This window comes from Benincasa hispida, chromosome 3, assembly GCF_027475165.1.
Source record: "Benincasa hispida cultivar pf3 chromosome 3, pf3_genome.v1.1, whole genome shotgun sequence".
Classification (NCBI taxonomy): Eukaryota; Viridiplantae; Streptophyta; class Magnoliopsida; order Cucurbitales; family Cucurbitaceae; genus Benincasa; species Benincasa hispida.
In genome coordinates this window covers 16,379,788-16,518,551 of record NC_143480.1, presented here as the reverse complement: position 1 = coordinate 16,518,551, position 138,764 = coordinate 16,379,788, and the positions used below count along the sequence as shown (strand labels likewise).

At 33.5% G+C, this 138,764-nt stretch overlaps 7 protein-coding genes and 1 long non-coding RNA gene across 8 annotated transcripts; 1 reads left to right on the top strand and 7 right to left on the bottom strand.

Moving 5' to 3' along the window:
- Positions 1-43,688: 43,688 nt before the first annotated feature.
- Positions 43,689-48,724, top strand: LOC120074076 (DHHC-type zinc finger family protein). Its single transcript, XM_039027062.2, has 11 exons — positions 43,689-43,918; positions 44,181-44,295; positions 45,040-45,114; positions 45,227-45,289; positions 45,426-45,560; positions 46,109-46,142; positions 46,902-47,011; positions 47,609-47,695; positions 47,907-47,990; positions 48,090-48,155; positions 48,313-48,724. The coding sequence occupies exons 1-11, from the start codon at positions 43,831-43,833 to the stop codon at positions 48,485-48,487; spliced, it is 1,032 nt and encodes a 343-aa protein (XP_038882990.2). The 5' UTR covers positions 43,689-43,830; the 3' UTR covers positions 48,488-48,724.
- A 195-nt stretch (positions 48,725-48,919) lies between these two features.
- LOC120074075 (Regulator of Vps4 activity in the MVB pathway protein) lies at positions 48,920-51,142 on the bottom strand. Its single transcript, XM_039027061.2, has 7 exons — positions 50,966-51,142; positions 50,638-50,770; positions 50,458-50,561; positions 50,197-50,368; positions 49,969-50,109; positions 49,798-49,886; positions 48,920-49,686 (listed from the first exon to the last, which is right to left on the bottom strand). The coding sequence occupies exons 1-7, from the start codon at positions 51,055-51,057 to the stop codon at positions 49,143-49,145; spliced, it is 1,275 nt and encodes a 424-aa protein (XP_038882989.1). The 5' UTR covers positions 51,058-51,142; the 3' UTR covers positions 48,920-49,142.
- A 14,080-nt stretch (positions 51,143-65,222) lies between these two features.
- LOC120073460 (DUF241 domain protein, putative (DUF241)) lies at positions 65,223-67,650 on the bottom strand. Its single transcript, XM_039026309.2, has one exon. The coding sequence runs from the start codon at positions 66,392-66,394 to the stop codon at positions 65,471-65,473; it is 924 nt and encodes a 307-aa protein (XP_038882237.1). The 5' UTR covers positions 66,395-67,650; the 3' UTR covers positions 65,223-65,470.
- Positions 67,651-69,849: 2,199 nt separating this feature from the next.
- On the bottom strand, positions 69,850-71,256 carry LOC120073459 (uncharacterized). The gene has a single exon (XM_090311489.1). The coding sequence runs from the start codon at positions 70,918-70,920 to the stop codon at positions 70,036-70,038; it is 885 nt and encodes a 294-aa protein (XP_090167615.1). The 5' UTR covers positions 70,921-71,256; the 3' UTR covers positions 69,850-70,035.
- Positions 71,257-81,407: 10,151 nt separating this feature from the next.
- On the bottom strand, positions 81,408-88,248 carry LOC150037064 (uncharacterized). The gene is made up of 4 exons (XR_016528163.1): positions 88,091-88,248; positions 87,871-88,015; positions 82,415-82,504; positions 81,408-81,770 (listed from the first exon to the last, which is right to left on the bottom strand). It is a non-coding gene; the product is annotated as an uncharacterized LOC150037064 (long non-coding RNA).
- A 2,879-nt stretch (positions 88,249-91,127) lies between these two features.
- LOC120074116 (uncharacterized) lies at positions 91,128-93,472 on the bottom strand. The gene is made up of 2 exons (XM_039027134.2): positions 92,254-93,472; positions 91,128-92,172 (listed from the first exon to the last, which is right to left on the bottom strand). Exon 2 carries the CDS (start codon positions 92,153-92,155, stop codon positions 91,229-91,231), a length of 927 nt encoding a protein of 308 aa, XP_038883062.1. The 5' UTR covers positions 92,156-92,172; positions 92,254-93,472; the 3' UTR covers positions 91,128-91,228.
- A 6,423-nt stretch (positions 93,473-99,895) lies between these two features.
- LOC120074704 (Tetratricopeptide repeat (TPR)-like superfamily protein) lies at positions 99,896-101,702 on the bottom strand. The gene is made up of 2 exons (XM_039027920.2): positions 100,260-101,702; positions 99,896-100,133 (listed from the first exon to the last, which is right to left on the bottom strand). Exon 1 carries the CDS (start codon positions 101,652-101,654, stop codon positions 100,263-100,265), a length of 1,392 nt encoding a protein of 463 aa, XP_038883848.1. The 5' UTR covers positions 101,655-101,702; the 3' UTR covers positions 99,896-100,133; positions 100,260-100,262.
- A 6,907-nt stretch (positions 101,703-108,609) lies between these two features.
- On the bottom strand, positions 108,610-110,347 carry LOC120072854 (endochitinase-like). Its single transcript, XM_039025374.2, has 3 exons — positions 109,763-110,347; positions 109,533-109,683; positions 108,610-109,120 (listed from the first exon to the last, which is right to left on the bottom strand). The coding sequence occupies exons 1-3, from the start codon at positions 110,187-110,189 to the stop codon at positions 108,754-108,756; spliced, it is 945 nt and encodes a 314-aa protein (XP_038881302.2). The 5' UTR covers positions 110,190-110,347; the 3' UTR covers positions 108,610-108,753.
- Positions 110,348-138,764: the final 28,417 nt, after the last annotated feature.

Here is a 138,764-nt window from a genome sequence, read left to right as displayed (position 1 = left end):
TTCCAATGGATTTAGGTACGCTTCTACTTTTAATGTTTAGTTCTCTTGGATTCAATATGGGAAATAAATTAGTGGATTTAAGTTTATGAATTTAGAATTCTTTAATACTTCCATCATTTTCCATCTAAAACACGTCTCTTGGCATTTATGACACTTTTTTTCTCTCTTCCCACTTAATTGGGCTAATACCCTCGTGTCATGGAAAACCATTTTTATTGTAGTGGTAATAGAGACTACATTTAAAATTTATTGAATACATAGATATTGGAGTTAAACAAGTCTCAATATATAGGAACCAAAATGAAATCTTCGTTTATTATTATTTTTTATATATATTTTAAACCAGCTTGATGAGAATTGATGTGGTGTAAGTTTTCTACTTAAAATTGTGGGCTAAAATCATATAGCATTGAAAGAAAAAAATGAACAAAAGTTGAAGATTTTTTTTTTTTTTTTTTTTGAAAAAAAAAGACCAAAGTGGTGAAAGCAAATAGAGATGTTTGGGGAGCAGGGGCGCGCGATGACTTCTCCATCCCCACTCTCGTTTCATTTTCTACATCCGTGAAATTATGCATTTCATTTTTTTTACGCAGAAAGGGAATCCTCACACATTTCATTTTTTTGGGAGTAGGGGCGCGCGATGGCTTCTTTGGTTATATTCTTTGTCCTTTTTGCTTCAATTTAATCCAAATTTTTTGTAATGACTCTAAAATGCTCTCGGTACTATTTTACCTATAAAATTGACCTATTATGTAAATTGATAGTATAAAATTAAGAGAGTTATGTACTAAAATATAGTTCTTTTCAAGACCTATCACTAAGAAATCAACTCTTGGGTTAGGAATATAAATCACTATAAGAAATTGAGAGAAAATTGACTCAGTGTTCAAAAACCAACAATCAAAACCAAAATTGTTACCAAATGGGACTTTAAATAACTATTGAAAAGTTTTAATTAAATTATTAAATTTCTCACTATACTTTTTTTATATGATTAATTTCACATGTATAATTAGATTTTAAGAGAAATTACTCAAATTTCTTAGTGGAAGGAAATAATTGCATATCAAATTATATATATATAATGATTATAATAATAAGTTTTTTTTATAAAAAAGGGAAATTTTTCCCACCCCACCTTTATTCCTCGAACAATCCTCGGAGGTAAAACAACACCAAAATTAGATACACAAAATTTATCTCAAATTAGGGGTATTTGTTTCAGGATGGATTAGCATCCTTAACACAACCATTATTATTTTTTTATTATAATTTAATATCAATTCAATAAAGCTTATAATATGAATTTGATAACAAAAATAAAGCTCTTAATTCAATCCTGAATGCTATTAAAGTATACAAAAGTCTTTACGATGGAGAAGAATAGTAAATTGTTATTCAATATTAAGTTTGAAACTACAATTAAAAAGGATAAATCAATTTTTACATAATATCCTCATGATTTTCCCAACTTCTCTCTCCTTACCTTCATAATTGGGTTGACCCAGTCTAATTTATCTTAAAAAGTGAAGACCAAGTCCAAGGGTCTAAAGGTATTATTTGAATTTGGATTGGTCCCACCCAACATTAAATAAATGGGTTTCGACATAGAAGGTTTTTAAAGACTATATTATGTTAATGTCTTGAACATTTCATTTTTTTTTTTTTAAAAGACCTATTGAACTTTGTCCACAAATATATATATATATATATATATATATATATATATATATATATATATATATATATATATATACACATTATTCTCTCTCCCCCATGCTTCACAGCCATTTCTTCTTCCTCTCTCTCGTTTCTCCTTCCCACTTCCTTTCTTTTCTCCTTTCAGCGGTGTGAGTTGTAGGAAGGAGACAGATGACATGGGGCGAGCAGATCCGACAACAGGCGTTGGGTGAATTGATGATGTGGCACGAGATGGCACGAACGATGTGGGACGAATCAATGGTATGGACAATATAGGGAGAACCGACAGTGAAGGGCAAACAGTTTTGGTCGACCGCACGATGGGGCGAGTAAATTTGGTCAATGGCAAGGAGGCGAGTAGATTCGGTTGACGGCACAGTGGGCGAGTAGATTCAAACGACGACACACTGGGCTAAGCAGATTCAATTGACGGCACAGCGGGGCGAGCGGATATGTAAATATATATACTGTGATATATATAATCGTTTATTTTATATAAACAATATGATTTTGTATTTAGATTTCTTGTTTTATGATATGTACACTTATATATATGTTTTGTGCTGAAATATATTGTGGTTTATATGGTACTGTCATATGGATACAGTTATCTATCTCAATATATTTATATTTCATATATTGGTTAGTATATATAATATTCTAAGGTATATTTAAAAATGACCATGAATTCGCTAGAAAAACCAATAAGTTGCCATGAAATCATAGTTGTATTTGAGTACATATCAAATATATTTACTAGTATATTTCATATATTTGTTGGAATATTTCCAAATAACGATGGAACACATTGCAAGCACCTGATAAATCACATAATACTCAAAAAAACAATGGAATATGTCACATAATATATCAAAAATCAATATGAAAAACGAAATAGAAAATAAAATCACATTAAATGTCATTTTCTCTCTCCAAATGAAAATGGAAAAAAATAATATTAAATGCATTTTCTCTCTCCAAATAAAATGAAAAAAATCATATTAAATACATTTTCTTTCTTCATAATAAATGTATTTCTCTCTCTATCTTTAGGGGAACTTTGAAAATAGGGAAAGTATACATAAAAAATGAATATAAATAATGGAAAAAAGGGTATTTTCTCCTATGTTTATATTTTATGATATATAGACTTATATATATGTTATAAGGGTGATCATCGGCCGGTCGGGGTTGGTTTTCTGACCAGACCGTCCCCGAACCAACCAGGATTAGTTTGGAATATATCCAAACCAGCCTCGGTCGTCGAATGAGCTAAAAAACGATCGGCCGACCGATCGGTTGGTCGGTTAGTTTTTGTTGGGTCAGAACTTTTTTTTTTTTTTTTGTCTTTTTTCTTCCTTTAAAAGAAATTATATTTATTTATTAAAATTCTAAGAAAAATTGCAATTATAAATTAAATCATTATAAATTTTTTTGGCTAATAGGTAGAAGTCGACAAGTCGTTATAAATAGCAATTTTTAATAATAAAAAAAACCAACTATTTATTAACTTCCTTATCAATCATGTTTCGTTATAAATTGCTTATAGAAATTTTAATACATATTTCATATATAATTGAAAACAAAACTAATATGAGAGTCGAGAGTTACATGACACATAGTCGCACTCACATACAATATAATTGAAAACAAACCTTTAATACATACGTCACAAATAGAAATGTCACATGATACATAGTCACACTCACATGACACATACAATACAATCAAACTAGAAAATAGAAATTACAACATAAAGTCAATTGTCAAATACAAGCCAATTACAATAAAACATAAAGTCAATTGTCCAATACAACCCAATTACAATAAAATCAAATGATAAATGTTTAATCGTTAACGGACAACTTTGCAAAATCTGGAAGGTCTTGAATGTCTTTTTCATTGTCCATAACCGCTCTGAATCCTATATAATTAAGATAAAGACAACCTCATTAAGATTTTAATCTAACAAGTTACAACTACAAAATATAAATGATGAATAAATACCTTCTTCAAATAATGAAGCTTTTTCCATGTCATGTTGAACTTCAAGATCTATTGGATCATAATTTAGCCAATTTTGAGTACAAATGAGAGCCTCCACTGTTTTTGGAGCCAATGAACAACGTGATGAATCAACAACACGTCCTCATGTACTAAAAGCCGACTCAGACGTTACAGCAGTTATTGAAATTGCCAAAATATCTCTAGCCATACGACAAAGAACCTCAAACTGATGACTATTCCTCTTCCACCATCGAAGTATGTCAAAATCACCTTCATTCTTAACATTCGCTTCCAACAAATAAATATCAATCTCTAACCCCTGTTCGAAAGGTGTAGTCTCATTGCCTTCAAAATCAAGATCAATTGTATCATAGACAAAGTCTTCACCCACCTTTTCAGTTGGATCACAATCAATCATGGTCTCCGTCTCCGAGGCTAGGACAATTGGTGTATTAGAAGAAGTACTACCACTCCCACTCCCACTCTGAGTTTGAGTAATACTGTACTCATGAAAGAGACGTCTATAACATTGTTCCACTACATTTCTCATAGATTTGGCAACCTCTGGCCCAAAAAAATTTTTAAGACAAAAAGATGCAAACCTTAGCTTTTTTCGAGGATCTAGCACAATAGAAACATACAACAACAGATTATTTTTTTCATTGTTCCCCCAATACTTCTCAAATTTGGCCTTCATGCTATTGGCCATTCCAACTAGCATTGCATTTGCACTACCAGCATTCAAATGTATACAATTCTGAACTACTGTAATCTGATGAAAAACCATATTCGAAGTGGTGTACAAAGACCCTGAAATTTTCAATGTCACATCATAAAAGACCTTTAAAAACCTAATCAACATCTTAGCATTAGTCCAATCTTCCTTATTTGGTGACAAATCGTGTCTATAATAAGCATCTTCATCTTTTAATCTATCAAAAGTCTTTTCAAACTTTACAGCTGCGTCAAGCATCAAATATGTAGAGTTCCATCTAATGGGAACATCAAGACACACATAACTCTTACAAGAAATTTTTTCAATTTCAATGCACTTTTTAAATTTCAAAAAACGTGCAGGAGAAGATCTTATAAACCGTACAACATATCAAATCCTTTCAATGCAATCATTATATTCCTTAAAAGCATCACATACTATGAGATTTAATATATGAGCATAACAACGAACATGCAAAAATTCTCCACCAAACAATAATTCCTTACTGAATCTTTTCAAAAGATAAGCAATGGCAGTATCATTCGAGCTTGCATTATCAACAGTCAAAGTCATCACCCTTTCAATGCCCCAATCCTTCAAATTCTTTTCGATGGTTTTACCAATAGTATCGCCTTTATGATTCTCAATTGGACAAAAACTAAGTATTCTTTTATGTAATCTCTAATCAGAATCTATGAAATGGGCAATTAGGACCATGTAATTTATATTTTGTCCTGATGTCCAACAATCCGTAGTGAGAGAAACTCTATACTTCCTATTCACAAACATGTCTTTCAAACGCTTTTTCTCATTAACATACAACTTAAGCACATCTCTAGCCACAGTAAACCGAGACGGAACAACAAATCTAGGTTGACTTGCACATGTTAATCTATCGACAAATTTATTAAATCCTTTGCCCTCCACAAACTTGAATAGCAATTTGTCAACAATTACCATTTCCACCAACACTTCTCGACAACTCTCTAAACTATATGACTCACATACAAGTTGTGACGTATTATCCCCAACATTGTCTTTGGCTTTAGTTTTGAAAGATAATGTCATTTGGGTTGGATCTCTCTTTTTCTGGTAAGGGTATTTTTTACAATTTTCTAAATGATTCTTCATAGTCCCAGTACCATTACGTTTGGAATGACATGTATAGATAACTCCACAGTACTTACATTGAGCATGAGGGTCATTAAGATCACCTTTTAGCTTCTCAAAATGATCCCAAACCATGGATTTTTTCACCACCTTCCTTCTTTTCGGTGGATTTGGAACGTCTGATGTCTCATTTGCTGAATTAACATCAATAATATTTGTATTGTCATCCGTTCCTTCTGCATCTCGTTCATTTTTTGATGCATTAGTTGCAATTCCATCAAACTCTATATCCGTTGAAGCCATGTAACTGAACCACAACATGATAAACGTCAGTATCACACAATTCACAAAAATTCAAAGAATTTCAGCTTTATATAAGCATCAGTTCTATGCTAAATATATATATATATATATAATTATCATCATTTTCACTACACTAGATGCACTAATTGGAAAATTAATCATTGAAGTGCAATATGTATTTGCACACACATGCACATACATACATTTAGATTTGTTCAGGTCGACATCCACTAATTTGATATATAATTTTGACAATCTTCTCAGTTGCAAATCGAAAACGGACCTCGGGTTGAAAATCGAAAACGAACAATTGAGCAAGGAAGGCACAAAACACTGTTTTGAAAATAGTTTGTCTGTATACTGAAACGAGCGGTCCAAAAGATTAAAGAAGACGAGCTGTGGAGACTTGGATTCGTGGACTAGACAACGTGCCTGCGGCTGCGATTGCAAAGAGGAATGGAAGAAGACGACCGGTCCGAAGCAGCGAAGAGGAACAGAAGACCTGTGGAGACTTGGAGACTTGGAGTCATGGACTGGGGGCAAGGAACGATTTTTGTGGTGCGATTCGAGTAGGGGCGGGCGACTGCGAGTGTGAACTGAAGGCAAGGAGCGAAAAAATAAACCCTAGGCGAGGGAGGCAGCAGCGCTAAACGAACTGATTGTATATTAAATATACATATTTTTTTAATTCATAAAGTCGGTCGGGTCAGGTTGAAACCCGACCCGTTGGGAGTCTGACCGATAGCTACAGTCGGTGGTTCCTTCCCAACCCGACCCTTGCCCGATTTTTTATGGATTTCCGACCGGTCGACCTTATTTTGGCCAGTTTCGATCGGTTGTGTCGGTTTATCGGCCTACCATGCTCGCCCCTAATATGTTATGTGCTGAAATATACTGTGGTTTATATCGTACAATCATATGGATACCGTTATCTATTTCAGTATATTTAAATTTCATATATTGGTTAACATATATAATATTCTAAGGTATATTTAAAAATAACCATGAATTCCCAGGAAAACCAAAAAGTTGCCATGAAACAAGAGTGGTATTTGAGTATATATCAAATATATTTACTAGTATTTTTCATATATTTGTTGGAACATTTTTAAATAAATGATGGAATATATTACAGGCACGTGATGTATCACATAATACTCAAAACAAACAATGAAATATATTACATAATATCAAAAGTCAATATGAAAAACGAAATGAAAAATAAAATCATATTAAATGTCATTTTCTCTTTCCAAATGAAAATTCAAAAAAATCATATTAAATGCATTTTCTCTGTCTAATTGAAAATGAGAAAAAATCATATCAAATACATTTTCTCTCTTCATAATAAATGTATCTTTTCATCATCAAATGGCATCGAAAATAGGAAAAATAAATATGAAAAAAAAGGGTACTTAAGGGGCATCGAATATATGGTCAAATATGGCTTTCTATGTAAAAATCTTTAAATAAATAAGCTCATAACCCAATCCTTGGATTTGGTTCATTAGACCAATGTTGGAATTTAACTGGGTTGAACTTGGATTTGATTTGGGTTGATCCACTGGATTAGCGACTTAGCCCATTTGAATATAATAATTTAATTATTCGAGTATATGTATTTACGGACCTTTAATATTAATATTGTTGTTTTCAAAACTTATTAGAGAAATATTGTTGTTTTGAAACTTATTAGAGAAATATTGTTGTTTTGGGAGTTCGAGGCTAGAAGTCGAGGGTTGAGGATTCGACTTATGTAGAGATCGAACGTTGAGAACTCGACAAACAAACAAAAATTTAGAAACAATACGTAAATTAGGGTTGTCGAGGGTTGGAGTTTCGACAAACAAAGAAACACTTTAGGGTTGTCGAGGGTTGAAGTTTCGACATACATGGAAATCTCGCTAATTTTGTGATGAGGACCTCGCTCTAGAAGGGAATCTCACTAATTTTGTATAGTCTTGACATACATAAGTCGAAACTTCAACCCTCGACAAGGAAAATAAGTGGGTGAAGCAGATTGTAAGAGAGAACGAGATTGTAAGAGAGAACGAGATTTATAGAGCGAGATTGTAGGAGAAAGCGAAATTGAAGGAAAGAACGACCATGACTAATGCTCTTTACACAATCAGGATAAGCTTAGTCTAATTAATCCTATGCAATCATCCCATATCCTCAACATTTCTCATACATACGTTGTTAAAAGGCTTTAATTAATTTAACCATAAGAACTATCATAAGAACTATCATTAATGGATGTTATGTTATCATTAATTAGTACACTTTGAATTAACTCAAGATGTTACATATCTGTAAGGTAAAATGTTCAAACTTCCATCTTTTATATAATTAAACTAAAAACAAAGGTTTAATTATGCAAGTTACCACGCTTGAGAATGGACTTTCATCTAACATGATTTACATACAAACAAAATAACCAAAAATCTGAGAAAATAATGATAAATTCTCTCAGTAGGCAACGACTGAGATAAATTCAATGATCGAATAAAATGGCGAAAGATTGATTCTCAGAGATGGGTTTGTATATTACTTCCACTGGAGCTTCCATTCTCAGAGATTGTAGGAGAGAGCGAGATTGAGAGTATCTCGCTGAACATCTCGCTCTCTCCTACAATCTCGCTGAACATCTCACTCTCTCCTATTGTATATTCAATTTTTTTATATTATAAAGTTGTACATTATTCTTTTAATTAAATTGTACATTATTCTTTTAATTAACTTGTACATTATTCTTTTAATTAACTTGTACATTATTCTTTTAGTTAACTTATTCATAACTTTTAATTAACTTGTCTTGTACATTATTCTTCTAATTAAGTTGTACATTATTCTTCTAATTAAGTTGTACATTATTCTTCTAATTAAGTCTTACATTATTCTTCCATTTAAGTTGTACATTATTCTTTTAATTAAGTTGTACATTATTCTTTTAATTAAGTTGTACATTATTCTTCTAATTGAGAAATAAATATTTTTTTAATTGAGAAATAAATATTTTTTTTCAGATTATGGCTTTAAACCCAGGACCTGTTGATCCCGACGTTTTGTACGACCAGTTCATTCATCGATCATCTGTTGTATGGCGAGATCGTACTACTGGAGAAATATCTTGCAGGCGTCGAGAGGCAGTTCTCCAGCGCACTATCCCGCTCCACCCTCGAATACTACCGCTACTACGCACATTTGGATTCTATGGGGTTGCTAGATTAGTATTTATTCAGTTGGACTGGCATCTAATCACAGCCTTGGTCGAGAGATGGAGGCCTAAGACGCATACATTCCATATGTCTGTTGAAGAGTGCACTATCACTCTACAAGACATAGAAGTGTTGTTAGGGTTACCTGTTGACGGTGAGCCAGTCACTAGAGTGATGTACGATGACTGGTTAAAAGTTTGTCAACTGTACCTCGGTGCGACCCCACCTGCTGACAAGATTAAAGGATCGAGGTTAAGTTTAATATGGTTAGGAACACAATTTCGTCAGCTCACAGATGATGCAGACGAGGAAACCATCATAAGATATGCGCGAGCATATATACTACAAATGATGGGTGGAAGTCTATTTTCAGATAAATCAAGCCATTTTGTTTACTTGATGTTCCTGCCACTGTTAGCTAACCTCCATGATGCAGGGCGGTATTCGTGGGGTGGAGCATGCTTGGCATGATTGTATAGACAATTATGCAAACCAACAAGACTTGAGGTTCGAAAGATAGTTGGGCCTCTCATACTTTTGCAACTATAGGCTTGGGAGCGATTTCCAACAATGGCTCCACAGCTACATGTTAATGACGCTCAGTTAGTTGGACGAGCCTACGGTTCTCGATATGTTGTTTTAATTCAATTTAATTTTTATATCACTGATCTAGTTAATTTAAATTCTAAATTATCAATTTAAAAATTTAGGTGGAGAGACAAATTTTGTGTGACTAGGATAGCCACACATATAGTCAGCCAGTATAGATACATGTTTGATCTGTTTCAACCTGAACAAGTACATTACACTGAACCTAATTGATTATTTTATACACATTTTTATTGTATTTGTCTTTAATATTCTCTAATATATATTTTGTGTTTCAGGTTATTTGGGAGCCGTACAAAATTATTATGAATATTTTGCCTAATTTTTGTACGAGTGGTCAAAACTTATAGTGGACGATGAGTCTTCTCATATGTTTTCACATTGGTAAGCAGCATCTTCCTGATAGGGTAATGAGACAATTCGGTTTTCAGCAGGATGTCCCATCGCCTTGTAAGCTGAACCCTACTGCGTGATATTGACCTAGGACTGGAGATTGGTTCGAAAAAGTTGCACATTTGATAGTGCGATGGCACATCGTATAAGGTTTATTGCAGTGGGGGTTTCTCTTGAACAGTTTGACACAGATGTCACTCAAGAATATATTCATTGGTATAATAATATCACAAGGCGCTACGTCACTCGTCCGGGAGCAGCTGTGAGTCATCTGGTAAATGAATATTATCTAATTATTTTTAATTTAAATTTATTTTAAATATTTTCTAATTGTTTTATAATTCACAGAGATCGAACAACCATAGACTCTGTGAGGTTGCGAATAATCCGAACCAGGTTCTTGCTATATGTAGTGACAACCAAAGCTATATGGAGGAAATTCATTATATGTAGATATACCTATTGTTCCTCCACCAGCTCCTAGACGTAGAGGACCTGTTCGGGAAGAGGATGAGTTTGATAAGGCTGCACATAATGTGGAAGAGTTGCCCCCTATGATGCAGACGCAGAGTCAAACTGATTATGTTAGTCCGATGATGATGATGCCAGCATTTGGTTCAGAACATTATGACTCAGAGGTTGGTCTTTCGTCTTTATACGTTCATGGACATGGTCGGGGTCGTGGAGAGCATAATGAATATTTATATTATGAAGTGCCTGCAGAGGTACCAAAACAACATCAAGAAGAACTCGAGCAACCTCAAGTTCGAAGTCAACGACGACAACCAGCTCGAAATCGACGACGTTCGCCTTGTGGGACACATTGATTTTTGTAATTATTTTTATATAAATGAGATATTTAATTTACATTTTTTTATTTTTATGAGATATTATTTTTTTAATTTATTCTTTTTATATATTATGAATAGTAATTATTTTGATATAGAAGCTTTTAAATGTCACTGACATAAATAATAATATCAGATAGTCTAAATCTAAAAAGTTAGGTATGTTTCCGGAATGATAATTAAACAGACTCAATAATAATGTTAGGGCAAGGTCGAGGGTTCAAAGTTCGACGTACAAAAAATACGAAAGGGGAAGGTCGTAAGTCGAATTTTGAATCCTCGACTTATTTTAAAAAAATAAAAAACAACAATATTTTTACAAATAGTTTGAAAACAACAATATTTTCCTAAATAGTTTCTAAAAGGACAATATCCTTTTAATTTTCCCGGTATATACACACGTATATTTTAGATTTTCTTAATAAAATACTATTAAAACTCAAATTTTTATTAAATTTATTTTGCATTTTTATTACTTATTTTATAAAATTATTGATATTAAATTATAAAATTTTATTTAGAATTTAATTTTCTTAAAAGAATTTATTAGCTTTTAACACTTAAAATTTTTGTCATGTGACTAATACTACGATATATCTACATATATTTTAAATAACAATAATAAATTTACTTTTTGATAAAGGAAAGTTGTTTTAAATGAAAAAAAAAAAAAAAAAGAATGAAAATATTTATAAATATATATAAATAAAAAAAAAAAAAAGAAGAAGAAGAGATTTTTCATCAACGCTGATCAATGAATTGCGTGCACCAATTTCTTCTTCCCCTGATTTCTTCTTCCTCAATAATCTATCATAATCAAAGATCGATTGAATCGATCAGTTCACATAAAAATCGATCGCAATTCAGATTATCGTCAATTCTTCATCGATACTTCTTCTTCTTCTTGTAACGATCAGTTCTTTTTTTTATCGACCACTTCAATTTATTATTCTTCTTAGAATTCAAAAGAGATTGTCACCATCAGAATTCAAACCAAGGACAATTTATATTTATCAACACACAGGCCATGTTTGATCCTTTTCAAAGCAATAATTGGTAAACAAATACTATGATAGATTTAAAGCAACAATTAAAAAACTCTATCATATTTTATCTCATAACAAGGAGAATCATTAATCACATATCAAAAAATAGATATTGATACTATTTATCTTAGAACACAATCGATGTCTACCGGTCGTAGAAAATAGTAATAGACATTGATAGTGTTCTCTAATATGAACATGTTTTATAATATCAACAAGTTCACTATTTGTAACACCCCGCACATTTTTTTTTAGTAATAATATAATTTTAGTAACTTTATTATTTGGAATTTCAGTAATTGTTATTAGCTAAAGGGCATTTTTGGAATTTTGGACTTCAAGTGTAAGTGTGGGAATTTAATTGTTGGCGTAAAATTATTCAAATTGGAAATTAATGGCAGGAATTAATTTTCTTTTGAAACGGAAATGAATTTAATAGTATAAAACAGAAAGGAATTAAATGTAATTATATTTATTTCCATTTTTTTTTATTATTATTATTGTTGTTTTTTTTTATAAAAAGTCAAACCCCACCCCTTTTCTTCCTCACGTTCATGAGCCCGTCCGACGCCGCCCAAAGCCGCCGCGTCAATTTCTTCTTCATGACCTCCGTCCACCACTGCTCAAGCGTTGTTTGCTTTTGCCGTCACTGGATCTATCGATTTGGGTAAAATTTCTGCCATTTGGATTTATTTTCAGTTGATTCTTGAATACTCATTTACTTTTGGCATCAATTGGTTGATACCCATTGTGTTTCAACTTTGGATTCAAGTTTGTGAAAGTATTGAGGTATTGTTCAGTGAAGTTGAAGTTTGTTTTAGCGAGTTTTGGTAAGTTTTATGCTTTGATTATCCTCTTGTGGATTAATCATGTAAGCCTAATTTCAAATTATGATTAGGGGGTTGATTCAAGAATTTCATTCAAGAAGAAAAGAGTTTGGTTTGCTAATTATTTGGGCTTAAAATTGGAGGTTTGGAAGGTGAATTCGAATTGGACCACACCTTAGGTAAGGTTATTTGGAAATATTTTGTAATATTTGGGTGTTTGGAATTTGGCCTTAATTATTAATTTTAAAGTTTGGTTTATGTTCAGGCTTGATTAAGGATTCAAGAATTTCACAAAGATTCAATTACTTTTTGGTTCGACCTAATATCAAGGTAAGTAATCTTACTACTGGAACTGCCAACAGGCCAGGCATTAGATGTATGCTAGCATGTTAAATGAACGTTATGGCAGAATGACAACATGAAAGATTGATAGTATAACATAATTAAAGTATGTTCTGTTACGAGGTCCGAATTATTTATTTATGCACATAGACACTTGAATGCTAGTATGAGATGGTATGTGCTTCTATATGGTTGTATTTGATCTGATGATGTTGAGGTATACATGGATGTTGTAAAACCATGATGTTGAGGTATATGTGTATGTTGTAGAGCCATGATGTTGAGGTTTATATGTATGTCATAGATTCGTACAGTGATGATTATGATGTTGAGACTGTGCAAATGTCCTTACTGATTAGTTAGATGCCCATTAGATTTTGTGTTTCCTTCGGGATTCACCAGTTTGTGTTTCCTTCGAAATTCACCAGTTTGTGTTTCCTTCGGGATTCACCAGTTTGTGCTTCCTTCGGGATTCTCCAGTTTGTGCTTCCTTCGGGATTCACCAGTTTGTGTCTCCTTCGGGATTCACCAGAGGTAGTGGACATACTTAACTACAGTAGGATAGGACTCAGTCTTCTTCTTGTTTCATGTGCATATGTGTCCCATGAGGACTAGACCAGTTTATATGTTCACCAGAGGTGGGTACCTAGAGGACATAGATGCCCAACCTGACCCCAGTAATGGGGTTACTTACTGAGTATTTTATACTCATTCTTTCTCATATTGTTGTTTCAGGTAAGGGTAGAGATGCACCAGCGATGGACAAGCAGAATTCATGATCAAGCTACTGGGACTAGTTTTTACGCTTCCGTATCATGAGATTTAGAGTTCTTTTCATGTTTCTTTTAATATTTAGTTTTGTTGTTTGAAACTTATTATTAAGAATTGTTTTTCATACTTATTTATTGACCTTTATGATTTATGGGTACCCTATTATTGTTTTTAACATTTGCATTTAATAAATGACTTTTGAACTTCCCTTATCTATTTAGCATTTATTTCATCATAAAGGAGTGTCGTTTTAAGTTCCATGCATGCATGTATTTTAATAACGACCTAACTTAAGTCCTAGGGGGTCGGGTTGTTACACTATTACTATCTATTATTTTTTTTATCTCACAAAAATTTCTCTAATATCTCTAATATCAACAATAATAAAAGTTCACAAAAGAAAATGATATAACAAAAGTTCAGAAAAGGAAATGATAGAAGCTGATGGATCGTAATTGTTTGTCTATCGGGGAAAGAGAAGAGAAGATGGTGAAGACAAAACTTAGTAAAACGATGGTGGTTGATCAAATTGTAAAAAAGGAGAAGAAATCAAAAGAAAATGGTGAAGGAGGGTGAAGAATGGTACTGGTACGTTGATGGAGAAATTGAACGTTGGTAGACGCCCGATGGTATGGTACCAGTTCGTTGATGGTATTCAAAGAAATGACTAGTCGCGCGTCCTTTTGGATCGAGTGCGAGTTGGGTCGAGTCGACGATTTCAAGTGAGTTTTTGGGCTTTTGGATCATGGATTTGAGGCTATTTTAGACCTTTTACATGGATTGTATAGGTTTTGCTATATTTGTAAATAGTTCGGGCCAAATTTTCTAACTTAAAAACATCCCATTAATATATAAATATAATATGTAAAAAACTATGCATATACATCCATAGTTCCCCCATGATAAGCCAATTGAGTTGGTCCAATGGGTTCACAAAATACAACCTAAACGGATCAGCCCAATTTTTAAAATCGTGATCCATATCTAATTTAATGAATAAATGAGTTGGGTTGGACCAATCAAAGGTTGACTTTCGACAGAGCTTGAATCAAGTATGGGTTGAGCTTGAGTCGACCTTTGGGCTTCAAGCCTTTGATGAGATTGACTCTCTTCCCTAATTTTCTAAAAGAGAAATTTAGACTTATAACATTAGTTACACTTTCATTTGAAAAAAAGAAAAATATGGAATTGTTTTGAATTATAGCAAATTGTATCCTTTACACGTAATCAAACTTTCTCGAAATCCCAAAATACCCCCATAATCCGTAAATACATTGCAATTAAATTTGATGGTTATAGATTTCATAATAAATAGAATTTGACTTTACCAAAATAAAATTGGGATCAGTTGGCTTGTCACGACCTAACTCTCTAGGACTTGTGCTAGGCAGTTACTATATGCATGCATACATCTAAAAACGACATTTTTCATGGATTGGCTAAAACCAAATAAATGTTATAAAATAAGTGACTTTTATTAAAAACTAAATAACTAAAAATTATTAATCAGGATACCCTTAATCTAAACAAAACATTACTAGAAAATTTGTCTAAAACAACCAACAGAGTAAACACTGAAAGTTTTCTAAATTCAATTACAAAATTAAGATTTTAAAACATCAAAACACAAAAACATAAGCGGAAATGTCTGTCTAATCCCAGCGGCACGATCACGGATTTCTCCTATCATTCGCCAATGTATCCTTTCACTTACCTGAAAAATATAACATAATAAAAGATGAGTATAAAATACTCAGTAAGTAACTCCACTACCGGGGTCAGGCTATGCACTTATATCCAATAAATGCAACATACTGGTGGGATATGCATATAATTAAATAAATCCTGGATGACCATTTGGTGAGTGATTTAACTTATCCTTACACACATCTGGTGGCCCAAAGGTTCACAAACATAGCAGAGCACCTGTCAGCACCCAGTAACATAGTAGGAAACTCGTTGATTTCTAGTAACATAGTTGGAAACCCATCGACTTCCAGTAACATAGTAGGAAACCCCTCAGTTTCCGATAACATAGTAGAAAACCCATCGACTTCCGGTGATGTAGTAGGAAATCTGTAGGCTTTTAGTAACATAAAAGAAAATCCGTCGACTTTTGGTAACATAGTAGTGTTAGGAGAATAAATCGTCACTCTTATCTATTGACATATTATGCTTTCAGAAAATTTCTCAACATAAATCATAGAACATGTCTTAAGGTCCCACACATGGTCATATTAATAATCTAAACTCCTAAACCTATTTTACTAGTTAATCATGTTTAAGTCCTCTTAATTATGTATTTAATTACCCTAGTATGTGTTTTAATCTCTGTAAGCATGTAGATATAATGTTTGTAATAGTTGAAACAATATGAAAGTTATAATGAGTATGCGTTTGAGGTTGAAATGGGGAAGAATTTTCTAAGTCTTGAAATGGGGTATTCTCGAGAAGTAAAGAGCAGCCAACACTTAGACAAAAATTTGGGGAAGCTAAGTCAAACGAAGTTAGGCGTAATGTCAGGTTGAAAGGGAAATAAGAATTTGTCTAAGTGCTAAAAGTTGTGCTCTCGAGCAAGATAAGAGAGTTAAAGGAGCGTCGATGAGTGTCAATGAGGGCAATTGAGGTTGCCTAAGTGAACATATAGTAGACAATGAGTGCCAAGGCATGAGAGGTTAAGGGAGCATCGATGAGAGTCACCAATGTATGCGTTGTTAGCGATGCGTGAACAAGAGTGTGCAGTATTAGTTGTGGTATGTGTTGGCTGAGGAAAAAGGCTAGTGGGGATGCCAATTTGGGCGTTGATGAAGGACTTAAGCATTTACCTTAATCAACCAATCAGTGGGCTAAGTGGCATGCTTAGAGGTCACACATAAGGATTAGTGCACCAGGTATCATCTTAAAGAACTAGCTGATCATGCAGCCTTAGTATAGAAAGGAGTTTGAAGTTGAAGAGCTTGGTTTGGACATTTTAAACATGCTAAAGGAGGCGAGTTATGATCAGTTTGATGCTTGAACATTGAAGAAGTTGAATCAAGGCTATCATAGGAAAATTTCCATGGAATTGAGCAGAAAGTTGAGGAATTTCTTCAAGTGTTCAAGAACCTAAGGCTACGAGAATGAGTTGTAAAACTTGGTAAATTCCGAGTTCATAAGGAAGAATCAGAGGTTGGAATTCTAAGGTAAGCTAGTTAAGACACTTAGGAATAATTTCTTAAAAGAAAATTTCATGAGATTAAGTCTGGAATTTAAGTTATTCAGGCTGGAAATGAAATATAGAATTTTGGTTGGATGAAGAAGTAGGCAGCTACAACCTACGCATAAGCAAGCAGCTCACCAACAGAGGCTAAGTGTGGACAAGCATCCATCGCATAGGCGAGACAGGCACGTTCTAACACCTAGGAGCCTCTTGTGTGCAAGCTGCCACCCACCTAATTAGTCGCAAGGTAAAAATTTGGTTAAGTATGATAATGTATTAAGTACAATATACCGATGATGCGTCAAGTAAAAAGGGGAATAAGATGATGCGTTGAACTAGGTTTGAGGCTTAGCATACGTTATCTTGAATAATAAGTTAAGCTTGAGACGGAGCTAAGACATTAATCAAAGACTCTTGTTATTCCTACAGGGCAAACATGTATAGGGGAGGCTTACAACCCTTTGAGGGAGTAACTCAAGACAGTGAGTGACTAGTTTTCAAAATATTTGCTAAGTGTTTTACTTATGAATTTCCAACGCATAGTCAAATTTATCTTGATATTCCAATACATGTTTTTAAGTATTGGGAATCGTGGCTGAACACATGTTAATGGTTTTAAGGTATATTTTACATGTAATTTCCATGCGTTCCACTTGAGTTTTATGCCATGAATTAGCATTAAAATGAGCTATTCACTGATTCCTTTAAGCATGTATGAAGGAACCGTGAGGTCCGCAGCGGAAGCAGAATCGTTTCCAATTTTAATTATTTTACATAATCAAAATTTACAGAACAAGAATTATGCATCAACATAGTATTTACAACATGCTTATTAGAAAGGAGGGAGAAGGGAATAAAAATAAACTTCCCTTGTAGCCAATATTCTTCACGTAATGGCTCCCAATTGATCACGAACACTTCGAAATCTCGATTTTACAAAAAATTGTAGCAAGACTTCTATATTCTCCTTTAGGGGTTGAGAATTTTAGGAGGTGTGGGCTCTGAAATCTTTTGGACAAAAGGAGAGAAAAACTGCCTTACTCACGTCTGATTGAGAGAATTAAGCGGAGGGAGTTAATTTTGAAATTAAATTTAAAATGAAATAAATTTAATTTAGATAATTATATATATATATATATCATAACTAACTTATTATGTGTATATATAACTATATGTTATATCAAATATAACATATAACCTATAGTATCTATATTGTATCAAATACAATATAACCTATAGTTTTATTTCTCTCAATAACGCATGGTATTTAATATAAAAAAAAAATTTATACTAAGTATGAATTCTATCCATATAATTAATATTTGAATCATTCAAACACTTAATTCCTCTCAAAATAAACTTTATACTATAATGTATCAAATACATTATATTGATTATATCACATATAATTAATTCCCTCAATTAATTTGAACAAATCAAATTAATCCAAAATTAATTTTCAATAATTTTTGTTGAGCTACAGAGGGGACTTTATGGATCTATAGATTAAAGCTCTAATGGTACTTGAATAATTAATCAAACTCCTTTAATTAAATTATTCAATATCCATTAACTGTCGGTCACACCACTAAAGACCGACAACTGTACTCCTCGCACTACAGATATACTTTTATGTCCATTGGATATAACCAATCAACAGTGCGATGACCCTTCACAAATTGCTCGTAAGTAAAGTTGGGCCAAAATTACCGTTTTGCCCCTATAGTTACATCTAACTCCTTAAGTACCACTGATCCCTCTAATGAACAATAGGTCATAGTCCAACTATGACCAAACCCATCTCGGGCCAAGAAAGAGTGTGGCACTGAGCACCGAAATTAGGGAGCAATTTATCTACTTACCCCGACATTAGAGAATGAGCGAGTTCCATCTTGTATAGACGTGTTCCCAGCTCTCCAATCAAAAGAATCCTCAAAATAGTAGGCATATTAAGTCAGCGATGTGGCAACTCTCACCCATACAAATCAAAGGACCACCTTGTAGGCAGAAGTTCACAACTTACTCAAGATTCAGGTCATGTTACCTATGGCCATCCTGGTGAAATGTAAGTCTCTACTATTAACAGCGTTATATAATGAGACTATTCATTTCATGGTTCGGTCTTATACAAACTCCTTTGTATAGAACACCATCGCTCACATGTCTCTACATGAATGATCAGGATCAAATTAGTTGTAGCACTTTACAACAATTGTAACATCTGCAAAGCGGGTCATATTCTCAGTGTCACCATGATAAGGTATCCAACCTTATCCATCTACTATAGACCATTTAAGTTATCACTTAAACATGATCCACTTGTATGTCTCTACATACATGTTTAAGCCATGGAAGATAGCCTTGGATGTTAGTTTATTGGTTTTATGGGTTAATGCTACTAAATATCGAATAAAATGTCTCATATTTTATTAAATAAATAAATTTTTTGTACATTACAATTACAAACTATAGGACTTATGAGATTTAGGGCATCAACCCCAACATGTTTGAAATGTAAAACCTATTTTTGAGCATTGGTACCGAAGGTATGGTAAGGTAAACAAGATTCTATTCAGTTCTATGTGCACATAAGATTTATGTTATTAACATTGATGAGATTGAGCAAAAAGGTTCTCTTTCAACTAAGGTTATTAGAGATTGAGCAAAAGGGCTCTCCCGCATATTTAGGTAAAGGAGTAGAGGAATTTAACAGTAAAGGTTGATGAGCTTTAATCCAAGGCTTTCTATGCTATGATTTTATATTTTTAAATTTTTATTTCCGAACCCTGGAATATGAATATAAATGTTCTATTTTAAACATTTTCATATAATAAGTTATGAAAATATGATTTGTTTAAAAGAAGTCACTCATTGGGCATTTTAAGCTCATTTTTTTTTAATGTTTTCCTCCGTAGATAGCAATCGACGTCCCGAAACCTAACAATTCTACCTTTCATTCACTTCTCAACAAGATCAAGAACTTCAAGCTTAGGTGCCTCATCACGTCTTTATTAAACTTGAGTCTTATGTTCATATTGTGGGTAGTCAGGGTAGAGTTTTTATGGTTGTTGTAAATAGACTTACTGGACCCCTTAACTATGATATATGTGAATAGGTGTTCTACTATATGAGAATTTATATGTTTAAGTTGTGTTGACTATGTGATAATGGTTTGTTATGAGATATAAATTGTTTATTAGGCACTATGTTGGTTCATGGAAGTATGTCGACAGTAATTGTCATAAAAGGGTTGGCAATTGTTGTTTTCAAACTTTTTCTCAAATTAAGAGGGTAATTCGGGAAGAGGTGTGATAAGTAACATACTTAAATCATAGCCATATCATTAACATACTTTAATCCTAGTCATATCAATTGCTAGGGTTGATGCCCTAAATCTCGTAGGATTTTATAGTTTGTAATTGTAATGTACAAACATTTTATTATGTAATAAAATATGTGATGTTTTATTTTGAAAATTAGTTGCATTAACGACAAACCAATAAACTAAAATCCATGGTTATCTTTGTAGCTTAAACATGAATATAGAGACGTGCAGATGGATCATGTTTAAGTGATAACCTAAATGGTTTGTAGTAGATACTGGTTATACTATAAATATGACCCACTTTGTAGATGTTACAATTGGTGGAAAGTGCTACAAATGATCTGATCCTGATCACTCATGTGGAGACATGTGAGCGGGGATATTTTATACAAAGAAGTCTGTATCAAACTGAACCACGAAATGTTTAGTCTCATTATATAACGTCGTTTATAATAGAGACTTTCATTTCACCAGGATGACCATAAGTAACATGACCTGAATCCTAAGTGAGTTCTAAACTCCTACATATGAAGGCGGTCCTTTGATTTGTATGGGTGGGAGTGGTCAGATCACCACTCAACAAGCCTACCATTTGAGGATTCATCTGATTGGGGAGTTGGAAACACAACTACACAAGAAGAAGTTCACTTCTTCCCCAATGTCGGGACAAGTAGATAAATTACTCCCTTAAGGGCTAATTTCAGGGCTTGAAAAATGTGGCGCCACACCCACTCCTGGCCCGAGAGGGGTTTGGTCATAGTTGGACTATGCTTTATTGTTCATTAGATGGATCAATGGTACTTAAGGAGTTAAATGTAACTACTGGGGCAAAACGATAATTTTGGCACAACTGTACTTACGAGCAATTTGTGAAGGGTCATCGTACGTTGACTAGTTATATCCAATGGATACAGGAATATATATGTAGTGCGAATAGTGCAACTGTCAGTCTTTAGTGGAGTGCCTGACAGTTAAGGGATGGTGAATAATTTAGTTAAAGAGTTTCATTAATTATTCACGTAAAGTTGGAACTTCAAGCTACATGTCCATGAGGTCTCCTTTGTAGCTCAATGGAAATTATTGAGAATCAATTTTTGGATTAATTTGAATTATTCAAATTAAATAAAGGAATTAATATATGTGATATAATTAATTTATTCTAATTATATATTATATAATTATTATAATTTATTTGATACATTATAATATAAAGTTTATTTGAGAGAAAATAAATATTTGAATATAATTCAAATATTAATTATATGAATTTAATTTATATAATTGAATTTAATATAAATGAGATTTGCATTAAATCATTGTCGAGAGAATAAAAACTATAGGTTATATTGTATTTGATACAATATAGAATCTATAGGTTATGTATAATATTTGATATAACATATATATGTATATCTATATCTATATATATATTATGATAAGGTAGTTACCATATAAATATATACTAAATTGATTTATGAAAATAAATTATTTTATTTTAAAAATCATTTTGGGAGGTAGTTGTACCTCCTTCCTGGTATTGGGGAAGTAAGAAGTAAGGTAGTTCTTCTTCTTCCTGGGGTATGGTTTTCACAAAAAGAGAGATACACATAAAAGTTATGTGAGAAAATAGGTTTTTCATCTCTTCCTCTCAACATTCTCAAATCCTTCTTTTCCAAAATAACCAGAGCCCACAAAACTCCTAGATTCTCATCCAAAAAATACAGAGGAAACTTTCGTGGTGGTGTCCTCTTTGACGGTTAGAGGGTTCGAGATTGTTCGTGACAAGTTTTGGAGAAAGAATCTCGTGAAGAAGAGTTCTTAAAGGGTAAGATTTCTTAAACTCTTTTTTACTATTTTGCAAATTCTCTTTTAAAACATGCTGCAATTTTTTTTTTTTAAATGCATACTCTATTTATTTTTTTGCTAAATTTTATATTTTGTAAATTTTGGGTATTTGGTCCGATTCCATGCTTTCACTCAAGGACCTTCAATGATTCCTATAATTGGTATCAGAGCCAGGTTTTCTAGCACAAAATTTTCCAAAATTTCGATTTAATTCTACAGTGTTCTAGTGGGATTTTGCATTCTATAATTCATGTGATGAATGTTCTGTAGAATGTAAGATTTTGCGATTATTGGATGTTTTCGGGACTGGAGAGTATAGATATAGTGCTTTCTTTTTACAAATTGGTTTGTAAGGGCCTATATTTTTGGGACATTTAAATACGATCGAGTCTGTATTTAAAGTTTTGAGTCATTCGTGTTATTTTCGGTATGTTTTCGGGAGAAAACGAAGTCCACTTTGGAAGAACAAAAAAGTTTGTTCGTTGCTAGGTGATGCTTGCTGTGCGATGGCACTTGGTGAGAGATGTTATATGATAGCATTGTGCAATCGTGGCTATGCGATAGTGCTATGCAATTGAGGCTATGTGATAGCCCTATGCGATCGTGGCTATGCGATAGCACTATGCGATTATAGTTATGCGATAGCTTTGTGCTATCATTGCTATGTGAATAGCACTAGATGATCATTGTTATGCGATAGCACTATACATCATGGCTAAGCATGTCATTGTGTGTTCGTTGCTATGCGATGGTTGTAGGAGATTGTTATTGGGCAATTTGGATCGAGCGATTCAAGACCTGGTTTACTTGTTTCGAACTGGCTGACTCTTTTTGTGTAATAGTTAGATTTAAATTTCCTTTTAGGTGTCGAATCCCGGTCTGTTAATTGCTTTTATTTTATACATGTGATGTATGAATTTCATTATATTTATATACCATAAAGTATATCATATAGTATAAAATCCCACCATAGGTTATACATTTAATTTCATGCATCATATTATAAATGTTATAATTTAAGATACATCATTTAATATTATAGCATGCTCATGCATCATATAGTATATGTATGCCTGCATTAATTGATGGAACGAACACATGCATAGCGGAAGGAAAAATGGATCTAAAGTACTCTAATTAGGTTAATTTCAAAGAATAAGCATGCAATTAAAACAAGTAAAAAGGAAAAGAAAAGATACAACCTTTGTAGACTAAAGTCTTTTTCAAATTAGCTTCAATCTTCTTACGAACAGTTCATAGACCACCACGAGAGTCTTCCAGACTATTCTTCGGCTTTAGAACGAGATGGTGGGATCCGGTGAGTGACTAATTTAGAGAGGAAAAGGCTAAGTATTTGAGAGAAAATAAGGGTTGAGATTATATCAAATAATCTCATAAGATCCCACTTGGTCAATAAATTTAAAATTCATTAAACTCTTCCTTTTAAAGACTATTTTATGCAAAACATGCAACTTTGAGTTTGATGAGAAATTGACACTAAAAAATCTACTAACTCAAAGTGGGATTAGTGAGGCAAGTGTCTTCAATTGAAAACAACACTTAGTAATGCAAATGTTGAAATTTCCCACTCACAATTGTTGGATCTTTCTACTAATTTGGTCAAAGGTCAAAGTTTGACTCTCAAAGTCCAAAGTCAACATTTGACTTTTCGACTTTCAACGTCAAAAGTTAACATTTTGACTTTCATTGCATTTTGGACCTAGTTAACAATTTTGACTTTTAATGCAATTTTGACCAATTCTATTTAATTTCAAAATTAATTCTAATAATCAATTTTAAAATTAAATTAATATTAAATAATTTAATTAATTTAATTTAATATTAAATCCAACATTAATCCCAATTAATATGAATCCCTATTCATAATCTTGATATTTAAACCTTATCTAAATATCTCATATTTTCTCTCTTTATGTTTAATTCATAATTAAACATTAGATTAAATATATAGTACATATTTAACGCTTTGCTCCAAAAACTAAATTCGAACACTTCAAATTCGTTTGTCACACTGTTCTAAGGTTTAGTTCGACATGAACTAGTAGGGGGGACATCATGGACCTACAGATCATGGGCTCCAATGATTCGAGATTAACTGGCTAAACTCTTTAACTTAATTAACCACCATTCGTTAACTACCGAGTCACTCCTCTAAAGCCCAGTAGTTGCACTCCCCTCACTGTAGATATATTGTGTCCACTCGTAGGTTGTTCGTAATAACGGTTTGGTCAAAAGTTGTTTTACCCCCGGGATTACATTTTGCTCTTTAAGTCCCACTGATCCTCTAATGAACAATTGGTTTATGATCCAATCACTAAACTGAGTCTCTCTCGAGTCAATGAGAAGGTGGGACCCCTTGTTCAAGATCCGGAGTAGAAGTGAGTTCCGTCTTGCACCCTATGTCCCTAGCTAGCTACCTGATCTTACCCCTGAAATGGGAGGCTTATTGAGTCGAAGTTATTGATTCAACTCTCAACCATGCAGATCTAAGGATAATCCTGAATAAAAAGGAGTTCATAGTTAGCTCAGGATTAAGGTCAAGTTACCTATGTCATCGCTTTGAAATTGTTAGTCTTAAATAGTAAATAGCATTATAAAGTAAGAGTGACTTATTTCTTAGTCCGATCTTATGCAAACTCATTGCATAGGACGCCTTCGTTCCTCATTTCACTACATAAATGAATCAGGATCATTTTGTTTATAGCACTTTACAAAAAATTGTAACAAATATAGAGTAGATCGCATCCGATGATGTTACCAAAATAAGGCACCCGACCTTATTCATGTACTATAGACCATTTTGGCTATTTACTCAAACTAGATCCATCTTTATGTCACCACATAAAGTTCAAGTATTCATATAATAGTCATGGATCTTTAGTTTATTGTATTTAGGTTCTTTCTAAAACGAAATGAGCAATTCATACATTTAATAACAACTTTATTGAATAAAACCTCAATAACATCTTTATTGATAATATGATAAGTTTATTGTTTACAAACCACAAGTTTTAGGACATAAAACCCAACAATAACATATACATGTATCATTTGTATTATAAGAGTTATAATATATAGTATGAGTATATGTTTAAAGTATGTTATTAATAATTTCATAACTAGGGTATATAATTGTTATGTATGTTAGTAAAGAAATGAAATTGCATGAAGCATGTCACCTTTTTAGGGTAATTTATAATTGTTATAAAATTATCTAAGTTTGCTTTACATGCAATGAATGGTTATTTCTTTTGCTTATAATTGTTATAACAAAATGAAATTAGAAATAGAATAAATAATTAAGAGTTGCATGCAAACCTCAGGTTAAAAATTTATCTTTTTAAAATTGTTTTAAAATATGATTCAGATAGACCTAAGATCACAATTTCTAATGAGATTAGAAATATAAGTTTAATCTTTTAATCGGTTTCATAAGATTAAATTGATTCTTAATAAAAGATTAACTATGTAATAAATATATCTATAAGGGACCTTTTGTCTAAGGTGAGTTCTGTCTAGGCTGAAGTATTTATGTTGACAGAAACGTAATACCCCTACCTAGGAACTTACCTGGAAAGGTGAATTAGATAGCATGCATACAAGTTTGATTAAAGTTTGTTAAAGATTTAAATAGACCTTAATCAAAATTGTTTAAACTATCCAAAGGCAAGTGTTGTTTTTTAGCAAATTAAACCACTTAGATAAAATCAATAGCCGGATTTTCCTAAGTTAATTAACCCTAGGTAAAATGCTCAGTGGAAGAAAAATGGGGTATATGATACTTCATTTCATCCTCTTCACATTTCAACTTAAAATTCACATCGTGAGGTCTATACTCGGCCTCGAGGCACCATAGGTGTCCCCCTACGGTTGGCATTTGTATAGATCAATATCAAGGTGAATGGAGATAATGTTTATAGTAAGTGGGAGTGGGACGTGTGACAACACATCCCTCGGTCTCTCTCATTAGTTTGAAGTAAAGTTTCATGTATGGCCTCGTGGCACCGTGGGTGTCCCCCTAAAGGATGACATTTTTGCATGACACTTTATTCAAACTCCAACAATGGATAGAGTTACTTTAGTTTCATGTCCTAATCAGTTTTTCCCTTCGGTTGGCTCATTGGGGCAGAACTCTAGGACCTAAAATGAGGGATTACACTTACAAGAATTGTTAAGCGAGTTTAACAAATTCTGGACCGAACAATGGTGACTAATAGTGACAGTAACACGGAGTTGTTATGTCTATTAGTTGAGATTGTCTCATTTCAGTGAAGGGGCACTTGATCACCCTACGGTGACTTTTGTCTTGCCTCACTAAAACATCATTGTAAAATAGATGTCACTTAGGGTATATTAGATTTTTTTTGCTAAAATTGATTGGTTGTCTTATTGGTATAATGCAAATAAACTAATTATAAATAATTTGTATGGTTTCAATAAATTCATTTTACAATGACTTCCGCAACCTTAAATCTACTTGCCACTGATAAATTAACGGGTGAATACTACACTTCATGAAAAAACAAGATCAACACAATGCTTATCATTAATGGCCTTCGTTTTGTCCTAATGGAGGATTGTTCTTCCATTCCAGCTCCGAATCTATGCAAAATGTTCAAGAAGCATACGAGCGTTGGACACGGGCAAACGAAAAGGCTCGAGTGTATATCTTGGTGAGTCTTTCCAAAGTCTTGGCCAATAAGCATGAGCCCATGTTCACAGTCATGAGGTCATGGAGTCCCTGAAGAAAATGTTCGGACAACCGTCCGCACAGCTTAGGCATGACACTCTCAAACACATCTTCAATGCCCGTATGCAAGAAGGGACATCTGTTGAGAACATGTTTTAAATATGATGGTCCATTTCAATGTGGCGAAGAGGAACGGGTCCGTCATTGATGAAGCCAGCAAGGTTAGCTTCATTTTGGAATCTTTACCTGAAATTTTCCTACACTTCCGTTGCAATGCTGTTTTGAACAGGATTGACTACAACCTGACCACCTTGCTCACTGAGCTACAAACCTTCCAATCCTTGATGAAAAGCAAGGGACAAAATGGTGAAGAAAATTTTGCTTCATCCTCTAAGAAGTTCCACATAAGTTCAACCTTTGGGACAAAGTATGTACCTTCTTCTTCCGGTCCAAAAAGTGGAAGAACAAGAAAGGTGGAAAGAGGAAAGCTAACCCACCAGCTGTTGCTCAAAAGAAAGCCAAGATTGCAAAGGGAATTTGTTTCCATTGCAACCAGAGACATTGGAAGAGGAACTGTCCCAAGTACTTGGCGGAAAAGAAGAAAGCCAAACAAGGTAAATATGATTTACTTGTTTTAGAAACATGTTTAGTGAATAATGATGATTCTGCCTAGATTATAGATTCTGGCGCCACTAACTACGTTTTTTCTTCATTTTAGGGAATTAGTTTCTGACAACAACTTGATATTAGTGAGATGACGATGCGATTTGGAACTGGCCACGTTATCTCAACTGTGGCAGTGGGAGGCCTCTAGTTGACTTTACAGAATAAATTCATTTGACTAGAAAATGTGTATGCAGTTCCTGGTTTAAAAAGGAACCTAATTTCTATAAAGTGTTTATTAGAACAATCTTATTATATCAACTTCCATGTAAATAATGTGTTTATTTCCAAAAATGGTGTTGATATTTGTTCTGCAAAACTGGAAAACAACCTTTATGTGCTAAGACCGTTAGAAACTAAAGCCCTCCATAACACTGAAATGTTTAAAACTGCGTTAACTCAACATAAAAGATTTAATATTTCTCCTAAAAAAATGGCCAAATTTGGGACCTAGGATTAGGACACATTGATCTCAATAGGATTGAGAGATTGGTGACAAATGGACTTTTAAGCGAGTTAGAATAAAATTCTTTACTTGGGTGTGAGTCATGCCTTGAAGGCAAAAGGACTAAAATACCCTTTACTGGAAAATATCACAGGGCCAAAGAACCTCTAGAGCTGATACATTCAGACTTCTATGGTTCAATAAATGTTATGAAGAAAATCAGACATGAGGATTTTCATGAGTAGTAGAAGAATCATTCCAAATTCCATTCGAAATTGAACACAAACAATTACAGTCACAAACCGGAAACTAATAGGTCATGCACAAAACGAAGTTACAGCATGCTTTCAAAAATGTCAAGGGATAGAGTATGCATACCTTGAAGATACATTCTTCAAACTCCCTCGATCAATCTACAAGCATCCACAACAACACAACCCTCGAACGTAACGACCGATGCAACACGATCCCCAGCACGAACACAACAATGACAATGATCACGAACCCAACGAACGGCCTTCGGCTCCTCAAAACCAATCGAGTTGAGTGAGGACACCACCACAATGGTTACTTTGGTATTCTCGGTGTGAGAATCCAAGAGTTGTGGGCTTTGTATGGACTTGGTTTGAGGAAGAGACAGGAGGACAACGATCATGTATACGATCGAGCAAGTGAAAGATAGGAAGTTGTCTATCGTATAGACATTATGCTCGATCGTTTAGTAAATGACAGCCTATCATATAGACAATGCCACACGATCATTTAGGTACGATCAACTAATGAACTATCATGTAGTCAAACTCCATGATCGTCTAGTATCTGTTAGCCATCGCTTAGTGAAACACTTTCACTTGATATCTTTCACCGTCAGTTCTTTCCGAATCAAGTAACATTTAATTTTAGGAAAATATGTTTTCTTTTATCTCACTGTTACCATAAACCCACCAATAACCTCCCACTCAATTGGTTATTAGAGAAAAAGAGACAATTATCAAATAATTAATATTATTATAAATAAATATGATAACCAACTTACCATATTATATTTATAACCTATAGTTTTAATATTTTATTCATGAAACATATAAACCATAGTTCTTTTTCTATTTTATGGTACTTAATGTAAAACATATTTACATTAATCCTCCACTCGATGTATCTCATACATTATACCAATTATATCATATATAATTGAATTTCCTCATGTTAATTTGAACACTTCAAACTAACCCCAAGAACTGATTCTCAACTTGAATCCATTGAGCTACCAAGGGGACCATATGGACTTGTAGCTTGAAGCTCCAACAGTATGTGAATAACTGACTAAAATCTTTAGTCATGGGATCCACTATCCGTTAACTACCAGGCACTCCACTAAAGACTGATAGTTGCACTCTCCTTGCTACAGATATATTTCTGTGTCCATATCAACCAATCAACAATGCGATTACCCTTCACATATCGCTCATAAGTACAGCTAGACCAATTTACCGTTTTGCCCCTGTAGTTACATCTAACTCCTTAAGTATCACTAATTCCTCTAATGAACATAAGTCATAGTCCTACTATGACTTGGTCCTCTCTTTCAAAGAAAGGATATGGCCACTATGTTCAAGACCCAGAATCAGCTCTTAAGAAAGCAATCTATCTACTTACCCTTGCTTCGGGGAAAGAGTGAATTCTGTCTTGTGTAATTGAGTTCCCAGCTCCCTAATCAGATAAATCCCCAAAAAGGTAGGCTTGTTGATTTGGTAATCTGGCCACTCTTATCCATACTAATCAAAGGACCGCCCTCAAAGGCATGAATTCTCAAAACACTCAAGATTAAGGTCATGTCACCTATGGTCGTTTAAGTGAGATGTAAGTTTCAAGTATCAACGACCTTATATAAAGAGACTAATCATCTTATGGTCCGGTCATATACAAACTCTTTATATAAGACACTCTCACTCACATGTCTTCATATGAATAGTCAGGATCAGACCATCTGTAGTAGTTCACAACACTTGTAAACCTCTACAAAGCAGGCCATATCCGTAGTGTCACAGGATAAGATATCCCTCTTATATCATTATACTACAGACCTTTTAGGTTATCACTTAAGGCATGATCCACTTGTATATCTCATATACATGCTTAAGTTTACATACAATAACCATGGATCTATGTTTATTGGATATGAGTAAATGCAAATAAAATAACTCTTATTTTATTAATAACAATGTGTACAAAGTTTACAAACTACAGGACTCCGGGAGAATTAGGACACCAATCCCAACATGTTAAAGCAAGAGGAGGTTTTAAATATTTCATTACTTTTACCGATGAGTATTCAAGATGTGGGTATGTTTATTTAATGCAACATAAATCTGAATCTTTTGAAAAGTTCAAAAAATTCAAGGTTGAAGTTGAAAACACATTAAATGGAACTATTAAGACGTTTTGAGTCAATCAAGGTGAAGAGTTTATGGATATGACATTCCAAAACTATTTAATAGAACATGGAATTGTATCCCAACTTTCAGCATCTAGTACGCCTCAGCAAAATGGTGTAAAGAAAGGAGAAATCGAACCTTGTTGGACATGGTTCGGTCTATGATGAGTTATGGAGTGCAAATACCATCTGATTCGGGAGATTGTACATCGTGGAGACGTTGTAGTGACCTAGATATCTTCTGAGCAAAACATTGATGATCTTTTTACAAAGGCTCTCACGACTAAAGTGTTTGAAGGTCACCTACAGAGTCTAGATCTACGAAGTTTATAAACTAGGACAAGTGGGAGAACTTTTGGGTATATGCCCTAGTTTATTATAATCATATGTTTATTGTACTCATATGTTTCTCACTTAAATTCAACATGGTGATACTCCACTAGGAGTTTTAGTCCAAGTGGGAGTTTGTTGGATTTTATGTCCTAAAACTCGTAGTTTGTAAATTAATAAACATATTCTGTTTTGTTTTTCGATAAAGTTGTTATTGTAATTGTAATCTTGAATCCAATAAACTAAGGTCCTGAGGCTATTTAATGTAGTTTGAACTTTATGTAGTGACATAAATGTGGATCAAGTTCAAATATATAGCCAAAATGGTCTATAGTATATGAATAAGGTTGGGTGCCTTATTCTAGAGACACTATGGATGTGGCCCACTTTGTAGTTAGTACAAACGATGTGATCTTGAATCGTTCATATAGAGATATGTGAGTGGGGGCATCCTATGCAATGAGTTTGCATAAGACTAAACTATGAAATAGTCACTTTTTACGTTCTAAATGCCATTTTATGTATAAAACTGACTATTTTGTTAATTGATTACTTAGATAACTTAATCTTAATCTTGAGCTAATTATGAACTCTTGTTCACTCGAAATTATCCTTAGATCTACATAGGTGAGGGCAGCTCATCATCGCTGGCCCAATAAGCCTCCCATTTCAGGGGTAAGATCAGGTGGATAGTTGGGAACATAAGGTGTAAGACGAAATTCACTCCTACCCGTTATAGGGATAATAGATAGGTTGTTCTCTTTAGTACTGAATCTAGGTTTTGAACAAGGGGCCCCACCCTCTCCTTGGCCCGAGAGGGATTCGGTTTATAGGTTGAACCTTAAACCAATTATTCATTAGAGGATCAGTGGAACTTAAGGAATAAGATGTAATCTCGGGGTTAAAACGGTTTTTATGACCCAGCTGAGATTACGAACAACCTGTGAAGTATTAGCTTACTAATCATGGTTATATCAAATGGACACAAATATATCTATAGTGAGGGGAGTGCAACTACGGAACTATAGTGGAATGACCCGTTAGTTAACGAATGTTGATTAACTTCGTCTAAAGAGTTTAGTCAGCTAATCTCGGATCGTTGGAGCCCATGATCTATAGGTCCATTAGGTTCCCCTACTAGCTCATATGGAATAAACTTAGAACAATATGATAGAATAATTCGAATTATTCGAATTAGGTGAAGAGAGAGAAACCGATAAGTATATGTGATATAGTGGTCGGTTTCACAGTTTAGAGATATAGCTTTAATATTTAAATATGATTTAAATATCAAGAATACGAATACGTTCATATTTGGAAGCTCGAAAATAATGGAATGGTCAAAGATGTAAAAAATCAAAGAGTTGACTTTTGACTTTGAAAAGTCAAACTTTGACTGGCCTTATATTCAAATGTGATTTGAATTTCGAGAAAATGAATGCGGATTCATGCTCGGGAGGTCAAAATTAGTCAACACGGGAAAAATTATAAAAAGTCAAAATGTTGACTTTTTGGTCAAAGTTTGATTTTGACCAAATGACTATTTTGCCCTTTGACTATAGTTAGTGGAAAAATCCAAACTTTTGTTGGATAATTCCACTAACAAAATAGTAGGCTAGGTGTTGGCTTATAGTAGAGACATTAAGCCCACTAAGATAGTGGATTATAGGTGTTGGGTTTTTATGGATTTGTTTCATACAATTGTTGCATGGCTTTTTTCTATAAATTGGGCTTTCAATTTTGGATTAAAAACTTTTGGCCATTTTTCCAAAATTGTTTTCTAAATTTAGGCTAGAAAAATCACTACTTTGTGAAAATAAAAACCCAAACCTAACCCAAGATTCATTCTTATTTTCCATCTCTTTTCTCTCTCTCGGTTTTCTTCATCCATCGGGTCTCACAACCCGGTTCTGAGTCCAGAGGATAGTAGGTCAACTCTAGTGGTGGTCCGGAAGAGTTCGGGTCGAGATTCAATGAAGAAAAGCATTTTTCGGGAGCTACAAAGGTTGTATCCTACCCTTTTAATTTATTGTTTTTTCCTCTTTTTTGCATGCTAATTTCCTTTAAATTAAAAGAAATTAGAGTATAATTAGATCCTTATTCCGCTGCGTATATCTCGTGTTCCATCACTTAAGAGGTTGAGGAAATGAGACGGATCCCCTATGCATCGGCTGTTGGCAACCTCATGTATGCGATGTTATGTACTAGACCTGACATCTGGTATGCGGTGGGGATAGTCAGTAAGTATCAGTCTAATCCAGGATATGATCACTGGACCGCCGTTAAGAATATCCTCAAGTATCTACGGAGAAAAAGGGACTACATGCTCGTGTATGGTGTTCGTTCACTTCGTGATGCGAGCTTAGAAGTGTATTGTATGAGGAAATTGGAAAAATAGGGTGTAAATATAAATGATGCGTTAATGATGTGTTAGTGATGCGTGAACGGACGTGTGACATTCCTCTTTATGCGTTCAAGTTTTCCTGAATCAGATCCAAGTATAAATCCAATCCAGGTTCCTAATAACTCCAGGGTCGAACTTAGAGATTTAGATTAAAGCTAAAGCAGAGTTTGCATTGTAGCTAATGTAGAAGTATCCTAAGTGAATGTGGAATGAGTTATCTATACTAAGTTTGTTGTGTGCATGCAAGAAGATACGGACAAGTGGAAAACAAAGGGTCGTGTGAAAATGGTGTTCAGTGCAAGTGGTATACGTCGATCTAAGTGAAATATACACATACAAGAATGTGATGCAAATGGAAATGATTTTGCTTGTTTATCTCTGTAAATGCGTTAGGTTTTTGCTTACTTTCTATTCAGCACTTCTCAATGCGAATGCCATACAAATTCTTATCTCTAGGATGTATGTGTTAATTACAAGATGCAATAAAACACTAGTGTCTCTATTTCTAGATGTACCAAGCGTTTTTAACTTAATGCTTGCTTGCTTATTCTCTCGAATAATTCAAGCTAAAGTAGCTTTTACCAAGTGATTATGTTGGCTTAAGCGTTTAGAAATAGACTTTACATGAAGTTATAGATGCATCTAACGTAAAGCAAGAAATAAATAGTAGCAAAGTGTAGTAGATCAAATATGTGAATTCATAAAGAAACATATTATCTTTACAAGATCAATACTTATCAAATGAGATGAAAAGAAGAGATTCAAGCCGTAGAGTACAATCTCTTGTCCTCTTTGGCTCAATTTAAATTCGTGTACAACCAACTTGTAGAAGAAATGAAAGAAAATTCTCTCTCGAGCTAAGTTTTCTCCACTCCTTGATCGACGGTGGAATGGATCTCTTTCTTCTTGTTTTCTTCTTGTCACAACAACACAGCTCCAAGTCTCTAATTTCAGAATTATACAAAATGAGCTAATCTCTTCTTCTGGCGGGGTTTTTTTCTATTTATGGGAGTTGTTCTTCATCAGCTTGATGATGGGTAGCATTAAATTCCATACCCTGGTCAGCCGCCTGACACTCAGATACTTTTCAGACGCTGCCAGCTGCAGATGCCTATGCTTGCAAGTGGTGATTTGACATAAACAGCCTAAATCAATGAACCTTTGTTGCGTTGAAATCCCTCTGACGCATGTCCATGCATTGACGTTGCCTGTGACACTTAGAATCTTTGTTGAAATCCTGCAATATTATGTGTTAATGACGCAGCTTTCAATAATAAACACTCGTTTGTATGAGTTTGGAAGTGTTTGAGTAATTCCATGCATTTTCTCTAAGAATGATGAGATTTTATCATTAAAAATACTAATTGTTCCAACTTTTGAAAGACAATAACTTGTAATTCTACAAGTTATCATATGGTTTTAAGGATCTGATCCTTACAAGATACATAGATTCTGATCTTCAGAATGATAACGATTATAGGAAATCCACATAAGGATAATTGTTCGCTCTTAATGGAGGAGCACCGAGCAAGGATGTATTTCTGACTCCACCATGAAGGTTGAGTTATGTAGCAACTTGTGAAGCTGCTAAGGAAGTTGTTTGGCTCCGGAAGTTTCTGACTGATTTGGAAGTTGTTCCAGATATATTAAAGCTCACACACTTTATTGTGATAATATTGGTATTGTGGCTAATTCTCGAGAGCCTCATAGTTACAAACGCGGAAAGCATATAGAGCGGAAGTATCATCTCATACGAGAGATTGTGCATCGATAAGGCGTGATCGTCACGCAGATAGCTTCGGAGTACAACGTTGCTGATCTATTTATAAAGGCCTCACGACTAAGGTGTTTGAGGCTCACCTGCAGAGTATGGATCTATGAGACAAGCCACGTTTAAACTAAGGCAAGCGGGAGATTTATACTACACGTGTTGTGCCCTAGTTTATTGTTTGTGTACTTTGTATTATAGTATGACTTTTACATTGTACACCCCACTAGCTTTAGGTCAAGTGGGAGATTGTTGGGGTTCATGCCCTAAATCTCGTAGGGCCCTATAATTTGTAATTGTAATGTACAACATTTTATTTATGTAATAAAATATGTGATGTTTTATTTTAAAGATTAGTTACATTAACCACAAACCAATAAACTAACATCCATGGTTATCTTTGTAGCTTAAACATGTATGTAGAGCCTACAGATGGATCATGTTTAAGTGATAACCTAAATGGTCTATAGTAGATGGATAAAGTTAGATACCTTATCCTAATGACACTACGAGTATGACCTGCTTTGTAGATGTTACAATTATTGTAAAGTGCCACAAATGATTTGATCCCGATCATTCATGTGGAGACATATGAGCAAGGATATTCTATACAAAGGAGTTTATATAAGATCGGACCACAAAATGTTTAGTCTCGTTATATAACGTCATTCATAATAGAGACTTTCATTTCACCAAAATGGCCATAGGTAACATGACTTGAATCCTGAGTGAGTTGTGAACTCCTGCCTATGAAGGCGGTACTTTGATTTGTATGGGTGAGAGTGGCCAGATCATCGACTCAACGAGCCTACCATTTTGGGGATTCGTCTAAGTAGGGATTCCATTACTCTCTTAAGGACTGATTTCAAGGCTTGAACAATGTGACGCCACACCCTCTCCTAGCCCGAGAAGGGTTTGGTCATAGTTGGACTGTGATTTATTGTTCATTAGAGGGATCAATGGTACTTAACTACAGGAACAAAACGGTAATTTTGGCTCAACTGTACTTACGAGTAATTTGTGAAGGACCATCATATTGTTGTCTGGTTATATCCAATGGACACAGAAATACATTTGTCGTGCGATAATGGAGTGTTCGACAGTTAACGGATGGTGAATAGTTTAATTAGTTATTCACGTATCTTTAGAGCTTCAAGCTACAGGTCCATGAGGTCCCCTTTGTAGCTCAACAAGAATCAATGAGAATCAATTTTTGGATTAATTTGAATTGTTCAAATTAATTGAGGTAATTAATTATATGTGATATAATTAATTTATTCTAATTATATATGATATAATTACTAAATTTATTCGATACATTATAATATAAAGTTTATTTGAAAGGAAATAAATATTTGAATATGATTCAAATATTAATTATATGAATTTTATTCATATAATTAATTTAATATAAATAAGATTTATATTAAATGTCATTGCTAAGAGAATAGAAACTATAGTTTACATTGTATTTGATACAATATAGAATCTATAGGTTATATATATATATATATATATATATATATATATATATATATTATCATAAGGTAGTTACCATATAAATATATATTAAATTGATTTATGAAAATAAATAATTTTATTTTATTTTATTTTAAAAATCATTTTGGGAGGGAGTTGTAACTCCCTTCCTTTCTTCTCTAAAAAAACGTGGTAGTGGGGAAGTAAGAAATAAAGTACTTCTTCTTCCTAGGGTGTGATTTTCACAAAAGAGATAAATAGAAAAGTTTTGTGAGAAAATTGGTTTTTCATCTCTCCCTCTCAACATTCTCAAATTCCTCTCTTCCAAAAAAGCTGAGAATAAGGAAACTTTCATGGTGATGTCCTCGTTGACTATTAGAGGGTTCGAGATTGTTCATTAAAGAATCTCGTGAAGAAGAGTTCTTCAAGGGTAAGATTTCTTAAATACTATTCTGCAATTTCTCTTTTAAAGCATACTGCAAATTTTTTTAAATGCATAATCTATTTCTTTTTTGCTGTAGAATTTATTTTATGGATTTTTTGGTCTGATCCCATGTTTCAGCTCAAGGACACCTTTGATGGTTGTTTGGCTTAAGAACGGTTCTAGTAGTAAGATTGAATATTGATATCAAGGCAAAACGGTCTCTAACAAAAATCCTGAATCATAATCTCTAACAAAAATCCTGAATGAGAACCTACATCATAAATTCAGATTTTAATTAAAGTTTTAGGACCCATTTTACAACACCAACAACACTTCCAATGACCATGAAACCTAAAAAACTTACATTGAATTTTATGCCTAAGTAATTAGCAACCAAACCCCTCTAAAGCTTTGAACGATGAATCACCCTTTTGTATAAATCAATAATGGATAATTAGAACCCAAATTACAACAATTATAATAAATTCAAAAGGGAACCGAATCAAACTACTCACCCAAAATCACACCTAAAATCAATCTTATAAGGTCAAACAACATGCTTTTAACCTCAAATTCCATTAAAACTCGATTGAATTTGGAAGGTAAAATAATTAGTTTAAATAATATTCGTAAAAATTTGAAAATTTGAATTTTATTTAAGGAAAGTTGGATAAATTTATTTAGAGATTTGGAGTTCTTGAAGGAATTTAATTTTGATTTGAAGGTTTAATTTAATTTGGAGATGGAGTTTGAAAAGAAGAGGAAAAGAAAAGGATATTTAAATATGTATATTTTTATTTGAGATTTTGGTCTTGGAGAGGACAAGGAAAATGAACTTATATATATGTTCACATTTAGGGTTGGAAAAGAAAAATAAAATAAATAGGTCCCAATTAACATGTGCACCCTCAACCTACATATGTAAAAAAAGATTCATGGGGTAAGGGCCCGTGGGACTCGGGAATACCTGAATACATGGGGAATGGGGGAGGGAGTGAGGAATTTTTTTCCCGTTTGCAATTCGGGGCCGGGAATGGGGAATATATTCCCCGACCTCGACCCCACCCCGTGTCCTCGTCCCGCCCCGACTTTTGTATATAAATTATAAATTTATAATATATATATATATATATATTAATATTGTAGACTTTGTTAGGATAATTATGGAGGTTTTAATTATTTAAGTTTAAAATCTTATTATTTTAATTCCTTAGATGTTGTAATATTTAAGATATGATGTTCTAATTGTTGAACTTTAATTTACAAAAATTATGAGAATTTAGCATTTTAATTACATCTTTTTAAATTGAATTTATATTATTTTTTTTTATTACCAAAATTGACAATATTTTATTTAAATGAAAGTTGTAATGGATATGTTTAAGGAATTGTTAAAAATATATATTTAATTAAAATAAAAAAATTGTTAAAAAATGATGGCGGGGAAATTTTCCCTGCGGGGAACCTGATCCCCGCGAAATTCCTACCCCATTCCTTGTGGAAAAATTCGTGAGGACAAGGAATAGAATAGGGGTGTGGGGATGGTGACAGGGAGGGCTTCCCTGCCCTGTCCCGCTCCATGGAGATCTCTACCTCAACCTTACTTTCATCATCTTCTTCATGTGTCTTCAAAAAGTCGTCGTCCGTCGTCACTCTCTCTCCCACTCTTAGCCAATAGCCATCTATAGTCAGTTGAAGATTTGCACGTCGTCTGTTCATCCGTTGCCGCTAAACGGGTCTTTTCATTATCGCTTCTGAGGTGTTGCTACTGTCATTTGTCAACGTTTTCTTCAGATCTGATCGCCACTTTGTCATCTGGTCCTTCGTTGCGCATTGACTTCCACGTACAAGAAGGTTCTGTCCGGCCCTCACTTTCATTGATTGCAGATCGCCTAAAGGATTCTAGATCGTCACCACCGATGGTGCGCTGGCTGCCACGTCCTCCGCCATAGACGGTCGTTGGCCTTTGCTGCAAGTCTCGATCAGTAAAGCTTTCCGGTGAGTTTTTGGGGGGTGTTCCATCTTTTTCTTAAGGATCTTGATTATTAATCTAGCTTTGGCTCCAGTTAATGTTTATCCATTATGTTTACAAAATAACGTCCAAATATTTCAAGATAATTTAATGAAAATTACCTGAACATTTGGGCTATTACATGATTTGAATCTTGAATTTTGATCAAAACTTTATTTCCAAATATGAATTTATAGAATTATTTTGTTTTATCCACATATTTTTGTGTATTTTAGATTTTATTTTCTAATATCAAATAAGGTTGATTTATCTAATTATTTTTCATTTCCTCCTATTTTTAACATCTTTTTGTGTTATCTAATTTTAATATTTTATATCACTTTATCTTATTTGTTTTGATTTTTTATATCTATAATAGTTTGAACTCTTTAAATCCTTATATTTTTATTGAAATTTCGATTTTTTTAAAAAAAAATTGATTATCACAAACTTATTATTATCAAAATGATTTGAACTGTTCGGGTTTCTGCAATTTTTTCCATTCCGGAATACCATGGGATCTTCGTAAAGTTGATCATTATGGAAAAAAGATGGTTAAATTCGATGTTGTCTAACCGCTTTTGGTCCCAAATCTTTGGGGTTGATTTTTGTTGTTTTTTTCCAATCCATTTCAAATAAACATTTATAACCTTCTTGATTTTTTTTTATTCTAATATTTGTTTTTTCCAATCGTTTTCAAATAGCATCCATAATCTTTTTGTTGTTCTTGCTATAGCTTTTCAACCACCAAAGTTTTTAATCGTAGGTGAGATGATACCTTGTAGAGAGCACAACTTTGATTTCTCTTTAACGACTTCTTGAAGAACAATGAAGGTCAATTGAAGACGAATTTATTTGAGAATAAATGTTTTACGGGTTAATCGAGGTTCCTAACTTCATGTTTGATTTTCTTCTTCCCAACTTTATAAATGTCGTTGTCGGTAATGTCCTTAGGTTCGAAATTTCGTTCAAATTACCCATAACCCACGAATTTACCTCCTTAAGTTTAAAATTGGGGGGACTTATGAAGAGGAATTACAGTATAATTAATTTTTTCTTCTATCAACAATGCTACTTTACAATCGAGGGTTTCTTCATATTTGGAGTTTGAATGGGGATTTTTGTTTTTGAATCTTGAAGAATTACGTTGTAATAAATTCTTTCATGATCTCAATTGCCATTAACTTTGGTGTTGTTAGGTCGATCCTTTATTTTAAAATGTTTACATCAAATCTAGGTTGTTATGATTTTTAAAAAACATGCATTTTTGGAATAAATTAATTGTAGATACTATTTGGGATATTTATAAAATCTAATAATTAGTAATTGATTAAATCTAAATTAGTTTTGCTATTTATCATAACCTAAAAACATCTTGCTATTTCTCATAATGAATTTTTGTAAAATGCTATTTCTCTCGTTATAGCTTTCTAAAATTCTCTCACCATATCATCTCATTCAAAATACTTATGATGTAATTGTGAAAGCAAATTTGTCATTGTTGAAAAATTTAAGGATAAAATGAGAAGGTAAAACAAAAATTCCATCATTACCCTTTTAGTATAGATATATAGATACGTATCTTTAAAATATTTTATAATAGAATATTTTTTAAAAAATTCCAATCACTCAATTTTCTTTTTTTGAACTATATATTGATAAATGTGTTGTGAATAAGCCCTAGCCGCTATAACACTAACACAACCATTTTTAAATGGCACAAACCGCACTCAAAATCATCTCTGTAATTTATATCTATCTTGATTTCTTTTAGTTAGGAACTGTATCTTTCTTGTAATTTTTGAATTTCAAAATACACCTTTTAAACGTTTATTTTGTGATGGTTATTAACCTCTCTATGCCTTCACTTATTATATATCATCAAAAAAAATTATAATTTTTAAGTGTTATAAAAAAGTTAATTTATATAAAACATATTTTTGTCGTGAGACTGTTTGGGATCCAGTTAAAGTAAGCAAATCCCTTGTTAAGTTAACGATGAGAATTCGAAAAAACTCATCTACTCCACGAGGACTACCTGTGGAAATACATAGGTTTCTTACTCGTGCAAAGGTACTCTTTCTTTGTTTTATTGCTAGATGGATTAGGTTAGATAACATTATTTACACTCAGGGATGAAACCCCAACTTATTTTATATACGTGGTAAACCATTCCCCTAGTTGGAGGTGATTGTCCAGCATAGTTCAGAGAGCACTTTTAGTCTGCGTTAGTGAATAGAAGTCCTCCTATCAAGCAAAACAGTGATTTATACAATTTCAAGCTTAGGGAACAAAAACAATGAAAACTTGTCCTTCTTAAGGGGATCTATTTGCATGATGATATGATGATAATGGTTCATCGCGTAACTATCTTTCTTACTTTAGCATAGGACAAAAGAGTCGTCGTTGTGATGCTTATGCTATTTTCTTTCGTATAGAGCTTGGTGAACAGTCGAATGATCAAAGCGAAATGCTTTAGGCTGACATCTTTTGAGTGTAATGGAATGTGTTTGGATTGTAATGTAATCCAAAATCCATGTTTCTATTGAGCATTTTGGGTTTGATTTGTAATATTAAACTCATTCCATTGCATAGGGGTGGACAAAAAACTGCTCAAACTAAACCGAACCAAACCGAACTGATTTATAAGCAAAATCGAATTTTTCGGTTCGATGTGGTTCGTTGGGCTGTTGAAACCGAATTTAAATGGTTCGGTTCGGTTCAAAGCTTGAAAACCGATTTCTAAACCGAACCGAACCGTTATATATAAATATATATAAAATTATATATATATATATATTAATACTTATTTAATAATAATAAATAAATAACCTAATTTAAGCGAGCGTCCCTCCAATCTCCACCCTCACGAACCAAAAGCAAGCGCTCCTCCACCCTCACGGATCTGTACCAACTAGGGTTTCTTTTCTTGCCATCGCCGTCGTTCTTCTTCGTCGACCTCGACCAGACCGCCGCTCACGCCTCACGGACATCGTTCACTTCTTCTTTTGTGAACCATAGTTCTTCTTCGTTTCGGTAAAAAAAAAAAAAAAAAAAAAAAAAAAAAAACTCAAACCGATTCTTGAAATCAAACTGAACCGCACAAACGGTGCAGTTCGGTTTCATGTATAAACAAAAGCGGTTTGGTTTGGTTTGGCCATCAAACCGAACCGATTCCACCCCTACCGTTGCAACAGTTTTTAATTTGATCCTCTTTTTCGCTGTCTTTACGTTTCACGATCCCATTTCCATTATGCCCTCGATTTTTCACATATTTCAACACTATTGCCAGTAATCTTGATTGTATTCCAGTCTACCAAATAGTCTCTATTTGTTAAAAAAAAAAAAGTTTCAAAAGTTACAATATTACCTTTGATCTTCCGTAAAAATTTCAAAACTATCCTAAAATATGAATCTTTGAGAATTTTAGTCACTACAAGTCATGAAATCGAAGGCTGAGAAATAACATGTAAAAAAAAATGGTTTGAAATTCTCCATCCAGCCATACAAAATAAAAAAAACCTATCCAACCACATCTTTGTTGCTTGCAAAACCCTTCTACAATTTATGATTTATTGACAGTATACAGATTATATATGAACAATTAAAAAATAATGATTAAAATAGAATAAAACTCAAAGGGCAAAGACCTACATAAAATTCAAAATATAGTTAAATTATAAAAAATACGCTTAAACTATGAGATCATTTTCAATTATACACCCTCAAACTTTTGAAAATTATTATTTTTTTATATATATAAAAAAAAAACAATTTAGGCTTTTGTCGTCAAATTTTTGTTCTTTTTTTAAGGATGAGAAATGTGTTTGTTGTTTAGATGAACAAATTTAAACACATACATGAAAAAATATAAAATAAAAACACATAGTGCATCAATGAATTATATATGTTGCCTTCCTCCTTTCAATCTTAGGTTCTAATTTTCTATTCTTTTGTTTATGATTTTTTCCGATAACACTAATTCTCAAATTTATTTACCACATGTGTAGATTGTTTATTTAAGCAACACATGAGTTCTTTTAATCCACGAATTTACTAGTAAAAGCCTTTAAGATTTTATTGGGAAAGAAAATCAAATGGTTAAAACAAGACTTTTCAAAATTTTGGATATAATTGAAACCAACTCCAAGTTCAGAGGTATTTTTAATAATTTAACTTACATTTTGATTCCTATACTTTCAAATGTCAAATTTTAGTTTATATATTTTCAATAAATCTTAAAATTAATCCATGTAGTTCTTTCAATAAATCTTAAAAGCTTTCAAAAAAAAAAATTTAAGAAAAAAAAATTAGTCTCTATTAATATTTATTTTTAAAGAGGATTTTCAAAGATTAAAAAATAAGAAAAATTATTTACACAAAATAGTAAAATTTTAATATTTTTTTATAGAGACTGATAGGTATCTATCAATATTTTTTTTTTTACTATTTTTTAAAATGTTTGATATTTTTTTCTATCAGTAAAATTTTTTCTATTTTTAAATTGTGAAAATATTAATATTTAATTTAAGATTTATTGAGATTTAGAGATAAAAATAGAATGTATTTTAACCTTAAACTTTAATTTAACTATGAATTTCGAATTTAGGGCTGAACTCAACGTTCAACAAGATGGAATTAAAAGTTAGAGTTAAAAATTGAATGGGCTTCTCAGGTATTTAATAAATATTTATGGATCAATTAATTATAACAAACTAAATAGAAAATGAAAATTGGGTGATTGGAAAATGAATAAATAATAATATAATACCGTCTTTATACTTTCTCCGGCAGATTCAGTATAACTCTCACTTTCTCTTCTTCGATGGTAATTTCGGAGTAAACGGCGAACAAAATCTCCTCGCCGATGTAAAATTCCTCCGTTCTTTTCATGTTTTGAAGATGATCATGGATGTTTGCCGCCCTCGCGACTTCTTGGATCGAATAATGGAGCGATACATTCGCTTTTTCCCCTGTCTCTCCGATCCTGGTACGCCTCAAATTATTTTTTCCCCTTTTGAATCCATCGTTTGCAGACTTTGGAAACTGAAATGGGAACTGAGTAATGGATGCAGCCTATTTTTCCTTTTCCCCATGTTTTTATTTGGTTTGGTTTCACTAATTTATACCTTGCCTTATCTGAATTCTACTTGAACTTGAGGCTTTCGTCGTTTTCTGATTGTTGTTTCCTTTCTTATCGTCATCATTGTGTTTTTCTCGTGGATTTTGATTATTTGGGAAGTGGGTTTCAGTTCGAAGATCTTCGTTGGGATTAAAAGTAGCATTGGTGATGCTGCACCTTGTTTATGCTGGACTTCTCTTTGCATTCGACCGGCATTTGATTGAAGAAGCTAAAATTAAACCGTGGTATGTTGTTATTTGGTATTGGTTTGAGTCATCTAAGTCCGAAGAAAACTGGTTCAACTGCTCTGAGATTATACTGGCCGCTAAGTTTATTTTGTGAATTTATGCCATTTACAACTTGTCAACTTTAGTTTTTCTGTGTTCATCAATATAATTTCATTAATTTATCGATGTGAAGTTCAGTTGGGTTCTCAAAGTGGAAAATACAAAATTTCAAGGGTAGATAGTTTCCTTCAAAAGAAAGGAGAAGCTATGGATGTGATTTAATTTATCAGTACCTTGACGAATCTTTCAAGGAGGTTGTTAAATCCTTCAAAGTTTGGAGTCATGAAAGCTATAATACTGTATACGTGACTTTGAAGACAGATTATACCACCTCTTGTCTCGTGGGTTGCTTATTTCCTTGAGCAATGTAAAATCTCTGCGTTCATTTGTAGCCCTGGCCTTTGTTGTAATCTGAGATTAACATGGTGTAGGTCTCAAAATAGATGTGCTACCACTCATGAATTCTTTCTGCAATCTTTTGGTAAATTAATATGTAGAAAGTAATCAAGAGTCTTGCCAAATTGCAATATTTAGACTTGGGAGAGGCATTGGGGCATTTGCTAGTGGTTGTTCCGTTCATAATCTATGGTTGCTAGTGTTAGTACTTAGATCATTATGGTTACTAGTTCAGACCAGCTTCCTGTAATTTTTCCTGTCTTACATTAGTTTCCGATATCTTTCTTTTTTCTGCACAATTCTCAGGTACACAGCTTCATATTTCTTGCTTTTCGTTGCTACCCTTATTCAATACTTTGTAACATCATGCTCGTCTCCTGGGTAATGGCAACTATCTTGTGTTTCCTTGAGATCTCTTGTTAAGTTAGTACCTATATTCTGCCTTGCAGGAAAATTTGACTACTTTTTCTTCCTTTTCCCCTTCTGTTCTCAGCTATGTCCTTGATGCAATGAGAGCTGCTAATGAGAAAGATATTGCTGTTAGAAAGGCATCAAAGTAAGTTCTATCATCTTTTCTGTAGCAAGTATTTTTTGTGTATCATATTCTCTGTACTTAGTGAGAGAATAACCAATGAATATGATGTAAATTTAAATTTTCTTAATATATATGTTTTCTAAATGTTTAAGCAAAGACAACCTGCTTCAAGCAAAAATGTAAATGTGGTTGTTACTATAGACTGGAAGCCTGCCGAAAAAACTGTTCAGGCAGATGTAAGTTCGTGGGCAAAGATGGTGATGGACATGTATCCCCCTGGAACATCACATAGGTAACTTTTTAACTTGCTTTAAGAAGAACATTTTTGTTTCTATTTTTATAATGTGTAATTTCCCTTTATCGTATATATCATGTGTACTCTATAACATTACATGGTTATTTGCAGTGGTTGTCATCATATTTAATTGAACCTGTTGAACTGATTGTGCTTAGTTTGAATATGGAATGGAGGATAGTTTGTTTGGCTTTTCCAGAAGCTTATGTCTTGGACTGAAGTAAATCCTTTATGAATATGGATGCATGTTTTAAAATATTTGATAAATAAAGGCCAATTTGGGACGTAAATTTTGCAATTGAACATGCTTTCTTAGCTTTTTATTTTTCTTTTCTGTGATTTTGAGAAATTAAACCAGCATCCAGTTTAATCGCACCCAATTTGACATCTATGCTAAAATTACTACCTATCGGGGGCTTAAGGAAGACAATGCCTTAACTACTCCTTAATTGCAAAAAAATTCTATTCTTTAAATACATTCATGTGCGCGAAGGTGAGGGAAATTTTAATTGATATTACTGCTCACTGTTCTCTTTCTTTTGCAGAAATTTTACGTGCTCCTATTGTCATGTAGAGCAGGTACTTTACACCACGTCATATTACACTCTGAGAGTTCTTGGGTTAATCTTATCATTGGTTCAATCAAGAATCTTGTATGCTCATAATCTTGTATTTTCTTTTTTGTTTCAAAAGTAAGGGGCTGTATAGAAGTAGTTTTGAAAAATCTGTTTAGTTGCTTAGACAAATAAACTTCTTTTAGCAACTGTTTTTGCTAAATTTTAATTCTACAAAACATATCGTTGTTTTTAAAAGCAGCCCTGAAGCTTTTCAGTTTCCACATTTTAGTACTTTTATTTTATTGTAAGAATTCTTTAATTGGATAATCTCTAAGATAATTAGCTCTGTAAAGAATCTTCGGAATATTTACTCTGATTACCTTCGAGTTTTCTCTTCATGCCATATATTGTAAGGGTAACATTATTATATTATAATACTAGACAGATGGTACCACAACAAAAAATTGTTATGGAATTGAATTGGAAAGTTAGTGAGTAAAATCTTTCAGAACTTCCTGTTCATTTCAGTTGCAAACATATTGTCTAATGAAGTAGAACCTATGGACTGGTACTGAGACCTGGTCTGGTTATAAAAATGATAGACGGGTTAGCTATTATTTCTGTGAATTGAAAAATGAGTAGCTTATTTTGGATGGTCATCACTCTGTAGCCTCCACGGACGAAGCAGAGTGATATCCACATCACTCTGCTACTTATTTATCTAGTTTTAGTCTTCAACTTCTCTTTCATTAGTCCCCCTTTTCTCCTTGTACGTTTGTAGCCTCCACGGACGAAGCATTGCCATGATTGTGATCGATGCGTACTTCAGTTTGATCATCACTGTGTTTGGCTTGGGACATGTATTGGCCAGGGCAATCATTGTCGATTCTGGTGGGTTTACAATTTTTACATATCACAAATAGTCAACTTCATATAATTGCCGTGGTCAGTACTTTTTGTGTGAATCTGTCATACATCGATTTACCTGTTTTTCATGTTATATGAATTTCATGTTGCATGGATGTAAAATGTCCCTAAGTTCTGATTCACTATATAAGTTGGATATATTGTAAAAAGCCTTGGATCTAACAAAATAATGATAGGATAAAAAAAAACTTCGTGGGGCTTCAGGAGATGATGAATTTTCCACAAATTTTTTAACTATCAGATGGTAGTTGTTGGTGCTCATGCTCCAGAATGTTGAACTAAATTACACTATTAAACGGTTGGTGGATAGTTGCGGGAAAAAAAAAGATTTGCTTATTTTTGTTATCGGACTTATTCTGTGTGATGATTTTGTTGAGTCTTTCAGTCTGATTGTGATGTAATGATGATAATTGAAATTGTATGTGTATTTGATGATATGTTTTAAGTTGTACAAATTGTCATTGTAGAATATTATTGCTCTTATAATTCTTACTACTATAATTCCTGGTCCGTTTAAGATATATTGCCTTTACAAAATGTAGTTTTGCTCTTCCAACCTAGGTGGTACATTTTTGAGGAGACAGCTTTATGTTTGTGGACTGGAATATGGTTCATTTCATACCTCAAGGCTGATATAGCACGGGCATGGTATGGGTATCCTTCCTATGCTTTTGATTCAGTAAAAGTTTTTAGCACTACTGTCGTAGTATTTCATGGTTATTTCAGTTATCAAATCATCTTTGTTTGCATATGTAGAAGCTGATAGGTTTTGATGTGCGCACTGTTGTAGTATTTCATGGTTAATCCATGAACTTACTAACTGATGCTGAAAAAGGATTTTTGAATGGTTTATTGTCAGGTGGAAGGATGTCATTGTCATTGTACTGCTGATTACCTTATCAATTGCCTTGATATTTCTACTTCTCTTGCTTCTATTTCATAGGTACTGTTAATTACCACCATGCTTGAGCAGTCTTGGACAGACTTCTTAATTTAGTAGTTATGACCCTTGATGTAGTGACAACATTGTTTCGTTTTGCAGCTATCTTGTTCTTACGAATCAGACTACGTACGAACTTGTTAGACGTAGGCGAATCTTTTACTTAAGGTTTGGTCATCTCTTTCAATCTCGTGAAGAGGCTTTTCAACAAAACCATTTCAGAAAACTTCCGTTAAAATTCGTATTGCATATTGTCTCTGGCATGTTATATATTACTTCCAAGATATTATGCTTTGGACGAGCATTTAAATTTGGTTATTTGCAGGAGCATTCCTGAAAGAGTTTATCCCTTCAGCAAAGGAGTTTGCCGTAATTTGTACGATTTCTGTTGTAATAGAAGCAACATATATAACTTGGAGCCCCTGCCTTCGGCTCAGGTACTCAAAGAGAGATCAAGACCATACACGTGTTCAGACATCACGAGGTGTAGATGCTGCTGATTTATTACAATGTACCATTTGCTTAACATTCTTTCATGTTATCATTAGATTGTGGTTGGTGCGGGGAGAAGCTTGCTTGTCACTTGCATTTTATTTTCCCCCTTGAAATAGCTGCAGCACAATTTTAGAGCCTTAGGTAACCTTTTTTTTTCTCTTATGGTGTAAAATTGTTTGTGTCTGATGAAATAGATGCTTTATGATCCTATTAAAACTTGGTCCTCCATGGACCATTTTACTTCTCACTTTCTCAAATCATAAAAGTTTAATGGAGTTGGTTTTTTTGGCTGAACTGGCTGAATTAGCTGGGCGAAGTTAGCTGAATAAAACTGATTATCAAGGGGCAGCAACTGAACCAAACATTTTGGGTACGGGTTCAGCTTATGCCTCCCAAGAAACATTTGAGGTTCAAATCTGAGTTCAACTTATAAACAGTGAAGAGCTAAATTTTTAATCAATATATTTCAACAAATACCTATAAAAGTTGCATTCTGAACATCGTCATCTCTCATCTGTTTACATACAGTATTTGATTATAGGGTAGTGTAACAACAAAATGAATCTTAAACTACTGATTTTAGGTTTATTTGAATGCAATACGGTTGAGTAGTTAACATGCCACTAAACCAACCCACAAAATCAAAGCAACGTTCCAAGTTCAAGTTTTCCTGTACTTGAGAGCTTCGAAACGAGCTGCAAGTGTGTCATAATCAGGCAGCTTGGGGTGAACACGAGACGAAGGTACTGGTGGAGGATTCCGATCAGGGGGTCGACTAACACCTCTGCCAGCTCCTTCGTCCATTTGAGTTTCTTCTTCACAATCTGATTCATCAAATTTTATGTCCGTGGGATTATAGCTATGTCTCCTGTAAGCCATCTCATAATCTGTATTTACATTCCCAGTGTCCTCATTCTTAAGGGAGGAGCACCTGCCAAAGCTCTGAGTTGGGGTTGTTCTCTCTTCTCCTGTCTTGAACCGATGATCCATATTATGAGAGTTGGTTGGGGTAGAATTAGCAGGAGAGCCTCCAAATCCGAGACCGAAACCTGAGTCTTGAGCATCCCGATTCAAGTCTTTGTTCGCCAAATAGGCAGCTGCCTCAGCAGCAGCAATTGCTTGCTTTGCTGCTTTTGCAGCAGCTTCTGCAGCTGATGCTGAATCTTGAAAGTGCATACTTTCATCCTCTCTACTGTTCCTGGTTCTGCATAAGCAACAAAATGACGGCAGAAGTTAAGCGAAAGTGTGAGAATGAGAATACTGCTCCAATGGAATATATCAAATGGTTCCAATGGTTGAGATATTCCTTCCTTACCTTTCATTTTGAGCATTGTCTCCAGCAGAGTGGCTTACTACAGGCTTCACAGGTAAGCTGGCAGCACTTACAAAAGTCCGAGGCCCTTCCTGTTTAAACAACAACCGAATATATCGTTACCATAACAAATTTACCATCAGAGGAGATAAGAAGAGGGAGAATAGAACAGACAATAAGTTCTTCAGGAGGCTTTAGCAGCTCTTTCTCAGATTCTGTTGTATCCCATTCAATCTTGTGCTCCTTAGCAATCTCCTTCATTATTTTAAGCTTCACTTGACCCGTTGGAGTTCGAACCGAGAGCTTGTCAATCAGCTGTAAGCAAATCCAAACAATTCAATACAAGACCAATCCCCTTTGAAATGTAAATTGAACTATAAAAGCAGACAATGTTGTAGTTACCAGCCGATTCACTCCACAGTTAGGCCTCAGATCAATGGCAGCAGAGACGAAATCCTTCCCATATTTCTTCTCAAAAACATTCCTAAGTGCAGAAAGCTCTGGAATTTCCGAGCACCTCGGAGCTGCAAAGATCAAACTAGCAACCCCTTCCTTTAGATCTGCCGGACATTGCCTGCAGCAATTGAAATACTCAACAATCAACATCACAAGAAAATCCAGCCAGTACAAAATTTCTATTAGGATAATTCTTCTTAAGTTTACCTTTGTTTTGCTATTATTGATAATCTAGCTACAACTAACTCACAGAAGAGCTCGATTATCTCATTCGCAGCTAAAACATTCTGTTCTCTTATCACATGTTCAACCTGCAAAAACAAGCTTCAAAACTTCATCTCTTTGATTAAAACATTTTAGAAACAGAGGAACAAGTGAATGACTCACCCGAATACGAGCAGTGGCGTCCTGACCAGACTGAAGTAGCAGAGCAATGTCGCGTCTCATCTGCTTCACCACCGCCTCTCGTTTGTTCCTCAGTAGCTTTATCCTCGCCACCGCCATTTTCGCCGCCGTTTTACTGTCATCAAAACCCCACAAAGAAAATGAAATCAAAATCAATCAATTCCTATTCCTATTACAAAAATCGATGAAAAAAGAAAACCCCATTTCTCAAAAAATTTCATAATGCCCTCGAAATCGATGGGCAACATTTACCCAGGTGAATCAGAGAAAAAAAAATCCGAAACCCATTTGTGAGAAACAAAATTAGTACCATTTGGAGGAGTTGAAGCCACGGCGGAGGAGGGTGATGAATTGCTTGACGATCTTGACGGAACGAGCGGCGGCTTCAGTGGCGGCACTCATGGCCGGGGGAAAACGAAGGGGAAATGATTAAGGAGGAGGAAGAAGAAAAGCAGCGTTAAGGGAGTGTGGAAAAGTGAAACGGTCTCAAGGACAGTGAGGGGCATAAAAGAAAAGGGGGGATCAGAGAGGGGGGTCCCACTGCCAACCCCACCATTTTAGAGGGTTCAATTTGCAATAGATTTTTCTTCGATATAGCCGTTAGAGAGGATTTGGGGGAGTGGGAAGGAAGAATCCGATGTAGTTTTAGTGGGGGCGTGAGATTGGAACACGTGGCCAGATAAACTGCCATGTTGGCATGATGTCATTTCGGAAGCGTTATGTTTGACCAAGTCAAATTTTATAAATCTCAGAAAAAATAATCAATAATTTGGACTTTACATTTACGCTTTCAATTTTAAAACATCGTGTAAAAGGCTTCCTAAATCCATTAATCTCAATAAAATAAAATTTTGTAGAAAAATCAATTTAACTAAATACACAAATTAAGCCTCGAATAACTTTGTCAATTTTTCGTAAATTTCCACAAAAAAAAAATATTTTTATTCGTTGGGACATTGTATCATAAATCTTTAAATACTGACACGTGATTCTAGCAACTATTATTCTATGGCTTTAGAAATCATACATGGCACTTCTTGATATATCAATGAGTGACTCATGAGTGTTGTTGATTAGACGAGTCAATAACTCTTAAATTTTCTTAAATTTACAGCAAACATAAACAAAACTTATGCATCTAATGAATTTACAGCATGACACTAGAATATAAAAAAAAAAAAGAAAAAAAAAAAAGATGGGTTTTGAAACCCTTACCCTTGAAGAATCAAATCTTCACATAATTTTCTTCCAAGAACGGTCACGAAAAGAACAAGATCCACAATTGACATCACCACTAGGTTTCCTCATTACTTTCAAGATGAGAACCCAAGAGTTGTGCGCTCCAATTATTTTGGTGAAGGAAGGGATTTGAGAGAATTTTTCTTTTTAGAAAGCAGAGTGAGAAAGCATAAAAATAATATAGAACTTTTATGTATCTCCCAGATCCATGATCATATCCCCTTCTGCCAACTACCAAACATTACGTGAGTTGAGAGATTATTGGGGAAGGAAGTTATTTCCCCCCATTAATTCAAAATCAAAGTGAATTAAAAAAAATAAATTAATTTAAATTAATATAATATATACCTATATATATAATAACTAATTTATTATACATATACATACATATACACATAACTATATGTTATATCTCAGGTAACATATAACCTATAGTTTCTATATTGTATCTAATACAATATAGCCTATAGTTTAATTCTCTCAACCACGATATTTAAAATAAATCTAATTTATATTAAATTTAATTATATGAATCCAATTCACATAATTAATATTTGAATCATATTTAAATATTTATTTCCTTCAAACAAATTTTATATTATAATGTATCAAATACATTATAGTAATTATATCATATATAATTAGAATTAAAATTAATTATATCACATATAACTAGTTCCCTCAATTAATTTGGACAATTCAAATTAATTCAAAATCTGATTCTGATTTATTCCCATTGAGCTACCGAGGGGACCTCATGGACCTATAGGTTGAAGCTCCAATGGTACGTAAATAATTAATTAAACTATTTAATTAAATTATTCACTATCCGTTAACTGTTGGGCACTCTACTAAAGACTGCCAACTACACTTTTTGCACTACAGATATATTTCTGTGTCCATTAGATATAACCAATAAAAGTACGATGACCCTTTATAAATTGCTCGTAAGTACAGCTAGGCCAAAAAATCATTATTTTGCCTCTATAGTTATATCTAACTCCTTAAGTACCACTGATCCCTCTAATGAACAATAAATCATTGTCCAACTATGATTAAACTCCACTCAGACAAGAAGAGGGTGTGGCGTCACATTGTTCAAGCCTCGGAATCAGCCCTTAAGAGAGCAATTTATCTACTTACCCTGACATCGGGGAAGGAGTAAATTCCTTCTTGTGTAACTGTGTTCCAGCTCCCCAATTAGACGAATCCCTGAAATGGTAGGCTTTTTGAGTCAGCAATCTGACCACTCTCACCCATACAAATCAAATGACCACCTTTATAAGCAGGAGTTCATAACTCACTCAAGATTTAGGTCATATTACCTATGGTCATCTTGGTGAAATGTAAGTCTCTATTATGAACGATGTTATATAATGAGACTAAACATTCCGCGGTCCGGTCTTATACAAACTCTTTTATATAGAATATCCTCACTCACATGTTTTTACATGGATGATCAAGATGAAATCATTTCTAGCACTTTACAATAATTTTAACATCTATAAAGCAACCCATACTCGTAATGTCGCCAGGATAAGGTATCCAACCTTATCTATCTACTATAGGCCATTTAGGTTATCATTTAAAACATGATCCACCTGTATGTCACTACATACATGTTTAAGTTACAAGATAACCTTGGATCTTAGTTTATTGGTTTGTGGTTAATGCAACTCAAAATGAAATAAAACATCATATATTTTATTAAATAAATAAGTTGTTTGTACAATATAATTACAAACTATAGGATCTTATAAGATTTAGGGCATCAACTCCAACAGATTCATCATCGTTTAGGTCATCACAAAGACTAGCAAAAGCAACATAATCATCATCTCTATGTTGGGATTGGTGTCTTAATTCTCCCGGAGTCTCGTTGTTTTATAAAGATACACATTGTTCAATGAATAAAATAAGTGATTTAATTCTAGCATTTACTCGTATCCAATAAACAAAGCTCCTTGGTTATCTTATGTGAACTTAAGCATGTATATGTGATATACAAGTGAATCATGCCTTAAGTGATAACCTAAATCGGTTTGTAGTATAAGGATTAAGGTGGGATACCTGATCTTGGTGACACTACGGATTGACCCGCTTTGTAGAGGTTTGCAAGTGTTGTAAACTACTACAGATGGTTGATCCTGACCATTCGTGTGGAGACATGGAGCGGGGGTGTCCTATACAAAGATTTTGTATAAGACCTAGACTACGAGATGACTAGACTCTATATATAACGCCGTTGATACTAGATACTTGCATCTCACCTAAATGACCATAGGTGACACGACTTCAATCCTGAGTGTTTTGTGAACTCCTACTTTTGAGGGTGGTCCTTTGATTAGTATGGGTGAGAGTGGCCAAATTGCCAACTCAACATGCCTACCTTTTCGGGGACTTGTCTGATCTGGGAGCTGAGAACTCAAACCACAAGATGGAATTCACTTCTTTCTCGAAGCAGGGATAAGTAGAGAGATTGCTCCCTTAAGGCTGATTTCGGGCTTGAACATAGTGGCCACAACTTCTCTTTGGAAGAGAAGACTCAGTCATAGTAGGACTATGACTTATGTTCATTAGAGGGATCAGTGATACTTAAGAAGACAGATGAAACTGCAGGGGCATAATGGTTATTGGCCCAACTATACTTACGAGCGATCTGTGAAGGGTTGTTGCATTGCTAATTGGTTAAAATTGACACATAATATATCTGTAGTGAGGAGAGTTTAGCTGTCGGTTTTTAGTGGAGCACCTGGCAGTTAACGGATAGTGGATTCCGTGACTAAAGAGTTTAGTCAGTTATTCACGTACCATTGAAGCTTCGGATCTACAGGTCCATGAGGTTCCCTTGGTAGCTTAAATTCTGTTGAGGATTAGTTCTTGGTGTTGATTTGAAATGTTCAAATTGACTAGAGGTATTTGGATTATATATGATATAATCGGTATGATGTATGAGATACATCTAGTGGAGGATTGATGTAAATGGGATTTACATTAAGTACCATGGAATAGAAAAAGAACTATGGTTTATATGTTTCATGAGAAGAAATATTAAAACTATAGGTTATAAATATAGTATGATAAGTTGGTTATCATTTATATTTATAATAATATTAATTATCAGATAATTAATACTTTTTTTTTAAATAACCAAAGTAGTGGGTGGTTATTGGATCATGGTAACCGTGAGTTTAAAAGGAAAGTGGTTTCCTATTTTGAAAAGGAAGTTTTTACAAAAGTTTGAAAAAGATTTTGAGTTTTTTCTCCAGCGAAAAAGAAACTCACGAAGTCGTCAAGTAAATACAGATTTACTAAACGACGGTTGGACGAGTTAAATGATCGTGCAGTGTTTACTAAACGATCGCATAGCTTTGTTAGACGATCGTTGGCCCAAGGTACACGATCGTGTAGAGTCTGTAGGTGACATACTGAGCTAAATGATCGCATAGCTTTTGCTAGACGATCGCATAGTTTTATCTAAACGATTGGACATCGACCTATACGATAGGTCTCCACCATCTCCCACTTGCCCAGTATGTACGCGATTGTTGTTTCCTCCATTCGTCTGCCTTATACCAAGTCCGAACAGAGCTCACCCTCTGGATTCCCACACCGAGAATACCAAGGTCGCCTTGCTGGTGGTGTCAGACTTAACTCGACACCGTCGAGGTTTTCTGGAGGCCGTTCGTGGTGCTTTGGATGAGTTCGTTCGTGTTGCGAAGGAGATCGTGATCGAGGAGATCGTTGGGGACGAGTGTGAAGTGTTTGTGCGGTGTTGCGGTCGTGTAAATCGAGTGTTCGTGGTCGCTGTTGTTCGATCAGAGTGCCCAACGGAGCGTGGAGACGTTTCTGCCGATGTGTGTAAAGTTTGTCTTTCTATGCATTTGAGTTTGTTCATGTTATAATTTCTCTATATAATTGTATAACCGTTTGCTTGAAGTCGACTGTAAATGTTTTGTTGATTCATGATTGTAATTTGGAATAGTCTTGTTCCGTTGCTCATGGAAATCTCGTTTCCAATTTCCTTCAGTTGGTATCAGAGCCAAATTCTCTGATATTCCAAATTACGAATCTGAATTGAACGCCATTTTCAGTCGCGGTGGGTTTCTGCATTTGTGGATGATTTTGATGAACATTTTGGGTTTGATTGCCTTTTTGTTAAAGCTTTCAGTATTACAAAGTGTTAATTGTAAAGGCCCCTGCATTTTTGGGCGAAATTAACTTTGTAATCGAGTCTGTAATTCGAAAAGTTCGAGTTCGTCGAGTCATTCGTGATGAAGCTTCGGTGCATGACGATGCAGTTTTCAACGAAGAAGAAGACCATGCGTTGGTCGGATCGTGTAGCCTCAGGTAAATGATCATAGGGATTTTACTAAGCGATCGTTTTGATTTTTCGTTCTAGATGATCGTGTAGTCTTTTCTAATCGATTATTTAGCTAATGCTAAGCAATGGGGTAAATCGTTTACCATATCATGTGGCATTGGTTGCACGATCGTGTAGGCACTGGAGGTAGGCGATCGTAGTGGGAGCATGCGATGCTCGTCGTTTAATAGAAGGCACGCGCTAGACGATCGTATAGTTAGCAAGCTTCATCATTTAGTTACTACCTATGCGATCGCGCGTATATGATACGCATATGCTAGCTAAGCGATCGCTTAGGCGATGGTGCTTCGCGGCATCGTAGTCGCTTAGACGATCGCGGAAGGTGGGTGTCGTGCGGAGCGTGCTAAGCAATCGTGTACTTCAGGCTTCATCGCTTAGTAAAGGTACATGATCATGTAGTAATAATTAAACGATCGTTTGGATTCTTCTAGACAATCGTATAGTAAATGCTAAAAAATCGTTTAAATCTGGGAGCGGCTAGTAAGCGATGGAGCAAAGAGTTTGTTTTATTGTCTAGACGATCGCGGGGTGCTTAGTACACGATGGATGGTTGGAGAAGCGATGCTTTGCTGAGCGATTCAAGACCCGGTTCACCTGTTTGAATCGGAGACTCCTTGTCTTTGTAATAGTTAGCTTTTCTTTTGTGTTTTAAGGTAATTTTACCCAGTTCATTAACCTTTATTGCTTATATGCCAAAATGTTTGTCATATAGTTAAAAACCCACCTTAGGTTGTGCAATTATTCATGCATCATGTATTATAAATGTTATAATATTGCATAAAGAAATTACTTGAAAGCATGCACATGCATCATGAAATATAAGAGTTATATTTTGCATGCAGTGAGCATTATCATGCATCATCCTTTTATTATAAATGTTATAGTCTAAGGGTAAATGGAAGCATGTTTTGCTTGTTTCATTGTTGTTTTGTATAAGTGTTATATAAAAGAAGTAGCAATGAATGGACAATGCATTGAGCATGACACTTAGGCTATTTATAATCGTTATGAATACCTTGCATATGTTAGCTTCGCATTGTGGTTGTTTCCGTTTATAAGTGTTATAAAGGAAATTAGACCTAAAATCAATAATTCAGAGTTGCATGCGGACTTAGGGTGAACTCAAGTTTTTTTTTAAAGGGTTTTAAAATTGGATTGAGATAGACCTAAGTTCAAATGGTTCTAAAGAGTTTAGTAACCTAGATTAATATTTTAAAATCGGTTTAATAGGACTAAATTGATTGGAATAAAAGATTAAATTTGTTGTAAACCTATCTATAAGGGGCCTTTTGTCTAAGGCAGGTTCTGGCTAGGCTGGGGTTCTTAAGTTGACGGAAACGTAACACCCCTACCTGGGAACCTACCTGGAAAGGTGAGTTAGATAGATTTTTAACAAGCATGCGACTTATTGGTCAAAGACTCCGTTAAAGAGTTTAATGGATGATGATCAAAAGTTGTTCAACTATCCAAGGTAAAAGTTACTCTTGGGAAAAGCTAAAAGTTACTTAGTTAAAATCCTTGGCCGTGTTTTTTCCAAGTAAACTATCAAGGATCTCATACCGAGAGTTCCATGAGCGGGTTCAGATCGCTCCGATTTCACAGTGACCGAAATACAAAAGATATACATTCAACACATATAGCTATTCACATTATTCTAATTATCGGCATGCTCAGAACACAATAAATAACAAGGAAAGGGTTCATACCAAATGAAGACTCTCTTCAAACGTCTGAACCCTAAACAGCGGAAACACTCCAACAGTTCTACCAACACCGGTGGGTGTGTCGACTGCAACAGCACGATCAGAACGAACAAGAACACTGCAGCGGGGACGACACCACCACTAATGAAACCCGGGTATCCTCGGAGTGAAAACCCAAAGTGTGGGCTTTGGTGAGTTTGGTAGAGGACGGAGGACAATGCATTATGTAGATGATAAACAAGTGGGAGATGAGGTAATGCTATTGTATAGCGGAAGTGCTTATCGTATAGAAGAGCTACACAATCGTGTATGAAAAGCTGAACGATCGTTTAGGAAAAATGTATACGATCGTTTAGGAAAAACGTATACGATCGTTTTGAGAAATTGTGCGGTTGACGATTGTTTAGACGGAAGAGCTTCTATCGTATAAGCTCTCGCGATCGTTTTCACGATTTTTTTTTGGGCGGGCGAAAATTATGAATGCACGATATGAAAAATGAAAACAATTTTCATTTTTAACCCGTTGGTTACCATAACCAACGTAGCCCACTACCCACGTCCGAACGTGGAAGAATTGGTTAATTATCATATAATTAATTAATAAATATAATTATATTATATTTATATCCTATAGTTTGATATCACATATCTACTATAGTATTTTCTCCTCTACTTGATATAAATCATATTTATATCTAATTTCCTCCAAATAAATGTATCTCATACATTTAGTCAATTATATCATATATAATTAACCAGTCCAATTATATCATATGTAATTGAACTTTCTCTTGTCAATTTGAACATTTCAAATTAACCCAAACACTGGTTCTCGACTTTATCCAAGCTACCTAGGTGACCTAATGGACCTGTGGCGCGAAGCTCCAATGGTACGTGAATAGCTGACTAAACTCTTTAGCCACGAGATCCACCATCTGTTAACTGTCAGTGATTCTACTAAAGACCAACAGGTGAATTCTTCTTACCACAGATATATTTATGTGTCCATTGGATATAACCAATCATGAGTACAATGACCCTTCACAGATGCTCATAAGTACAACTGGGCCAATTTACCATTTTGCCCTTGTAGTTACATCTCACCTCTTAAGTACCACTAATTCCTCTAATGAACAATACAACATAGTCCAACTATGTATGAATACTTCTCGGACCAAGAGAAGGTGTGTGGCGCTACATCGCTCAAGCCCCGGAATCAACCCTTAAGGGAGCCATATATCTACTTACTCCTGCCTCGGGGAAGGAGTGAATTCCATCTTGTGTAGCTGAGTTCCCAGCTCCCAAATCAGACGAATCCCCAAAATGGTAGGTTTGAATCAGCGACCTGGTCACTCGCACCCATATAAATCAAAGGACCGCCCTCAATGGCAGGAGTTCCCAACTCATTTAGGATTGAGGTCATGTTACCTATGGTCATCCTAGTAAAGTGAAGTCTCTATCATGAATGGTGTTATATAACGAGACATTAACACTTCGTGGTCAGGTCTTATACAAACTCTTTGTATAGGATGCCTGTATAGGACGCCCTCACTCGCATGTCCCCAACATGAATGATCAGGATCAGACCATTTGTGACAAGTCATAACACTTGTGACCATTCCACAAAGCGGGCTACGTCTGTAGCGTTACCAGGATAAAGTTTCCCTCCTTTATCCATTTACTACAGACCATTTTGGTTATCACGCAAGACATGATCTACTTGTATGTCACCACATACATGCTTGAGTCACATACAGATAACCAAAGATTTTATGTTTGTTGGTTTGTGGTAAAGCAAATAAAATAATTAACCGAGCAAAATATAAGATGTGAAGTAAATATCATATATTAACAACACAAGAGTTCGCACATACTGTTTACAAACTATAGGACACGAGACTTTAGGGCATCAACCCCAACAAACTAAACCCTAGGTTATAAAATACTCAGTGGGAGGAGAAGGCGTATCAGATATGTCTATGATTCCACTCACATTTCTCCCTGTATGTTCACACCGTGAGATTCATGCTTGGCCTCGAGATGCCCTAGGATGTATCCCCCTTCGGATGGTGTTTGCATGAGTCAATATCAAGGTGGACGGAGAGAGTATTTATAGTAAGTGGGTGAAGGGTGTGTGCCAACATGTCCTATGGTCTCTGTCATTGGTTCACACCGTGAGATCATTCTGTACGCCCTCGTGTCACCTTCGGAGCGGCCCTTTTTGGATGGGTTTTGTACAGTTGGTCAATATCAAGGTGAACTCGAGAAATGGATAGAGGGTCGTTTTAGGTTTTGCCCCAATCGGATTTTTTTCCTTCGGATTGGCCTTTTGGGACGGACCTCTAGGGCTTAAAATGGCGGGTTACACTTACGGGAGATTATTAAGTAAGTTAATGATCTCTTGGCCAAATCAATGTGGCTAGTCGTTATAGGAACAAGAGTTGTTCTAGTATTAATGACTGGTTTAAATCTTCTCAATTCAGAGGAGGGATAACTGACCTCCCTTCAGCGGCTTTTGTCCTAAACTTTTGAAGCGTCATTGCGAAACTAGATGTCACACGGGGTTCATGTTAGTTTTGCTAAAACCTTATTGGATGTTGTTTTTATTTTATGAGTATTTGTTTAAAACCTAACGTAGGTCAATGTGCTTTTCTTTTCAGCAACTCGTTAGTATTTCCGTTTAAAGTTTTTAAAAATGACCGATTTACTACAGTGGAAAGAATCGTGTGAAACGAATTTCATGGCAAACGACCTCCATCCCACTACTTTTCAATAGGGGAGACAAGAGAGTAAATATGATTTATTGGTCTTGGAGACATGTCTGGTAGAGAATGATGATTCTGCCTGGACTGGATCCTTGATTTAGGTGCTACCAATCATGTTAGTTCCTCTTACCAAGGATTTAGTTCCTGGCAAATGTTGCCACAAAGAGAGATGACTCTTTGAGTCGGTAATGGTAAGGTTGTTTCAGCTGTTGCTGTAGGCAGGCTGAAGTTATTTGTTGACAAGAAAGGTTATCTGTTACTGAATAATGTTTTTGTAGTTCCTCACATTAAAAGGAACTTAATCTCGGTTTCTTGTCTCATTGAACAAGGTTATACCGTCTCCTTTTTCTGAGAATAAAGTGTTTATTTTCAAGAATGGAGTGGAGATTGGTTATGGTTCAATGGAAAATAACTTATATGTACTAAGACCGTTAGTCATAAAAGCCTTGTTTAACAGTGAAATGTTCAATACGGCAACAATAGCTAAAAGACCAAAGGTTTCTCCAAAGGAAAACGCCCATCTTTGGCATCTAAGATTAGGTCACATCAACCTCAATAGGATTGAGAAGTTGGTGAAAAGTGGACTTCTAAAGAGTTTAGAAGAAAACTTCTTGCCGGTATGTGAATCATGCCTTGAAGGCAAGATGACCAAACGACCTTTTACTGGAAAAAGTTACAGAGCCAAGGAAGCCTTGAAGCTTGTACATTCAGACCTCTATGGTCCGATGAATGTTAGAGCTCGAGGTGGGTATGAATATTTCATTTCTTTCATAGATGATTATTCAAGGTTTTGGTATCTCTTCCTAATGCAATGTAAGTCTGAAGCTCTTGACAAGTTCAAGAAGTATAAGGCTGAAGTTGAAAACTTGTTAGGTAAGAAGATAAAAACACTACGATCTGATCGTGGTGGAGAGTATATGGACCTCCAATTCCATAACTATATGATAGAACATGGGATTGCATCCCAACTCTCGACCCCAGGTACACCTCAACATAATGGTATATCAGAAAGGAGAAACAAGACCTTGTTGGACATGGTTCGGTCTATGATGAATTATGCTCATCTTCCAGACTCGTTTTGGGGTTATACAATGCAGACTGCATGTTATATCTTGAACACTGTTCCCTCGAAAAGTATCTCGAAACACCTATTGAGTTATGGAGAGGCCGTAAAGGTAGTTTAAGCCACTTCAGGATTTGGGGCTGTCCGACACATGTGCTAGCCCAAATAAGTTGGAACCGCATTCGAAGGTTTGCCTCTTTGTGGACTACCCCAAGGAAACGAGATGAGGATACTTCAATGATTTAAGTGAGAACAAAGTGTTTGTTTCCACTAATGCTATCTTCTTGGAAGAAGATCACATGAGGGATCATAAGCCATGAAGTAAGCTCGTTTTACATGAGATCTCAAGTGACACTGAGACTGCTGAGGGTTCAACAAGAGTTGTCGAACAGGTCGACAGATCAACAAGAGTTGTTAAGGTCAGAAAGTCTAGTCAACCAGCTCAAGAGTTGAGACTACCTCGACGTAGTGGGAGGGTTATGAACCCATCGGATCGCTATATGGGTTTGGCTGAAGCCTATAACATCATTACGAATGATAGGGTCGAGGATCCATTATCTTTTAAGAAAGCAATGGAGGATGCTGACAAAGATGAATGGGTTAAGGCCATGAACCAGGAAATATTAATTATATGTTTCATGAGATGAAATATTAAAACTATAGGTTATAAATATAGTATGATAAGTTGGTTATCATTTTTATTCTCTCAATAACATATACAAGGATATATTAATTTGTTTCTAAAACAATAAAACTGAGAAAATTAGTTTTTTTTTTCTTTTTTTGTTACAACTAATTTCTTTAACAAATTGTTTGTTTCTTGTGAGGTGGGCAAAAGAGATGAAACTCAGCTGCATGTGCTTATGTGATAAGGTAATTTTATAGCTCATGTCTTTACAGGGATCATAACATGCTACATTAAATCATTGCTTTCTCTAACATCGTACTTTTGTTTTATAGCCTCGTGACTCATTTCATCACGAGTCAATGTTAGAGAACAAATTCTCTGATAGTACTAATTTTTACATTCATTTCCATTTTGATTCCTTTTTAGAATTTCTAATTCTCTTTTTATAGTTGAATCTTTCAATGCCACGTAATATTCTTTATCATTCTAATACTAGAGTGAAGGATTCCATCAACTAGAAGACTTGCTAAAGTAAATGTTTACAAGCTAAATTTTATAGCAAAATGAATGTTTAAATCTTATTTTGGTCAATGAGCTTTGAGCCTTATTATATTTTGGTCTCTAAATTTTAAAAAATGTCCGTTTTAGTCCACGAATTTTTAAAAAGTATTTACTTTGGTCTATACGGTTAAAATTATGTTAACACCTTATATATTAAATCTGTTTAAGGATGAAATTGCATCTAGCATGGGTTGAGAAAGATGAAAGTGAAGTATCAACAATCAACATGCCAAAACAGTGAACAACCAAAATCTTGGAACAATATGATCTTTGAGATCTTCTATAGAAAATCACTTTACCATTTAATTCAAAATTGAAACCCTAGATTTTTTAGCATGACTAACTTATTTGGCAGTCTAATTATCCAAAAATACAAGTCATCTCACATTATGTTTAAGAGTTGTAAATCTTAATAGTAGGGCAAAGTAAGCACTTTTTAAAAGTTTTAAAATTAGAATAGACGTTTTTGAAAGTTTATGAACTGAAATAGAATAAGATTCAAAGTTCGAAGATTAAACCTAAAAGAAATTGAAAAATATGGTTATGAAAAAGACATTGATGTTTTGTTGGTTTAAAAATTAGATATAGTTTACAAATATTTTAGTAGATTAGTCCATTAAGGTGGAATCCAAGGCATAGACATGGACTCCAAATCTAGAATTCTCTTCTTTCTTTGAATATTTCAAGTCTAGAAAATATTGACGCCACGAGTGATCTCTTTTCTTTAATAATTTAGGATTTTCTTTACTTGATTCTCCTCAAAATCTTCCATTCTTGATTTGTCCACTTTCTAAGGATTTTGTTCTAAGTCAAGACTTTTATTTAAAAAGTATAATTCTAATAAAAATCCACTAATGTTTGTCACGTAGTATGTAGCTTGAATAAAGTTTAAATTATTGATATCAATAAAAATATCGAGATCTCAATCTTATTGAAATGTCTGTAGAAATATATATGAAATATTGATGTCAATAGACATTTAAAAAAAAATGTAAAAGATAAAAAATTAAAAAAAATTAATAGTTAGATATTCTACACTTTCCAAAACAAATTAAGATATTTGTTATTTATGTTATATTCACATTATTGACATTCTGATACTTTTTTTGTGTTTCATGATTTTTTACGATATAATAATGGAGATGTCAATTCATGACACATGTTAATGTCAAACTCAAAGAAATGTGTAAATTTAATATCATGGATAAATCACATATATAAAATATAAACAAAAGACTAAAGTGATTTTAGCTTGATGGTAGAGGTTTCAAATAACCCGACAATTTGAGCAACTCGAACTACCAACCCAAATAGCAAGGATTAGGTTAGTTTTATTTTTGAGTTGGGTTGAAATTTTCCTATTTTAGACAGGTTTGTTGGGTCTCGGGTTGAATAATTTTTGTTTGGGTTGACTTAACCAAACCCAACTCAAATTACATACATATTGAAATACTTATATCTATTTATCTTTGTTTAATATTTTTTAAGGACTGTTATAATATATGTCTTTGTTTAAAGTTTGTAATAGATATTAAATATCAATGGATAAATTTAAGATAAATTTAATAACTTAAATATCACAAAATTAAAGATATCGAAATAATATTAAGTATTTTAAATTAATAAAAAATAATAATAACAACTTGACAATTCAACTCAACCTAAATTTTAAGGGTTGGATTAGAGACCCGAGTCTTTCGAGTAGCCAACTCGACGAATTCGAATTTTTTGGTTGGTTTAAAAATTCACTCCAACTCAGTTCAATGGCCAATCAAAGCTATGAACACCTTTGACACGATGATAAATGACACTCCGTTCTCTTCTTAAAAGTAGTTCAATTTCCTACCTTACCATTATGATTGTACTGAAAAAAACTAAAAAGTAGGTGTAAGTCACTATTTATTTAATTTCTCTTTAAGAAAATTTCAAATAATCTTGAAAGAGAAGATTGTATGTTCAATTTAGCTCTTCTTTAAAAATACAACACATCTCTATGCTAATTGAGTTTGTGAGATAAGTTTATTATATTTTGTTATTAGTTAAACAAAGGTAAGATAAACATCCAATCACAAAAATAAAAAAGAAAATAATAGAATTCAATTATCATCTATGCACTTGTTGGTTAGCTCAACCCAATGAACGATCACGTTACCATCTAGATAAAAAACTTGAAATCAAGATGTTTTTTGGATGACATTTTGGCTAAAGAATATACTAGACCAAATTTATCAAAACTAGAACTTCGATTCGTCACATATTGCAAAGAAAAATACAGTTGATCATTTTGAAGAAGGAAGTATACAGGGTGAAGAACAGTTTTTTTTGGTTCAAAATCAGAATTCACAGGCAAAGTTGATAGAATACAGTATATTTAGTATGTAAAATCCAAGAACAAAGTTGGGTTCACGAATGTACAGAGCCGATTTCGATCGCCGGAATTCATGAGATGGGGAAATCACAATGCGATCAATTTCACTCAGTTATGATATTCAGAAGAGAAACTCTTGTGTGAATCAATTCCCTGAACAATCCTTCTGTTCCTCGTTCGATTCTCTCAATGCTTGAATCCAACCCCATCAATCTCTCTCGAACAATCCCCTCAATCTTCTCCTTCCCTTCTGCATCTCTACTCGACGATCCAAACTGCAACTCCTCGATCGCCATCTCCAGATTCTCCAATTCGTTCATTCTCTCCGTCTGATTGTTGCGGCTCATCGCTCCCTTCTGTACCAGCCTCGACACCAATGTCCATCGGCTAGGTTTCGACCTCCACTGCACCGGCACGGCGAGGAACGACAAAAGCGAGTTGAAGATCGAGGAGGTCACGGAGCTTGCTTCTCTCAGCACCCTGATTACCGCCGCGGTTACTTCGTTTTCTAATTGAAGAGGAGGAGATGCTCCAGCGGTGTGATCCATTTCTCTCAGCGATGCCAGTGATTTCTTCAAGCTTTCGTGTTTGATCCTCTTTCTCAAGCAGATATATGCAGCGATGCTGTTCTCAATTCCTGAATCTTCGTATTTGCTTCGTCGGATCGCCGATTGTAGTTCTCGAATGCTTTCTTTCATCACCAGAACGGCGTCTCTCGTGTTGTCGCAGATATCCAGGAATCTAACGGAGTCATCCACCAATTCCTGTACCCAAATTTCACGTCGGTGTGAAGCTAGGGCTTGTCGGGCCAGTGGCCGGTTCAGAACCTCGTTTATGCATCTGTAAAGCTCCATAAGGCCGGAGAGACTGCTGCAAATCGCTTCAATACTTGAGAAAGATGATGAATCCAAGGATCTAAGCTTGGCTAGCTCTTGCTCAACCCGAATCGTGGATGGATGCGATCGAGCAGGTAAGCTTATGCATCTAACTCTATAACGACTCCAAGGTGTTTGTGAAAATGCAACCATGGCTATTCTGTTGTTATGCTGTATTAGGGTGTTAATGTGGGCAGCTTATAGATGAAATCCATAATTTCCCATCATAGATTTATATAGGTAGTAGAGTCAATGGGAAAAGGGAACTTTTTTGGGGGATTTTCAGAATTAAGCATGTGAAGGCAGCCAACGATTAATCAATGATGTGGGTTATGAAGTCACATCTTTTGCCGGCTAAAAAGTAATATTAAATTGGTATCATTCAGTCTCCATATTTAATGGAACTTGATTTTGTTTTTATCTGGTTGCGAGATGAGTGGCTTGGCTTGTCATTCCCTTATTTACATCCCCCGTATCTCCACCGCCATCACCGCCGACTCACGCTTATCCATGGTTGAAAGTTGAAAGTACACTGGCGTTGGAAATTGGTAGCCATTAAACTAAACCTGGCCATCCCCCATGTACACTGGACCTGATTTTGTTTAGGAATATCAGTCTTTTTCCTTCTTTTTCTATTGTTTTTTCACGTTTTATAGAAGAACTTTTAGGCCGTTTCAACGGAGAAAAATATTCATCAAAGTTGATGTAAAGTTGACCTTGAAATAGCTTTTAAACTTCTAGAAGTTATTGGGTAACTGGTCTTCACGGGATATTGTTGGAATCTGAGGTCTTGTTTTATTTTGTTTTAGGGGTAGATTTTGATGAAATGGATTAAGGTTTCAAATCTTTGGAAGGATTGAGAGGGATTGGGAGTGGAGCCCAGATGAGATGGCTTGGCTGGCTTTGTAAAGGAATAGAAGCATGGCTTATCAATCAAATCCTCTTGCTAATGGCAGCTGGTGATCAAAGACAACTTATCATGCAAATGATTGGAGATAAGAGCATTTGGTGGCTAGTCATGGGAGGGCTCTACTATTGTGTTATTTCAATTAGTGGTTGAATATGGAAATGTCGATCAGATTAGATAGAAAACTAGGGATGGGATACAAATTTAGTCCCTTCTAAGTCGCACCATTCGTGTTATTTAAGTATGATTTATTTCTATTTTGCTTTAAATTGATTCACATGTCTTGTTTTAACTTTGAACAACCATTTAGTTACTTTTCCCATTCAACAGTTTTGTAGACTGCATTTGTCAAAACTATCTGTAAATATTCGCTTGGTGATATTGATAGAATCTAGATATATTGCAAGATTGATAACGAAATTATAAGATAAATCTAAAGACTTAAATCGTCCTTATTTAGAGATCACTCTCAAACCCTACTTCATTCCCTAAAATATTGTCTAGCTTTTTCATTTCTTTAACCTCTATTTATAATCAAATTCCATACCAAACTTCCCTAGATAATTACCAAATATTCTTTATACTCTAATAGCATGCTTATCGGATATGTTTAAAGTCCCAATGTACAGACCCATTGAACTTATTGAACTTTTTTGTGCCGACGTGTGGGAAGCTGCTTGATTAAGACTACTAATTTCTTTTCCATTAAGACTAATTCATCTCCTCTACTTTAATTTGATTACGCAAATGCAATCTGCTTTAATGGAGCTTTTATTTTTGGTGGGGGTTCAAATTTCGATTGTAGCATTAATGAAACTACTGTTCAGATTAGAAGAGGACAAAGAGTATCGTAAAAAGAGAATTCTTCTTGGCCGGTATCAATTAATTGACGTGTTAAGATTGCATAGAAGAGAGCCACTTGGCTTGGGCAGATGAGGAATCTAGTTGGGTTGGTTGGGTTGGATAAGGTACAAGGCCCATTTAAATTGTTTGTCATCTCTATCTGGATGCCGAAAACCCATTGGCAGATTGAGTTAGAAGGCCGGCTGGGCTTGAAATCTTCTACTTACAGAAGTCTAAGATTTCAGCAACCAACCCATCCATTCTTCACTTGATCATTGGAGTAGTTTGGTCAATTCTATTGTAATGTGAATGAAAATTAAATCAAGGTGGAGATACGAACCTATTCCCCTAAACTTCACCTATATTGTTTTAGAAGTAGATATGGGGCATAAGGCTTAGCCATCAGCCATCTTCCCAATTTAGCATGATGGAACAACATTAACAAACAACCATTTTAAGTTTGAATTCTTCCACCAGGAAAAATAAGATGAATTCTTTAAAAATTTTAAGTTACATATATACCCCTTTTATGCGTAGTAAAACTTAACCATCAAAATTAAAGTTAATCTCAATTATCATCTGGATCCAAACAAAGAATAACAAATAACAAATAGTTATATTGCAATGTTGATGAAGAAATTACAGTGTCAATCAGCCTTTTTAGGGGGCTATATTATTATTATCATTATGATGAAAAAATCGACTTTCATTGAAAAAATTTGAAGGAATACAATGACATAAAATTAAAAAAAATAATGATAAAAAAAAACTCACAAAAACAACCTATCACCAGAGAAAGGATTTCCAACAAAGCATGATGTTTCTTAGAGAATAATTACAAAAATATATATCTATATATATATTTGAAACATAAATCCAAAGGAACACATTGAAACTCACTAGGGTACTTATCCAAACCTCTAAAGACCCTATTAATCCTCTCCTTCCATATGTCCCATAACACAACACATATCCTAGCAAACCACAAGAAACAATCTTTCTCTCTGAAAGGTGGATGGAGGAGGAACTCCTCAATCACCGCTCTAATATCCCTCTAATCAACTATTTGAACGTCAAGCTCTTGCAAAAAGCAAATCCACACAAACTTCGCAAAAAGATAACCCTAAAGCAGGTGATCCAGGTTTTCCTCCACCTCTCGACAAAGAATACAGTAGAAAGGACCTATTAACGGAGTCATCTTCTTAACGAGCCTATCCAACGTGTTCACAAGGCCAAGCAAGACTTGCCAAAGAAAGAACTTAATTTTCTTTGGTATCATAGTCCTCCACACCCATCAAAGATCGACTCAATAAGTAGGAGAAAAAAAGATTCACCAGAAAAACCTAAAAGCCTTTAAGAGGATTAGGCTTCTAGATCCGAATATTCCATCTCCCTTCCTTGAAATTGCACTCCAACCACAAAAGAAGGGAGACTACCTCCATCATCTTGGATAAATGAGGACAAAACTAAAAGAATAAAAGGACATCGAGCTCCCCCATCAAACTAGAAAATCAGAAACTAAGGGGCTACGGGCTATATATCTCTATAATCCACCCAATCTAGACTGACCACCCATAATTTCTCCCCTTCATAACTAAACCACATCTAACTAATTACCACTATACCTTTACTATTATCCTATTACTATTCTCAAAGAAACCCCATATTAGTATCCTTCCATCATCCACATCTTTCAACCTTCGAGATTCCTCCAGGTAGACTTGGATTAAGTGAAGTATTGAGTCACCTTATGAATTCAGTAAGTTCCAACTTTAGATTGAAATGTGATTTAATATGATATAATGTACAATGTATTGGGTTTAACCGTGATTTTGTATAATAAACACAGAAAAGGAAGTGATCAAACAAGCAAGTCATTTCATTATCAAAGAAGAACTATTATTCTTGTTTAGATCAAGAACAAATAGAACACAATCGTATTTTGTACATGGAACTCGAGCTATCCCAATGGCGGATCCCTAAAAGTTGGATGCCTTTACAGGGTTCAGGGGGTCAAAATTGGCTATGGAACACAATACAACTCTTATTGAGAGATTATGTTCAACAAAGAAGCTCTTGTTTTGATCAATCTCCTGAACAAACCATCCAAACCACTCTCAATTTCTTGTGTTGCCATTTCCAAACTCTCCAATCGTTTTTGAGCAATCTGCGACTTCTCAACTTCCATTTCTTCAACAACAAAGCTCAAAGCCACATCCACATTCTCAAATTCGTTCAAGCCACTGTTTGATTCGCAGGCAATCGCCCCCTTGTGCGCCCATTTGGAAACCAGAGACCATCCTCGAGCTTTAGACTTCGTCAATGGCGCCAAGTACAACAACACGGATTCGAAGATGGAGCTGTTGGTTGAACAAGCTTGTCTTAACGCACCAATCACAGAACTCAGGTGATGATCTTGATATTCCATCGAGAATGAATTGAATTTCTCATTCATCTTCTTCATTGATGTCATTAACTTTTTAGCTTCTTTTTTCATCCTTTTTCTGTAACAAGTGTAAGCAGCAGTGGTGGTTCTAATAGCGGAATCGCCTTTCCTCCGGCGAACAGCAGAGTAAAGAGCCCCAACATGTTGTTGGGTTTCCAATGTCATGTCCTTTGCTAAGCTGCAAACATCCAAAAGCTTCATAGAACCATCCAACAACTCATCCACCAACTCTTTGTGTTGGGGACAAGACAAAACCTTCTGGGTAGACCCCATTTTGAGAAGCTCGTCAATGGAGTCATACAAATCCTGTAATCCCAAAAGAGCACCACAAACAGAAGAAGAAGAAGAAGAAGAAGAAGAAGAAGAAGAAGAAGAAGAAGAAACCCATGTCTTCACCTTCTTCAACTCCTCCTCAACCTTCAGAGTACTGGGATGTGATCTAGAAGGTAAGCTTATTGACCTTGCATGGTACTTGGTAGCCATATTATTGACAACCCTTTTTTCTTATTCTCTCAACAAAAAACTTTCTTTGATGCTTCTGGATAGGTTTTGCAAGTGCATATATACACATATAATAGAGGGGTGTGGGGATTAAATGGTGGGGGCAGTGTGCCGGCATTGATGATTTAGGATGTCACATGTTTGTGCAGCATCGAATTTGGACCAAATAATTTGGGGAGGGAAGATTAGTTTAATGTGAAAGGAGGAGTGAGGTGTCGTGTGATTTTGTGAAGAGAAGGTGTTTGTTAAAATGCGGAAGAGAAGAGTCATAGGGTAAGGATATTTTGGTGCCGCCACATAACCCACATCATTACCCACTCTTTAAACAAACTTCCTTTTTCATTTATTAAATAAAAAGCCTGAGTTTGCACACCTACCAAGACCAACGCCTAGCTGTGCTGTCTCTATTTCCGCACATAATTGGGAACAAAGTTAGGGTTTTTTTTTCTTTCTCCTTTTTCTTTTTCTTTTTAAAAAATCTGTTTTTCATCCAATTTTTTTTAAAAATTTTATTTGATATGTAGGGAGTGTTTGAAGTAAAGAATTAGTTATTATAACCTTGGATTATAATAGTCTATGTTTGGAGGTAGATTATTTTAGTTTTAATTATAATAATATTATTTTAGTTCTGATTATAATATGTATTTTAAATGTAAACTATTTTAATTTGAGAAGTAAATAGTAAAAACATTGTAGCATAGAATAAAAAGAAAAGATGAATATACAATAGTAAAAACTGTAGCAAATAGTGAATATAGAGAGTTTTGAAATAGTGTTGACGGTAACTAATTGGAGATTTTGAAATTGTATTTTCTATAGCAAGAGGTGAATACTATAGTCTTTGGATAATCCTTCCCCAAATGTCCTCTTATATTTTTTTTTTAATTTTTGTTTGTTCTAATATTTGTATTTTTAAAATGTCTATTTTTGTTTTGTTTTGTTTTTTTTTTTTTTTTTTTTTTTTTTTTGTAGTTTTCATTAATTATGGTAGTTGTACATTGAAAATATCTATTTTGTTGTCCCTTTAAAAGCTGATCATTTTAATTTTAAAAATTTAATTTATAATTTTATGCCCAATTGAAAATTTTAATGTGAATTGATGGTTACATTTTGTAGAATTTTGTGAATGGAAAATAAAAATGAAAGGACGAAATAAGTTGTCTTTTGTCATCAATTTTTTGTTATTATTATTTTGCAATCATGATTCTCTCAATTTTTTTAAAGTTTGGTAAACTATTTAATTTCTTAGTGTTTTTAAAATGTTTTTTTTTTTTTTTTATGTGTTTCAATTTCCATTAATTTTGACAAAATATCTATTTTGGACTTGTAGTTAAAAAAAAAAAAAAAAAAGATTGTTTTGATGTTAACACACAAAAATTTATACATGACAGAAGCATAATACAAATTTATGGTTATAATTAAAAAATTTTAATAAATAAAAACTAGAAATGAAAATAAGGTAGAATCAAGGTTTAAAATGTCGATGTTGACATAAATATTGATATCTTAATTTTACGAAAATGTCGACGAAAAATATTGATAAAATGTCAATTTCAATAGATATTTTTGAAAAATTTATAAAAGAAAAAATTTAAAAATAAATTTATATTAGTAAATAAATGTTTTATGATTTTAAAACAAGTTATCATATCTATTATTTATACTATATTTACATTAGTGATATTTTGTTGTTTATTTTTTATGTTTTGTGAATTTTTCTAAGATATAATGAAAATATCAATTCATCTTTCATGTCAATTTCGAATCTAAGAAAATATAGAAATACGGATGAAAATATGGATACGTCGTAATACTATGGTGGAATATAAGTTTCTTTTTTCCTTTTTTTGCGATATAAGTTTTTTTTCCTTAATTTGTTATTGTTATTACTATTATTTGTAATCTTAATTCTCTCACTTCTCTGTTTATGGGGGATTTATACTTCCAAAGAGTAATTCCTTGGTAATCCCCCCCTCCCCAATTTTTTTTTTTAAATTGCGATTGGTTCCTTGGGTGGCTGTGGAATTCGATAAAGTAAGCAGGTGAATGGAATACGTTTTAAAACATTTTTTTTTTCTTTTAAATCATTGGTTAACTCAATTAACTTAAATAATTTCAATATTTAAAACAATATTTTTATTGATAAGAATGAATGATTGATTGTTTAGAAATACTGGAGAATCAAATTGATGCTTACATGCTCATATATTACATTTGTGATTTAATTTTCTGATAGTGTTTTTATTTTGCTTCAATATATATATATATATATATATATATATATATATATATATATATATTGTTTAAATATAGTAAATTACAAATTTGATTATTATAATTTAGAGAAAGGTAAAATTGAACTTTTATGATTTTATAAAGTTAGAAAGATATAATTTCGACTTTAGGGTACGATGAATCCTCATAAGTAATCCACATAGTTTAAGGGACTATTTATGAGAGTTAAACAAACCAAAAGATCAAATTTTAACTTTTTAAAGAAGAAATTTATACCAATAGAAGAAATGTTAAACTATTTATATAAATAAATAAATAAATAAACACTGATAGACTCTATTAGTGTCTATCACATAGTATTTATGTTAAACTTCTATAAGTTTCTATCATTGATAGACATTGATAGATTTTTATCCGCCTCTATCAAAGAAGATTAAATTTTGACATTTTGTATAAATAGTTTTCTTTATTTTTTTATTTTTGGAAATCCTCCTTTTTAAAATCGTAATGACTCGATTCTAATTTTGTCCAAAATTATATGAACAAAATTTGTAATTTGATCTTTAAATTTCATTTAGATTTTGTAGTTTTAAATGTTTATTTGTGATAATAAATTTAAAAATATTAGACCACTTTGATTATGAATATTATTCTACCCTTAGCTTTCATCATATACAATGCTATACTGCATTTTTTTAAAAAAAACATGACATACTGCATTAATACGTTAATACATATATTATAAACCATATTATCCATAGTTAAATGATGACAAATTAAATCATGATAATAACTAAAGCAATCAAAGTCCAAAAGTTAAACTAAAATTAAAATACATAATTAGCATTTATTTATTTATTTATTAAACTAAATATAAATTTCTTTATATATATAAAAGAAAAAAGAAAAAAGTGTTTCTCTATAATGAGTGATTATTTATTTAATTTTAGTAAGATGAGGTCATGGGAATCTTAGGATAAGGACAAAAGATATTTCAAAATTGATAAATGGTTGGTTGTGTGGTGGTGGCATTGGCAATGACCTTAAACAACTTAAGCCATGCGTCACCATTTGAATTTATCAACGTTGCTCCTTTTTTGTGGTTCAAAAGTTAGTGTATACCAACTTGCATGAACTAAAAAGGCTACTCTATAATCTCTTCTAAATCTTACTTTCTTTTCTAATCAAATCTTCAATCACAACCATTTATTATTTGAGTGATTTGGGTTGAAGTGTATTTGATTTTCTTTGCCTTCTTTAATTTTTGGGTCCAACTTCCTCCCCCCCCCCAAAAAAAAAAAAAAAAAAAAGTCGAATCGTCTCAAATCAAAGGTAATATTTAGATGCATTGATCTCTTCTTACTATTCACATTAAAAAAATATATTACAATATTTCAAAAGAGAAAAAAAAAAAAAAAGCAAAATTTGCCATATAACAAATTATGATTGGACAATTTGGTGGGATGCACAAAGATAGGTGCTACTTGGGATACACATAAGTATTTTTCTCAAATCAATTGATCTCACGGCTGATTGTGGTTTGTTTGAAAGTTTATGATATGTTTGGGAGTGATTTTGAAATAGTACTTAAAATCACTTTTGTCGAAGAGTAAAATTGAATGTTGAATTCATTTTGAGTAATTAAAAGAGTGTTTTGGAGTGATTTCAAACATGTATTTTAAAATCACTCTCAAACATATCAGAAGATCAACTTGAAGTTACAAGATGGTCTTATATAACCAATTGAATTGATAAAGTTGTTTGATTAAATCTTCGATATTTAAAATTAATTTGTATATGATATATTCGGTTTGATCTTTACCAAATTTAAAATTGTCTGAACTTAATTAAAAACCCGAACAGAAAATTTGAATCAATTCGGACCCAAATTTATGATAGTTTTGGTTGTAGATATATAAGAATAGTTACACTACAAGAAATATGACTTCTCCCGACGTCACATTTCGTCGGAAAAGTGTGGAAAATTCGTCGGAGAGCCTCTCCCGATGAATAAACGGTCGTCAGGAGTTTGGTCGGGAGAAACCCGTCAGGAGAGGATCTCCCGACACACTTTAAACCGGCTTCCGGAGTTATGGGGGAACTCTCGATGCCCTACATGTGCATTGGGAGTTCCCCTATAACTCCCGACGCTGTTTTAAAGTGCGTCGAGAGATCTCAAACTCCCGATGGTTGTTCTATGCGTCGGGAGATACTATATGTGTGGGGAGTATTGAAATTTAATATATCGTTTGGAATTTTTTAAAATTTGATAAAACATATTAAACCAAATAAAGATTCACATAATTAAAAAACGAAAATGAAGTCCATATTATAACAAGTAAATAAAAAATTACAATATCCAAACGAAGTCGATACTAGAATTTCATAAACATTCATATCACAAATACATAAAAGAAATAAAATCAAAACAACATCCCCACGACAAACATTCTACAATAAAACACAGCATCTTCAACAATTGTCCCAGCTCATCTCCGAACAACATTCTACAATAAAACAAAAACATTGAAATGTTATATCGATAAACATCCACAACATGTTCAAACTTCAATACGAGTGGTAATGAAACTCTACCCACCCCCCACGACAAACATGTAACCTCCCGAACATCAAAAACACACAAAACGCCTTAAGAATGACCAACACACATAAAACTCAAATTTGTCCCCAAAATGGTTTATCTCAACCCCCCACCACAACACATTGAACTTCGTAAACATTCATAAATACACAAGATAGCCAAGTTCAAGGACAAGACGGGTGTAATGAAACTCTACCCACCCCCACGACAAACATGAAAACTCCCGAACATCAAAAACACACAAAACGAGTAAACAATGACCAACACACATAAAACTCAAATTCGTCCCCAAAATGGTTTATCTCAACCCCCTCCCCACAACACATTAAACTTCGTAAACATTCATAAATACACAAGATAGCCAAGTTCAAGGACAAGACGGGTGTAATAAAACTCTACCCACCCCCCACGACAAATATGGAACCTCCCGAACATAAAAAAACATACAAAACGAGTAAACAATGACCAACACACATAAAACTCAAATTTGTCCCCAAAATGGTTTAACTCCCCCACCCCCTCCCCTCCCCTCTCCTCCTCTCCCCTCTCACAACACATTAAACTTCGTAAACATTCATAAATACACAAAATAACCAAGTTCAAGGACAAGACGGGTGTAATGAAACTCTACCCATACAATTCTTGCATGAACATCTTATTCGTCCGGAATCATTAACATGAAACCTTGCCATATCTAAGAACTGTGATACTTCTTCTCTATACTCCACTGATAACTTATTCCTTAGTTTAATCTATTTTTATTCATTCTTAAAAATAAATATTTTCTAACCAACTTGTAATCCAAAACAATAACTTGGATTAGAGGACAAAGTACAAAATATTATTAAGTATTGAGTTCCATAATTTTCATTTTTTAAGGCAAAATAAACACATAGGTCCCTAGACCGTTTAAATTGCCTTAACAACTTTCAAATTTTTTATTTAGTACGTCTCCGAGCTTTCAATTTTGTGTCTAATATAGGCCTTTCATCTATTCAACATCTTTCTAAAATTTACAAGCCTATTGGACACAAAATTTAAAGTTCAATTTTCTATTAGACACAAAATTTAGTTTTATGTTTAATAGATTTTTTAAACTTTTTTAAAATATTAAATGTGTTAGGGACCTATTAAGTACCAAATTGGAGGTTTAAAGATTTATTTTATATTTTTTAGATTTATAGATTTATTAGACACAAACATATAAGCATAAAAAAGTTCATATACTAAAACTAGCACATAGCATCTATGTACTAATTTTCTTTCTTTCGAAATGTTAAATCATGCATGTTTAGGCTCCAAATAACCAACATCATATCATTTTGTAGACATAAACATAGAGTTATAATCAACTTGAAACTTAAAAGAATTTTATAATGTTTTATCTCTAACGAATCATGACATGTTCGTTATAAAATTACTCTCAACAATTTTAGAGAATTGTAAAACAAATATATTCTGCAAAACTAACGAGATATTAATGGGCATGATTTGTACAAAAAAAATTTTAGAGAAGATTTTAATGGGCATGATATTAATGAGCATGATTTTAATGAACATGATTTGTACAACAATTTCAAAGAATTAACAAAAACGAATACAATATTGAAACACATTTTAATGGGCATGATTTGTACAAAAAAAATGTGAAATAATGATTTAAATAAATATACAAGATAAAATAAAATGAGAAAATTACCGGCGAGGAGACGATGGCGGCAGCGGGCAGTTGATTATAGCTGCTGACTGAAGGGAGGAGTGGCGGCGGCGGAAAAATGGAGGAAAAATGGGGGGGGGGGGGGGGAATGGGAGAAAAATGAGAGAGGGAGGGAGAGGAGTTGGTGGAAAAACACTCTTTGTGAAATATTATAAAGGAGCGGCGCGGCGAGGGCGGAAAAATGGTAAAGGAACGGCGGGGCAAGGGCGGCGGCAAGGTGTAAAAGGATGGGAAAATGGGGAGAGGGAGGGAGAATAGTGGAGAAGAATGAGGAAAATGGGAGAAGGAGGGGCGGTGAGGGAAAAATTTGAGAGGGAGAGGCGGAAAAATGGGAGGCGGCGCCGGTTAGGGGGAAGATGGATTAGGGTTTTGGGAAAATGGGGGAAAAAATGGGGGAGATGGGGAAGAAAGGTTCTGGTTTAATCCAGACCCCTTTCCCGACGCTACCCGATGAGCGTCGGGAGAGCCATTGGGAGTTCCCTGAGAACTTCCGACGGCTAAGAAACGGCGTCGGGCCTGTTTTACTCGTTTGGAGTTCCCCGGGAACTCCCGACGATCCTTTACGGCGTCGAACTCCCGACGGGCCTTTACATCGTCGGGAGAGACGGTCTCTCCCCACGACCTAACTCCCGACGCTCTATTTAGGCGTCGGGAGAACTTTTTCTTGTAGTATTACTTTATCCTTCCATGAATTTTGAATATGTTAAAGCCATCAAGATTATATGAACAAGGTTGTATATATTATATACTTATGGAAAAATCTCTAAGTTGGAGATGAAGACATGAAATATATCATTAGTTTTTTAAAATTTTAAGTTAATAAATTATGGTTGGATTGAGATTGAGATGAAACTACCATGAACATATAAACAATGTTAACTTATTATGTTTGATATATTGTTGAACAAAATAATATTTTTGTTTGGTTGTTATATTTTTAAAAATTTCTAATACTTCTTGATTTTTTGGTTAAAGTTCTATTAAATTTCTAAACTTTCCATTTTTATTTTAGTATTTGTTGTTAATTCTATTAGTTAATGTTGATACTCCCAAATAACTTCCTACTAAAAAAACTTGTGATGTATTCTTAATAAACTATACATTATACATGTTTTTGAGGCATTATACATTTATTATAATATATGTACATGCAAACATACATCGAAATTTTTTAAAATATAATAATCAAATAGTTACAACTTAAAAATTCAAGGAACTATGGAAACTTTTAAATTATTGGGGCTAAATAAGTATAGTACCAAAAGTGCAAAGACCAAAATATATTAAAAGATTTTTAAAGTATATTTATCAAATAGATACAACTTTAATCAAAGGTAGAGATGTTTTCATATCAAAAGCAAGATTTTCCATCTTCATTCTCAACGAGAAATATTCATTTAATTCATGTGATATGGCCTCATGAGGACCTACCTCGAATTGGTGAGGAATCTCCAATTTCACCAGGGACGAGAGTAGAGCAAAGAAAACTTTTTCTATGTTGACTAAATGGAGACGGGTACGCCGAAATTCCTTCCCTTTCACCCTTCTCCATTGACATTTTATCTTGAACCACCATTTAATTCTTTTAAAACTTAGATCTTCTGTTATTAAAATCATTTATTTCTGTCATTTGTAATGATTTTATTGTTGAACGAATGACTGAGAAATCTTCTATCCTTGCGATTTCATTGAAGTTGTGGGAATTTATCCGTAATTGGTTTGGATTCTTGTAAAGAATTGTTTTTTTTTATTATTTTTATTTTTATTGTTTTTACATTCCATTAAAATAAGTTTAGAATCCAATCAAGATTTAAAATATCGATATTGATTAAAATATAGAGATCTTAATTTTATAGAAATTTTGATGGAAATATCGATTTTGATGGATATTTTTGAAAAATTAAAAGATTAAAAATAAATAAAAAATAGTAAATAAACATTTTATGATTTTCAAATAAATTAATATGTATATTATTTATACTATATTTACATTAATAATATTTTTATGATTATTTTTTATGTTTGTGAATCTTTCTACAATATAATAAAAATATTGATTCACCTGCATGATGTTGAACTCATGGAAATTTTGAAATAACAATAAAAATTTTGATATTTCCACATAAATTTAATACTATAAACCTAATTATGTAAAAAAGAGTTTGGTAGGTTTATTTCCATTGCAATTGGAAAGATGGAGACACGTGTTTTCTAATAAGAGGACACGTGGTGCAAAAAGGAGTAATTATTGGAGTTTGTGCACTATAAATAACAGACCCATTAGATAACGACACGTTTCACTTTCACGAACTTTAGCGTGCCAGAGTGGCACATGTTGTGGTAGTTCCAAGAGCCATTCATCACCAAGCATTTGATTTGTTGAGATCCAATATTATCCAATAGAACGTTTTTAAAGTTGCTAAAGACACGTGCTTCTTTCCTATTGATTGTGGCATGAAAACTATAATTGTATTTGAAAAATCGAAAACATAAAGGAATTTATCGTGGGTAGCATATTTAATATGCAATTTAGCAAGCGTGTGATTCATATTTGTAATTTTGTAAATATGTCAAAATTTTAAAATCTGAAATTTTGTTTATTATTTATTTCAAAATTACCCAAATTTCATGTTCTCCTCATTTTCTTTCTCATTTCTAGTATAAGTTTCTCACCTTTCGATTTTTTTAATCAATTTACGAGGATTCTAATTTCTACTTCTTCATCTCCTCGCAAAATTCTCCAACAATAGATTCTTTAATTTTTACTTCGATTTCTTTGATTTCTTCATCTTCTCGCAAAGTCCTCCAATTGCATTAAAAAAAGTTTCTCTCCTGTATTTTTGCTCCAATTTCTTCACCTTCATTGTCAGTGCATCCAAATTTACATTTCCTCTTTAATTTTCCTATGTAACCATTCTCATTTTGATTTGACAGCCACAAATTTACATTCCTTTTTAATTTCCTTCATTCATAGATTATACACACAAGAAATAAAGAAAAGCAAGAAAGAAGTCGTAGATAAAGATATTGGAAGGCAAGGACACCATGAAAGAATTTGACATGCCAGAAAAAATGCAGGTTCACACATGGCGTATGCATCTACCATTGATCTCTTTGTCGTCTCCGATTACTATTTCTTGTTGCCCATATCAAGAAGAAACATTATACAATTTTATTTTATTTTATTTTATTTCATAATATAAAATAAAATATAATTAATTTATTAAGATTTTGAAAGACTTATGACACTGGTTGGTAATGTAAGGTGGGATCCAACTTTGGCTGCTTATTCAATAAGATAACAATAGGATTTTGAAGAGATTAGAGGTGTATATTCGTTAAGAGGGTCTATTTTTTGTTTTATTATTAATAATCAATATCAAATAGTAATCCGTCAACAATCAAATAGTAATTGGTATCAGTAGCAATCGGTATCCATTACAAGAAAAATAGCTTTTAGTGACGAGTAAAACACGTTATTAAAAGCAAAAAAACGCCGTTAAAAGTATTAGCAATGCATAGAAACGTGTTGCTGTGAATGTCGCGGTAGCCGTGTAGTTGAAAGTTCAAGTGACATATTCACTGAGCATAGCTAAAATGTGACTTTTACTGATGCTAACATGTTACTAAAAGTGTACTTTTAGCAACACATGTTTTGTCACTATTTGTGTTATACAGTGACATTGAAGATTCGTCTTTAAAAGTTAAGTACATATAAGATTGTTACTAAATGTAGATCAATGATTATTGCAAATATCTTTTGCAATATATGTAAGCGTCGGTTAAAGTATGTCATTAATTAAAAAATTAATATTCAATTTAATATATAAACCTATTATCACTAGTACAAAACTAAGCTATAATGTCAGCCGAAAATCAACATTATAGGGGTACTGACTGAGACATAGAAGAAGGTTGACTAACAAATATTTATATGGATATAATAAAAGTAATAAGATATTTGTATACACAACTTTCAACAAACATAACAATTAACTCTTTTGCTTCAACAAAATTAATATAATTATTTGTCTCTCCAAAAGCTATATATAGTCAACTTACAAAGATAAAAAAAATTGGTAACTATATTAAGTCCAAGACTCTAAAACCTTAAAATTACTTGTTGACCCTAAATAATTATCTTTTTTAGCTTAAATACTTCAAGAAGTCTTATCATCAGTTTCACCACACTTAGTTTTTTTCTAATGAAGTCGCCGGCATCACCACGCCCAACTTGAACTCAAGCATCTTCCTACTTCCATCCTGAATGTTTTCAAACTAAGAGAAAAGACTAATAAATCCCAATTTTTTTGGCAAAATGCATAAAAACAAACACAATTACACACATAAACGATTTAACATAAACTCAACAAGTTATCAAACTCAATAGAAAACACAACAAACTAGAATTTTGCAAAAAATATAAACATAAACCAAAAAACTTATAAACACATACCGCTCAATGGAAACCATAAACAAACTTATCAACGCAAGTAAGTAAGCTTATCCAAACTAAGAGAAAAGACTAATAGAACTCAAATTCAAATGGCAAATGCATAAACTTAAAGAAAAATATCTTATAACTACTAAACACAAACAACTCAACTTATCAAAATAAATAAACTCAGCAAGATAACGAAAGTCATGAACTAAGACGAACTCAATAAACAGTATAAACAGCTCAATGAATAATTATTTATAAATCCAAATAAGTAAGCCTATCAAGCTAAGACAAAAGACTAATAGCAACAATTTTCATTTAAAAAAATGAATAGATATAAAAAAAATACTTATAAACTTATAAATGCAAAAGAACTCAATGAAAACCATAAACAAACTTATCAACCAAAGTAAGTTACAAGCTTATCAAAACTAAGAGAAAAGACTAATAGACAACTAAGCTTATAGAAAGATGTTCTTACCTTAACAACAACCTTAAAGTTTTGTTTGAATGCTTTGAACTTGTTGAAATGCCTTGAATCTGTTTGTTGGCCCTTCGAACAACCAAGTACCTATTCAGAATTTGTATTCATCATATTTATTTATTTGTAGTTATTTACGATTATGACCCTAGGGTTTAGAGTAGTGCACTATATAAACTCTCTAACCCTAGATGCGCCTTTTTTTTTTAATGTAATTTTCTGAAAATATTCTCTCTAATAATACTGTTCTCCCTCTGCCCGTAGACGTAACTAACACATTGTTAGTGAACCACGTATATTTGTGTGTCGATCTTCTCTATCTCTACGTTCCTCTTTGTGTTCTTTAATTGTCGATTCGTAACAAACTAGTATCAGAGCCTTGTTAGGGTTTCTTCGAAATTCTGCATTTGTTCGACAATTAAAGATGTCTGGCGTGAACGTAAAAATTGAAAAATTTATCGGGAGAAACAGTTTTGGTTTATGGCAGATCAAGATGCGATCCCTGATAAAGCAGCAGGGGATGTGGGCGTCGCTGACGGGTAAGTCAAAGAAGGTTTCCATGGATGATGAAGAGTGATAGACTCTTGAGGAGAAGACTCATTCGACGATCAAGCTATATTTCGCTGATGACGTCATCATCAAGGTCGCAGATGAAGAAACTGCCGCTGGTTTTGGTTGAAGTTGGAAAGTCTTTATATAACGAAATCTTTAACCAAGAAGTTGTTTCTGAAGGAACGTCTGTATCATCTACGTATGCAAGAAGGTACGTCTCTACGAGACCATCTTGATCAATTAAATAAAATTTTATTAGATCTGCATAACGTAGAGGTTAAGGTTGATGATGAGGATACTGCCCTAATTTTGTTGACATCTTTGCCCCCGTCGTATGAGACTTTCGTTGACTCATATATTAGAGGGAAAGAAACTCTGACCTTAGAAGATACAAAGTCCACGTTGCTTATGAGAAAGAACCGTCAGAATGCAGGAAGTTCAGTTACAGAAAGTCAGGCATCTGGGTTAGCTGTTACAGAAAGCAAGGGACATAGGAATTCTGGTAAGCAGAAGTCGAACCAGAATAAAAAGTCTTCGAAGTCAAAGGGTTCTAGGTCAGATGATATTTGTAACTACTGTAAAGAAAAGGGGCATTGGAAAACCGAATGTCCTAAAATAAAAAGAAATCAGGAAAAGAAGGAAAAGAGTGACAAAAGGGAAGCATCCGCCTCTGTTGTACAAGTTGAGATTGATTATGAAGAAGTCGAGATCGATTCTGAAGAAGATCTAGCTTTAGTTGTGAATGAACATTCACATTCTGATGATGTGTGGGTTCTTGATTCTGGAGCATCTTATCATATGTGCCCAAATAGAGAGTGGTTCTCAACCTATCAACAAATAGATGGAGGGAATGTTAGCATGGCTAATGGTGTTGTGTGCAAGATAGTTGGAATCGGCTCAGTCAAGATACGAACACATAATAGTGCCTTCTACACTTTAAAAGAGGTTAGGCATGTTCCACTAATGAAGAAGAGTTTGATATCCTTTAGTGTACTCGATAGCAAGGGTTACACTTTTGAAGGTAAAGGTGGAGCAATGTATGTCTATAAGGGTTCTAAGGTAGTTCTGAAAGGCATAAAGCGTGGAACACTGTATTTTCTATTAGGTTCCACGATAACAGGTTATGCTGTTGTTGCATCGTCGTCGTTCACAAGGATGATATGACTAAGTTATGGCATATGAGACTTGGTCATATGGGTGAAAAAGTGATGAAAATTCAATAAAAAAAGGGATCTTCTTTGTGGGCACAAGGTGCAGGATTTTGAATTCTGTGAACATTGTGTATTTGGGAAGTTTCATCGCAGCAAGTTTCCAAGAGGTGTTCATCGTACAAAAGGGACACTTGATTATATTCATTCAGACTGTTTGGGACCTTCCAAAGTTGAATCCATTTGAGGCAATAGGTATTTTTTTTTTTTTTTTTTTTTGTCTATAATTGATGATTACTCAAGAATGACTTGGGTTTTTATGATGAAACATAAAAGTGAAGCCTTCAAGAATTTCAAGCAGTGGAAGATATTGATTGAAAATCAAATTGGGAAGAAGATCAAAAGGCTGTGAACTGATAATGGTCTGGAATTCTGTGGATCTGAATTTAATGAGTTCTGTAAGCTGAGGGGATTGTTCGTCATCACACTGTTAGGGATACTCCACAGCAAAATGGGGTTGCAGAACGTATGAATCAGACGTTGTTGGAGAGAGCAAGATGCATGCTCTCTAATACAGGGTTGCCTAGAAGGTTTTGGACAGAAGCAGTAAATACATCATGTTATCTGATCAATTGTGAACCTCACACAGCTATTGATTGTAAAACACCTGACGAGGTGTGGTTGGGTAAGCCTGCAGATTATTCTTTATTAAAAGTTTTTTGTTGTACTGTTTACTATCATGTTAATGAGAGTAAATTAGAACCAAGAGCTAAAAAGGGTATATTTGTGGGTTTTGGGGATGGAGTTAAGGGATATAGAGTCTGGTCACCTTCTGAGAATAGCGTCATACTTAGTAGGACTATGATATTTGATGAAAATTCCATGCTTAACTCAACTGTAAAGCCTTTTGTGATGTCTACTGATGTGGGAGAAAGTAGTAGTGTTGATAAACTGGTGGAGATGCAATTCACTTCAGCTGTGAATGAATTACAACATCAAGGTGGAGAAGATCAACACGTTACTACATAAACTGATGTGCAACCAGAAATTAATGTGCCTAAAACGTCAGAAGTTGCTTTGCCTGAGAATTCTAGATCACGAGTAGATCAACCGAGTATAACTCATGATAGAGCTAGAAGAGTTTGTGTTGGACCTCCTGTGAGGTATGGTTTTGAAGATATGGTTACTTTTGCGTTGCAGGTTGCTGAAAAGGTGGATCCTCATGAGCTATCCACCTATAGAGAAGTTGTGTCATGTGGTGAGTCTGCTCAATGGCTTGCTGCTATAGGAGATGAGGTGGAATCTCTTGACAAAAATTAGACTTGGGAATTAGTTAAACGATCTAAGGAGAGAAAAATTGTCACTTGTAAATGGGTCTTCAAGAAAAAGAAGGGAATATCACCTTCAGATGGCATTAAATATAAAGCTCGAGTTGTTACTAGAGGGTTCACACAAAAGGAAGGAGTTAATTATAATGAGATCTTCTCACCAGTAGTCAGACATACTTCTATCAGGGTGTTACTAGCTATAGTAGCACATCAGAATTTAGAACTTGAACAACTAGATGTGAAGACAACTTTCTTACATGGAAAGTTGGAGGAAAAGATTTATATGACCCAACCAGATGGGTTCCAGTGTCCAAGTAAAGAAGATTATGTTTGCAAGTTGAAGAAATTTTTGTATGGGTTAAAGCAGTCTCCAAGGCAGTGGTACAAACGATTTGACAGCTATATGATTGGACTTGGCTATAACAGAAGTCTGTATGATTGTTGTGTATATCACAACAAAGTTGATGATGGTTCGATGATTTATCTACTTTTATATATAGATGATATGCTCATAGCTGCAAAGTCCAAGTCTGACATTCTAAAATTGAAGAATCTTCTCAGTGCTGAGTTTGATATGAAGGATTTGGGTGCTGCTCAGAAAATTCTGGGTATGGAGATTTATAGGGATAGAGATAAGAATAAGCTCTTCTTGTAGCAGAAAGGATATATTCAGAAAATATTGTTCAGGTTTGGTATGTCATTAACTAAGCCTATAGATACTCCTAGTGCTGTAAATGCTCGTTTGTCATCTGTGTTTTCACCATAGTCTGAAGTTGAGAAGGAGTACATGTCTCGAGTTCCTTATGCTAGTGTAGTGGGAAGTTTGATGTATGTTATGGTCTGTATTAGGCCTGATCTTTCCCTTGCTGTTAGTGTTGTCAGCAAGTTCATGGGTCAACCTGGGAAGGAGCATTGGTAAGCCATTAAAAGGGTTTTTCGTTACCTTAGAGGTACATCTGATGTTGGTCTCGTTTATTGGAATTGCACAGAGGGTTTAGTGTCCGATTATTCTGATTCTGACTATGTTGGAGATGTTGATAGTAGAAGGTCTACAACTGGCTATGTGTTCACTCTGGGTGGTTCTGTTGTTAGTTGGAAAGCAACCTTACAGCGTACAGTTACTTTGTCTACTACTGAAGTAGAGTACATGGCTTTAACAGAAGCTGCTAATGAGGGAATATGGCTGAAGGGGTTAGTTGGTGATCTTGGTTTGCATCATGACCAAGCTATTGTATATTGTGATAGTTTGAGTGCAATATGTTTAGCCAAGGATCAAGTTCATCATGACAGAAGTAAGCACATAGATGTAAGATATCACTTCTTAAGAGGTGAGCAGAGAGTTAAAGTGATGAAAATTGGTACTCCTGATAACTCTGTTGATATGTTCATCAAACCGGTTCCACAAGGCAAGTTCCAACATTGTTTGGACTTGCTGAATGTTTTGAATTATTAGTGTTCCCCTTTGTGGGATACTTTGAGGCATGAGGGAGAAGTTTGAGTACGTCTGGCAATATTGATTTATGTTGCATTTGGTACATTTGTTATCTGGGAGAGAATTCAAGTCAAGGTGGAGATTTGTTAAAATGCCTTGAATCTGTTTGTTGGCGCTTCGAACAACCAAGTACCTATTCAGAATTCGTATTCAGCATATTTACTTATTTGTAGTTATTTACGATTATGATCCTAGGGTTTAGAGTAGTGCACTATATAAACTCTCTAACCCTAGAGGCGCCGTTTTTTTTAACGTAATTTTCTGAAAACATTCTCTCTAATAATACTATTCTCCCTCTGCCCGTAGACGTAGCTAACACACTGTTAGTGAACCACGTATATTTGTGTGTCGATCTTCTCTATCTTTACATTCCTTTTTGTGTTATTTAATTGTCGATTTCGTAACAGAACTAGTCGTAAACTACAAAAGAGTTCCAAGGATTATAAATTACAAGACAAACACAACAAATTAACTATACAAAATATAGCACTAAATCCTAACATTTAGAAGAAAAAACAATTTCAATTGCTATAGAAGGCAGTTGATCTAAGCATACAAGCTGTAAGAAAACAAGAACTTTAAAAAGAAATGTTATACAAATATTAACTTTTCGAGCATTTATTCTAAAAGGCATAAAACTATTCTTCAAAACGACATATATAGTGGCTTATATTTTTCGTCTGCAAGGCCGTCCTTGACTCCTTGAGATGCACAAGTCAATTACAGAATAAACAAACACAATAGGCAACCGAATACGTCTATAAACCTCTGGTCTATCCATAACTCAGAACCTCACATCATTGAATTGAACGAATAATTGCCCATTGGCATAACAGGGCCAGATTAACTTGTTTTAGAGCCAATTTTTTGTTGTCAGAGGTAGAAGTTTTCATTTCTTTTCAGAAGAAGCAAAGAGGAAAAGTTAGAGAGACGAACCTTAACAGCAGAAAGAGAGCTTTATCCCCAGCTATCGCAGAGAACTCTATCAAAGTCCAAAGCATAGAAATTCCCCATCTTCTTCCTATTTTGTTCTGTGATTACCACGGCGAGCATCACCTCGAACAGGCGGCATGGCGTATGACTGCAGATGGATGAAATCAAAAGCGAGAAAGATACAAACTGAAGAAAGGGAAAGAGATAAATACATCGACCTCACCTCCAAGCGATGACGATCAACAACAATTGTTGACTCGATGGTGGCAGTGCGATGAACCGCTGCAGGCGAACAACAGTGGACCCTTGATGGAGATGGTGAGTCGTATCCCGGTCTTATCCCTGAAATTTTTAGTATTTAACGACTCTAATTAATACGTCAAAATTTGTTTTAGTGATGTCAACCTAAATTTTATTGCTAATAATAATATTCCGCAATATAGTTTTAAATGTATTGCTAAAAATAAGCTTTTAGTGACAAAAACTACCCGCGTCGCTAAATATTTGTCATTGAAAATAGATTTTCTTATTGTAATTATTTGGTAATCATACAATAATTACATGGATTGCTGATAATATTTCCAATAAGTATAAAATAACAATAAATATCATTAAGAATCAAAATTACATAGTACTTAAACAACAATCACATAAACAATCGGTATCATTAATAATCATAAAGTAATCAGACAATAATCAGATAGAAATTAGTATCAGATAGCAATCAATCAACAATAAAAAAGTAATCAATACCGTTGACAATTAGTATCATATTGTAATTAGAAAACAATCAAATAGCAATTAGCATCCTTGGTAATCCAATAACAACCAATATTAAATATCAATTTAACAAAAATCAGATAGTAAATCAATATCGTTAACAATCAAATAATAATCAGACAACAATCAAACAATAATCAATATTATTTTTGAACTTTTCATATTCAGTAATGAGTGGGTCAGACTATTTTTGCTATTATCTGCAAATTTGAAAATAGAGAGGCATGAGTTAATTTTTGTATTATTATTTTTTTATAATAATGCAATTGCCCCTAAAATAAATATAAAAATAAGAAAAAGGAAGAGATTTGTACTCTTTTAAGTTTTAACTTTAAAATTTAAATTCATTTTAGGAAAAAAAAAAAGGCTTTGAATTATAAATTAAACATGGCCATAGTATTAAATTTCCATCAAAATGTCGATATTTCCATATTTTCATGAGTTTGATATCGATGTGAGGGGTGAATCGATATTTCCATTATATCATAAAGAAAATTTATGAAACATAGTAATTAAGCAACAAAATATCACTAATGTAAATATAATACAAGTAGGGAGATTTTCAAAAATAGAAAATAAGTGAAACTATTTACACAAAATAGTAAAAATTTAATTTTTTTTCCATAGAGACAGATAGAAGTCTATCAGTGTTTATCAATGATAAAAAGCGATAAAAGTGATAGAAGTCTATCACTCATAATCTATCACTAATAGAAGTCTATCAATGTCTATCAATATTTTTTTTGTTGCTATTTTTGTAAATAGTTTGATATTTTTTCTATTTGTAAAATTTTTCCATATAATGAATAATAAATATATTAAATAATTTTTTCAAAAATATCTATCGAAATTGAAATTTTATCAATATTTTTATTAAAATTTCTGTAAAATTAAGACTTCGATATTTCTCTCGATATCGATATTTTAAACATTGAACATGACCCACTAACTAATAAAATTAGCACTTCATTAAATTATATTAAAAAAAATTGCATAAGAGCAGATTTATAGATCTATTTTATGTAATAAAAAAAACAGTAATTACTGTGAAATTGTATTAATTTTCATCTTAATATTTTAATTTCATAAAATTAGATCCATTAACTTAGACACCAATGTTATAAATTTTACTTATCAAATTTATGCTAATTCTAACAAATATATATATATATATATAAACTCACTAACTTTAATAAAATTATGTTGGAACAATATAATAACCCATCATAATAGTAAAATGGATGTGTTTCATCATTGTGGCCATGACACTTGTTCATGGCTTATAGCGATCTTCTAGTTGGTCTCTGTTGAAGTTAGGTTGTTGGAAGTTGAACGTTGATGTAACTTGGTCAAATACAAAAGATGTGAGTGGCCTCAAATGGATTGTTTGTGCCCATGACGGTCACTCGATTTTGGAAGGATGCAAGCTTATTAACAAGTGCAAAAGCACCAATATGTTGGAAGCTAAAGTTGTTTTGGAAGTTCTGATTGTGATTTAACGTAAGTGGGTGGGATCCAATATGTCGTTGGAGGTGAAATTTGATGCGCTAGATGTCATTAATCTTCTATCCAAAAAGGAGCCTTCGCTAGTTGAAATTGGGATCCTCATTGAGGATATTGTTTTTGTTGAAAACCTTATTGACTTTTCTCATTTTTGTCACATTCCTTGGGCAAAGAATCAATATTATAGCTTTAGCATCATCTCTTTGGTTGTTTTTTTGATATGGAAAGAGGACTTTCTTCATAGTATCCTCCCCTCATTTTTTATGACAAGTCTAAGAGGTAGATGATTTGTATCTTTCTTTGTTTAAAAAAATGTAACTATGTATTTTTCTTGTAAATTCTATTAATTTTGTACTATACATATGTTTATTATTCTGAAAAATACTTTATTTTAACAATCTTACGAACGAAAAAAATTTATCTAATGGTTAAATTTGCAACATTTAAAATTTTTTCAAGGTTATGATTAGAACCCTTAAACTTGACAAGTTATGAAAATCAGCAGCCTTTCACACAAGAACATGAACTACAAAATAATTGTAAACTCTTGGCAATGAATAAATAAGAAAATACTGAAATGAGGGACTGAATTTCAAATCTCATGAACAATATTTATCGTTTCAAAGAGATTTCGTTTTCTTTTCTCTTCATTTCACAAGAGTGCAATTTTATTTCAAAACAAGACAAAAATTGTTAAATTCAAACCATGATTTGATCCTTAAAAACTCCAAAATCACAAATTCAAGAGGGACTACATTTAGAGTGTTCAAGTGTTGAGTTAGAAAGGATGAAATCATGGTAAAGAAGCTTGTAAAAAAAATAAAAACAAATATCATTAGTTAAAAAAAAACGAAATGATTATCAAACGGGTTTTTAAAATATATATATATATATATATATATATATATATATATATATATATTCACATAAATTTCAAAAACATAAAATTAGTATGAAAGCTAAATTAATAGTTTCATGCTATGAAAGAATGGCTGGTTATATTCATCTTAGATGAGATTGTCATTACAAAGTGACAAAAAATATTGTACAAGACTTTTTGATGTTTGAGATCATTAATTCAATGAACCAACATGTTTAGAAAACACACTCTATGTTTAACTAAACATCTGAACATGCAATCTAATCCACTCTCTATTCCTTCAAAACTTGATGCCAATGTTCCAAGCCTTCTTTGTGCTATTTCAACTTCAGCTTTGTTATCATTCCCACAATTTCCTCTCCCCTGGCCAAGGAGAGAACGGAGAGCAATATCCACATTCTCCAACTCATTTGCTATCTTCTTTCCCTTCTCCGATCCCGACTTGATCACCGGCATCAATTGCGAGACCAACAACCACCCTCTAGCCTTACCCTTCCCCACTGGCGCCGATAGGAATGCTAGAAGCTCTCTAAATATGGAGATGCTGATGCTTCTTGCTTCTCTCAGCAGTCTGATCAGAGGCAATAAATCGTGATTTGGTATATCCAATAAAGAAAAGTTTGTTGTTCTATCATTCTCCATACGCTTCAGCGCGCTGAGGCAGCTTACGATGTCTTTCTTCGCCTTCCTTCGGAAGCTATAGTAGGCTCGGATGTGGCTTTCAATGCTTGAATTTGCACCCTTTCGACGTAAAGCTGATTGAAGGTTTTGTATATTTTGTTTCATCATAAGGATTATGTCTCTTGCAGAGCTGCAAGAGTCAATCAATACAACAGACTCATTTAAAGCCTCTTCCACAAGCTTCCCCTCCTTATAATGAACAAGCGCCTGCTGGGTGGAAGAAGACTGAACAAGCTCCCCAACAGAGTTATACAGCTCTGCCAACCCAATCAATGCAGCTTGAATCTCCTCGAGCCCGAATGGAGTCACTTTTGCATTGTAAGATGAATCTTGAAAGGATTTTAGGCTTTGCAACAACGGTTGTGGCTCGAGCTCCACCCTTGTAGGTAAGCTAACTGACCTAACGGGCAGGTGGGCACTGGTGAATATTGATGTCATCACCATTTTTGCTTTGTAAATTGCTGAAACTCACAAGAGAACCGAATGGCTTGAGCAAAACCAACCAACTTTTCAGCTAATTTATATGGAAAAGTGAAGCTTACAAAGTCTTTGTGCATGGATGTCAAAGTCACAGCGTTATGGACCATAGCCTCAGCTTTCTTCTGATTCTCCTGTAACAGTTTCAGCCTACAATCTGAGCATCTAAGTCAAATTTTTTAATCATATGCTCCACCGATTGGCCAACATCAAGCTCTGACAAAAAAATAGAATAATAAAGTATTGAACATGTTGGCATAGTTGCAGGCCATAATGATACCAAGGCCATCTTGCCTCCCCAATAATTGGGGTTTCACCATCTGGGCCTAAACCCAACATAATTTAAGGTTTAATCAGATGATTAATCATGTGGGAGAAAAGAGAATCAGCTAATTTCAACTCCAAATATTCCCGACCCATGTTTTGTCTCCACCCATCAAAGAGATACAAAGTGGCTACCCCCTCTTAGAAGATAGCTTTGTTAATGATTGTAGCCATGAATCTAGGGTTACAATGAGCAAACATTGTTACTCTCATAGCCAAGATTATAGTAATCTTTCTAATGCAGCGGCACCAGACAAAGGGCGGGGCATGCGGCTAACATAATGGGGGGAAGAGAAATTTAACTAAAGAGAGCCGGTTATGTCTTGTGAGATGAAAAGAACAAGGCAAAAAGTTGAAATGAAAATCCCCAAATGCACATTAATCATTCTGTCAGAACTTTCAAAAGTCATTCTTTGTTTGCCTTGTTATCTAGTTCTACAGTGGAACCGAACTCAAACAAAAGAGAATCAACTAGACTACTGCATGATCTTGCTCTATCTAACAGACTAACACCATCATTTTCAGTTTAAGAGGAATAATAGAGTAAAATTTCCCATTATTACAGAGTGAAATGGCTAAAAAGAGAAACTGGGTATCAGATTTTAAGTTCATGGGATGGCCCAGGGAAGAGAAAAACAAACCACATGATCAAAAATTGAGAGAAGACAATGAGGCCCTAGCCCTAAAGAGATGCCACGAGGGAAACATGTGAAGACGTTGAGTCAGGCATTTTGTCGAACATGTGAAGGGCGCAGAGCAAAAAACAGAGCAAACATCTTTACCGTAAGGTGCATGAATTTGAATGAAAAGCAAATCCATTGCCTTCAAGGATTAAGAATAGCGTTAGCATCATCGATCTATAAAAAATAAAATTTATAGGTAAAAATAATACTTAAATGTTTATAATCTTAATTTTTAAAAATCAAATAGTTATAAAACAGGAATAGAATCAATGAAATTGGGATTATGTATCTCTCCATAAAAAGTATATATATGTATTTAAGGATATAAGTAAATTTTAAGAATTTTCAGTTTAAAAATAAACATTTAGAAAACCACACTACATTTTAATTATTTTAAAGAGAATAATTATAATATATATGCTTATGTGTAGTCATTTCAAATATGGATATAGGGGATGTATTCTCCACTTTTTTGTCACAATATAACTGACAATTTTGTAGTGTTATATGTTCGAAGAGAAATTATTTCAAATTTACATCCAATAGTTATTAAGAGACATGTAGATTTCTAAATTTGTCCCTCACGATTAATATGAAGCAGCTACATTGTGATGGTCTCATCGAATAATTTTTTCTCTATTACATCTTCATTCTATAAAATCTTGTGTCGTCCTTGTGTATAACTAGAACTACTAGTCAAGTTATGTCATTCATAAAAAAGGAATTTATCCAAAGTTTCTTCATGTAACATATTTTTGTAAAATGAAAAATTTGAGTAAGAAAGAGTCAATTATTAACCAATGTCTCTAAAACATTATATCTCCAATGGCTGACCACAAGCTTTACATTTGAATCAAAAGAAACAAGAGCAAATCCGCGTAGGTGCTAGGAGGGACACGTGTCATCTCCTAAAATTATAACGTTTTGCACATATTTATTAGTATATGTTCATTTTAAGTATCATAAAATTTGAATATTTTAACGCTATGAAAAGACACAAGAATATCTATACAGACGATTTGTAGAGTTCGAAACCTGGATTCAACTCCAATAAAACACTCAATACATGACCACTAATATTACGAACACCATCTATCTAACTACTAATATTAAAATTTGGATCAATAGAACAAAACGTTTGAATAGTTAGGTCGAGCATGAATAGAATGGAGGTGGGGTATAAAGCATGTGGGCAAATTCTTCATGTAATCTTGTAGCCACAAGATTAGGTCAACCATCCAAAAAGGATTTCATATTAACGTACGGATCCATATAGAGTGACAAACGTACAAATGTACCAAAAATAATTATTCATTCACATTATAACCTAAAGTTTAATTAAACACCTTCCATTGCCTCATTGTCTCCTTATTATAAATATATATATATATTCTATTTATCAAACCATATGGCTTGGTTCTGCAATGTGGGTTCTCAACATTAAAGCCTGGCAATGAATGACTGTCTCCCAATTTTTGAAAAGAGAACAAAAAAATCCACATGAATCAATTCCATTTGACCACTAGAGATTATACAAATCATGTTTATTGGCCTAAAAATCACTAAGAATCTAGAGCTTTGTTTGTTTCTACAAAGTGGTCTGTTTTTATTAAAAAAATAATTGAAAGTGTTTTGTGATTAATTGTTACACACAATGAACCTTGTTAATTTACAAAACTCATTTCCACAAATGGTCTTTAAAAAATTGCTTTTACAAAGCAATGAACCCAACCAAACAATATTGTAGTTTTGTTAGGCTTTGTGATGATCTGATGAAGATATTTTGGCAAAACTTTCAACTTTTTGCCAGTTATTTTTTCAAGATCTTGTTACCTTACCTACCAAAATATGATCACAAACTTACAATTTATATTCATTCAATCAAAGATCCATTTTGATTTTTTCTTTTCCCTTCATGATAATACTTTATCCATCGCTAATCTCGTATATTGGTCGATCGGGTTGTATATTAAAGAAGATCATTTATAGAGTAAAGGTATTATAGTGTATTATAAAATAAGGGTGAGTATATGTTAAAGTGCCTATAATTTGAGAGTTCATTAGATACTTTATGATTACGATAATAAATCAATGAGAAATTAAGGTGTATATTCATATATTTACTAATCATGAATAATAGAACAATAAGAAAAATCTGAATTTTTTGTGGACATGAGAATTGAAATTCCTTCTCTATGGTCAAATCCAACCTTATATCCATCCCTAGAGATGTTTTATTATTTTTATTTCTTGAGCTTATTAAAAATGAGCACTATTAATTAAGATAGAATAGTACACAAATAAGGATTCAAACAGATCATTGAAGAAATGGAGAAAAAGTATGATATACGGTTAATTATTGCTTATAATTTGTCTCAATCTATATTTGTCATTTAGCAATAAATTTTTTTAGTTCAACAATATGGAGGTGATCATATATTAGTTATTAGGGGTGTAAGTGATTTGATTCGACCCAGTTTTTATAGAAAATCATATTTGAATCGACTAATAGGTTGATGATATATAAAGAATCAGACTATTGGGAAACCATGCCGCCCGAACCAGTCAGACCGAAATAAAATCCTCCTAACTGACGACCTCAACATTGTAGACACGTCTGTTCACCAACCAAGCTAAACTATCATGTTGATAAAATAATTTGACATTAATTTTATATATTATATAGTGACCGATTCGGTTTTTGGACTTATTCTTTTGGTCTAACCCGAACCCGACAAAATGTTTTCGATTTTTATATATTTCCAACCCAAAACCGCAAACCCAACAAGTCTCAACCCGAACCGACAATCGATTTTGATTGGTTTAGATAGTTTTTTGTCGATACTTCAGTTTTTCCTTGCACCCCTATATTATCTATTGTATGTATGGTAGTAAGGTTTGAATATAATTATAGAAAAACATAGTGAAATAAGTGTTGTGTATCACTAAATAACAATGAATTACATTGATCAAATACATCATAAATACTTAGGCCACGTTTATATCAAGGGAATGGATATAAATCAATCTCAATTTGGTTTGTAGGCCCCATCAAATTACTTTAGCTTTGTTCATTCATAATCATAACTAAAAGTAGGGTTCACCTTATCATTCGTAATGAAATCGTATAATCTACTTGAGCTGGAGAAGGTTCTCAATCCAATTGTCTTTGAATATGTAGTGAGACCCACATATTTGGTAAGAATATTTTTGTCTCAATTTCCATCATTTACCATTTATAATAGGGAGATACTGCTTGATCGCTTTAACAATTTTATAACCATTTTTCTTCGTCTTATCGATCTATCAAATATTACGGTGAAGTCAATACCAGTTAAAATACCGACGCTTTTATCGATTATATTTTGTTTGATCGGTCTGAACGTCAAATTTTTAAATTTTTGTTATAAACACATTCATGCTATGGTTTATCGATCTACCGCTATAATGTTCCATCGATAGGGAAACTTTATTATATAATGTAGTTGCCTGATTAACCTCATGCATGTTTTATGATCAGTTAATCAAAGACGATTGCCGATTGAAACGAAGTAAAAAATCAAAGTAAAAGGCATGATATGTTACACTTACACGAGGACAAACAAATAAATGATCGATGAACACTGGAAAATGGAAATCGAAAGTTGAATTGTGAGGAAGTAAAGAGTGGATTAAAACGGTCGACAAATTGTTTGAAATAGAGATGAATGGTCGCAATCGATGTTGTCAATCAGAAATGAGGTGATAAGTATAGTTTTGTTATTTTCGTTCCACCTTTGAATTAATGGTTTGAAATAAACAGGCTCAATCACAATCATATTGCTTTTGAAAAAGGGATTTTTACATAAGTCTATCTTTGACCATATATTTTCATAAATATTTTTTTTCGAAAAGGTTTGTTTCTAGACAGTTTTACCCTTTATTATATTTATTTATATTTGTTTTATATATATATTTTTTCTATTTTCGAAGCTACTTTAATGATGAATAGAAATAATATATTTGAAAATATTCTAATCAATATATGAAATAATAAACCAATATATGAAATATAAAAACAGTATAAACGAATACATATACCACAGTATATATAAAAAATAGAAAAAAATAAAGTTCATCTTGATATGGGGTTTATAATACTAACCCTTCATCTTTATATCTTCTTCAACCATGGTCGCCATAGATCTCTCCCCATCGTTGTCGACCAGATTTGCTTGCCCGTCGTGTCGTCCATCGAATCTGCTCAACACTGTCGATTCGTCCCACACTGTCGTCTACCGCCTACAGCTCACATTGCCAGAAGGAGAAAAAAAAGGGAGAAGGAAGGAGAAAAGGGGGAGAAGGGAGGAGAAAAGAGAGAAGAGGAAGAAATTGGAGAGAATATATAAAATATATTATTGGGAAGAGGAATATATGCATGGGGAGAGAATGAGAGTATGCCTAGAGATTGATTTTGGTGAAAATAGAGAGACTAATAATTTTTTTTTTTTTTTTCCTTAAACCATCACAATTAACTCAAGGGGAATTGGAGTGCATGACAGAATTTGAGGTTGCACATGGCCACAAATTTCTAAATGTCTGATTTGCCAAAGGTAAGTATATATAGTAATTGTTGATATTTATCAGAGACAATTGTCCTCCTAATTTTGTTATTAACATAATCTCTATATTTTATTATTATTTGAGATTTTATTTAACCACTTTTCGAATTTATCTCACTCTAATAAAATATCCAAAATTTTCTACCAAATTTATATTTGAAATATCCATATATTATTAAAACTTCATTTATCCATATATTTTATTCAAATCTCTATATTGTTTTTCATAATTGTATACATACATTTTTAATGAATTAACGGTATATTTCTCACATTTTTAATAAATTAATTGTATATGCTATTTTTTATATTATTTTAATGTTATGGGAAAAGAAATATCACTTCCTAAAAAATGGTCATACGTTATTGAACAAGAATCAATTGGATTTTGCTCCATATATTGTTGACACAAATTTCATCGATTTAGGTTTAACTTTACCAGATTTGATTTAAAATAAACCAATCTCCCCTAATGATTCAAATTAGCTATTTGTTTTGATTTGATTTAACCCCTCTTCGAAAATAGTTAGAATTAATCAATATTTAATTTATTTATCACCATTTGGATTTTAATTTATGATATATCTTTAGATTTTATATTATTTTATTCATTTTTTATTATTCTAAATTCGGATTAAATTTTTATTTTAATTAGGATTTTACATAATATTTTATACATATTATCATCTTATTATATTATTATATCATTAATTTGTCTTTTTGACAAACAAATAAGTATTCACTTTTACAATCTTGTTGTTTTTGCTATGCCTCTACAACGAACGAGTTAAGACTTTTTCATAGGTTTTAATTATGAATACAGTGTTGTAAATAAATGAACTCCCTCCATAATTTTTCTCCCCGAATTATATTTGAATTTATATTTTATTATCAAATTAGATTTTATCTAACTACTCATCAATTTTTTTTAATCAAAATAAACAAAAACTTACTATTTTTTCTCTCCAATTTATATTTGAATTTATTTTTTATTATCGAATTTGATTATATCCAACTAATTTGATTTGTTTATATGTTTGTTACAAATTCAATTGTATCTAAATATTTTTTTATTATTTTATACATATTATTATCAAATTAATTTGATTTTTTTTCTTTATATTTTCGATGTTTTCAATTTTTCATATACAAACAGGCTTGTTGAACCTAAAAAGAAACATACAAATGGGAATTAAATTTTAAATGTTTGAAACATGTGGGTGTTATATATATATATTTTTCAGTTTATTATTATTATTATTATTAGTATTAGTATTTTTATTCTTATTATTATTATTATTATCATAATTATTATTATTTATTAAAAGAATAAAACAAAAAACCCTAAATCTCATCTTCATCTACTTCATTTAGTCGCCCCCAAAATCACATTTTCTCCTTTGCAATCTCAAAACTCAAGTTGAATTCCATCATTTTGACTAGCTTTTAATGACTACCCTCAACAGGTTATCAACCTTTTTCGCTTGCCCACATGTTTTTTTGCTTTTGTTTATAAGCTTTCAAGATCTAATGAGCAAAATGGTCACATAGAATGAAGATGGTGAGACTCCATATGGTTTGACATGGTTTGGTGTCAAACGCAATCATACTTCCAATGATCACGTCGTCATGAAATTGAAATTCCTTAACATATTCACTTGCCAACAACAAACTTTTCTGTAAAATCAACTTTGCTCTTTCTCACCTTGGGAGTCCATTGTTGTATAAATCCATAAATTTCTAATGACCACCATCGACTGCTCGTCATCTTCCCTTGCATATAGGACCATATTGGGTGATTTTTAATTTTGCTTCTGTGGCTCTAAAATGTCTAGGTAGGGTATGCAGTGTATCTCTGCATTAGGGTAGTTTTGTCATTTACTAATTAGTATTTTTTATTATATAAATTCGTTTTGCTATTTTTGTAATTTTGAATTTTTTTTGCCATTTTTCCAAATAAAACTTTAAAATTTGTTGTTTCTCTTATTAGCCCTTAACTCAAATTATGCCATTTTTCACTCCGCCCATATAAATGTGGCCTTATTGTATAGCCCCTCGGCCCAATTGTTTCTGAAATACACTAAAAACACAAAACAAAATTATGTACAATCAGCAGAACTTTGCATAACAGATCAATGACATAGTGAGGGTAAACTAATGTCAATTAAAAAAACTGCATCAAGCAGTAGAAAGCTCTGTGAAAGCATCAAGGTTGTAGGACAACACTTACATAGAGGTTACGAACCTTGATGACAATGTCTGAGCCAAGAAGGTTATGAAAGCTCAGTGAAGAATATGTAAGGGTTATGGGTAAAATGTTCCTGGCTCAGATATTGTCTGCACAAAAGAAGTGTTTGTTCAGGAAAAATAAAAAGTACCCTACTGCGAAATAGATTATGAGCCAGTGGGAGATAAGTGTTATGAACATACAAACAATTAATACAAAAATGACCAAACTTTTACCAGTTATCCGGCATGGGCTTGCTCCCTTGCTTTCTTCAGAGACTTCAATGTACTCTCTAACGTTGAATATGCAGCAACATCAGTCAGACTTTTACTCTCAACTGCATAATCAAACACTTCATAAGCTTCAGCAATTCTACCACTCCTGCAAAGTGCCCGCACAAAAGTAGCATAGGAAGCTGTTTCAAGCTTCATATTACTAGCCTTCATCAAACCATATAATTCAATCCCTCTATCCAAAAGCCTAGACTTCGACAACCCATGAAGCAGCGTATTATACGTGCACGAATTGGGGCTGCACCCCTTTGCCTCCATCTCCTGAAGCAATGACAGTGCTCCCAAAGCATTACCCTCACAACACATTCCATTCATCAATGAAGTGTAAGTAACTGCATCAGGGAAATGACCCATCTCTGCCATAATGTCCAAAAACTTTCTGGCTTCCTTAACTCGCCCTGACTTCGATAACCCAAAAATCAACGTATTAAAAGTTACAACATCAGGCTCCAATCCCACCTCCTTCATTTTCTTATAAACTCCAATTGCCTCGCTGCCCCTGCCAATCATACAATAACCCTTCATAATTGTATTATAAACAAAGCAATCCGGTTTAAAACCCTCCTTGTACAGCAAACTCACCAACCGCATAGCCTCACGTAGATTCTTGCTATTACACACATTATCTATCAATATTGTATAAGTAACGAGATCGGGCTTCGCACCACAGCTACTACGCATTTGAACAATAAAATCATAAACCGTAGACAGATCTCTGGACTTGCAAAGTTGCTTAACGAGATGATTATATGTATACGAATCAGGAGGCGAGTGTTTTTGCGATAATTCCTTAACTAATTCTACAGCTTCATCAACCAGACCTACGGAACAAAGCGAACGCACAGCAAGATCAGTGGTTACCTTGTCAGGGTCGAAGCCATTGGTGACCATGAAATTGAGAATTTGGCGAACCGATGCGAGAGAGAAATCAGGATCATTCCCGGAGGTGGCGAGTAAGACATGGAAGGTCGATTGATCCGGCGAGAAGGAAGGTTGAACTTTGGACATGTGGCGGAGGAAAGAGATGGAGTCATTGAGTGTAGCGATTGAAGCGTAAGACTGAAGGAGGGAATTATGGAATCTAAGGTCGAGAGGGGCTTTTGTAGTGGAGATGAAAGAGGCGTAGAGCTTCTTGGCATCTGCGAGACCAGCCGATTTGAACACCGTTGGGAGTTTAGGCTTTTCAGGGTGGCCGGAGCTCTGACCCGATGGACTTTTCCGGGAAACACTTTGGGTTGGTTTCTTGGATGAAAGCGGAGGCGCCGCCGGAGAATGGGGCGGTTTGTTAACGACGACGGTGGAGAGAGCTGAACGAAATGATGGCGATAATTTGCCCATCTTCCAGTTCCCCTGCGCTACTCGAATCAATTGGAAGGGTTTTTCAATGTTAGGGTTTTTGCAGCATTTGGGATTTGCGTGGGAAAATAAGTGGGCCGGACTTCGGCCCAACAAGACGAAGGCCACCATTGACTGATAAGGATTCTGTTTAAAAAAATAAAGGATTATTTTGAAAACTTATTTTCATAAATGTCCGAATATTTGGATATTTTTATATAAGGGATTTAATGTTATTTTCAAACAAAAATATCCTCTATAGGTTCGATGTCAATTGGTGATGTTGTGGTGGTATCGGGCTCTAGAGGGGGGATGGAAGTGTTAGAGGTAGTCGCATTAATGGTATCAGGATCCGAGATGGGATGGGTGACCTGGTCGTTTCCTCATTCACCATGGAACCCTTCAATTAGTAAAGTAAAATGATGAGTTCACGAGTACGTAAAAACTAAATACATAAAGACATAAAATGATAGTAAATGCAAACCTTGCACATAGACTGCAACAGTGACAGGATGGCCGATAATTGCCCTTTCATGTCCGTCAGGTTTTCCTCCATACTGGATACACAACTATCTAAACCCGATATACGACCATCCAACCTCGATAGTGAACTGTCAATGGTTCGCAGGTATGAATAAATAGAATCGTCGAGATTGGCTCCCTTCTTGCGGCGAGCAGCACACTTAGGACACTCCTCATCCACAGGTCGCTCTCTACGGGAGTCTGCAAGATAGACATCAAGTTGGTTCAACTTGTCCTCATCGCGTACGTCCCCCATCACATCATGGAACATATCATCACTAGGTGTGTGTGTCCCTTATTCCACCCTTCCATATTCAACATCCTCGTGCTTAGAATGCTCAGGTTCATCCCCTCCCTCCACCCTGACAACTTCATTATTGTCATCTCCACGATGATCATCACTGTCACTTTCACTTTCAGGACTACCCCCATCATTAATCGACCTATTGCCACTTTCAAGACTATCATCATCCGTACCTAGATCAAATATAGGTCGTCTATTCACTGAGGTATCCCGAAACTCCCTCTCAACATCTGATATGACAGTACCCTCCTTAACTTTTATATACATTAACAACCCAGTAAACTGGTTAGTGTCAATTTATTTAGAGGCTCATAAAGGTCCATTTACAGGCCAGGGCCATAAAGGACTATACAAGTCGAATCCTAGATGTAGAAATATAAGAAGGAAGATCCCTTGTATTCCTGATTTATCCACTAGGTCAGTCTGATTGGTTCTTTACGCCTTTTTCAAATGAACGATTTGAAGACCTATTGAAGGCGAAATGATTTCTCATTATCTCAATTGAAGTAATGAGCCTCACGGAGGAATAAGCTATTCTTTTTTTTAAATTGCGTTGACCAAAATGGGGAATAGTAACAAAAGGGCGCATAATTTTAGTAAACGTACATTTTTAGACTCGAATATCTCTCTCTTGAGTACTTTGAAGGACACTGGGTGAGAGCATGACCATCGTAATATGCGGGGCAAAGTCATCTTGCTCATTTGCTCCGCAATGTTTCCAGCTATCAATGAAGCTAGGATCTCGTACGTCCATACCTAAATAAAATTTTAAATATATTAAGAACAATAGTAATGTTAAATCAAACAACATGATTATTATGTTAAGAAAATTTACCCGGAACGCTTGTGAAAATCCACGTAAAGAGTACTTCACAAAGTAATTTTTATTTCCTTTGACCCTCGTCTTGTATAGACTGCTCTTATCATTCAACGCAATCTTTAGGGCATCCAGTGTCCTCTCCCAAATAATGGTACCCCAATCAAGACTGTTGTAGTACTCTAAGTTTTGAACTTCCTTAAAACATTTGAGGTTCACAACATTTTTCTGTTTGTTTTTCCTCATCATTGCGACCTCAGTATAGTAGATCACTGTGATCTTCATAGCATCGTCATCATTTTCAAACTCCAACTCCTTGTATTTTTCTTCAAGTTGACGAAGATGTAAGGTGTCCTTCGTCACTCAATTATCAAAATACTTGATAGCAAGTTCATACGAGGACTGCTGGTTCTGATCAACTCGTGTTGGGGATTGCCACAAACCAGTCATCAACAAAAAGTCATCCTTCGAAAAAATGACAACCTTTCCATAAACAGAGAATGGCATTGAGTCTGATCTCGTCCTCTTCACTTCTTTCAGCAACATGAGATAGATAATTGGGCGGTTAAACACCATGTCAACGTCTACAAATCGCCCCAAAAACGGTTTTCTTGAATATGTCTAACTGCCTTGGTGTAAGTTTCTCCTTCACAATCTTGTTTGCATTAGCAATGTGAGCCAAGCTCGTTACTTGACCGGAAAATCGATCAACTTCGGGTATTCTGAAACGTGTTGCCATCTTAAATCACTCCTACATGAAATAAAGATTCAATCAGTAAACTTCTTTAGGAAAAAAAAAAATTGTAAAACAACATTCTGTTTAAATCTCGCTGGATTCGCTCTCGCTAAATCGCTTCCGCTAGATTCGCTCTCGCCGGTATCGCTCTTTTTGGTGTCACTCTCTCCGGTGTCGCTCTCTCTAGTAACTCTCACTTATCTCGCTCACATTCTCTCTTTTTACTCGTCTTCAACCACATAACACATCGAAAACCAGAAAAACAAACAAAAAAACCATAGGTTCACAGTATTTCTAAACCCCATAACGACCCACCATTTATAGTATCACTCTACCGATTTCACTCTCACTTATCTCGCTCACAAACTCTTTCTACTCTCTTCAATCACAGAACACATTGAAAAAAAAAAGCAAACGAAAAGAAATCATATCAGTGTATTTCTAATCCCAGAACGACCCACAAAGCCCCATTACTGATCAGTGTAAGACATTTTCAGGCACATATTGAAAGATTTACCGATCAGATTCGATTTGTCGGCGGCAGTAGAATCGTTTGCAAGCCGAAATGATGGATTCTAAAGAGTTTTTAGTTTATGAGCGATACGAAGCCGTTAGCCTTGGGAAATTTAAATGAAGAGTTTTTAGTTTTGGTGGGTTCTTAGTAAAAAGGTAAGAAGACGAAGAAGTAAGGGCAATTTACGTAATTTGGTATGGCGATGATGTCAGCAGATAGTCAATTGACATTATTTTTTAAAAATGGGTCATTTGACATTTTGGATCCAAAAATTGGGTCATCCGTACAAATTTTCCTATGTGGTTGGGGAGATAAAGTGTATTTATTGATTATTTTATACTTTCCCATAGTTACGAAACATCTTTAATATTGGAGCATTTATTATTTTCCAATAATTATTTGAGATTTCTGCCCATTTTCAATTGGAGAGAGAAAATACATTTAATATGATTCTATTTTTCATTTAACACATTTGACTTATCAAGCAACTAATTCTTCTAACAAATTCATGGTTATTTTAAATATATCTTAGAATATTGTTTTAGATGTTTGAAAATGTTTTAACCAATATATGAAATATACCATAGTATATAGATCAAAATTGACTTAATGTTCAACATAAATCCAAGTATATATCGTAAATTTCTTTTATATCATATTTAATCTCAATAAATTAAAATTTAACATCACCTCTCTAATAGAAGTATAATTCAAAATTAGTTTAACAACTTCAATACCATAGTATATCACAATATATCATAAATTCCATTTATATTACAATAATATCATACGTTTCATATTTTCATATAAATAAAGGTATACATGAATACACATATCAGAGTACATATATATTTATATTTAAAGTCAAACTTCAAAAAATCACATTAATTTTAAATGGGAAACAATCTCAACTAATTAATAATATATAATAAATACATTAAAAGTTTAAATTAATAATATATAATCAATCTCAACTTATGATATATATTATGATATAAATTAAATTTATGATATATACTATGATTTATGTTTAACATTGAGTGATTTATATACTGTGATATATTGAAATTGTTAAATTAATTTTGAATTACACTTCTGCTAGGGAATTGTTATTAAATTTTGATTTTTGGGATTATACGTACTATAATATAAAAGAGATTTACGATATATACTGGGATTTATGCTAAACATTGAGTCAATCTCTGATTTATATACTGTGGTAAATTTCATATATTGGCTGGAACATTTGCAAACATCTAAAACAATATCATAAGGTATATTCAAAATAACTAAGAATCCGTAAAAAACCAGTTGCTTGATACGTCTAAATGTGTTAAACGAAAAATAGAATCATATTAAATGACTTTCTCTCTCTAATTGAAAATGAGAAGAAATCTCAAATAATTAATAGAATATAATAAATGCAATTTCCCTCTCCGACATTGAAGATGCTTCGTAAATATGGAAAAATACATCATAAATGCATTTTCTCTTTCCAGCCACCTACCACAAGAAGTATAATGGTAGGTTGGGGACTAAAAGGATAATTGGATCCTAATTTTTGTGTAATTAACCAACCCACTTAGACATTTGTAAAAATAATAGAAAATGTTGACATAATTAAAATATAGAGACTTTATTAAGGTGTTATGTGTTGTTATCCCAAAAAATAATAAAATAAAGTTTCAATTACAAATTTAGTCACTATGAGTTGGACAAAGTTAAAGTTTAGTCTCTATAGTTTTAAAAGTTAGAATTTAGTCTATAGAGTCTTATAAAGTCTCATAAATAGTGAATATAGTTGGAAAAAAAAATCTCATAAGGTAAATTTAATTAGGGCTTTGCAAAAAAAAAATATCATAAGGTAAATTTAATTAAGGCTTGAACACAAGACCTTCCTAGACCGTTCAATACCATCTTAAATCACTAATTGATCCAAGCCCCTACAATGTTTGTTTCCTCTTCAATTAATATTGATTTCCACTTATTGGGTCTTCTTCATATTTCATGCCCATAGGTGAGGGGAAGTGTTAGATGATATATAATTAAATTTGTCTTCACACATTATCTTAAACTTTTGGGTCAATTGGTAATTTTAGAGTAGGGACTGTTTATGAAGGTTTTATCAAACCATATCTCTAAACGATTATGACTAAATTTTCAATATAACCTAAAATAAAATAACAATACTTTGAGTGAAAGGTTATTGTAGCCTCTCCTGTGATTCGATGGTTGACATCACCAACCTCTCTAAACCATACTTTTAAATTTTTATCGAAATTTCAAGATTTCGATGGCTTCGAAATTTTGATTGGGGAAATTTTGTTTTTCCCCTAATGTCGACGATCGAGATTTCTTGAAATTTCGAGAGTATTTCAAGAATATTCCAATTCCTCCCATTTCAACGAAATATCGAGATTTTAAGAAATTTCGATATTTCATGAAAATTTTGTTTTTTTTAATTAACTACGATAGCTCAATTCAAGTTTTTAAATTTTATGGTCTTGGTTACATACAATTCTATAGTTTCACACACCAATGTCATTTTCGACAAAAGGATTGAACCTTTTTTATGTGTTACTTTTTGTAATTTTCAACTTTTCTCAAATTTTAGTTTTATTTTCGACCTAAATCTTTCATTTATAAAGAAATTGAATTTGAAAAAATCACAAAAAATAGCATATGTTTATCTTAACCTTACTCAAACTTTTTTTAAAATTAAATTTTCACATTATTTCATCTCAAAATTGATCAAACATGAGTTTTTTTTAACCATAAAAAACTTTTAAAATTTTCACATCATTTCATCTCAAAATATTCTTAAACTTTATATTATTTAGTAATTATTTTCTATTTCTTTTTTAAATTTCTGCTCTCGCATCAACATTTACGCAGACGTTTACAATAGACATCTAAATGTTGTCTTACTTTATAGAAATTGTAGTTAAAAATGATTGGTTATAGTCTAATTAAGCCACAATTAAAATTTTATCAATTAATCATAATAATTTCCATAAACTTTCATTAATTTTCATAAATCTTCTTGAAATATCTATCGATATCGATATTTTTATAAAATCGAAACTCGGATATTTACATGGTAATGGATATTTTGAACCGGTCTAAAACCAACAAAAGCTGACAACAAAATATAGAAGAATTTATGGTCACCGTTGATTTGTACACAAAATCGATGTTGACAAATCAATGATCACCACCTATTCTCGGGGCAACTTGTCTTTTTCCTATTTCGTATTTAATTCTCTCACTTCGTAAAATTAAAAATTTTCATTTAATTTTACATAAATTGCGGTGGGCCTGTAGGAACTAGGTTTCCACTCAGAATTAATCTTATTTATTTATTTATTATTTGAATGATTATTTTCTTTAAAAATCAACTAAACCTTAATTTCTAGATTGGAGAGGGTGTTTTGTGGATTTTTATTTGATTTAGTTGATTTATAGTAGCATTTTATGTGTGTTAGAATCACCAAGAAGGTGATATTATCTTCGGTTAAAAATCACTTTTAGTCGTTAAGTTTTTTTTAAAGTAACGATTTAGTTTTTAAACTTTAGTTTGCAACGATTTAATCCTAGAACTTTCAATTTTGTAATAATTTTGTTCCTAAACTTTATTATGTAACATTTTAGTCCTTATACTTCCAAATTTGTAACAATTTAGTCTCTATTTCAGAAATGATTGTTAGGATTTAATGAGATTTCTTGCATAAATAACTGATAAACTAATTAAAAGCTTAATATTTTTATGAAATACAAAGTCTACATCATAAAATGATAAAAATTGACATCAAACTTTGATTAGAAAAAAATTTACGGTAGAGACTAAATTGTTACAAATTTCAAAGTACAAAAACTAAATTGTTACATACTAAAGTTTAGTGACTACATTGTTATAAAATTGAAAGTATAAGGATTAAATTGTTACCAACCAAAATTTAAGAACTAAATTATTACTTTTATGGAAGTTTAGGGACCAAAAATATTTTTTAACCTAGTATATGTATTTAAAACCTAAAAGAAAAGAGAGATGAAGTCCCATTGATATATGGGAAAAGTGAAGATCCTCACTTTATTGAAACTTGAAAGTAACATTATTAAATACGTTTAGATGTTACACATACCAGCCCTCGTACTTTCTCTGCATCTTTGAGGACACTTTATTGCATACTATATAAGATTACTAAATATTTAAAAAGACCTTTGATTGTAGCAATCTAAGTTGTTGCCATAACCAATACCCAACATGTCGCAATATCGTTTGAAAAATCCAATCCTATCAGCAACTCTACCATCTGGGCCACGCCCACACTCGAGTCCACCATTAATGATGTTGGTTAGAACACCATATCCAGGGACTCTTCCTGCAGCTGTGTCAGCACTTGAAGGCTGCCATCTACCAGTAATAACATCATGACAAGATGGTTTGTTTCCTTGTGGTGTCATCCAAAACCAAATGGCTGTCTTGAAAGATATAACTGCATTTGTGGCGACTAAATCAGGGTTGCTCAGCAAATTCGAATTTATTGCATTCCCTGCTGGCCCGTAGTTGTAGTTGCTAAAAAACATTCAAAATGATATGAATTATGGTTCAGATAATAACTCGTGATTAGATTTAATATTAAAGATACTATTTTGGTCTATATACTTTAAAGTTTGTTTAACTTTAGTTCATCAACTTTTAAATGTCCAATTTACTTTGTGTACCTTCGATAAATCTTAAATTTATTCCTTACTACTAGTTCCTCATTTGTTTTTTTGAGAACTTTTTCTATAAAAATTCTTTCACTATAACTTTTGAAAACATATTGTATTTTGTTGTATGAAAATTATTGTTATCATTTATCCAATTTTGATAAATTTTAAAATTGATGGACTAAATTTTAAGATTTATCTAAAGTTCAAAGACTAAAATTGACCAAACTCTAAAGTATTGAAATCAAAATGATATAACCCAAAAAAAATCTTACTGAGTTAGTTGGATCGGTCCACGACCGTAATATTTTTGACCAGCAGCACATGGCCATTGTTGACTAGGTGTGCAATATACATCTTGATTTCTCTCGCGTATAAAACAGTATCCCCACGCATATGGGCCATCCGGTGCAGTTGGCCATCCTCCTGCATCTCACAAATTGTTTTTAAGTTAAGAGTAACATTGCAACTTTTAAAAGAATAAATATATAGTTTTCAAACAAACCAGTAGTCTCATGAGAAGTTTGGCCAAAGAAAGCTGCAAGCTCCCTTTTCCGAGTAGCAACATCTCCCGTGGTCCCAAAGCCTGGGAAGGAGTTAGCAGCAGTAATAAAAGCATTATAGGCATAGAAGCCATTACTAGGACACCGAGGATCCCTGCTATACTTGAGCATTTGATTGTAAAGACTCTCACTGATGATACTTCCAACGCCACTACCAGAGGGTGTAGGAGAACTTGAGCCGCGACACTGGCTCTGGCAACCAGTTTTACAGTAGTCATCGGTATTGCCACAGAACCCGAACTGGCTACAACAGAGACCATTGGGGCACAAGGCGCCATTGGCCTGCCGCCCACATTGCTCGGCTGAGACAGCTCCCAAAACAAAGACAGAGACTAAAATTATAAGTGAATAGGCCTTCATATTTTTCATTGATGTAATATATGAGAGAAATGAGGCAATGAAAAGATGAAGAAAATGAGAAGGGGAATGCAAATATTTATAGGCAATCTTTGGTAGAATTTTCAAAACAGAAAGAAAAAGGAAATTAAAATGATTTTGGATTATTGTTCAAGCTTGACCAAAGACTTGTTTATTATTGTCACTCCTTACAATCTAAATACTTCTTCCAAGAATTCTCCTTAATTGATGGGAGTAATTATGTTGGTGGGCCCATCCCATATCTAATTGATAATAATCTAACAATCACATGAATCGTGATAAATTTGAATTCTAAGTTGTGAACTAAAATGTACCAAATCGAATTTTAAGAAAGGTTGAGTTAGATATGAAAGTCATCAATATTTTGATAGCCTATGAAAGTAAACGAAAAAAAAAGTCATTGATGCTATTTGTTCGATATCTTTTATGATTGGTGTAAGTTAGCTATATTCTTGTTGACGTTTCTCTTTGATTTTTTTTTAACCTCAAACCACGAGATTGATAATATGAATACTATACTAGTTAAACTACACTCTTGTTGGTGTCTCCATCTGATTTTACTCCCTTACTAATAAGAGTAGTTAATGTGATTGATAAAATGTTCCGTTTCAAAAAGAAAATCGTTAAATAGAAATTTTGATGTTCGGCCATTTTGATGAAAATATATGTCATAAATATTTTGTAGAATTTAATGTGGATATGGACACTTTATTATTTAATAATTAACCCACAAAAGATGAGGGTTGATCTTAGCCATGAAGTAGACTTTTTTTTTAAAAAAAAAATAATAATAATGAATGTATAAAAATTTGGCCAAAAACCAAAGTAAAACAATAATTATCCAAGGCCTCAAATAGTCTTTTTTTGGGGGGGCATTTACGAAATCATAGCTCTTTCGGCAGCTTTAAAAGAAAATTCAACGCCTTCTATTTTAATGTTGGTTTGAAAAGTAATAAAAAAATGTTGGCTTGAAAAATCAATTCCGTCTTTACTCTTTGGAAGCCATCTCTTATAAATGAGAGTTATATCCATTAATATGTCAATGTATTCATAAATCAAAGCTTTTAATATAGTGTGATTATTTTCAAATGATAAAATTATTAAAAATATTGTTAAGTATCGCAAATGTCATTATCTATTGCGGTCTATCACTGGTAGATAATTAAATGTTGCTATATTTTATAAATAAATTTACTTATTTTTCTTTATTTAAAAATAACCCGAATTAATATATCTATCAAAATAAGCATAACTCATTAGCATAAAATTTATAGTATCATCTCAAAGACAAAGTTTTAATACCTTCACTCTATGTGAATTGATACATCTAAACTCAAGAATAAATTTCTATGAACTAAAAAAATGTTCGGTTAGTCAAGAATATGAATATAAATACTCACAATAAATCTAAAAGTTATTAAATGTGAAACAAATTAAATTGTCAAGTGTTTGTTTTGATTGTGAAGAAATGAAATTTCTTATTATTATAAATATTATAAAAATAAATAGAGCTTATTGTTTTGTGTTCTAAAAGAACGTGCCAATCTTCATGTTGTTCATATGTCTTATAATTATTCACGTAAAACCACATCTACTTGCCACTTTGCCTAGTGACATTTGATGGATCTTAAAATCATACACATTGGTGGGTTAATCCATTCCAAAATTCCACTTAAAATTCCATATTGTCCAATTTTTTTATAGTTTTAGTTATTTTATAATTTTAATTTATTGTTATATCATATTATATTTAAATGTATATTATAATATTATATTTTCTCCATATCTATCGTGCTCTATTGTACTCCTCAATTTCATAACATTTATCAGCACAAGCTCCTATTGTTTTCATTATTGAAGGTAGGTCCTAAAGGTAAGTTGTTTTTTTTCCTCTTTATTATAATCAATAAATTAAATGTTATTTTGCATATTTAGTATATATTAATTTTTTAATATAAATATAATATTTTATGATAGTGTTACAAAGAAAAACCTTAAAAATTAGAATTCGCAACCCTTGACATTAATGGCAATAATTATTTGTCATGAGTGCTCGATGCCGAAATTCACCTAGATGCTATGAACTTGGGAGAAACAATTAAAGAAGAAAATATGACATCCAATCATGATAAAGCAAAAACTATGATTTTCCTTCGTCATAATCTTCACGAGGGATTAAAAATGGAATATCTTACAATAAAAGATCTATGTATCTTGTGGAAAAATTTGAAAGAAATGTATGATTATAAAAAAAACAATTATTCTTTCTAAAGCTCATTACGGTGATGCAGGGCTATAAGACTTAAAATCAATAAGTGATTACAATTCCGCATTATTTAAAATCAGTTCAAAATTGTTGTTATGCGGAGAGAAAATTACTGATGTTGATATATTAGAGAAAACATTTTCTACATTTCATGTCTCGAATATGCTCTTACAACAGCAATATCGAGAGAAAGGTTTTAAACAATATTCCAAACTAATTTCATGTCTTCTTGTGGCTGAACAAAATAACGAGTTATTGATAAAAAAATCACGAATCTCGACCAACTGGAACAACATCATCCCGTGAAATGCATGCTATGAATGTTAATAATCGTGGTTGAGGTCATGGTCGTGATCATGACAGAGGAAGAAATCATTATTATTTTTGTGGTGGTTGTTCTGATCATTCAAATTTCAAAAGAACTATACAAAATGATGATCACAAAAGAAAAGCTCCACAAGGTAAAAGTTCAAAGAGTATTGAAAATAAATGCTTCTGATGCGGAATGACTGGGCATTGGTCATGTACCTGTCATACGTCAAAACACTTAGTTGACTTCTGTCAAGCCTCTTTGAAGGAAAAAGAGAAAAATGTGGAAGCAAATTTTGTATATCAGGATAATGACATATGTGACCCATCCCATATGACAAATTTAGATATGGCGGACTTCTTTGAATCTCTCAGAGAGAAGATTGACATAGTTGATGGAACTTCAAGTGTTTCTTTTGACTTTGAGAATATCTAAATTTAATATTGTTGTTTTCTTTTATCTATCTTCATGTTTGTTTAGTAACTTTTGTATATTTAAAGTGTTGTTTTTCTTATTGTAATTATTTTCTTTTAATGAAGAAACATGAATTATTTTCATATGTTGGGTGATTAAAAAATGAGCAAAAAAGATAATGTCTAGCAGATAGTGCAACTACACACACGATACTTACAAATAAAGAATACTTTTCTAAATTGACAATGCTAAAAGCAAAAGTAAATACAATATTAGGTTCTGCAAACTTGATCGAACGTTTTGGAAAAGAAAATATTATTTTGTCTAGAGAAACAAAATTTACAATTGACAATGCATTGTTCTCTAGTCAATCAAAGAGAAATCTTCTAAGTTTTAAAGATATATGTTACAATGATTATCATATTGATACTGATAATAAGAATAACGTGGAATATCTATATATTCCTATTGTCTCAAATGATTTCATGGCTGGTTGACGAACAGATCATGGAAGAACAATTATTTTGGGTGCACGAGGTTGACGACAACAATGATAGAAAAAAAAAAAAACTAGCAGAGCTCTAATACCAGGTTGAAAACAAAACTTAAATGAATAATTTCTATGTGTATTATTCTATCTGTCAATAAAGTAAAGTACAAATATAAATAGGTATACAAGTATCAAAAATAGCTAACAGATCTTCTAACAAATATCCTAACAATTTTCAACCTAACATATGAATATCCTAAATGAATATCTTAATAATTTAACACTTGTTTTTCTTCTTTCTTTTTGTGGATTGAGTATTCTTTGATTGGCTCTCCATTTTTGTCCTAAGGGACTCTCTATTTCAATTGCAATCTTAATAAAGAAATACAATCTTAGTAAAGCATATTTTCTAAAGTAGGTTGTGAAAAGGCAATCTGATTTTTTCTTTTTACAAAAAAAAAAAAAAAAAAAAAAAATTAAAAAATATTCTAAACATATATAGTTAGCAAAAGATAAAAAAACCCAATATAAAGTAAAAGAATTTGTGCATTATTCCTAAAAAAAAAAAAAAGTATTATAAATATGTTAAATTAGATATAATGTAGATGTCCATTATTAGTTGCTTTATAAAAAGAAGATATCAATGAACTTCTATGAAATGGTGCATGTGTCACTTATCGATTACTCCATGTGTTGTCCCAAGATTACACACTATTAGTATCAATGTAATTTACCTCATAATTGCCAAATTGTGACATTTTGTGGGTTTTGAAACATACACATATTGGTGATCAATCCAAAAAAGTTGGAAAAAGTGGAGAAATTAATTCTTTGTTATTTTATTTATTTTTTGTTATTTATGTGTTTTATATTTTTATATATTATTATTATATTATATATTAATATTATATTATATTTTTTTCATATCCGTATTCTCGTTATGTGTCGTTGTACTCTCAAATTCACAACAAATTGTGCATTATTGGATGACCATTTTCATTAAATTTTAGTTGAAAATATAAATTATAAAAGATAAGAATTTTCTTTTGTCTAAGAGAGAGAGATAAGAATTTAATATATGCATGAACACAACACATACTATTATCACTTCTCAAATTTGAATATTAAATTGTCTTTAGAGTCAAAGTTTGCATGAAAAAACAGCTATTTGAATTTCATAAACACAATATAGATAAGTTAAATGATATTTTACAATAATCCATATTTGACTTTTCCAAACCCAATTTTATAGGTTGATTGAACTTCTATATCTAGTCCTTCCTTATTTTTCCTGTCAACCTAATTTAAAATTCAATATCCAACTTGTTGGTGATTTAATACTATATAAAATGGATCCTTATATATGTGTAGGGGTGTTCAAAAAACTCGATGACCTAAAAAAACTGATCAATCCAATCCAAACCGTGGGTTGGATTGGGTTATCAACTTATTTAGGTTGGGTTGGGTTATCAACTCATTTAGGTTGGGTTGGATTCATATAAATGAAAATTTTATGGGTTAGATTGGTTCATGGTTCATTTAATATAACCCAAACCAACCCAAACCAACCTGAATTTATTATTAACTTTAAAATATATTTTTTATTACTTATAACACAATTATTTATACATATATTGATTTTAATTTTATTTAATTCAAATAATTTTTGAATAATTTATTCAAAGTAGTTTCTTTGCACTTTAGAAAGAAAATTTTCACTATATAAATTGAAATTGGGTTGTTAATCTTAATTTAATATATGAAAATAATTCAATTAGATTTTTACCTATTTACGTTTTTACTTCTTTTTATAACAAAATTTTAAATAAATGGCCCGATTAACCCGAACCAACCCAACCCAACCCAACCCAAATATTTCATGGTTGGGTTGGGTTGGGTTCATTTTTTTAATAAGGATTATTTGAGTTGAAAAAATTTACAATCCGAACAATTGAGTTGGGTCTAAAAAGTCTTTCAACTTAATCCATGAACCCTCTGTATGTGTGTATAAAATACAACTGGCAAAGTTAAATATTATTTGATAATATCCACCAAGTATATTGTCGTATGCATTTAGCATAAGTGATTTTTCATGCTTTCTAAATGTGAGGGTATAATTAAAAGAATATTAAAATATAAGAGGTTAAAATTAAAACTTTCAATCATTATAAACCAATTCGGAAAAAAAAAAAAAGGAAAAAGAAAAAAAGACACCTAAATAGGTTTAGATAGATATGTTCTAAATGAATATTCTCAAATATTAAAAAACAATCAACTTATTTACAAATATAACAAAATGTTATTATCTATTAGTGATAGACATTAATCAACATCAATGATGGATATTTGTAACCATCTATTTTTGTCTACTTTTTTTAAATGAATTTAACATGTAAATTTGTATTTTTTTTTGGTTATTTTTTAATTAAGTCTCAATTTTATATACATATTAATTTGTGGAGTTTTCTGTACTTTATTTATTTAGTTTTATTAGAGTTACCTAATTTAGTTAGGAAAAAAAGAAAACAAAAAGAGTAAAGTTTTGAATTGGGATTTGGTTATCTAAGTCTCCAACCCATTTTGAGCTTAAGCTATGTTTTGTAGAGTGTGAAAATTAAAAATAAAAACCATAAAAAGAAAATGCAAATGGAGTAAATTTTTTTAGTTTTAAATACTCATCGTTCTCTAAAAAAAAACCTAGTTAGAAACCACCATTTTTTACAATCTGCTTCGCTTCTCTTTCAAAAAAATAAACAAATAAATTAATTAATTAATTAAATCTCTTCTTCTTTTCTAGAAACCCTAGCCTCCACAAGCCAAAAAATACTCCTTCTTCCTCTTTCTTTCTCTTCCCGAAACCCTAAACCACCATCCAAAATTTAAAAAAAATTCTACACAACGACATCCATACATCACAGAGAAGGCTACAAAATGCTTCACACAAATTTTACCCAACAATTAAAAAATCTCATAATACAAAAAGTCCTAATTTAGTTGGAGGTTGCATTTGGTAGGGACCTTATCCCAAGGATTTGCACTTCACACAACAAGTGACTGTTGAGAATGGCCTAAACTCGGAGTTCGTAAATGTTATAAACATATTTTATTTATCAATAAAATGTTATTGAGTTTTTTTTTTTATTGATATTACATCCTTCTATGAAAATCCAATAAATGAATCCATGGCTATAATATGATTACTTTAACTTTATGTGGTGACATAAAAATGAATCAAGTTTCAAAATGGTCTATAAGTATACGGATGAGATTGGGTACCTTATCCTGGTGATATTACATAATTGTCTATAAATATATTAACCTTCTTTTGTAAAAGTTACTATGAAACATGTTTAAACTCAAATTAAGTATGATTAGATTTCTTATTGATTATGTTTATCCTCCGCTGCACGTTAATATACTCTAATAGTGACTATGTGTTCGAGATTTCATCCTCAACCTTATTCTTCTCTCTTGAGAGACCTTGAAAAATAGAAATAAAGAAGAGGTGTAAGGAAAAATTATCACCGTTCTTGCTATTACTTCTTCCTATTCTTTTTCTCTCTTTTTGTATCATGTGAATTTTATCTTACCTTACATATACTTGTTTTAGATATAATATTGTCGCTCGATTTTTTATATTTTATATTTTATTTATTCATTTATTTCATCTTTCTTTTATCTTTATAGTTTACTTTTTATCTCCCTATGTTAAAGAGAGAGAGAGAAAAAAATTGAGTAAGGAAAAAGAAGAGGGAAAAATTTGAAAGATAGAAATTAGCTAGAAAAAATAGTTGAAAGTTGGTTTTTTTTTTTTTTTACTTTTGAAAGTTTTATAAAGTAAATAAAAAAAAATAAAAATGGATGGCGGCTAATCAAATCTCTCCCCTCTCTTTGTGTGTGGTCACGTCAGTAACCGTACTTCCCCCCCTAATTTATTTATTTTTAAGTTTCTGTTTTGCTTTGGTTTTTGTTTGTTTTTTTTTTTTTAATATATATTCTCATTTGTTTATTTCATTTTTAGTTTACTTTTTGTTTTTAAATTATCACGTGTAATGCACTCTATTTTATTTTAGGTGTTGGTTCATTAATATTTATTTTGATAATGTTTGTTTTACATTTATGTTAAAAAAAATTGGAGGACGAATTCTAGAAATATTTGAGAGTTTGATTTTCTAGAATCTCTAAGTACAGAAATCGATTATTTAGGATTTCGCGATCAACCTCTAATATATTTTATTAAATTTTTAATATCCTTATAAATATAATTGTTTTTTGTTTGGTTACTTTTTAAATGTATTACTAAATTGTATATTTTGCTAATCTAAATTTATGTATAAATTTGATGTTAACTTTTTTTTTATAATATTTCTCTATTAATTTCAATATTCTTGTTTATTTTCAAAATTTTGAAATTAACTCCTTAAAAATATTTATACTTTATAGCAAAAAATTTCAATAGTGCATGAATTTTTGGAACTTTTTGCTATAAAGTGTAATTTTTTTTAATTTTTTTTTTATATTTAAAAGGCTCATTTATTAAATGAGTTTTAATCTCTTTTCTTTAAAATTTTTTTTCAAGATATTTTTCTAAAATTACCGACGACGGAATCTAGAAATTTGGAAGTCCGAGATTGATCTCCAATATATTTTTATTAAAATCTTAATATGCTCTTTTATGTTACTTAATTTATTATGATACTTATTTAGTTATGCTTTTTTGTTTATATGTGTTTATATTAAATTAATTTTATTTTCTAATTAATATTTTTTTAACTTTTTAAATCTTTTCTAAAAATTTTTCTTAAAATTTTTATTTAAATTACATCCTTTTTTTTGGTGTTTTTTGAACATTTAAAAAACTAATATACTATTTCAGACGTTTTCTAATTATTGGTTTTTATGTTTTTTTTTTTTTTAAAAAAAATAGAATCTAGAAATATTTGGGAGTTCATTTTTCTATATTCTTGATGTGAGAGATTAAAATCTTTGGGAGTCCGAGATTTGATCTCAAGATTTTTGTGATGATGTTAATTAATTATTTATTAGTTTTTTCATCTCATAGAACCACATTTTTCTATTGTATTTTGTTAATATTCGTAATTAATCAAAGAAAATTGAGTTCCACCATTACTCATTGGAAATTACATTATTAATAACTAAATTATTATTGAAATATCCGTGTTACTTTTTAAAAATAGCTAATAATAATTAATATTAATGCCATTTTTGTAAATATATAAATTAAAAATGAATGTTATTGTCCAATTTTTTTTAAAGCCTGTGTCTTTCTAATGTATTGTAGATTATAGATTATGTTAACTTTTTCTAGTTTTCATAATTTGTTGAGAGTCATTTCATTATCACGCATAATCTTATAAATACTCATTTACATGTTATGTCCTTTTTCTTTTATTAATTTTTAAAATCTCTTTAGTCATTGCATTTAGTTCTTTTTTCTTGAAATATTAATGAATATTATTCATATTTAGACTTTTATAATTATTGCATCATCAAGGAATTCATGTATATGCTCCATATTAAATCCTTATCTTTCTTTAGAAAGATTAAAAGAGTCAAAGTTTTTATAAAATAACTCAAAAGATCTCCAACCTTCTATCATTATTGGACTAGAAGGAAAGTCGAGGTCATGGAAGAATTCACCATCCAAGTGCAAGTAATCAGAAAGGATGTTGAAGAGTTAAAAGGACAAATGGCAAAGGTTTTGGAATTACTCACTCCAGTTAATGATAGACCATTAGCGGGGGCATTCAGATAGGAAAATTTGGTATATAACCAAACTTCAAACAACACTTATCCTAATCCATGTGGTTTTACTCCTAAGAAGCTATTAGATCCATCATTGGTAGAATTGCAAGAAGACTTTGAGAAATGTAGGAAGTAGGGAAAGAAGTTATGTGTGATAGAAGAACAAACATATATGAAGACATGGAGGCGACACAACTGTGTCTAATCTCGGGCATCATCATTATTCCACTCAGGTTCAAGTCGTTGGAATGTGAAAAGTACAATGGGGCAGCTGACCCAAAAGTCATTTCGTCATGTATTGCTAAAAGATGTCAATCCACTTACATGATGACAAACTATTGATTCGGCGCTTTCAAGATAGCTTAATTGGCATTATTTTATCTCGTGACAATGAATCTATCCTTTACTAGGCATGGGGTATGATGAAGGCACTAACAAGGTGTCAACCTAGTTGAGATGCTCCTGTGCACCTATTGATCTCATATTTCCTTTTACTTGCTTGTTCACAAAAATTATTGACTAATTGGCTCAGTTGCTTATTGGTACATGCAATTGGATAGCTCTCAAGTGCACAAGTATTGAGATAATACAAGCATAGTATTAATTTGGCCTTAAACCATTCAAATCTCCATTATATGGAAAAAGAAGTAATATAGACTTTTAAGGAATATGCTAAAAAATGTAAAAAAAATGGTCACTCAAGGGAAACCTCCATTAACTGATAAAGAAATGTCATCAATGTTTATAAGCTCTCTAAATACTCCATACTATAATAAAATGATTGAAAGTGCCTCAACAAACTTCTCTGAGATTATAACAATAAGAGAAAGGATAGAAAGTACAGCTAAAAGTGAAAGGATTATAAAATGATGCAGAAGTAGAAGTTAGCACCATCAAAAGTGATTTCACAAGAAGAAGAAGATGAAATGCATGAGATCAGCTCGGCGTAGAGCGTTAATAGCCATCTGTCATCACCATCTTTTAAACAAGTGAACTACGTTCAAAGTCCTCAACGAAGAGGAAAAAGTCAACTTGATACACCAAGTCAACTAGCGATAAAGAAAAGGCAGCAAAGCACGTTGTTGCTATCATCTCTAGAAGTGCAACTTCATTTGATAGTTGGTCCATGCTCGCAAAACAAATCTATGCCTCACAACTGAAAAGTAGACAAATCTATTAAAAATCACTAAAGAGTGTGAAAGTATTTGCTATTGGCTATCTGTAAGGTCATGGCAAGTGTTGGGATTAATATCCTAAATCTAGCATATCTCGTGGTTTGTAGTTTTGTTAACACAAATTATTTATTTAATAAAATCAAAGGTATTTTCTTTGAAATTTTGACTGCATTAATTCAATCTAATAAACTAATATCCAAGGTTATGTTATGAAACCTAAACATGTATGTGGAGACATACAAATGGTTCATGTTCAAGTAATAACCTAAAAGGTCTGCAGTAAATGGATGAAGATTGAGTGTTTTATCCTGGTAACACTGCGGATACGACCCATTTTCTAATTGTTACATGAGATGTAAAGTGTTACAAACAATATGAACTATGTTGTTCATGTAAAGACATGTGAGTGAGGATATCCTGTATAAAGAAGTTTATACATAAACTAGACCACAAAATAATTAGTTTCTTTTTATAACACTGTAACTTAAAGAATCTAATATTTCACTAGGATGACTATATGAGACTTGACCTTAATCCTGAGTAAGTTGTGAAGTCCTATTTATGATGGTAATGAAGAAAATCAAGCATGAGGATTTTCATGAGCAGCGGAAGGATCGTTCCAAATTACATTCGAAATTGAACATAAACAATTTTAGTGCAAGAACGGAAACTAACAGGTCATGCACAACACGAAATTACAACATGCTAAACGATAAAATCAAGGGATAGAGTATGCGTACCTTTGAAGAACCATTCTTCAAACTCCCTCGATCAATCCACAAGCGTCCACAACAACACAACCCTCGAACGCAATGACTAGTGCAATACGAACACAATGAACACAATGATCACGAACCCGACGAACGACCTTCACAAACCAATCGAGTCACACTCGATTCAGGAAGTGAGTGAGAACACCACCACAATGGTTACCTTAGTATTCTCGATGTGAGAATCCAAGAGTTGTGGGCTCTGTATGAACTTGGCTTGAGGAAGAGACTAGAGGAAAACGATCGAGCAAGTGAGAGATAAGAAACGTCTATCGTATACATAAAGTGCCCGATCGTGTAGTAAATGGCAGCCTATCATATAGACTTAGCCACACAATCATTTAGCTATGATCAGCTGATGAACTATCGTATAGTCAATACTCAACGATCGTTTAGTCTCTGTGAGCTATCGCTTAGTGAAACACTTTCACTTGATAGCTTGTCCGTGAGTTCTTTCCGAATTGAGTAACTCACTAAATTTAGGAAAATATTTTTTCTTTTTATCTCACGATTACCATAAAACCACTAATAACCTCCCACTCAATTGGTTATTAGAGAAAAAGATTTAATTATCAAATAATTAATATATTATCAATAAATATGATAACCAACTTACCATATTATATTTATAACCTATAGTTTTAATATTTCATCTCATGAAACACATAAACTATAGTACTTAATGTAAATCATATTTACATTAATCCTTCACTTGATGTATCTCATACATCATACCAATTATATCATATAAATTGAATTTTCTCATGTTGATTTGAACACTTCAAACTAATTTCAAGAACTGATTATCAACTTGAATCCATTAAGCTACTAAGGGGACCTTATAAACTTGTAGCTTGAAGCTCTAACAGTACGTGAATAACTGATTAAACTCTTTAGTCACGAGATCCAACATCCATTAACTGTCGGGCACTCCATTAAAAACCAACAACTGCACTCTCCTCACAACCGATATATTTATGTGTCCATATCAACCAATTAACAGTGTGATAACCCTTCGTAGATCGCTCGTAAGTACAGTTGGGCCAATATACCGTTTTGCCTTTGTAGTTACATCTAACTTCTTAAGTACCACTAATTCCTCTAATGAACAATAATTCATAGTCCTACTATGACTGGGTCCTTTCTTTCAAAGAGAGAATGTGGCCACTATGTTCAAGACCTAAAATCAACCCTTAAGGGAGTAATCTTTCTACTTACCCCTGCTTCTAGGAAGGAGTGAATTTCGTCTTGTGTAACTGAGTTCCCAGCTCCCCAATCAGACAAATCCTTAAAAAGGTAGGCTTGTTGAGTTGGCAATCTGACCATTCTCACCCATACTAATCAAAGGACCACCCTTAAAAGCAGAAGTTCCCAAAACACTCAGGATTAAGTTCCTCTTGATATGAGAAACTACAAAAATATTATCCAGTAACAGATAACGTTTTTTGTCCAAAAAAACTTCAGTCTGCCTACAACAACAGTTGAAACAACCTCACCAGTATCGATTTGAAGAGTTAGCTCTCCCTGTAGCAAAGTTTGCCAGGAACTAAATCCATCGTAGGAAGAACTGATGTGGTTAATAGCACCCGAATCAAGGATCCAGCTAGAATCATCATTCTCTACCAAACACATCTCCAAGACCAATAAATCACATTTACTGTCTTTAGACTTCCTACTCTTTTGGAGAGTAGTGGGATCAATATCAGAACCTAAATAAGTTTCAAGTTCCATTTCAGAAAACACTTCTCGTCGATGAACTTTTCCAAAGTCAGCAACACTTGCTTTCTCTAATTGGAGATTATCTTGGGAACTGACACTATTGGTTTCTTTGTCATCCATCCCTCTGTGCTCAAAAAGTAAGAACTGATGTTCAAACAATTCTTACAACGAATCCATGATCTCATGTGCAATGACCACGTTCTCAACCCTTTTGGCCAAACATCAGGTATGCTAGCCAATATGTGAAGTCAAACCAATGAATTAGCCTTCATCCACACCTCATATGCATTACGAACACTTCGCGGTGCATCAAGGGTAAGGAATTAAGGAAACTCCTCAACCATGACAAACTCGAGATCGTTTACCACGAAATATGTTTTAACGGACTCTTTCCACTATATGTGATCGGTCAAGCTAGAGGCATTTAACGGAAAAACATTCATATTGCTAAAAATACACATCAACCTACATTAGGGTTTAAACAAATACTCATTGAAAAAACATACAACATCTAATATCGTTTAGCAAAACTGAAATAAACCTCGTGTGATATCTAGTTTCGCAATCACGCTTCAAAGGTTTAGGACAAAAGCCACTGAAGGGTGGTCAATTTATCCCTCCTCTGAATTGAGACATTCTCAACCACTCATTAATATTAGAACAACTCTTGTTCCTATAACGACTAGTCATCATTGTTTTGGTCAAGAAAGCATTAATTTACTTAACAATTTCCCGTAAGTGTGACCCGTCATTTTAGGCCCTAGAGTTCCTCCCCAAGCAGCCAATCCGAAGGGAAAAAATCCGATTGGGGAAAAAACTAAAGTGACCTTATCCATTTCTGGAGTTCACCTTGATATTAACCAACTAAACAAAACCCATCCGAAGGGGGTCGCTCCCAGGGCGCCACGAAGGAGTGCAAGAATGATCTCACGGTGCGAACCAATGAAGAAGACCGCAGGACGTGTTGACACACACCCCCTTCACCCACTTACTATAAATACTCTCTCCATCCACCTTGATATTAACTCATGCAAACACCATCCGAAGGGGGATGCTTCCAGGACACCACGAGGCCAAGTATGAATCTCATGGCGTGAACATTTAAGGAGAAACGTGAGTGGAATCATTGACATATCATATATATCTCTTCCTCCCACTGAGTATTTTATAACCTAGGGTTTAGTTTACTTAGAAAAAATACGGCTAAGAATTTTAACTAAGTGACTTTTTAGGTTTGCCCAAGAGTAACATTTACCTTGGAAAGTTGAAACAACTTTTGATCATCATTCATTAAACTCTTTAATGAAGTCTTTGATCAACTATTGCATGCTTGCAGCAAATCTATCTAATTCACCTTTCCAGGTAGGTTCCCAGGTAGGGGTGTTCCGTTTCCGATAGCTTAAGTACCCCAGCCTAAACAGAACTTGCCTTAGACAAAAGATCCCTTATAGATAGATTTAATACAAATTTAATATTTTATGACAATCAATTTAATCCTATTAAACCAATTTAAAAATATTAAACTTAGGTATCTAATCTCATTAGAACCTTGAACTTAGGTCTATCTCAATCCAATTTTAAAACCCTTTTAAAACATGAGTTTACGTAAGTTCGCATGCAACTCTTTCTTATTGATTTTAGTTCTAATTTCCATTATAACGCTTATAACCGAAAACAACCAAAACCAACACAATGAGAAGCAAACACACACGAGGCATTTATAACGCTTACAAATTAGCCTACGTGTCATGCTCCATGCATTGTTCATTCATTGCTACTTTTATATAACACTTATACAACCAAGCAATGAACCAAACAAACATGCTTCCATACACCCTTATACTATAACGCTTATAATATAAAGATGATGCATGAATATACTGACTGCATGCATAAACATAACTCTTATATTTCATGATGCATGCACATGCTCTTTTGACACTTATATAATTTCATTATGCACATGCTCTTTTAACACATGCATAAATATAATTTCATCATGCCAAAAGCTATATTATAACACTTATAATATATGATGCATGAATAATTTCATAACCTAAGGTGGGTTTTAAAACTATATGTCATACACTATGGCATATAAACAATATACAACTCATGTATATTAAATAAAAGTTGATGAATCGGGATAATTAGCCTCAAATCCTCAAAACCAAAGCTAACTATACAAATAGCAATTAGTATCTGGATCAAACAGGCGAATTGGGTCTTGAACCGTTCGGACGAAGAAACGTGTCTCCTTGATCGTGTACCAAATTCCTTGTGATCGCCAACACGAGAGAGTAAACACTTTACTCAATCGTTTACCAATGCTTCCTGAGCTTAAACGATCGTTTAGCAACGATCGTGTACCTTTACTATATGATGAAGCATCAGGCGTGCTATCGTGCAGCGCACAATGTGCAACGCAAGCCTTTAAACGATCATCTAAACGACAACGATGCGGTGAAGCAAAATCTTCTAAACGATTGCTAAGCTAGCGCTAAGGTATCATATACCGTGTGATCGTGTAGTCAGTGACTATGCGATGAAGCATGCTAACTACACGATCGTTTAGTGCGCGTGCCTTTTATTAAATGATGAGCACAAATTCTCTATGTGATCGTTTACCTCCAGCATCCACGCAATCGAGCAACCAATGCTATGCGATAGGGTAAACGTTTTACCCCATCGTTTAGTATTAAATCATTTCGTGGCACCGGGCGTGGCTGAACCATCTACGATGGGGGGAGCGAATACACAGGGTTCGCTTCTTCTCCATCAAGCACGGAAGTTTAAGGATAACTGTCTAAACGATCATTTAGTAAATACTATACGATCGGGAAGAACTTTTCTACACGATCATTTAGTAAAAAATCAACTATCGTTTACCATAGGCTACACGATACGACCAACCTTTGATCTTCTTTCTCGATGAGAACTGCATCTCCATGCTTCGAAACTTCATCAGGAATGACTCAACAAACTCAAACACTTTGAATTACAGACTCGATTGCTTATTAATTATGCCAAAAAACACAGAGGTCCTTACAAATTAACACTTTGTAATCTTTAAGAAAGCTTTAAAAAGAGACAATTAACCCTTAAATATTCATCAACACATCCACAAATGCATTGAACAGTTAAACGCAATGCAGAAAACCTACCACGACTGTGAAAGAAGTTTGAAACCGAAATGATAATTTGGAATATCATAATCACCTGGCTTTGATACCAATTGAAGGAAATCAAGCACGAGGATTTCCATGAGTAGTGGAAGGATCGTTCCAAATTCCATTCGAAATTGAACATAAACAATTACAGTAGAAGAACGGAAACTAACATGTCATGCACAACACTATGCTAAACGATAGAATCAAGGGATAGAGTATGCGTACCTTTGAAGAATCGTTCTTCAAAATCCCTCAATCAATCCACAAGTGTCCACAGCAACATAGCCCTTTAGCGCAACGACTAGTGCAACACGAACACCAGCATAAACACAACGAACATAATGATCATGAACCCAACGAACGGCCTTCACGAACCAATCGAGTCACACTCGATTCACGAAGTGAGTGAGGTCACCACCATAATGGTTACCTTGGTATTCTTGATGTAAGAATCAAGGAGTTGTGAGCTCTATATGAACTTGGCTTGAGGAAGAGACTGGAGGATAATGATCTTGTAGACGATCGAGCAAGTGGGAGATAAGAAGCGTCTATCGTATAGACAAGGTGCCTGATCGTATAGTAAATGGAAGCCTATTGTATAGACTTAGCCACACAATCATTTAGCTATGGTTAGCTGATGAACTATCGTATAGTCAATGCTCAACGATCGTTTAGTCTCTGTGAGCTATCGCTTAGTGAAACACTTTCACTTGATAGCTTTTCCGTGAGTTCTTTCCGAATAGAATAACTCACTAAATTTAGGAAAACATTTTTCCTTTTATCAATAAACATGATAACCAACTTACCATAAAATGGTTACCATAAAATCACTAATAACCTCCCATTTAATTGGTTATTAGAGAAAAAGATTTAATTATCAAATAATTAATATATTATCAATAAATATGATAACCAACTTACCATATTGTATTTATAATCTATAGTTTTAATATTTCATCTCATGAAACACCTAAACTATAGTTCTTTTTCTATTTTATGGTACTTAATGTAAACACTTCGCGCTCGTCCTCAATGATCTCCTCGGTCATGAACTTCACCCAACATGAACGAACTCTTCCCCAGCACCACGAACGACCTTCATAAAACCTCGACGATGTCGAGTTGAGTCTGACACCACTAACAAGGCGACCTTGGTATTCTCGGTGTGAGAATCCAGAGGGTGGGCTCTATTCGGACTTAGTATGAGGCAGACGAACGAAGGAAACAACGATCGCGTACACGACTAGGCAAGTGGGAGATGGCTGAGACCTGTCGCATAGGTCGATGTCCATTCGTTTAAATAAAGCTATGCAATCGTCTAGCAAAAGCTATGCGATCGTTTAGCTCGGTCTGTCGCGTACATACTCTACACGATTGTTTACCTTGGATCAGCGATTGTCTAGCAAAGTTATGTGATCGTTTAGTAAACACTGCACGATCGTTTAGCTCACACCTGCACGATCGTTTAGCTCGCCCAGCCATCGTTTAGTAAATCTGTATTTACTTGACGACTCGTGAGTTTCTTTTTCGCCGGAGAGAAAACTCAAAATCCTTTTCAAACTTTTGTAAAATCTCTTTTCCAAAATAGGAAACCAATTTCTTTTTAAACTCACGGTTACCATGATCCAATAACCACACACTACTTTGGTTATTTAAAAGAAAAAGTATTAATTATCTAATAATTAATATTATTATAAACATAAATGATAACCAACTTATCATACTATATTTATAACCTATAGTTTTAATATTTCATCTCATGAAACATGTAAACCATAGTTCTTTTTCTATTCCATGGCACTTAATGTAAATCTCATTTACATCAATCATCCACTAGATGTTTCTTATACATCATACCGATTATATCATATATAATAAAAATACCTCTTGCCAATTTGAACATTTCAAATCAACACCAAGAACTGATCCTCAACAGAATCCAAGCTACCAAGGGGACCTCATGGACCTGTAGATCCGAAGCTCCAATGGTACGTGAATAACTGACTAAACTCTTTAGTCACGGGATCCACCATCCATTAATTGCCAGACACTCCACTAAAGACTGACAACTGAACTCTCCTCACTACAAATATATTATGTGTCCATCTTAACCAATCAGCAGTGTGACAACCCTTCACAGATCGCTCGTAAGTACAGCTGGGCCAATAACCGTTATGCCCTTGTAGTTACATCTATCTTCTTAAGTACCACTGATCCCTCTAATGAACATAAGTCATAGTTCTATTATGACTGAGTCTTCTCTTTCAAAGAGAAGTTGTGGTCACTATGTTCAAGCTCCAAAATTAGCCCTTAAGGGAATAATCTCTCTACTTATCCCTGCTTTGGGAAAGGAGTAAATTCCATATTGTGGATTGAGTTCCCAGCTCCCAGATCAGAAAAATCCCCAAAAAGATAGGCATGTTGAGTTGGAAATCTGGCCACTCTCACTCATACTAATCAAAGGACCGCTCTCAAAGGCAGGAGTTCACAAAACATTCAGGATTGAGGTCGTGTCACCTATGGTCGTTTAGGTGAGATGCAAGTCTCTAGTATTAACAACGTTATATACAGAGTCTAGTCATCTCGTGGTCTAGGTCTTATACAAAATCTTTGTATAGGACACCCCCGTTCCACATCTCTACACGAATGGTCAGGATCTACCATCTGTAATAGTTTACAACACTTGCAAACCTCTACAAAGCGGGCCGTATCCGTAGTGTCACCAGGATCAGGTATCCTACCTTAATCCTTATACTACAGACCGATCTAGGTTATCACTTAAGGCACGATCCACTTGTATATCACATATACATGCTTAAGTTCACATAAGATAACCAAGGAGCTTTGTTTATTAGATATGAGTAAATGCCAGAATTAAATAACACTTATTTTATTCATTGAACAATGTGTATCTTTACAAAACAATGAGACTCCGAGAGAATTAGAACACTAATCCCAACAATGGCCACTATGTTCAAGACCCGGAATCAACCCTTAAGGGAGCAATCTATCTACTTACCCCCGCTTCAGGGAATGAGTGAATTCCGTCTTGTGTAACTGATTTCCCAGCTCCCAAATCAGACAAATCCCTAAAAAGGTAGACTTGTTGAGTTGGCAATCTGGCCACTCTCCCATACTAATCAAAGGATCGCTCTCAAAGATAGGAGTTCCCAAAACACTCAGGATTATGGTCATGTCACCTATGGTCGTTTAAGTATGATGTAAGTCTAAAGTATCAACGACGTTATATAAAGAGACTAATCATCTCGTGATTCGGTCTTATACAAACTCTTTGTATAGGACACCTCCCCTCGCACGTCTCCACATAAATGGCCAGGATCAGACAATCTGTAGTAGTTTACAACACTTGTAAACCTCTACAAAGAGGGTCGTATCCGTAGTGTCACCAAGATAAGGTATCCCTCTTATATCCTTATACTACAGACCTTGTAGGTTATCACTTAAGGCATGATCCACTTGTATATCTAATATACATGCTTAGGTTTACATACAATAACCATGGATCTCTGTTTATTGGATATGAGAAAATGCAAATAGAATAACTCTTATTTTGTTAATAACAATGTGTACAAAGTTTACAAACTACGAGACTTCGGGAGAATTAGGACACCAATCCCAACAATCTTCCACTTGTCCTAATGCCTCGGGAGAATAATGTACAATACATAAAAAAACAAGTACAAGATCCCAAATTGAGTTGAAGTACATAGACTTCATTTCGAGATCCATACCTTTGATCTACTCATCTTTGTCAACATCCTCCATTGCCTTCTTGTAAGACAATGGATTCTCGACATATTCATCAGCTACTATAGCTAGGGTTATGTTAAACCCGTATAACGAATAGGCGGGTTTGCAACCCTCTAACTACGTCGAGGCTCCCTCAACACTTAAGGTGAATTTGACTTACTAGATGATCCAACTTCAACAACTCTTGTTAAGGTATTGGGTTCTTCAACAACTCTTGTTGAAGGTTCAGTAGTTTTGTTGGAAAGTTCACTTAACACAATCTTACTACGGGGTTTAAACTACCTTATGTGGTCCTCTTCTAAAAAGGTAGCGTTTGTCAACACAAACACTTTATTATCCTTAGGATCATAAAACTAACCACCTCTCGTTCCTTTAAGGTAACCTACAAATAGGTATAATTTTGAACGATGTTCTAGTTTCTTAGGATTTGCCCCAAGCACATGTGTTGGGCAACCCCAGATCTTGAAATAGCATAAGCTACCTTTACGACCATTCCATGATTCCAAAGTGTTGGGAATATCCTAAAACTCGAAAAATATTATTAAACATATTCTATTTATCAATAAAAGTATTATCTATTAAGTATTTTATTTAATAAATTTTTATTGATATTGCATTGTGTTATAAAAATTCAATAAACGAATCCATGGCGATAATATGACTACTTTAACTTTATGTGGTGATATAAAAAAGGATTAAGTTTTAGTATATAGCCAAAATGGTCTATAAGTATATGGATGAGATTGGATACCTCATCTTGGTGACATTATTGGATGCAACCCATTTTATATACTGATACAAATGATGTGATCCCAAAATCATTCATGTGGAGATATGTGAGTGGAGACATTCTATGCAATCAGTTTGCATAAAACCGAACTTCGAAATATTCACTTTTCTTTATAACGATTGAGTACTGTTAAAACTGACTATTTCAAATTCAATGACCTAAGGTAACTCGATCTTAATCTTGAACTAACTATGAACTCTTATTTATTCAGAATTATCCCTTGATTTTCATAAGTGAGAGTAGTCCAACAACACTACTCAATAAGCCTCTCATTTTGGGGATAAGACCAGATAAATAGCTGAGGACATAGTTCTATAAGATGGAATTCACTTCTACCTGACTTAGGATTAGCAAATAGGTTGTTATCTTAAGCATTGAATCCTGGTCTTGAACAATAGGGCCCCAACCTTTCATGATCGAGTGGGTCATGATTTATAAGTTGGACTACAAACCAATTGTTCGATGGAGGATCAGTGCGAGCTTATGAAGCAAGATGTATTTACAGTGGTAGAACGATAATTTTGACCTAGCTGTAAATATAAAAGACCTGTGAAGGATCGACTTTTAATTATGGTTAAAACGGACATAATATATCTACAGTGAGAAGAGTGCAACTATCGAGGTATAGTGGTGTGTATTGGTAGTTAACGAATATTGATTAATTCGGTCTAAAGAGTTTAGCCAATTAATCTCAAATCATTGGAGCTCATGATCTGTAGGTCCATAAGATCCCTCTATTAACTTGTAAAATTTATCTTGGATTAGTGAATTGAGTGAATTAGAAATATTGAAAGGTTTTGAATTTGAAGTTTTCAAATTCAATTAGGGTTTTAATTAATTGTATTTGATGCAATTAAAACGTTTGCTTTTATTGAAATTAAATGGAATTGGAGAGTTTAAAAATATTTGAATAACGATTTAAATATTTGTGAGGTGAAATATAATATTTAATATTTGATATTAAATTAAATTAATTAATTATTCAATTTTATTCAAATTTGAAAACGGTTCAAATATAGTAATTTGATTAATTAGAATTTTGGTTTTTTTGAAAATTCAAAATTATAAAAAATAAATTAAAAATTTATTTTTGAAAAATTAGTTTTAAATGAAAATTAATTAATCAAATTATATTTACTAAAATTGAATTAAATATTTCACAGTCGGAGAATCCAAAACTTGGATTTTCCCACTTAAAATACACCTCACGCCACTTCAATTTCAATGGACATTCAAGTGGTATCAACTTATTAATCCATTTTGCATGGTCTATATGTATAAATTGAAGATTTGAACTTCAAATTAATGATCCAAGCAATCAAATCTCATGCTAAAACTCTGCTGATACTGAAACCCTTTCAAACCCTCTTTACTCTCATTCAAATTCAGCTCAAATTCAGAGATTCCATCCCTTAATATGAGTTAGAGAATAGTAGAGAAGGTCTCTGTGGTGGTTCTTAGCTTATTTGAAGTTCCAATTTGTAGAGAAAAGCCGGTATTACTAGGATTCATCAAAGGTTATAGTTCTAGAAACCATTTTCTCTAAAATTTTGTTTCATTTTATGTTTTAAACTCAAATTAAGTATAATTAGAGTGCTTATTAATTCTGATTTCTTCCGCTACATGTTAGTTTACTCTATCAGTTGGTATTAGAGTATGATTTAAGCAATCAATTTGAGTTTGATGGGTGAATTTTTAAGATTGCATGTTTCTGTAACTGATATGGTTAAAATTCAACTTTGGCTTGATATTTCTCTTAAATTATGAAGTTTAATTTGTAATTGGCTCTTGATTGGTGAGCTTATATGTGTTCTCTAGAGTCTATAATCTTATTAGAGTCTATAGAGACTAAATTAGGCTGTAATTGGAGATTGAAGCAGGCGAGTGTTGGAGTATATTAGTAGGCAGCAGAAGCAATAAGGATCAATAAGCACTCTAATTCATTAATTTTGGTAGTAACTAAAGCTTGCTTATACAATAACAAGAGGATTTCAAGCCATACCTTTGTAAAACTTATTGAAATCTTGATTCTCAGCTGCAAACTTCTCCAAATCTTGTTGTGAACCACCTCAAGATCTTCCCCAATATTCTCTTGGAGCTTTAGATTGAGTTGTGAGACTCAAAATAAACTTGAATGAAGGGAACTTAGAGAAAAACTCACTACAACAACCCACTTGAAGAACAACTTCTTCAACTCGAATTTTTCAGCAAAACTCTATAGATGCATGCCTCAATTTCATTTCAATCTTCTCAATATATGCTTGGAGTTATCGAAGCCAAACTTAGATGGGTTTTGTTTGAGCTAGTTGAAGGTGTTATTGGAAAAAACCAAAATTCCATTTTGTGTTTTTCAATTTATCTAAATGATTTCATAAATAAATTTGATTTCAAAAATTGAAAATATTATTAATTACTAGGTGATTCTCAAACACTTTAGCCGAGAGAATCATTGTAAACATGTTAGTATACAATAGACTTCTTATTAAACTATATCTGGAATGCATCTTATTCTCAATAATGACTAGGAAGTCACATCTGACCTGTCTTAACAACTCTTGTTAATAGTGTTAATTAAATAGATCTAGAAATCTTTAAACTTTATATACTTTGATCTAATTGATTTCTAACCATTTGAAATATCTGAATATTTGCAAATGACTTTTAACTAGTTTGATTCTTAACAGAAGTTGCTATGAGATAGAACAAACATAGTTTTCGAAAATGAACATTTCATTTACAACAAAAATATATACATTTTTTATTTACAAGATAACAAAAGTAAGTAAAATTATCATTAGACAGCAACATCTCCCACTGATTAAACTGAGCAAGTGGTCCTCAGAAACTAGTTTTCCTTATTGAGGGCAATTTCTCTTCCAGTGCCCTTCTTCATTGCAGTAGAAACACTTTCCTTTGTCTGCAGTGCTTTTCTTGCCTTTCTTTCCAGCGGGTTTTTTCTTCCCTTTCCCTTTGTTATTCTTAGCAGGAATACTCTTACTCTGTGAAGAAGAAGCAACATTAGGCTTTTTGGAGGACGTTCCTCTCTTCTGAGCGGTAGTAATGTTTACTTTTGATTCTTGAACTTTAGTTCTTAACATAGTCTGGTAAGCCTGTAGCTCATTTAGCAAAGTAGTCAAACTGTATTCAATTTTATTCATGAGTGCATTCATGCAAAACTGTAGAAAACTCTTCAGAAGAGATTCTAGAATAAAACTGACTTGACTTCTCTCGTCAACAACAACGTCGTTTACTTCCGTCACATTAAAGTAGACCATCATGTCCAGGATATGTTCATGAACAGAGGCCCCCTCTTTCATGTGGTAGTTATAAACGTACTTTATAGCATCATGCCTTAGGGAGAAAACGGTTGCTCGAACATCCCTTGTAGAGATTCCATAATCTCTTTGGCAGTACATATATCCTCATGTTTCTTTGTCAAAACATCAGATATGCTGGCGAGGATAAAAACACGGGCTTTATCATTTGCCTTGATCCATCTATCATATGCATCCTGAACAGTTCGGTTTGTGTTAGAGCTCGGAATGGGGGGACAATCTTCTATTAAGACGAACCATAAATCGTCTATAACCAGTATAGTATTCAAATTTGATTTCCAGGTTTCATACTTATCCCCTATCAGTTTATCAGACGCCAACAATTGTACTAGTGAACTCGTCATTATGAAATTATAAACAAATTCTATAAGTGAATTGCTTTTAAATCGAATCAAGTTTTAGCAAAGTAATAATATACCAAAAATTATTTATGCAATGATACTACAACAAGACATTCTTGATTAAATACTATCTTCAGAATAATTCATATTCCGATAGTCATTTAGCTATCGCTTTTGGTCAGAAATTACTAACCCTTTAATAATTCTGTAAGTGTAACCCTTCGTTTTCGAACGTCAGAGGTCTGTCCCAACTATATTACCGAAATGGAGAGTCAAGGTTGGGAATGGACCTAAGAAATCCTATCCATTTCTGGAGTTTGAGTTGTTCTGAATCCTATGTTACAACCCTCAGTGGGGATAGCTGTCGTTAAACGACTAGCAAGGGCTGCTTAAAGTAAACCAGCAGACACAACATAGGAATCTCATAGTCTAAACTAACGAAAGAGACCGTAGGATATGTTGACATATATCCTTCACCCACTTACTATAAACAACTTCCCCCGTTTACCTTGTTATTGACTCATACAAACACTTTCCATATGGAGGTCACTCCAAGGGTGACATGAAGCGTCATATGAATCTCACGGTATAAACTATGTGGAGACGTGGCAGTTGAAATTTATATATCATAAAACTGATTTATGTTTGAACAACTTCCCTTATTCACAGAAATTTAGATTTATGCTAAAAAATACTTTTCGTATGGAGGTTACTCCCAGGGTGATATAAAGTACCGCTTAAATTTGGATTGTGAACTCTTAGGGACGTGAAAGCTAAAAATAACGTATCATATATGTTACTAATCTCCCACTGAAGTGTTCTAATAACTTTATCATATAGAAGTATTAAACTTCCACTGAAGTGTTCTACTAATTGGGTAAATTTATACTTAGGTTCATTTCGGCTAAACAAACTACCCTAAGTCTATGTGGTTTATCCAAGTATAACAATTATAAATGGATTTAAACCTACGATGTCTAGGTGATAAACCGTTTTATTACCTCACATCGCTCACGTATGCTTATAAAACCGATTAACAATTCTCCATAATTCGCCCATAATTCCCAGGTAGGAGGTGTTCCGTAGACCGTCAACTTAAATACCTCAAGCCTTCGACAGGATTATATACCGGTTGAGTTTGTAACCCGAGTTTTAACAGTTTAATGAACTATTTTAACTTTTAAAACTAGTGGTTAACCTATGTGAGCATGCAGTTGTTCTTTGTTATGGATTTTAAACGTCTAACCCAATTTTATAACAGCTTACAAAATTTTAGACATTCTAAACATCCACAATATACATCAAAAGCATTCAATTTTTAATGTAACGATTATATTAAATAAAAGAAACCCTAATATGCATACTATATATTATAACATTTTATTGAAGAATCTCATATCTAAGAGCTCCATGAGCGTGTTCAGATCGCTCCGATCTCACAGTGACCGAAATACATATTATACATTCAACATATAGTTATACAAACAAATATTAATTATCGACATGCTAAGAACAAGATAAATAACAAGGAAGAGAGTTACATACCAGTTGAAGACAGTCTTCCACAGTTTGGAACTCCCCGCAGCGACAGTGTGCGATCGTTTAGGTGCGAGGAAGACGATCGTTTATCGTATAGGCTCTTGTGTTATGTAAGCGATGATTTAGTATTCTCCAACGCGCGCTTGCGAATTCTCTTGGGCGATACATCAAAAATGAAACACAATTTTCATTTTAACTCATCGGTTACAATAACCGACGTTGCCCCACTAACCCACCTCCGAACGTGAATTTTGGATTAGTTATCATATAATTAACCAATTAATTAATTAATAAATATAAACATATTATATTTTTATCCTATAGTTTGATATCACATATCTACTATAGTATTTTCTCCTCTACTTGATATAAATCATATTTATATCTAATTTCCTCCAAAATAATGTATCTTATATATTTAGCCAATTATATCATATATAATTGATCAGTCCAATTATATCATATATAATCGAACTTCCTCTTGTCAATTTGAACATTTCAAATTAACCCAAATACTGGTTCTTGACTTTATCCAAGCAACCCAAGGGACCTAATGGACCTGTGGCTCGAAGCTCCAACGGTCTGTGAATAGCTAACTAATCTCTTTAGCCACGAGATCCACCATCCGTTAACTATCAGGCATTCCACTAAAGACCAACAGCTGAACTCTTCTTACCACAGATATATTTCTGTGTTCATCTGATATAACCAATCATGAGTACGATGACCCTTCACAGATGCTCGTAAGTATAGGTAGGCCATATTACCGTTTTGCCCCTGTAGTTACATCTCACTCCTTAAGTACCACTAATTCCTCTAATAAACAGTACAACATAGTCCAACTATGTGTGAACACCTCTCGGGCCAAGAGAAGGTGTGTGGTGCCACATCGCTCAAGCCTCGGAATCAGCCGTTAAAGGAGCTATCTATCTACTTACCCCTACTTCGGGGAAGGAGTGAATTCCATCTTGTGTAGCTGAGTTCCCAGCTCCCAAATCAAATGAATCCCCAAAATGGTAGGTTTGAATCGATGACCTGGCCACTCGCACCCATACAAATCAAAGGACCGCCCTCAATGGCAGGAGTTCCCAACTCACTCAGGATTGAGGTCATGTTACCTATGATCATCCTAGTGAAGTGAAGTCTTTGTCATGAACGGTGTTATATAACGAGACGTTAACAATTCATAGTCAGGTCCCCGCCGTATGTCCCCAACATGAATGATCAGGATCAGACCATCTGTGACAAGTCACAACACTTATGTCCATTCCACAAAGCGGGCCGCATCTGTAGCGTTACCAGGATAAGGTTTCCCTTTTATATCCATATACTACAGACCATTTTGGTTATCACTCAAGACATGATCCACTTGTATGTCACCATATACATGCTGGAGTCACATACAGATAATTAGGGATTTTATGTTTATTGGTTTGTGGTAAAGCAAATAAAATAAGTAACTGAGCAAAATACAAAATGTGAAGTAAATATCATATATTAACAATACAAGCGTTCGTACAAACTGTTTACAAACTACAGGACACGAGACTTTAGGGCATCAACCCCAACAATCTCCCACTTGTCCTAAAGCGAAGTGAGGTTGTACAAAAAACTAGTACAAAACAATAAACTAGGGCATAAAAGCCCAGTACAATAAAATTTCCCATTTACCCTAGTCCAGCCGCGGGCTATCCTGTAGACCCATGCTCCGTAGGTGACTCTCAAACACTGTAGCTGTGAGAGCCTTCGTAAACGGGTCAGTAACATTAAAATGGCCTGGGTTAGACTGATCGTCTCATCTTCTCAACCTCTTGAGGCATCTTAGGCCACATTTCCTTAGACAAAGTGACTCCATGCCTAAACGGTAGTAGCCCACTTCTGGAGTCCTGCATTGAGTACTTGAGCAACATCTTGTCAATGTACGATGCCTAAGACATTACTAGCATTTTTTTCTTACGATCTCGAAAGATTTGTATACCTAGAATAAATTGAGCCTCTCCCAAATCTTTCATTTGGAATTGGGTCGTTAGCCAGTTCTTAACTGCAATCAATAGACCTACATCATCCCCAATGAGTAGGATATCGTCTACGTGCAACACTAAGAAGACTACTGAAGCATTGATGATCATCTCGGTTAATATCCTCCATCGCCTTCTTATAAGACAAAGGATCCTCAACGTCGCCATCTGCTACCATAGCAAGGATTTTCGTGAAACCCAGATAGCGAATAGGTGGGTTCTCAACCTTCCCACTACGTCGAGGTTCCTTCAACTCTTGAGGTGGAACTGACCTACTGGATGAATTCCCATCAACAACTCTTGCTGATGTAGCAGGCTCTTCAATAACTCTTGTTGAAGTTTTAGTAGTTTCATTGAAAAGCTCACGTAACACAACTTTGCTTTGTAGACTGCGGTCCCTTATATGATCCTCCTCTAGAAAAGTAGTGTTTGTTGAAAGAAACACCCTATTTTCCGCCGGATCATAAAAATAACACCCTCATGTACCTTTTGGGGTAACCTACAAAGAGGCATAACCTCGATCGTGGTTCCAACTTCTTGGGAATATGGATGGAATCGAGAGGGAAGAAAGAGTCCGGTTTCAGAGGCTTGAAGGGAAGTGGGACAAATGGCCGAGACTAATGGAAGGATTCCTCTATCCAATCAAGCACTGGCTTAATTACCGAATTCCGCCTAACATAACAGTAATAAAA

Excerpts from the sequence above, each read along its gene's own strand:
- LOC120074076 (XM_039027062.2), top strand. The coding sequence starts at position 43,831 with ATGATCATGGATGTTTGCCGCCCTCGCGACTTCTTGGATCGAATAATG. Across the intron at positions 43,919-44,180 it reads CCCCTGTCTCTCCGATCCTG|TTCGAAGATCTTCGTTGGGA; the intron begins GTACGCCTCAAA and ends AGTGGGTTTCAG. Across the intron at positions 47,012-47,608 it reads GGCAATCATTGTCGATTCTG|GTGGTACATTTTTGAGGAGA; the intron begins GTGGGTTTACAA and ends CTTCCAACCTAG.
- LOC120074075 (XM_039027061.2), bottom strand. The coding sequence starts at position 51,057 with ATGAGTGCCGCCACTGAAGCCGCCGCTCGTTCCGTCAAGATCGTCAAG. Across the intron at positions 50,562-50,637 it reads ACGCCACTGCTCGTATTCGG|GTTGAACATGTGATAAGAGA; the intron begins GTGAGTCATTCA and ends TTGTTTTTGCAG. Across the intron at positions 49,687-49,797 it reads GACAATGCTCAAAATGAAAG|AACCAGGAACAGTAGAGAGG; the intron begins GTAAGGAAGGAA and ends TTGCTTATGCAG.
- LOC120073460 (XM_039026309.2), bottom strand. The coding sequence starts at position 66,394 with ATGGTTGCATTTTCACAAACACCTTGGAGTCGTTATAGAGTTAGATGC.
- LOC120073459 (XM_090311489.1), bottom strand. The coding sequence starts at position 70,920 with ATGGCTACCAAGTACCATGCAAGGTCAATAAGCTTACCTTCTAGATCA.
- LOC120074116 (XM_039027134.2), bottom strand. The coding sequence starts at position 92,155 with ATGGTGATGACATCAATATTCACCAGTGCCCACCTGCCCGTTAGGTCA.
- LOC120074704 (XM_039027920.2), bottom strand. The coding sequence starts at position 101,654 with ATGGGCAAATTATCGCCATCATTTCGTTCAGCTCTCTCCACCGTCGTC.
- LOC120072854 (XM_039025374.2), bottom strand. The coding sequence starts at position 110,189 with ATGAAAAATATGAAGGCCTATTCACTTATAATTTTAGTCTCTGTCTTT. Across the intron at positions 109,684-109,762 it reads AACTTCTCATGAGACTACTG|GAGGATGGCCAACTGCACCG; the intron begins GTTTGTTTGAAA and ends TGTGAGATGCAG. Across the intron at positions 109,121-109,532 it reads GGACCGATCCAACTAACTCA|CAACTACAACTACGGGCCAG; the intron begins GTAAGATTTTTT and ends AATGTTTTTTAG.